At 52.8% G+C, this 138,165-nt stretch overlaps 6 protein-coding genes across 18 annotated transcripts; 3 read left to right on the top strand and 3 right to left on the bottom strand.

The window, feature by feature from the left end:
- Positions 1-1,029: 1,029 nt before the first annotated feature.
- C4H8orf33 (chromosome 4 C8orf33 homolog) lies at positions 1,030-2,957 on the bottom strand (the record flags this gene model as incomplete). Its single annotated transcript, XM_062189393.1, has 6 exons — positions 1,030-1,528; positions 2,031-2,177; positions 2,262-2,346; positions 2,456-2,634; positions 2,712-2,757; positions 2,871-2,957. Coding segments are annotated over 6 exons (684 nt in total), but the record flags the coding sequence as incomplete, so codon positions are not given.
- Positions 2,958-14,623: 11,666 nt separating this feature from the next.
- Positions 14,624-46,535, top strand: ZNF16 (zinc finger protein 16). The gene is made up of 3 exons (XM_062189395.1): positions 14,624-14,656; positions 19,146-19,254; positions 41,317-46,535. The coding sequence occupies exons 1-3, from the start codon at positions 14,624-14,626 to the stop codon at positions 43,140-43,142; spliced, it is 1,968 nt and encodes a 655-aa protein (XP_062045379.1). The 3' UTR covers positions 43,143-46,535.
- Positions 46,536-55,287: 8,752 nt separating this feature from the next.
- ZNF250 (zinc finger protein 250) lies at positions 55,288-80,284 on the top strand. 4 transcript variants are annotated; one of them, XM_062187823.1, is made up of 6 exons: positions 55,288-55,450; positions 66,772-66,864; positions 67,051-67,177; positions 67,391-67,504; positions 70,971-71,027; positions 76,859-80,284. In XM_062187823.1, exons 2-6 carry the CDS (start codon positions 66,820-66,822, stop codon positions 78,124-78,126), a joined length of 1,611 nt encoding a protein of 536 aa, XP_062043807.1. In that variant the 5' UTR covers positions 55,288-55,450; positions 66,772-66,819; the 3' UTR covers positions 78,127-80,284. The 4 variants fall into 4 exon arrangements, with proteins under 4 accessions (XP_062043807.1, XP_062043806.1, XP_062043808.1 ...); XM_062187822.1 differs by lacking the exon at positions 55,288-55,450 and adding an exon at positions 55,851-55,909; XM_062187824.1 differs by lacking the exons at positions 55,288-55,450; positions 70,971-71,027 and adding an exon at positions 55,851-55,909.
- Positions 80,285-86,266: 5,982 nt separating this feature from the next.
- On the bottom strand, positions 86,267-101,177 carry ZNF34 (zinc finger protein 34). 4 transcript variants are annotated; one of them, XM_062187820.1, is made up of 6 exons: positions 101,069-101,177; positions 97,790-97,836; positions 95,595-95,659; positions 95,315-95,441; positions 94,863-94,985; positions 86,267-92,350 (listed from the first exon to the last, which is right to left on the bottom strand). In XM_062187820.1, exons 3-6 carry the CDS (start codon positions 95,625-95,627, stop codon positions 90,957-90,959), a joined length of 1,677 nt encoding a protein of 558 aa, XP_062043804.1. In that variant the 5' UTR covers positions 95,628-95,659; positions 97,790-97,836; positions 101,069-101,177; the 3' UTR covers positions 86,267-90,956. The 4 variants fall into 4 exon arrangements, with proteins under 4 accessions (XP_062043804.1, XP_062043802.1, XP_062043803.1 ...); XM_062187818.1 differs by having other exon boundaries at positions 97,786-97,836; XM_062187819.1 differs by having other exon boundaries at positions 95,595-95,726; positions 97,786-97,836.
- Positions 101,178-102,821: 1,644 nt separating this feature from the next.
- Positions 102,822-105,348, bottom strand: RPL8 (ribosomal protein L8). Its single transcript, XM_062187809.1, has 6 exons — positions 105,281-105,348; positions 104,949-105,096; positions 104,737-104,878; positions 104,437-104,655; positions 103,172-103,287; positions 102,822-103,017 (listed from the first exon to the last, which is right to left on the bottom strand). Exons 2-6 carry the CDS (start codon positions 105,084-105,086, stop codon positions 102,859-102,861), a joined length of 774 nt encoding a protein of 257 aa, XP_062043793.1. The 5' UTR covers positions 105,087-105,096; positions 105,281-105,348; the 3' UTR covers positions 102,822-102,858.
- An 11,959-nt stretch (positions 105,349-117,307) lies between these two features.
- ZNF7 (zinc finger protein 7) lies at positions 117,308-135,486 on the top strand. 7 transcript variants are annotated; one of them, XM_062187814.1, is made up of 5 exons: positions 117,308-117,350; positions 118,464-118,505; positions 118,898-119,024; positions 124,615-124,731; positions 129,624-135,419. In XM_062187814.1, exons 2-5 carry the CDS (start codon positions 118,503-118,505, stop codon positions 131,438-131,440), a joined length of 2,064 nt encoding a protein of 687 aa, XP_062043798.1. In that variant the 5' UTR covers positions 117,308-117,350; positions 118,464-118,502; the 3' UTR covers positions 131,441-135,419. The 7 variants fall into 7 exon arrangements, with proteins under 7 accessions (XP_062043798.1, XP_062043797.1, XP_062043795.1 ...); XM_062187813.1 differs by having other exon boundaries at positions 117,320-117,350; positions 118,865-119,024; XM_062187811.1 differs by lacking the exon at positions 117,308-117,350 and adding an exon at positions 118,251-118,286 and having other exon boundaries at positions 118,865-119,024; positions 124,618-124,731; positions 129,624-135,485.
- The last annotated feature ends 2,679 nt before the right edge of the window (positions 135,487-138,165 follow it).

Raw genomic sequence — 138,165 nt, forward strand, 5'->3', positions numbered from 1 at the left:
TGGCTTCCACAGCTGCGTGTGTGAAGCTCTGCTTCACATACAGACCAGGGCATCCTCCCGAGAGCACACTGTCTCCTTTCTACCCACCATTCCTGACAGCAAAGCGGTTGTCTGTGACTTCAACGAACAGCATTCTGAGCAAGAAGGCAGGCACTAAATAAAGGGGTCATTCTGACACTTGACATCTGCACTGTGCCCAAGCGGGGAAGCCACCTCCTGTGAACACTGCGGGGTCTCTTCACAGGATATTACCTCGCCTAGCAAACAACGGGGCGAGGCCCTGTGTTCTCCAAGTTGATGTTTGCTTTCCCAGGAGCCAGGCAAGGAAACCCACAGAAAATGAGCAGTAAGGCTGAAAACCCGGAGGCAGGATAACGTTTGGTTATTTCAGGAGTAAACAAGCAACCAGAGGCTGGAACAAAGGCGCGAGGTTATGTCAGAGCCATCGTGACGCTCCTGCCGTAAGGTCTTGTGTGTCAGCTTTCATACTGTAGTCTGGGTTTAATGAAGCCATTCAGTCCAGAGAACCATGAGCCGACACGCCCACAGAGCGGCGACGGCTGCAGCCGACATCAGGCCAACACAGCAGTCGTGGTTGAGACCTGGGGCCGGAACCAGGAGCAGCAGTGCAGATGAGACACAGATCTGACAACTGTTCTGAAGACACAGCTGACACTCCACTCAAGTACTGGACGCGTGTTGAGAAAGGGAGACGAGTTTGCCACTAAGCAGCCAGGTGGGCAGAAGCACCACTGACCAGAAAGCAGAAGACAGAAGCAGACGTGGGGCCTGGCGCAGTGTTCTGAACACTGCGTGGGTCCCAGCCTGTGCTGCTGGGACCCACAGTGGCCCTGGGGATAACCCTGCTCACGAGGGCAACAAGGACAAGGGACCACACGTCGGGTGAGGTCCTGGACCCAACTGTGCCAGGCCCTCAGCTCATGTACTTCCTCAAACAGAGACGTTCAGCATCTTTCAATCATCCACTTCCATCAAAAGTGGAGACTGAGGCAATGAGACAAAATGGTATAAAGCAATGAAATATTTAATGGGCTTATTTTCAAAACTGAACCCCAGCATACAATCAGGTAGCTTCACCACTAATCCTTATTACCAGGAGCACTTAACCAAACCTGAAAGACCAATCAAGCACACTATTCTTTCCACGACACTCATTTCTGTTTCCTGGAGATTTTCCTCTCTCACTCTCTTATGCCAGGAGGGGCACGTCATCCAAAAACATACAAATGGGGGCTTGCGCTTGTCTGACACTCACAGCAGCCCAACAGCCCTGCCGTAGACGAAGCTGACCTCTGCCAACAGAGACCTCCTGGAAAGTCTCTGCACTCAAGACAACATCCCGGGGTTGTTCTTTGATGGGGGAGAGGCTAAAAGAAATTGAACCTAAACTCTTCATCAGGAGTATCCACAGTGGCCTTGGCTCCTCCCACTGGACGCAGCCTGCAGACCTTTCGGCTCTTCTTTCTGGTGGCCTCACTCACAGGCAGGACCTGGGCAGACCGAGCAGCTGGGGGGGGGGGGGGGGGCAGAGGGCGGCAGTCAGGACTGAGTAACAGCAAAGAGCACCTGTGCAGTTACGACTGCTCATGCAACCCTAACCCTCAGCAGAATCAACTAATCCATTTCTCAAGAATCCTAAGGCAGTTCCTATCATGACTCACAGAATCACAGAGAGAACTGGAACTTGCCAAGGGTGTTAACGACCTAAGTGGTAGCTTCAGGACTGGAGCAAGGTGGATGGCTGGTTCCAGGACTTACTAACTGCTGCATGGAAGGTGAGGCAGGGCCAGCTGTGAGCCAGGCTCCCTCCCCTCTGAACCTCTGCCCCTGCCGCCCCCTGCCGCCCAGGCCCAGTTCTGCTTTGCTGAGGGGTCCAGACTTCCACCCCACCCAGGCTTCCCTGAGCTCAACTCTATCCCCACCGGCGTCGCGACTCTGGGCTTCTTCCTCGCACTCCCTAAGCCCTTCCTCTCCACTGAACCGGACATCCCAAACGCAAAGCTCCTCACCAGCCCTAAGAGACCGCAGGGCCTCCAGACGCTCGGCATCCATCTGAGCCCTGTAGTCTCCAAACAGGGCACGCATCAGCTGCCGCTTCCGGGGCAGGGGCGTCCTGTCGCTGCGCAGGGTTCGTATGGCCCCGACAGCCTGCTCTCCTGCGCGGACGAGAGAAGGCCAGTGCCCCGCTCTGTACCCACCTCCTCTCACCCCAGCGCCGCCACCGCCACACCCGCACTCACTCTGCTTCAGGGTGGGTTTCCGCGTCTGGAGGCCCAGCTCCAACTGCTCCACGCACCAGGCCAGTTCTCGGGCCAGCTGCTCCGCCTGAGACGGGTGGAGAGAGGGGCTGAGAGCCGGCACCGGGACCTGCCGCCCCAGGCCCTTCCTTGCCTCCGCAAGGCTGATTTCTAGACGCCCCCGGGGTCCCCCTTGCCTGCGCCTCGGCACTTGGCGGGGCTTCCTCCGGAGCCGGCTTCTCCGAAGCCGTCTGGCCTCCGTTCGCCGCAGGAGCCCTGTCCCGGATTTTCTTCTTCTTGGACTTCCTGGAGGCGGCACTGCCCTCACAGACTGCGGGGTTCGCTTTGCGGGCGGCGGCACCGCACGTGGGTCGCCCTGCACGGAGACAGAGGAAGGACTGGGGCACCGGAACCGCGCCAGGGGGCCGGGTCTGCGCGGCGCGCAGGCGGTACCTGAGCCTGAGGCCGCAGAGCGCTCGCCAGCAGGACGTCCTGGGCCCTGCGGAGAAGAGGGCAGCATCAGGGACCCCGGAGGCCGCCCGCAGCCCAGGGCCGCGCCGCCCGCGCGCCTCCGCGACGCTCCCCGCCGTGCTCCGCCTTCGCCGCCGGAACCTGTGCAGGGCGCAGCGTCCGAGCCAAATTCGCCCCTCCAGAAACGCGGCGGCGACGCGGAGTTCCGGGTGCGCGGGGCGGCGCGGGGCGGGGCGGCGGCCGGGGCGGGGCGGCGGCCGGGGCGGGGCGGGGCGGGGCTACGGGCGGCGCGGGGCGGGGCGGCGAGCGGGGCGGGGCTACGGGCGGGGCGGGGCGGCGAGCGGGGCGGGGCTACGGGCGGCGCGGGGCGGGGCGGCGAGCGGGGCGGGGCTACGGGCGGCGCGGGGCGGGGCGGCGGGGCGGGGCGGCGAGCGGGGCGGGGCTACGGGCGGCGCGGGGCGGGGCGGCGCGGGGCGGGGCGGCGGGGCGGGGCGGCGGGCAGGACCGGGCGGTGCCGATGCGGCCGCGTAGACTAAGCGATCTTCTGCTGCCTTCCCAGGCGCATTAGCAAGAAGCTGGATTAGAAGTAGAGCAGCCGGGCCGGCGCTATGGCATAGCGGGTAAAGCTGCCCCCTGCAGTGCCGGCATCCCATATGGGCGCTAGTCCAAGTAAGATAACAGCTAACAATAACAAACCCAATAACGGATCCAAGATATGGTTGTAAGATAACAGTGAGGCGCTGCTCCACTTCCAATCCAGCTCTCTGCTATGGCCTGGCCAGAAGATGGCCCAAGTCCTTGGGCCCCCTGCACCCTGTGGGAGACCCAAAGGAAGTGAGGAAGTGAACCAGCAGATGGAAGACCTCTTTCTGTGTGTGCGTGTGTGTGTGTGTGACTCTTTTAAATAAATAAAAATTTAAAAGAAAAAAAGAAGTAGAGCAGCCAGGACTTAAACCAGGACAATGATATGGATATTTACTAACATATTAATATACATTTTTCAAAAACCTCATTGTCATAACAGAAGATTGGACTTAAGTCTTGGGTCAATGTAATTTTGGCATTCACATTCAACTTGTAGAAAACTCGGGGCCGGTGCTGTGGCACAGCGGGTTAACGCCCTGGTCTGAAGCACCAGCATCCCATATGTACGCCAGTTTGAGACCTGGCTGCTCCACTTCCGATCCAGCTCTCTGCTATGGCCTGGGAAAACAGTAGAAGATGGCCCAAGTCCTTGGGACCCTGCACCCACGTGGGAGATCTGGAAGAAGTTCCTGGCTCTTGGATTCGGGTCAGCACAGCTCCAGCCATTGCAGTCAATTGGGGAGTGAACCAGTAGATGGAAGACCTCTCTCTCTCTCTCTCCCTCTCCCTCTCCCTCTCCCTCTCCCTCTCCCTCTCCCTCTCCCTCTCCCTCTCTGCTTCTCCTCTCTCTCTGTGTAACTCTGACTTTCAAATAAATAAATAAATCTTTTTAAAAAAGAAAACTCTATAAACAATATTTTAAAATTATAAACTTCTTAAAACTTTTTATGACTTGCTCACACCTTCTGAAACTTACACCCATAGTTACATAGTCTTGAATTGTCATGTATAGACAACCTATTAGAATACATGCTAACAAACACAAAGTCTCCCCTACAGCATTTAAGATGTTAAAAGTACACATAATAGGCCAGTGCCGCGGCTCAATAGGTTAATCCTCCGCCTGCGGCGCCGGCACCCCGGGGTTCTAGTCCAGGTCAGGGCGCCGGATTCTGTCCCGATTGCTCCTCTTCCAGTCCAGCTCTCTGCTGTGGCCCAGGAGTGCAGTGAAGGATGGCCCAAGTCCTTGGGCCCTGCACCCGCATGGGAGACCAAGAGGAAGCACCTGGCTCCTGGCTTTGGATCGGCACAGAGCCAGCCATAACAGCCACTTGGGGGGTGAACCAATGGAAAAAGGAAGACCTTTCTCTCTGTTTCTCTCTCTCACTGTCTAACTCTGCCTGTCAAAAATAAATAAATAAATAAAAATTTAAAAAAGAGCAAAATCTACACATCAAGTCTCCCATCAACCTGAGTCGATTCCTATTATCTTCCCAATTAACTGGTTTTCTTGTCTGTTTGTTTTATCCAAATAGTCGTTCAGAAAAAACCCTTTCACTTGTGTTGACTTTTACCAGGACCTCATCAGTTTGAATCCACATACAAATCTCACATGCCTAAACTAGCTTTTGTTTGTACTCCTAAAGTTTATCTCCTGTCTTCATTATCTGATGGTAAAAAAATATTTTTTGAGCCGGCGCCACGGCTCACTAGGCTAATCCTCCGCCTTGCGGCACCAGCACACCGGGTTCTAGTCCCGGTCGGGGCGCCGGATTCTATCCCGGTTGCCCCTCTTCCAGGCCAGCTCTCTGCTGTGGTCAGGGAGTGCAGTGGAGGATGGCCCACGTGCTTGGGCCCTGCACCCCATGGGAGACCAGGAGAAGCACCTGGTTCCTGCCATCGGATCAGCGCGGTGCGCAGGCCGCAGTGCGCCAACCGCGGTGGCCATTGGAGGGTGAACCAACGGCAAAAAGGAAGACCTTTCTCTCTGTCTCTCTCTCTCACTGTCCACTCTGCCTGTCAAAGAAATAAATAAATAAATAAATAAAATAAAATATTTTTTGAAGTTGAAATTACCATATTCTTCATGATAGAAAAACATTTTTGAAGAAGCCCAAACAAAAAAACCCCAACCTGGCTCCACACACTTGAAAGTGCAAGATCACAATCACTTTTCTTAAAGTTGAAATGAATGATAAAGATGAAAGAAAAGCAAACAGTCAAACAAAATACATAACTGCACCTTAAGAACTAGCACCATGAACACCTATCTAAACTGAATCGCATCTGTTAGATAGGAAGTCAGGTATGAGCTTATGTGTGTGTGACAAAAGCCCTTAGAGACATTTGGGTCCAGCATCTGCATCTCAAAGTCATCTCGATAATGTTTCAGGGGCAGCCCAGTATCTTCCACCCAATAACCATCCTTCCTCTAACCGGGGCGACCCATCTGGTAACTTCAGGGGGGAAACTCAGGAGTTTTTCTATTTACATCCAGGAAGTCCTTTGTTCCAAGAGGAGCAGAAGTGGGGAGGCAAGACCTATCCCCTTAAAAGCCCCCGACCTCAACCAGACTGTACGCTCAGCCCTCTGCCTCTGTGCTGAGCCGCCCGCCTGGCCTGCCCAGGTGTACTCCCCACTCAACCATGGAACCCCGCTCTCCCCCAGTCTGAGCGACTGGACACTCTCTCTCAGGTCCTGTCTGGAGAGGTGCCCATCTGTTCTTACAATGTCCCTTCCCTAATAAACCTTGCTATTTTACCTCCCTCTACTCTCTGTCTCACGCCTGAATTCTTCCTTGCGCGAAGACAAGAACCCTGCCCTTTCTCCGGTAACAATTTTGGCAACCACGAAGGGATTTTAAGAAGACATTGAAGGTCCGCATTCCTCCCCTCAAGCGGGACCGGTTCTGTGGAAGTGACTGTCGAGTGTCCAGCACCCCACCGCTCTCCGAGAACACGGAGTCCCCCTGGCCACGGCTTAGCTACGGCCAAAACTCCAGAGGGATTGTAAGAAATGGGAAGGTGATTAGGAGGAGTAGTTGGCCAGAGATTTCTGGGGGGAGATGAGGGCAGTAACACACATCATGTCCTCTGTCACTTTCCCACTTCCTCCTGGTCTCCCTCCCCCTCTCTTTGTTCTTCTCGTATCCATTCCTATAGCGAAGGGAGAGGGAAACTCCACAAGGGAAAAGTCTTGATCCAATAACCCTTCCAACCTATAAATGTTTTTCTTTGCAGCTTACGGTAGCTCTGGTGCGTCTTAAAGTTTTTGTGCGCTGTTACTGTTGCTAAGCTTTGAATACCTGAGGACTGAATCTGGAAAGGAGCTAAAGATAACTATCTGTTTTTAATTGACTGATTTCAGTAGCCCTGATTGGATCTGGCTTTGGTTGAAATATTCGAGTTGAATGGATTAAGATCTCACCTTGGTGGCCGTTTTTTTGTTTTGTTTTGTTTTGTTTTTTGTTTTTTATTTATTTTTTTTTTAATTTTTGACGTTTTAATTAGACTAGGCAATGCGAACTTCTGTTACAAAGGATTTGCGTTAGGAGGTTCCCTGCACTCTTGGTGAAGCAGAGCGCCTGCCCAACCCCACGGCCAGTCCTGCTAGGCCCCAGCGTGCAGTCTTCCCTGTAAAGGGCCTTTTTCTGCACACTATTCTAGTCAACGTGGCCTGCTGCACCCACATACATGGGGGGAGGGGCTGCTTTTTTTTCCTCTCCATTTCCAATTCAATACCCCTCCTCACTAGGAGGGGGGAGGGGAAATGCCTCTGGCTACTACTGGCCTTACCTAAGGGAGCTAGAACCTTAATCCATTAACCTTTTCCAACCTGATGTGTCTTTCTCTTTGCAGTTAATGAAAACCTAAGCAATGGGCTCATACGCTGATGATCAGCTCTTTTCTGTGCTGCTGTAGCTAACTTATCTGATGAGAGTTTGCACGTGTCTTGAAGGTTTTGTGTTTTTCTATTGCCAGTACTGAGTCTTGATTGGGAAAACCGCAACGCGAAGTTGTTTACATTATTTGCCTGTTTTTAATGTTTGAGTAATTACCTTAACTCTGGTTAAAATGCTCAGGTTAAACGTACTAATTTTGTTACCAGAGAAATTGCAGGGTTCTTGTCTTCGCGCAAGAAAGAATTCAGGCGTGAGACAGAGAGTAGTGGGAGGTAAAAGTAGCAAAGTTTATTAGGGTAGGGACATCCGTAAAAACGGATGGGCACCTCTCCAGACAGGACCTGAGAGAGAGTGCCCAGTTGCTCAGACTGAGGGAGAGCGGGGCTGCATGGGTGAGTGGAGAGTACACCTGGCCAGGCCAGGCGGGCGGCTCAGCAAAGATGCAGAGAGCTGAGTGCGCAGTCCAGTTGAGGCTGGGGGGTTTTAAGGAGATGGGTCTTGCTTCCCCACCTCTGCTCCTCTTGGAACAAAGGGCTTTTTGGATGTAGATAGAAAAACCTCTCTTGAAGGTCTGACACAAAGGACTTTATGGATGCAAATGTTATCAAACCAGAGGAAGGGAGCAGGGTGTTTGAGATGCAGATACTGGGCTGCACCTGGGAGATTGTGGAAGATTGTCAGGCAGAAGGGGGCAGGGCAGGATGGGAGGGCCAGGCTGCCCCTGAAACATTATCGGGATGACTTTGAGATGCAGATGCATATGCTGGACATACATGTCTTCTCTTTAGGCCTGTTACACACACATAAGCTCATAACTGACTACCTACCTAACAATTTTTGGCTAAACAGTTTGACTCTCTGACAGTTTAAGCCCTAAACTGAGTCTTCCAACTTTGAGGCTTCCAGTGGGATCCCTGGAACTCTCAAAGGATGAGACTCTAAATTTGATAAAGTTGAAGGACCCAAAGCTGGCGGGGTCCTGGGTAGCACCCTGGGGACCCAGAAATTCAGACTCCGGACACCGGCGATGCAAGCACAAGAGGCGGTTTATTTACATTTTGCGCAAAACAGACCCCTCCCTCCTGAGAGAGAGAGGTGCCGGACGAGGGTTACAGGCAGTTTTTGAAGGCAAAAACCACAAAATTATCTTAAGCAAGTGAATACAAAGGGGAAGGGGGTTTTTGTTTATCTTAGCACACAGCAGTTTCACTTATCTTAGTACACAGTAGTTTCACTTATCTTAGTACATTGCACAAGGGGGGTTTCCAAACTGCTATTCCCTGTTATCTGCTAAGTTGCAGTTTCCCAGAAACTGACCTTTCTTGAAACTTCCTTGTTTTTCAGCAGGTTAGGCTGGTAAATTTTCACAAGTCCTTCAAAGTAACAGCTTTTTAAGTCAATTCAAATTATGTAAAATGCATTAAAATGTTGTAAATGATGTCAGACCTATGTTGTATTCATGTTCTTGCTTTCCAGCTAGAGTGGTCTTATAAAAATGAGAGTAAATTCTATGTATACAAGCCTTTATGTTGTTAATTAAAGTAAACCAATACAGATTGGTTCAGAAAATTGGGTGAATGCAAATGTCCTTCAGTTTTCTTGGATCACTTGCTCAGTTTTACAAGTCTTTGATATGCTTTAAACTTGTTTCTTTTTTAGAGAACTGGATTTTTTTTTAAAGATTTATTTATTTATTTGAAAGTCAGAGTTACACAGAGAGAGGAGAGGCAGAGACAGAGAGAGAAAGAGGTCTTCTACTGCTTTCCCAGGCCATAGCAGAGAGCTGGATCAGAAGAGGAGCAGCAAGGTCTTGAACCGGCGCCCATATGGGATGCCAGCTCTTCAGGCCAGGGCGTTAACCCACTGGGTCACAGCGCTGGCCCCTAAACTTGTTTCTTTTAAAGATGAAGATCTTTTCAGAGTTGTAAACATGCACTAGTGTCCGTGTTTGCTGTCCAGGAGGTGTTGTCCTTATTAGTTACTTAAGAGCATGGAAATGTAATTTTGACTTTTAATTCAGATAATGGTGTGGTATTCATTAATAACTCAGTGTCTTAAGTAATCTAGGCATCAGTGCTAAGTAAAACATGGAAAATGTATTATGTGTATTTTTTAACGTATTTGACAGAGTTAGACAGTGAGAGGGAGACAGAGAGAAAGGTCTTCCTTCCATTGGTTCACCCCCCAAATGGCTGCTACAGCCTGTGCTGCGCCAATCCGAAGCCAGGAGCCAGGTGCTTCCTCCTGGTCTCCCACGCGGATGCAGGCGCCCAAGCACGTGGGCCATCCTCCACTGTCTTCCCAGGCCACAGCAGAGAGTTAGACTGGAAGAGGAGCAGCCGGGACTAGACCCCGGCACCCATATGGGATGCCGGTGCCGCAGGTGGAGGATTAGCCAAGTGAGCCACAGCACCAGCCCTTATGTGTACTTTTAATACCTTAAATGCTGTAGGGGAAACTATCTGAGTTTATTAGCATGCATTCTCATAGGTTGTCCATACATAACAATTCAAGACTATGTAAAAGTAACTATGGGTGTAAGTTTCAGAAGGTGTGAGCAAGTCACAAAAAGTTTTTAAAAGTTTATTATTCTAAAATATTTTAAATATTTTTAAATATTTTAAAATTTTTAAATATTTTAAGTATTTTTAAATATTTTAAAGTTTTCTATAAGTCAAGTCTTAATGCCAAAATCACACGGACCTAAAGCTGAAGTCTGATCTTCTGTTACAACAATGGGGTTTTTTTAAAAATGCGTATTAATATGTTAGTAAATATCTGGAAATGGTCTAAATCGTAAATCTTAAAATCTGCTTTTGTAAAAACTGTAACGTCTCTTTTAACAGTGTCTGCTTAATTGGTTATGCAGCCATTTCTAGAGTTAGGTCCTGTAAGCTTTTTTTGACTCTGTTAAATAGTTCTGAGTTATGTGATGATTTCGTGTGCTAACTCCTATGTTCAAGGTTTTTATTTCTGGTTTATTCGACAACAAGAGACCTAGAAGTCATGTTCTGCCAAAATAATCTATTGTGTACTCGACTGTCTCTGTTAAGTTCAGATTGATGAAAAGCATTAAGTCTTAAAAAGTTATGTTAAATATCATTATAATTAAACCTGGTCTAAAAGTGTTAAAATCGCCCTGACTAAATGGATGGCTATCATTTCAGGATGTTAAGGAATTCTATTTTGACCAGATACTCTAAGTTCTCTTGGCACCTTTAGCAGACTTTCTGAAAATCCAAGTTCTAAATTCTCTGGACTTTTGACATCTCCAGAGGGCCCCTGGAGATGTCAAAAGAAATATCTCTCATCTTGCAGAGATAATAACCAATCAGGCTGTTTAGATTAAAAGTGGTGCCAAGACGTGAAATGATGCTAAACTTCAGCTATAAACGTGTTTCTTTCTAGCTGCTGCAGCCTCTGGCTCAGAAGCCAGATTCTTTGAAGAGGGACTGACAGAGTCTCCGTCCAGCTACCGCTGAACAACCAGGCACTGCTAGTTCAAATGTGGATCAAAGGGAGGTCTAGCCAAAAGGGAGAAAGTGTTCCAGAAGAGACTTAGAGACGACGGGAGATGGTTATGTGGCAGATGCTAGAGCACTGGGTTCCAGGAGCCCAAGAAAGCTCTAGTGTCCACAGGCTACACGGTGAAAACCTGGAAGTCCAAAACCTAAACTTATGGGTTACACGGTAAGACTAGTTAAACCCGGAAACCCAGGCCCATAACCCACTGGCTACACGGTAAATAATCCGGAAGCCAAAGGATGGCAGAGACGTCTGCCACAACTTCTCCTCTAAGTCAGGCTACGCAGTAACACTGGTTAAACACCAGTTAAATCTGAAAGCCCAGGAAGTCAGGCTAGAGATCCGACTCGCTGCTTCACTTCTCTCTTTTCTCTTCCAGAAGGGAAGTTACTACAGTTCTGCAGGAGACATTTGGGCCCAGCATCTGCATCTCAAAGTCATCCCGATTATGTTTCTGGGGTAGCCCAGTATCTGCATCCTGCCCTGCCCCCTCCTACCCACAACCTGCCAGGTGGGGGTCCCCGCCCCTTCTGCCCCTTCCAGGTGCAGCCCAGTATCTGCACTTCAATATCCTGCCCATCCTTCCTCCAACCAGGGCAGTGCCAGCCAGGTTTCTCCCATCTGATAACTTCAGGGGAAAACTCAGATAGGAGTTTTTCTATTTACATCCAGGAAGTCCTTTGTTCCAAGAGGAGCAGAAGTGGGGAGGCAAGACCTATCCCCTTAAAAACCCCCGGCCTCAACCAGACTGTACGCTCAGCCCTCTGCCTCTGTGCTGAGCCGCCCGCCTGGCCTGTCCAGGTGTACTCCCCACTCAACCATGGAACCCCGCTCTCCCCCAGTCTGAGTGACTGGACATTCTCTCCCAGGTCCTGTCTGGAGAGGTGCCCCTCCGTCCTTACAGATGTCCCTTCCCTAATAAACCTTGCTATTTTACTTCCCACTACTCTCTGTCTCACGCCTGAATTCTTCCTTGCGCGAAGACAAGAACCCTGCCATTTCACCGGTAACAGAAGTGGAGCAGCTGGGAATAGAACTGGCACCCATATGGGATGCCAGCACTTCAGGCAGCAGCTTAGCCCATTATGCCACAATGCCAGCTCCAGAAAGAGCATATTTCTACAGTAAAGAAAATATTGGGGCTGGCACTGTGGCACAGGAGATTAATCCTCTACCTGCGGCGCTGGCATCCATTATGGGCGCCTGTTTGAGTCTTGGCCGCTCCTCTTCTGATCCAGCTCCCTGCTATGGCCTGGGAAAGCAGTAGAAGATGACCCAAGTCCTTGGGCCTCTGCACTTGTGTGGCAGACCTGGAGGAAGTTCTGGGCTCCTGGCTTCGGATTGGCCCAGCTCCAGCCGTCACCTCTGGGGAATGAAACAGCGGACGGAAGACCTTTCTGTCTGTTTCTCCCTCTCACTGTCTGTAACTCTACCTGTCAAACAAATAAAATAAAAATTAAAAATATATATATTAACCCATTTATTCAGCTAATAGGGGCCATTAACAGCAAGACAAGGTCAAAGACAGAAAATGGAGAAGGAAGGACACAAAGAGCTCAGCCTAGAGCTCACATCAGGTTTAGAACTTGAAACCCTGCTCCAGAGAAAGAAGCAAGACCTTGTTCCTCTCAGGTCCAGGGCAGCACGGCCCTGAAGTCTGAGACTGTGCTGGTCCTGACCTCTGGTGTGGGTGCCTCATCTTTATTCCCAGTATCTAGCACCCTGCCCTGCCCTGCCACACTGATCCTGCCTTGTATAGACACCAACCTCACCACACCTGAGTTCCTGGTTCCCCACGGCCCGGCTATTATAGGCATTTGAGGAGTGACCTAGCAGATGGGAGCCCCCACCCCTCTCTCTCTCTCTCTCTCTGTGTGTGTATGTGTGTGCCCAATGTGTGTCTGTCTCTCAAAATAAATTAAATAAAATAAATTTTAAAATTATGTCAAATTACAAGCAAGAAAAAGTGTTTTTCTGCCTTGAAAGTGCAGAAAAACAGAATCAAAGAACAAGTTCTTAAAAGCAATTAGAGAAGGCCGGCGCCGCCTAATCCTCCACCTGCAGCGCCGGCACACCAGGTTCTAGTCCCGGTTGGGGTGCCGGTTTCTGTCCCGGTTGCCCCTCTTCCAGGCCAGCTCTCTGCTGTGGCCCGGGAGTGCAGTGGAGGATGGCCCAAGTGCTTGGGCGCCTGCACCTGCATGAGAGACCAGGAGAAGCACCTGGTTCCTGCCATCGGATCAGCGCAGTGCGCCAGCCGCAGCGCGACGGCTGCGGTGGCCATTGGAGGGTAAACCGATGGCAAAAGGAAGACCTTTCTCTCTGTCTCTCTCTCTTACTGTCCACTCTGCCTGTGAAAAAAAAAAAAAAAGCAATTAGAGAAGAAAGTCAATAAAATTGTCATCAGAAATTGTAGAAGCCAGAAGATTCTGGGAAAATAACAACCTACGATTCTGTGCAGGCTAACCTATCATCAAAAGAGAAAGAAGGACAGTTTTAGATAAGCTGACAGAACCTGCTACTTGTAGACACTTACTGAATGAGCCCGGGGAGAATATACGACCAGAAGTTCTGTTTGCAAGCAGCAGCCATCACCAAAGCGGGCACTGAGGCAGAGGGCTACAGTGCTGCTTGGGACACCTGTGTGGAGCACCTGAGCCACTGCCTCTGGCCTCCAGCAAATGTGCATCCTGAGAGCCACCAGGCAGTGGCTCAAGGACTTGGGTTCCTGCCACCCAGATGGGAGACCTGGGTGGCGTCCCTGGCTCCTGGCTTTGGCATGGCCCAGCCCCAGTTGTTATAGATGTTTTGGGGAGTAAACCAGAGGATGGAAGATCTTTCTCCTCTCTTTGTCACTCTGCCTTTCAGATAAATAATTTTTTTTAGGATTGAAAATTTCCTTCAATAATTTTATTCTTTATAAAACACATAAATAAAAACAATTCAACTGTTTAAAGTATTTTCACATACAAGAAGGTATTGCTATCATCACTCTACAGATAAATAATTTTTAAAAAGTGTAAATTGTTTTTTAAAAATGGAAGGAAATTGTGTACCTTATTTATAAATTAGCGGTGGTGGGGTGTTAAGTGGTTAATATAATCAGGAAGAGGTATGACTAGGAGATTGCAAATACTTTTATTTCTTTTTAAAAATTTATTTATGTATTAAAAGGCAGAGAGTAAGAGTAAGCAAGATTTTCTGTTCTTCCATCAGCTGGTTCACTCCCCTATATGGCCACAACAGCCAAGGCTAGGCTAGGCTGAAGCCAGGAGCCAGGAGCTCCATCTGGACCTCTCAGGTGGGTAACAGGGGCCCAAAAACTTGGGCCATCATCCACTGTCTTCCCAGGCACCTCAGTAGGAAAGTGGTTCAGAAGTGGAGCAGCCAGGACTCAAACCAGCACTCTAACATAGGATGCCAGCCTCCCTATTGGTGCTAACCCTTTGTGTCACAATGCAAGCCCCATAACTTTGTTAAAAAAAAAAAAAGCAATAGATTTGATGGGTTAAAGCTGAGCAGAGAATGACCAGCAGCCGAACACAAATCTGTAACTCTCTGTAATGTAAGTGCACACACTTGGGCTCCAGAATGAGACTGCTAGGGTTCGAGTCCAAGTTATGCCCCCTCCAATCACTCCAACAGCAATTTCCAGCTGCTGGCCGTGGGAAGAGAATTAGAGGCAACCCCAGGGGAAAGTCGTTCCCCCAGCTTTTTCTGATCCCTGCCTCCTTGCCTGAAATACCCTCTGAGTTTTTTACCACCAATCCCTGGCATCCACCATTCTATTTGCTGCTTCAGGGAGTTTGATTTTTTTTAGATTCCACATATAAGTGAGATCGCATGGTATTTATCTTTCGGTGCCTGCCTTATTTCACTTAACTTCATGCCCTCCAGGTTTGTCCATGAGGCCACAGTGGTAGGATTTCCTTCTTCCTGCAGCTGAACAGTATTCCATTGTGTGGCTGTCCCTCCATAACTGCTGGAATTGCTTCTGGCTCCCCAGTGTTCTGGAAAAACCCAGGTGGGAGAACAAGCCACCAAAGATGGGAGAGGCAAAAAGACTAAAGAAAGAGGATAAATTCAAGATTACCTAAAGTGTAGCTTATTGGGGGGATTTACGGATGTAAGAGTGGTCTCTGGCACCGGTGAGACAGTGGCGTCCTACCCCCTTATGGTAGTAAGAGGTTATATATTAAGCCAAAGGAGACCCACGCTAACCTAAGTGCTCCTGAATTTTCTCAAAAAACAGTAACATTCCAGGAGTTAGATAAAAGGCATTAAAGTGTTCAGGCCAGCAAGGCAAGCCCAGCCGACCATCTTAGTGTGGATTAATCAGTTACATCCAAAGTGACTCCAGTGATGTAAAGGTGGATGCCTTCACTCAGGATACCAGCATCCACCAGAGCTTGCATAAAATGACATAGTGTTTGCTCATAACCTCCACTCATCCTCCAGTACATGTTGTCATCTTTAGATTATTGATGATACTCAATACAATATAAATGCAGGGGCTGGTGCAGTGGCATAGTGGGTAAAGCTGCCGCCTGTGGTGCAGACATCCCCCATGGGCACCAGTTTGAGTTCTGGCTGCTCCACCACGTATCTGGCTGTCTGCTGTGGCCCTAGTCCTTGGGCCCTTGCACCCATGTGGGAGACCCAGAAGAAGCTCCTGGCTTCGGATCGGCTCAGCTCCAGCTGTTGTGGCGATTTAGGGAGTGAACCAGAGGATGGAAGACTCTCTGCCTTTCAAGGAAATAAATAAATCTTTTTAAAAATACATAAATGCAGTCTAAATAGTTGGTATAGTGCATTGTTTAGAGAATGGTAACAAGAAAACAAATCTGTGCAAGTTCAGTACAATTTTTCTCAAATATTTTGGATCCAAGGACAGAGAACCAATGAATACAATGGGTCAATTGTATTCCAATATATTTATATTCCCTGATATTTTCTTTTGTTGCTCCAGTGGAGGGTTTTTAAAATGTTGTTGTTACATTACCTGGCTGGTTATTGATGCTGCAAAGAAATGCTATAATCTTTTTCTATGTTTTTAAGATAATTTTATGTCTTGTTCAATAACAACAACAACAAAAGTACTTAAGGTTCTGTATTTTTCTCTGAGTGCAGTGTACACCGGGTTCCACAGATTTGGAAATGAAGTACTTACTTTTCACTGTTTTATAAATAGTCTACAATTTCTTTTTTTTTTTTTTTTTTATTTGACAGGCAGAGTTAGACAGTGAGAGAGACAGAAAGGTCTTCCTTCCGTTGGTTCACCCTCCAAATGGCCAGGAGCCAGGTGCTTCCTCCAGGTCTGCCATGTGGGTGCAGGGGCCCAAGCACTTGGGCCATCCTCTACTGCCTTCCCGGGCCACAGCAGAGCTGGACTGGAAGAGGAGCAACCAGGACTAGAACCCAGCACCCATATGGGATGCCGGCGCCACAGGTGGAGGATTAACCAAGTGAGCCATGGCGCCGACCTCTAAATAGTCTACAATTTCCCAGCTAAAATCTGGAAGGGCAGAAAAGCAAAATAAAGAGGAGACACACCACGAACTCACAGCCAGGACAGTTTTATTCAGACACAAATCTGAGAGGGGTGCACTCCCAGGAACGCAGCAGAAAGACACCTGCAAACACACAGCAAAGCCACACCTTCTACAGGCCAGGGCCTCTGATAGCATAAGGCAGGTGGGAGGGTGTGGGCAAAGGGTTCCCAACAGAGTACAGCCGGCCGAGGAAAAACGCAGGGGGTTGGGACCTGCTGGCAGTCACGTGGGCAAGGGATGGAACTAGAGCTAAGACTTTTGTGCTTGCTTTATCAATATCAGCTTTTATTGAAAATAATCTAGACAGTTCATAATTGATCATAATGATAGGATTGTCAAAGGGATCACATAAACAGGACTAGTGTCTGCTAATAATAACTGATAGAATTGTTACCGGTGAATGGCAGGGTTCTTGTCTTCGCGCAAGAAAGAATTCAGGCGTGAGACAGAGTAGTGGAAAGTAAAGTAACAATGTTTATTAGGGAAAAGGACATCCGTAAGGACGGAGGGGCACCTCTCCAGACAGGACCTGAGAGAGAGAGTGCCCAGTTGCTCGGACTGGGAGGGGGGAAGCGAGGTTCCATGGTTAAGTGGAGAGATTACACCTGGGCAGGCCAGGCGGGCGGCTCAGCAGAGAGGCAGAGGGCTGAGTGTGCTGTCTGGTTGAGAGCAGGCGTTTTTAAGGAGATGGGTCTGTCTTCACACATCTCCTGAAACAAAGGATTTTATGGCTGTAAATATTAAGAAGCTCCTATCTGAGTTTTCCCCTGAAGGTATCAGACAGGAGGAAGCCTAGCTGGCTCCATCCTGGGTTCAGAGGAAGGGTGAGCAGGACCCCCTAGAGAATGGGGATCCGGAGCTGGGTGTTTGAGATGCAGATACTGGGCTGCACCTGGGAGATTGTGGAAGATTGTCAGGCAGAAGGGGCGGGGACCCCCACCTGGCAGGTTATCGGGTAGAAGGGGCAGGGCAGGATGGGAACACTGGGCTGCCCCTGAAACATTATCGGGATGACTTTGAGATGCAGATGCATATGCTGGAACATAGATGTCTTCTCTTTTAGGCCTTTGTCACACACACATAAGCTCATATCTGACTTCCTACCTAACAGAATTAAAAAAGAGAGAATGATCCAACGTGGGAAGCAAGATACACAGCAGACTCATAGAATGGCAGATGCCCTAAACAGCACTCTGGCCTCAGAATCAGCCCTTAACGCATTCAGATCTGGCTAAAAAGCCCATGAGAGTTTCTTGGGCATGGAAAGCCAAGACGCTGTGGCAAAAAAAAAAAAAAAAAAAAAAATCTAAATGAAAGATCTCTGTGAGTGAGATCCTAGCGGAAAGAAGGGGCCATTAAAGAAGGAGGTACCATTCTCTGAAGAGAAAACTTCCACTGTGATTATGGCCTTGTCTAAATAAAGTCGGAGTTTGTGAACTCAAGTGGCTTCCATAGCCTTGGCAGCTCATGACAAGAGCCTCGGGTGATTACTGACATCATAAATAAGACTGTCAATTGTTAAATCAACAACAGGAGTCACTGTGCACCTGCTCCCCATGTAGGAGCTCTGTCCTTAATGTGTTGTACTACACGAATTAATGGTAAAACTAGTGCTCAAACATTACTTTATACTTTGTGTATCTGTGTGGGTGCCAACTGTTGAAATCTTTACTTAGTATACACCAAGGTGATCTTCTGTATATAAAGATAATTGAAAATGAATCTTGATGAAGAATGGGATGCGAGAGGGAGTGGGAGGTGGGATGGTTGTGGGTGGCAGGGAGGTTATGGGGGGAAAAGCCACTATAATCCAAATGTTGTACTTTGGAAATTTATATTTATTAAAGTTGGAAAAAAATCAAAAAGAAAAGAATCTAGATAGCGTTTCTTAAACTCCAATAGCTAGTGTTTTTTGTGAGCTTTTCATTACGAATTCCCAATGGTGACAGTTTAATCTGCCTGCAAAATTAAAGTGTTAAAATATTCCATTTACTTCCAAATGCGTAATTAATTTTGCAAATATAATCTACTGAAGGAGCTTGAGTTTTTCTATTTACCTGTCCTATTGTTAGGTAGGAAGTCAGAACTTAGCCTGTGTGTGTGTGTGAGAAGGGCCTGAGGACCAGCACCTACTGGGGAAGCCCCAGAAGCCCAGCACCCCCACTTCACAGTCCTGCCCAGACCCTGATGACCTCCCAGGTGCTCCCAGCCCTCCCCCCAAGGACAGCTCCCAGGAGAATGCTCTCTACAGGACCAAAGGGGCTACCTGACCTGCTACCATGGGGCACTGAAACCATCTCAGACGCCCAAGGGGAGCCCCCCTACTCTGCCCAGGCCAGCAAATCTGGGAATGAATTTGCTAATTTTCACCCAAGGAACCCCATTCTTTGTCCTGGAGGAAAGGGGGAGGTGGGTAAACAGACTCCCTTAGAAACCCAGGGAGTCCAAGCAGACTCACACTCAGCCCTGGGCTCCCTGCTGAGCCCCCGCCTGGCCTGCCCGGGTGTGTGCTCTCCATCAACCACGTGACCTCGCTCTCCCAGTCCCAGTGACTGGGCGCCCTCTGTCCCTTCCGTTCTGACGGATGCCCTGTCCCCAGTAAAGCCTTATCACCCCGCTCTCTGTGTCTCGCCTGAAATATTTCTTGAATGAGGACAAGAACCCCGCGGCCTCCACGGCCTTCCCTCCGGTGACTCTATCATTTTTGACTGACTCACTTCTACCTTGTGTGTTCTCACGTCTTTATCAAGCGGCAATCTCCCAATTCTGCGAATCGCTAAGAGCTCACTTGACCTTCCGTGGCTCCGGGAACTGAGTGCCAGAACCACCGAGTCGCCCAGTCCTCCCGCCACCTAGAGCGCCTGCGCCGCTCCGACGGGGCGGGGCCACGGCCGGAAGTGGGCGGGACGTGCGGGGGTCAGTCGCCCCGCAGATCCGCTTTCTGGCTGCGCGACCCCGGGTGCAGGTGAGGGTCCACGCTTCGGACTGCGCCTCTGGGTGTCCCTGATGCCCGCGGCGCGGGGGCCGGTGGGGTCCTCGGGCTCCACGGAGCGGGCGGCCAGATGCCGACCCCAGGCGGAGGCGGGGCTGCTGTGCTAGGAGTTGTGCGAGCGCCGGGCGGGCGGGGCCGCGGGGCCGGGCCTCGGCGGGGAGCCGGTTCTGCGGAGGGGCCTCCGGGGAGGCGTCTCGGGGGGCGGCCCTCCTGAGGGGTGTGCCGTGGTGGGCCCAGTCGGGACTTGCGGCCCGGAGGCTGGCGGCGTCCCTGCCTGGCAGGGCCGTCACGCGAGCTCGCGAGGCGGTGGGGGCAGGTGCGCGGGGCGGTCAGGCTGCAGGAAGCGGCTGCAGGACTCGGTGTGACGCCAGTGTGACGCCAGATGCGCAGAGCTCGGGGAGGGGTGAGGGTGTCGCTCCCAGTCGGTGCCCTGCCCGGGGCCCAACAGTGGTGGCTTCCCGGCAGGATGGCGCAGGAGCTCTGGAGGCCAGGAACACGGCCGCCTCCTCCCCCGCGGGAGTGGAAGCCAGGGGGCTGGCCGCGGCCCTGCCTGTGGGTTTCTGTCGTGGGGGCGGATGGCCAGGGCTGCAGCTGTCGGTCTCCGCCGCCTCGGGCTGATCCGTTAGCCGGGAGAGTCGGCTCTCCTCAGCAGTTGGCAGAACCCATTTCCGGGGTTATCGCCAGCCCTAGCGGCCCTTGAGAGGTTCCTGGAGCTCCTAGCTTGTGCCTGTGCACTGGGGGCCAGGGTCTTCCTCTCAGCTGCTTCTCGGCCCGGCAGGGCTCCTGTGATCACACCAGGCACCAGGGTAATCCATGACCATAATCTTCATGTCTTCTGCGAAGTCGCTCTTGCGTAGCTGGCGTATCCACAGGTTTCTAGGCTGTAGTGGTGGGATGTTCCGTCTTCCGTAGATTAAGTCTGTTCTTGTGAGCAGGATCCCTCATAAAGTAAGGTGAGAAAAACATTGCGTAAAGCAGCATCGATTGGTTCAGTTTGTAACAAAAAGGCAAACATACATGTGTGCACATACTGTGACAGCCTAGACTAAATCTGTAGGGTTTGTCAGGCGGCCAAGGCCACCATCCCCAGGGACCAGCCCTTTAAGCACTATCCTTACTTCATTCCCCTCTCCCAAGAGCTTGGTCTCTACTCTGTGCCTGTCACTCAGAACAGGTAGGGTCCTCGTGGTCTCGCCCTGCAGCCCCTTTCTTCTCCGGGAAACCCGCGGGTGATGCTCACCATCACCTTGGCTCTCGGCTTCTTCTCACGCTTCCGAGCAACCACACCACAGCCCCTCCCCACATACCCACGACCACACTCTGCCTGCAGCAGACGACGCTGCTGCCGCCTTGGAGCCTCCCTTCCAGGCAAGGCAGAAAGAACAGGAGAGCCCCTGGCTCCTCGCAGGGAGGCGGCGTCCTCTGAGTGCCACCCACACTTGCAGCCCTAAGAAGCCTCTGCAGCAGAGCCTCCATCTCACAGACTGCAGGCAGCACCTACTCCCACCCTGCTGGATGCCCCTCCCCTCCCTTTCGCAGTGACCACCCCCACCTGCACCCCAGTCTTCTGCTGCCTCTGCTTAGAGCACTTGCCCGAATTCAGTATGTATTTGGTGTGCTCTGTCTCCCCTGTGAGCTCCGTGAGGCCAGTAGTCCGTGCTGTATCCTACGCTTCTCCCTAGAATAAACTTCACTGTACAGTGGGTATTCGGGGAACATGTTCAAGAGGGGAATCTAGACCACAGGTTGCCAGGCTTTTTCCACTGTTGATTTCTCCAAGCATTTCCTGCTTTGTCTTTACCCATGAAAGTGAAGAGTCAGCAGTACCTGGTGGCCCATGCAACATGAGAGAGGGCTGAGAGTCAAGCCCCATACCCCAGTGGGCCTCTGGGCAGGACAGGGAGAATCCATCAGTCCTCATAGGGAGCCCGTCTGTGCCTCCATCTCCTGCTTAGAGTGTGAGTGGAAATGAGCCCAGACTTGGGGCTCTTTGCAGAATAAGGAATACTAATGCCTGCAGACTGGACGGAGTCATCAAGGAAGTTGGTGTAGGTGCAGAAACAAATACTGGGGCCTCAAAAAGGAGAGGGAGATGAGAGGCTTGGAGAGAGAAGCTGGTACTGTAGAAGGACATCCCAAGAGGGTGCAGTTCAGACAGAATTGATGAGGAAGATCAGCAGGAATTGGCACATGATGGCCATGTGTGTTTCTACAGCACAGGCTACCTGTGGTTGCTCAACCTTTGGCATTGTTTCCCTGCAGAGGGAGGGTCTGTGTCCAACTTCAGGGCCCTGTGTCAGGGATGAGGAGTGAGCATGGTGGCCCACAGCAGGGTGCAGGCTCTAGGGGCTGGGCCCTTCAGGGCAATGCTTGCTGGACACCATGAGCTCACTTTAGCCTGGGGTCAGCATCTTGTCTCTCTGTACTACAGCTGTGACTCAGGAGCCTCTATCTCCAAGGCTGACTTTCCCTCTCCTTGGGTCCAGGGTCAGGGAATGCAGTATTAACCCCCGAGACCTGGCAATACCAGGTTCTCGCCAGCTTCTGGCTGCAGGGGTGCCTGATGGGGAGATGGGTCCTTGGAGCTAACTCCTCTGTATGCTTACCCATACCGTTGCTGGTCTCCGGGGCCCAGCCACGCCCAGCTTCAGAGTTCACCCAAGGAGGCAGAGGTGGAGACCTGCGCTGCAGGACCACCCCCAGACTCCTGCGCTGCAGGACCACCCCCGGACTCCTGCACTGCAGGACCACCCCGGACTCCTGCAGCCCAGGACCACCCCGGACTCCTGCGCTGCAGGACCACCCCGGACTCCTGCGGCCCAGGACCACCCCGGACTCCTGCGGCCCAAGACCACCCCGGACTCCTGCGGCCCAGGACCACCCCGGACTCCTGCGGCCCAGGACCACCCCGGACTCCTGCGGCCCAGGACCACCCCGGACTCCTGCGCTGCAGGACCACCCCGGACTCCTGCGCTCCAGGACCACCCCGGACTCCTGCGCTGCAGGACCACCCCGGACTCCTGCAGCCCAGGACCACCCCGGACTCCTGCGCTGCAGGACCACCCCCAGACTCCTGCGGCCCAGGACCACCCCGGACTCCTGCGGCCCAGGACCACCCCGGACTCCTGCGCTGCAGGACTACCCCGGACTCCTGCAGCCCAGGACCACCCCGGACTCCTGCGCTGCAGGACCACCCCCAGACTCCTGCGGCCCAGGACCACCCCGGACTCCTGCGGCCCAGGACCACCCCGGACTCCTGCGCTGCAGGACCACCCCGGACTCCTGCAGCCCAGGACCACCCCGGACTCCTGCGGCCCAGGACCACCCCCAGACTCCTGCGGCCCAGGACCACCCCGGACTCCTGCGGCCCAGGACCACCCCGGACTCCTGCGCTGCAGGACCACCCCGGACTCCTGCAGCCCAGGACCACCCCGGACTCCTGCGCTGCAGGACCACCCCCAGACTCCTGCGGCCCAGGACCACCCCGGACTCCTGCGCTGCAGGACCACCCCCGGACTCCTGCGCTCCAGGACCACCCCCGGACTCCTGCACTGCAGGACCACCCCGGACTCCTGCAGCCCAGGACCACCCCCGGACTCCTGCGCTCCAGGACCACCCCGGACTCCTGCAGCCCAGGACCACCCCGGACTCCTGCAGCCCAGGCCTGTGTGCCAGGCGCCCCACTGTCTGTGGCCCTTTCTGCCGCACTGCTGAGCTGGCAGCCGTTCACCCTTCCTGTCGGCAGCCAGGTGCTGGGAATGGTTCCCCTCTGGGAAAATGATGTCCAGGTTACCCTGTGCCTACCCTGAGGGCAGGGAGGTGGGGGCCTGCTTCATGGACTCAAGGGGCTGCTCTTGCCCCAGGCCTGTGGCTGAGCAGGACACTGCAACTTCCCTGCTAGACAGAGAGCTGCTACGTGATGACCACCAGGGTCCTTTGTCCCGCAAAGCTGCAAAGCTGCCGAGTTGGTGGCAGTACCCGCTCTCAGGACTCTGCTTTAGTCCAGACCTTGACCTGCTCCCTTCCAGCTGCGTTCACAGGGGCATTCTGCTCAGAACCCTTCCAGACAACCCTTTGAAAAGACTCCTCACCAACTCTCCTGTTTGGCTCTTTCAGCAGTGGTTACTTGGTGTTAGCTTCCCTCGCTTGAATCAGGCAGTGGCTGTTTTACAAGGGGACACTAGGGTGCCCACTGTTTGTGGGCAGAGATGGTTCAAGGCAGTCATGTGTGTGCTGAACAGAACAGATTCTAAATGGAGAAGTGGAAGTAGAGGGCAGGCAGAGAGTAAGAAACACGAGAAAGGACCCAAAAATAGGGGGCCAGCTTGTTGTGTAGGCTGTGATGCCAGCATCGCACATGAGTGCTGGTTCAAGTCCTGGCTGCTCCACTTCCCATTTATCTCCCGGCTTTTGTGCCTGGGAGAGCAGCAGAGGATGGCCTGAGTGCCTGGGCCCTGTCCATGTGGAGTTAGCTTCAGCTGGCCCAGTTCCAGCTGTTGCAGCCCTTTGGGGAGTGAACCAGCAGATGGAAGATGGTTTCTGTTTCTCTCCCTCCCCCTGCCTCCCTCTCTCACCCCCTCTCACCCCGCCCCATCTCTCTTTTAACTCTGCCTTTCAAACAAATGAATAAATATTTTTTAAAAAGAAAGAGAGCACCCAGAAGTGGACCTGAGAAACAGATGTGACCAGCATGAGCGGAGGCAGGTGTTAAGCAGATGGCCAAGGGGCCCCTGTGAGTATCTTGAGCAGAGAGTGGTCAGAGAATTCACCACATTTGCTCAGGAACAAAGGTTGATGATAACTCATGTTTTAAAGACCACTGTGGAGGCCAGTGCTGTGGCTCAATAGGCTAATCCTCCGCCTTGCGGCACCAGCACACCGGGTTCTAGTCCCGGTCGGGGCACCGGAGTCTGTCCCGGTTGCCCCTCTTCCAGGCTAGCTCTCTGCTGTGGCCCGGGAGTGCAGTGGAGGATGGCCCGAGTGCTTGGGCCCTGCACCCGCATGGGAGACCAGGATAAGCACCTGGCTCCTGCCTTTGGATCAGCACGGTGCGCCAGCCACAGTGCGCCTACCGCGGCGGCCATTGGAGGGTGAACCAACGGCAAAAGGAAGACCTTTCTGTCTCTCTCTCACTGTCCACTCTGCCTATCAAAAATTAAAAAAAAAAAAAAAGACCACTGAGGAGCAAGTTGATGGAGTAGGCAGCTCCAGGCATCTGTGCTTCCACATAAACCTCCAAGAAACCAAGCAGAAACTCTCTGAGTCAGCTGTTGGAAATGATTATCAGAAGGTTACAGCAACCAAGAAGGCGTTGAATCAAGAAAAATACAACCTACAGGTGATAGGAAAAGTTTGAGGTGTTTTTGCTCGCCTGCTTCCTGGCGTCCATCCGTCTCGGTGGCATTCGTAAAGCAAGCAGATCAGATCTTCAGGATGTGTGTGTTCTTACCTGTTCAGGGCTACCTGAAGATTGGTGCAGGGTGCTTATATCTTCTTTGTCTAACTCAGAACTTAGAGCAGAAAAGTAGGCAGACACAGAAACATTGTGGGGCAAACTGAAATCCCATAGCCACTGGTTACACATTGGAATTGTTTTCTGTTACTATAGCAAAATCCCTGAGGCTAGGTAACTTTAAAAGAAAAAAAAATTGTTTTGTTTTGTTTGAAAGATACCTTTCATCTGTTAGTTCGTTCCCCAGATGCCCACAACAGCCAGGGCTGGGCCAGGCTGAGTCCAGGAGCCTAGAAGTCAACCTGGGTCTCCCACATGGGTTGAAAGGGACCCAACTATTTGAGCCATTACCTGCTGCCTGCCAGGGTCCGCATTAACAGGAAACTGAAATTGGGGAACAGAGCCAGAACGTGAACCTAGGCACTCTGATATGGGATACAGACATCCCAAGTGGCATCTTAACCTCTGTGTTTAAAAAAAAAAAAAAAAAAAAAGATTTCATTAGGTCACAGTTTTAGACGCTAGAAGTCCAAACAGTGTGTGCACACTCTGGTGAGAGCCCCTTTTTGTATCACATCAGGGCAGAGCGCATGTGGAGATACATGATCGGATCTTGAAATGGAGCCAAACAGGGATTCGGGTCAGGCTCAGGATCTTATAACAACTAATTCTTGGGAGAACTAACCAGGATCACGTGAGAAATATCTTCATCTCTTCTGAGAGCCACACTCCACAAGGAACTAAGGACCTCTCCCTGAACCCCACTTTTAAGAGGTACGAGCACCCTAAGGACCAAGGCTCGGGGTACAAACCACATCCACGTGAGAGCACCCAGCTTCCAAGGACAGGTTGACCCCCTTGTTAGGGCAGGATGAGAAATTGCTCCCTAAGGATAGGCAAAGAAAGTCATTTCTTGAGATGGAACCTACTTCTACTGGAGCTGCTTTGAGCATTATTGAAACAACAAAACAGGAATCAGCTTGTGAAAGCAGTGGCAGGGTTTGAGAAGACTGACTCCAGTTGTGAAAGAAGTTCTGTGGGAAAAGCACGTCTCATGCAGCAGAGAGCCTGTTGTGAGAGAGACAGTCTGTGCGGCGAACTTCATTCTCGCCGAATAGCCTTTAGACTACTTAGACCGACCCTGGTCGGTCAGCAGCCTTTAGCATTCGGCAGAACCCTCCACCAATAAAGAATGTGGCCTGCTCAAGGCACAGACGATCATTAGCATTTTTAACAATAAAGCATTTTTAAATTAAGGTTATAAGTGTACCTTTTATTGCATTGGGGAACCAAAAGATGGATTTGACTGAGTTTATTGTGGTATTTGCTTTATTGTGCTGGTCAGGAACCAATCTTGGTTCCTTTTTATAATTTGTTATCTCTTTATTGCTATTATCAACTTGTTCATCTTCCTGGTTGCTTTACTTCTCTGCCTCCCTAGCCCCCTTTACTGGGCCATATTTTCTAGATTTTGTTTTTGTTGTTAAAAACTGGACATTTGAATATCAGATGGTAACTGGGAATAAGAGTTTCCTCCTCCTATGTTCCCTAATCTTTGAAGGCTGCAGTCATCTGCTCATTTTCCCAACTGTATCTGCAAAAGCTATAGACAAACATAAAAGACACTGCATTTAGGCATTTGGGGGAGTGAATAAGCAGGTGAAAAATCTGTTTGATTCTCTGCCTTTAAAATGAACAATTTTTTAAAAAAACTTATTATTTATTTATTTTTGACAGGCAGAGTGGATAGTGAGAGAGAGAGAGACAGAGAGAAAGGTCTTCCTTTTTGCCGTTGGTTCACCCTCCAATGGCCGCTGCGGCCAGCGCATCGTGCTGATCCGAAGCTTGGAGCCAGGTGCTTCTCCTGGTCTCCCATGCGGGTGCACGGCCCAAGGACTTGGGCCATCCTCCACTGCCTTCCAGGGCCATAGCAGAGAGCTGGCCTGGAAGAGAGGCAACTGGGATAGAATCCGGCGCCCCAACCAGGACTAGAACCCGGTGTGCCGGCACCACAAGGTGGAGGATTAGCCTGTTAAGCCACGGCGCCGGCCTAAAAAAACTTATTTATTTATTATTTGGAAGGCAGAATTACAGAGAGAGAGGGTGAGACAGAGAGATCTTCTGTCTGTTAGATTTACTGCTCAGATGGTCACAATGGCCAGGACTGGGCCAGACAGACGTCAGGAGCCAGGGTGGCAGGGGTGGAAACATTTGGACCATCCTTTTTCCCAGTTCATTAGTAGGGAGTTAGATCAGAAGTGGAGCAGCCAGGACACGAACCAGCACCCATATGAAAAGCCAGTGTTCCAGGTGGCAGCTTTACCTACTACACCACAGTGCCAGCCCTGAAAACAAAATGTTTTTTAAAAATATTTATATATTTGAAAGGCAGAGTTAGAAAGAGAGGAAGAAGAGCTTCCATCTGATGGTTTACTCCCTAAATGGCCACAACAGCCAGGAACCTGAAATTCCATCCGGGTCTCACACGTGAGTGGCAGGGGTCCAAGCACTGGGGCTGCCTTTCACTGCCTTCCCAGGTGCATCAGCAGGGAGCTGGATCAGAAGCTGAGCAGCCAGGACTTGAACCGTTGCTCAAATGGGATGCCAGCATTCCAAATGGAGGCCCAACCCACTGTGCCACAATGCCAGCCCCCAAATAAATTTTTGAAGGAACCAAATAGAAACTGTGGAACTAAAAAGTAAAATAAAATGACATGAAAAGTTTCCACAGTAGATTTGAGCAGACAGAGGAATCAGCAAACTTAAGATGAGACAGTTGAACTTAGCAGGTCTCAGGAACAAATAGAACAAAGATCTAAGAATAGTGGATGGAATTTAACAGACCTGGGAACACCTTCAGGCAGATCAACTTGGGTATTTTCTGAATCCAAACAGGGAAAGAATAGAGACTATGGTACAAAAAAAAAAAAAAAACAAAAAACATAAGATGCCAGCCCAGACTCGCATGTCCCATTTCCAAGTTGTCTGGGCTGGATGCCCACTCTGCCTCCTGGTACGAGCCTTCTGCTAGGGCAGACCCTGGGCAGCAGTGATGGTGGCTTCAAGTGACTGCGTTCCTGCCACACATGCAGGAGACCTGGATTACATTCCCAAGTTCCCAAGCCATTCCAGGTATGCAGAGAGTGAGCCAATAGATGGGAACTCTGGCTCTCAAGTAAGTACTTTGTTAAGAATAACGGCCAAAAATGAAGCAGAAGATAGCCCAAGTGCTTGGGCCCTTGCCACCCATGTGGGAAAACTGGATGGAGTTCCAGGCTCCTGGCCTCAGCCTAACCTAGACCTGGCTATTGCAGTCATTTTGGGAAGTGAACTTGAAGATGGAAGATCTCTGTGTCTCTCCCTCTCTCTGTCACTTTTTCAAATAAATAAATAAATATTTTAAAAATAATAATAATGGCCAAAAAGCTCCAAAGCTTAATGAAACATGAATCTACATATCCAAGAAAGCCAATAAAGTCTGAGTAGGATACATTTAGATATCCACAGAGTCTTGTTACAATAAAATTGTTGACAGTTTTAAAACTGAGAAAGGACTCATGTCCTACAAGGGTCCTCAATAAAATTAACAGCCACTTTCCATCAGACAAGATGAAGGTCAGAAGGCAGTAAGATGACATTTAAAATACTGAGAGAAAAAGCCTGTCAAACAAGAATTCTAAATCCAGCAACTTTTAACTACAGAATGAGAAATTAGGACATTCCCAGATGAACAAAAACTGGAAGTTTGTTACCAGTATACCTTCCCTACAAGAAGTGCTGACAAGATACTTAAAGGTGAAAATGGGAGAACAGCAGAGATGCAAAGCCATATGAAGAAACAGACCTCCAGTAGAGGTCAACTACATAGGTAAGTATAAAAGGTTAGTGTTGGGAGCCAGTATGGCATAGCAGGTAGGATCACTGCCCGTGATGCTGGCTTCCTGGGTCCCAGCTGCTCCACTTCTAATCCAGCTACCTGCTAATGGCCTGGGAAAAGTAGTGGAAGATGGCCCAGGTTGTTTGGGCCCCTGCACTCATGTGGGAACTTCAGATGAAGCTTCTGACTTCAGCCTGGCCCAGCCCTGGCTGTTGAGGCCGTCTGGGGAGTGAATCAGTGAACAGAAGATCTCTGTTTCTCTCTCTCTCTCTGTAACTGACTTTCAAATAAAATAAATCTTTTTTTTAAAAAAAGTGTTACTGTAAGCCCACTTTTTATTTCCCATATGAAAGACAAATGCATAAAAAACAATAAATCTTATGTTTTTGAGCCCACAATATATAAAGATTTAGTTTGCCATGACAACAACACAAAGAGGGTAACAGCTGAATAGGAGCAGAGTTTTGTGTAGTATAAAAGCTAAGTTGGCTTCAGTTGTTTAAGGATATTCATGGTAATGAGTAAGAAAATACCTAAAAAGTGTACACACAAGAGGTAAAGAGACAATCGAAATGGCACACACACACACACACACACTAAGCTGGACAGAAGACAGCAGGGGAGAGTACTGTGTAGTAGTGGGTAAAGCTACCACCTGCAGGGTGGGCATCCCATATGGGCGTCAGTTCTAGTCCCAGCTGCTCCACTTATGATCCAGCTCCCTGCTAATGTACCTGGAAAAGCAGTAAAAGATGTCCCAAGTGCTTGGGCCCCTGCACCCACATGGCAGACCCAGAAGAAGCTCCTGGCTTCAGAATGGCCCAGTTCCAGCCATTGTGGCCATTTGGGGAGTGAACCAGCAGATAGAAGACCTTTCTCTCTCTAAATCTGCCTTTCAAATAAATAAATTAAAAAAAAAAAGTAGAGAAAAGAAATTGAACAAGAAAGTAAAAGTTGTACCAAAAACAAATTGCAAATTTCTGCAAATTGCAGAAATCCTTCCTTTTCCATTACTACTTTAAATGCGAATGAATTAAACTTTCCATTCAGAGGCAGATACTAACAGAATGGATAAGAAAATGATGTCAACTATATACCGTCTACAGTGGATTTACTTCAAATTCAAAGACGTGAGTAAGTTTAAAGTGAAAATATTCAATGCAAATAATAACCAAGGGTCCAGTGCTGTGGCACGGTGGGTTAAAGCCCCAGTCTGCAGGCTGGTATCCCATGTGGGCACTGGTTTGAGTTCCAGCTGCTCCACTTCTGATCCAGCTCTCTGCTATGGCCTGGGAAAGCAGTGGAAGATGGCCTGAGTGCTTGGGCTCCTGCACCCACGTGGGAGACCCGGAAGAAGCTCCTGGCTCCTGGCCGTTGTGGCCATTTGGGGAGTGAACCAGCGGATGGAATACTTCTCTCTGCCTCTATCTAATTCTGTCTTTCAAATAAATACATCTTTAAAAAGTAATAACCTGGCTGGCGCCGTGGCTCACTTGGCTAATCCTCCACGTGCGGCACTGGCACCCCAGGTTCTAGTCCCAGTCGGGGTGCCAGATTCTGTCCTGGTTGCTCCTCTTCCAGTCCAGCTCTCTGCTGTGGCCCGGGAAGGCAGTGGAGGATGGCCCAAGTGCTTGGGCCCTGCACCCGCATGGGAGACCAGGAGGAAGCACCTGGCTCCTGGCTTCGGATTGGTGCAGCATGCCGGCCATGGTGGCCATTTGTGGGGTAAACCAATGGAAAAAAAGAGAGACCTTTCTCTCTCTCTCTCTCTCTCTCTCTCTCTTTCACTGTCTAACTCTGCCTGTTTAAAAAGAAAAAAAAAAAACAGTAATAACCTAAAGATAGCTGAGTGACTATACTAATATCAGAGAAAATATGTTAAAAACTTCAGAAGACATAAGGTAGGTTATATTTTGGCGTTTTAAAAGGTCGATTTGTCAAAAAGATACAACACAGGTTAGCCTGTGGCACAGCAGATCAGGCCACTACTTCCTGCCTGCATCCCACATCAGGGTGCCAGCTCAGGTTCCAGCTGCTCCTCCTCTGGTCCAGCTTTCAGCTAAATTGAGAAGGCAACAGATGATGTCCCAAGTTCTTGGGCCCCTGCTGCTCACAAGGAAGACCTGGATGCATTTCTAGACTCCTAGCTCCTGCCTATGCCATCCCTGACCATTGCAGCCATTTGAGGGAGAAAGCCAGTAGATTAAGATATCTCCCTCTCTCTCTCTCACTGCCTTCCGAATAAATAAAGCTTTAAATGGGAGGCAGGGGTATAGCACTTAAAAATGTAAACCAAAAAAAGAGCCCCAAAATACATGAGGTAGACACCACACTTCCAAAAGTAGATAGAATATCGACAGATGATAGTAAGATTATCAGCAACACCATGAACGAGGTAGACCTAGTAGATGTGCTTTGGCCTAGGTGAAATGTCCCTTCAAAAAATGCCTGGAAAGTTGATCCCCAATGTGTCTGTATCAAGAGGCAGAGTGACTAGGTGAATGGGATTTGTGCCCTGACAGAAGAGGCCTGAGGGCATGTTCCTGCCTTCTCCCATGTGAGGGTACACAGAAGGTGCCATCCGTGCAGAACAAGCCCACATCAGACAGGGCGTCTGCTGCACCTGACATTCCCACCTTGCAAAACTGTGCTCTGTTATTTATAAATTACCCTAAGATATTTTGTCATAGAAGCCCAAACTAATAAATATGTAAAATACTCTGCCCCAAAGAGCAGATACATGTTCTTAAGTGTGTACCATATGCCAGGCCACAAATGAAGCCTTGATAAATTTTAAAAGTTTGGAATCATACAAAGTGTTTTCTCCAACCAGTAACAGCAGGAAAATGGGAAAATTTATAAATAAGTAGAGATAAAGCTAGCATTTGGGTAAAGAAGAAATTGTGAGGAAAATTAAAGGATACCTGCAGGCACTTAGAGTGAAAACACAGCATTCTGAAACTATGGAGCACATCAAATGCCATACCAAAGGCAGCAAAGGCCTTCCTTAAAAAGAAAGATTGACTCACCATACATCTTAGGGGACTACAAACAGACCAAACTAAACACAAAGCTAGCAGAAAGAAGGCTATAATAAAGGCTAGAGCAGAGGTCAGAGAAACAGAATCGCAAAATGAAAGACCAAAAAATGAAAATTGGTTTTTTGGGGCCAGTATTGTGGCGTAGCAGGTGAGTGTACCATCTGCGTTACTGGTATACCATATAGGCACCAGTTAGCAGCCTGGCTGTTCCGCTTCCAGTCCAGCTCCCTGCTGTAGCCTGGGAAAGCAGCAGAAGATGACTCAAGTGCTTGGGCCCCTGCACCCACATGGGAGACCTGGAAGAAGCTCCTGGCTTCTGGCTTCAGATAGACCCAGCTCTGGCTATTGCAGCTGTTTAAGGAATGAGCCAGTGGATGGGGGAACCTCTCTCTCTGTGTCTCCCTCTCTCTAATTCTGCCTTTCAAATGAATAAATATTTTTTGAAAAATTGGGAAAAATGGAGCTAAAAGATGTTTTTTTTTAAATTTTTTGGAAAAAAAATTTGATGAAATTGACAAATCTTTAGTTAACTTCACCAAAAAGACGATACAAATAACTAGAATCAGAAATAAGGGAACATTATTATTCACATTACAAAAAATAAGAGGAAAATATCAAGTTAGATAAGATGAATGAAAGGGATAAACTATAGAAACAAATTAGCAGGGGCTGTGGCGCAGCAGGTTAAAGCCCTGGCTCTAAAGCACCAGCATCCCATATGGGCGCCGGTCTTAGTCCTGGCTGCTCCTCTTCCGATCCAGCTCTCTGCTGTGGCCTGGGAAAGCAGTAGAAGATGGCCCAAGAGCTTGGGCCCATGCACCCACATGGGAGACCCAAAGGAACTCCTGGCTCCTGCCTTTGGATCCGTGCAGCTCTGGCCATTACAGCCATCTGGGGAGTGAACCAATGGATGGAAGAACGCTTCTCCCCCCACCCCCGACCCTGCCTCTCTGTAACTCTGTCTTTCAAATAAATAAAATAAATCTTAAACAAAAAAAAAAAAAAAGAGGGCCAGCGCCACGGCTCACTAGGCTAATCCTCCACCTGTGGCGCCAGCACCCCGGGTTCTAGTCCTGGTTAAGGCGCTGGATTCTGTCCCGGTTGCTCCTCTTCCAGTCCAGCTCTCTGCTGTGGCCCTGGAAGGCAGTAGAAGATGGCCCAAGTGCTTGGGCCCTGCACCCGCATGGGAGACCAGGAGGAAGCACCTGGCTCCTGGCTTCAGATCGGTGCAGGGTGCCAGCCGTAGCAGCCACTTGGGGGGTAAACCAACGGAAAAAGGAAGATCTCTCTCTCTCTCTCTCTCTCTCTCTCTCTCTCTCTCTCTCTCTCTCTCTCTCTCACTGTCTAACTCTGCCTGTCAAAAAAAAAAAAAAAACAAATTAGCAAAACTGACTCAGGAATAGGCAGAAGATTGAACAGGCCAATAGCAGAGATTGAATCAGTAATAAAAACTCCCCTAAGGAAAGATTGTAACTAGAATGAATCCTACCAGCATTTAATGAATTAATAGCAAACTTTCTCAAACTTCTTTACCCTGATACCAAAGCCAAATAAGGACATCACAAGAAAACTATAAGCTAATATCCCTTATGTCCAGAGATGGGAACTGAACAAAATAATGGTAAGCTCAGCCCAACTGTGCAACAAAAGTATTAGAATCTGTGACCAAGTAGGATTTAACCCAGGAATTAAAAAAGGGTTCAATATAAGAAACCCAATAAATGTAATTGATCACATTTGCTAGAATAAAGGAGAAAACTCATGGTTATTTCAATTTATCCAGAAAAAAAGCATATGACAAAAATCTAACACTTTGATGGTGTCTTTTTTTAAGATTTATTCTATTTATTTGAAAAGCAGAGTTAGAGAGAGAGAGAGAGGTCTTTGATTTGCTAGTTCACTCCCTAAATGTCCACAACAGTCAGGGCTGGGTCAGGCTGAAGCCAGGAGCCAGGAATTTCTTCCAGGTCTCTCAACATAGGTGCAGGGGCCCAAGCATTTGGGTCATCTGCTGCTTTCTCAGGTGCATTAGCAGGGAGCTGGATCAGAAGTAGAGCAGCTGGAACTTGAACTGGCCCCCATGTGGGAAGCCAACACTGCAGATGGTATACACCACAGCACCAGTCCTTGATGTTGTTTAAAACACTCCAAAAAATTCTAATAGATGGGAACATTTTCAATATAAAAGGTATTTATGAAAAGTCCACAATAACATACTAAATTGTGAAAGTCTATAAACTCCTCTGAAATTAGGGGGAAAAAAAAAAAAAAAAACAGGTACAAGAGAATTTCAAAAAGTTCATGGAAAAGTCACATCTTTGAATTCTATTTTCCCATGAATTTTTTTTCTTAAGAGTTAGGTATTTATTTGAAAGAGTTACCTAGAGAGAGAGAATTTCCATCCACTGGTTCACTCCCAAAATGGTCACAACAGCCGGGGATGGGCCAGGCTGAAGCCAGGAACCAGGAGCTGCTTCTGGGTCTCCCATGTGGGTACAGGGGCCCTAACACTTGGGCCATCTTTGGCTGCTCTTCCTAGGCCATAAGCAGGGAGCTAGATCAGAAGTGGAGCAGCTGGGACTCAATCTGATGCCTCTATGGGATGATGGCATTGCAGACGATGGCTTAACTCAATATGCCACAGTGCTGGCCCCAGTTTTGTTCTGTTTAAGATTGATAAGTTTAAAAGGCAGGGAGAAGGAAAGACAAGGTCTTCCATCCGCTGGTTCACCCCCCAAATGGCCATAACAGCCAGGGGCTGGGCCAGGCTGAAACCAGGAGCCTGGAACCCCATCTAGGTCTCCCATGTGGGTAGCAGGGACCCACGCACTTGGGCCATTTTCCACTGTCCTTCCCAGGCTCATTAGGGAGCTGGATCAGAAGCGAGCAGCTGGGACTACAGCCAGTGCTCATGTGGGATGCCAGCATCACAGGCAGCAGCTTAACCTGCTGCTCCACAACACTGCCCCCCACCCCCACCGTAAACTTTCTGAAGCCCCTAATGGTCCTGTGATTACCACTATTGTTCAACGTTATACTCAAGGTTCTAGCTGGAGCAGTTAAGCAAGGAAGATAAATAAAAGGCATCCAAACTGGAAATAAAGGTGTGAAACCACTTTTCATAAAACATAGTCCCTATATAGAAAATTAACTACAGATGCCACAAAAACCTTCTAGAACTGATAAATGCATTCAGCATAGCAGAGTATAGGTAACATACAGTCTGTTGTGTTTGTATACACCAGCAATGAAAATCTAAAATGGAAATTAAGAAAGCTGTTATATTCACAATAGAATCAATAGGGGGAAATAACCTAGGAGGAATTAGAAGGCTTGTTTACTCAAAGTTGCAAATAAAAGTTTTTGAGAGACAGCTCATATCTGCTGTTTCACTCTCCAACTGCCTAAATGGCTGGGAACACAGTCCAGGTTTCCCACCTGGGAGGCAAGGACCCAACTACTGGAACCCAAGGTGTTCATGTATCTGGCCAGAAATTGCTTGATCCCAGGCACCCCATGGGCATATTAATACTAGACCAAATGTTCACCCCAAGAGATTTAATAATGTCAGAAACACCCAAAGTCATCTGGAAATTCAGTGGAATTACTCTCCAGACTTTAATAGCTATTTTTATAGAAATGGAAAATTCAATCCTCAAATTCATATAGCATTACATGGGGCTTCAACTAACCTGAACACTCTCAAAGAAGAAGTTGGAAGACTCACACATTCCAGTCTCAAAACCTAAGACAAAGCTAGAATAATCAGATCAATTTGATACTGGCATAAACGCAACCGTATAGAGAGAGTTCAGTAGCAAACCCATACATCTGGTGAACTGGGTTTCAGTAAGAGTGCCAAGACCTTTCAGTGAGGACTTCTACCTTAGGCCATTTATAAAAAGTAACACAAAATGGATCAATGGCCTAAATATAAGAACTCTTAGAAGGAAATACGAGGTATGTCTTTGTGACCTTATTTGCCAATGAATTCATAGATATGGAATGAAAAACACAAGCAACAATATTGATAATTGGGGGCTGGCACTGTGGCGTGGTGGCATCCCATATGGGTGCCGGTTGGAGTCCCAGCTGCTCCACTTCTGATCCAGATCTCTGCTATGGCCTTGGAAAGCAGTAGAAGATGGCCCAAGTCTTTGGGCCCCTGCACCCACATGAAAAGCCCAGAGGAAACTCCTGACTCCTGGCTTTGGATTGGCACAGCTCTGACCATTGCAGCCATCTGGGGGAGTGGACCAGCAGATGGAAGATTCATTCTCTCTCTCCCCCTCTCCCTCTCCGTCTCCCCATCCCTGTCTCCCTCTCCCTCTCCCCCCACTTCTCTCTCTCCCCCTTCCTCCCTCCCTCTGCCTCGCTGTGGCTCTGCCTTTCAAATAAATGAATATATCTTTAAAAAAATTGATAATTGGACTTCATCAGAATTTTTAAAAAATGTTACCAGGCCAGCACTGAAGCGCAGTGGGTTAAAGCCCTGGCCAGAAGCACCGGCATCCCATATGGGCACCGGTTCTAGTCCCAGCTGCTCCTCTCCTGATCCAGCTCTCTGCTATGGCCTGGGAAAGCAGTGGAGGATGGCCCAAGTCCTTGGGCCCCTGCACCCACGTGGGAGACCCAGAGGAAGCTCCTGGCTCCTGGCTTCAGATCGGCACAGCTCCGGCCATTGCAGCCAGTTGGGGAGTGAACCAGTGGATGGAAGACCTCTCTCTCTGCTTCTCTTCTCTGTGTAACTCTTTCTAATAAATAAATCTTTTAAAAAAATAAAAAGGATATTATCAAGAAAGTGAAAAGAGATCCTGCCTAATGGAGGGAATCTTGCAAATCAATTATCTGATAATGTCCAGAATATATAAAGAACTCTCACCACAACAAAAGAGGGCAGTTTAAAAATGGGCTGGGGGCTGGTGTTTCAGCTTGCTACATGTGACACTGGCACACCACATATGTATCAGTTTGAGTCCCAGCTGCTCCACTTCCAATCCAGCTCTCTGCTATGGCCTGGGAAAGCAGCAGAAGATGGCCCAAGTGCTTGGGCTCCTGCACTCATGTGGGAGACTTGGAAGAAGCTCCTGGCTCCTGGCTTCAGATCAGCTCAGCTCCAGCCATTGCAACTATCTGCGGAGTGAACTAGTGGATGGAAGATTGTGTGTGTGTGTATGTGTGTGTCCTCTCTCTGTAACTCTGCTTTTCAAATACATTTTTTAAAATTTTTAAAATACATTAAAATAGGCAAAGGACTTGTATGAGCATTTCCTCAAAGAACATATACAGGTGACAAGCAAATGGGAATTTGCTTAACAGTCTTTAGAGGAATGCAAATCAAAACCCAAACAATTTACCATTTCATACCTCCTAGCATATCTGTAAGCAGAAAAACAAAAGCTTTGCAAGGATGTGAGCAATTGGAACTCTTGCACACTGCTGCTGGAAATGTAAAATGGCACAGGCAGCATTGGAAATAAGTCGGCTGTTTCTCAGATGTTTAAGCCACAGCATTACCATGTGACCCAGCATTTAGATACATAGTCAGAAGAACTGACAGGTACTCAAAACAAGTACCCTACCTCCCGATGGTTCAACTGATGCTTTTTCAATGTTATGATGCTGAAAGGCAGTGCGCATCCAGTAAAAAGCGCACTTCAAATGTTCACTTTTACTCTTTTGCTGAGCTAGCACTATGCAGATGGTCATCTGTTCTGATGCTGGTACCCAAAGTGACCTACAGCTCTTGCTGATCCACATCTTCATAGTATGGGAAACACCAGGTTCTTCAGGGCACTACACTGCTAAGCTGTGGGATCAACAGGTTAGGTGTATTACATGATTTCTGACTTTTGATATTTTTAGCTTGTGATTAGTTTATCAGCACATTAAGCCCAGAAGCTGAGGAGCATCTGTGTTTGCACATCAGATTCGTAGCTCTATGCACAGTAACAGGTGCAGCTAGCTCAGATCCACCTTGAGGGTTGATGGGTAAATTATGGGATAGACATAACAATGTGTGTGAGTTAGCCATAGAAAGAAGTGAAGTACTGGTACCTGCTGCACTGTGGACAAACCTCCAAAATGTTCCAAGTGGAGCCACCCACAGAAGGACATATATGAGTCCATTTATGAAAGATGCAGGAATGGGCCAGCGCTGTGGCCCACGTGGTTAATCCTCCACCTGCGGCACCGGCATCCCATATGAGTGCTGGGTTCCAGTCGCCGGCTAGAAGAGAGTTGCTCCTCTTCCAGTCCAGCTCTCTGCTGTGGCGCAGGAGTGCAGTGGAGGATGGCCCAAGTGCTTGGGCCCTGCACCCGCATGGGAGACTTGGAAGAAGCACCTGGCTCCTGGCTTTGGATCGGCGCAGCGCCAGCTGTAGTGGCCATTTGGGGAGTGAACCAACGGAAAAAGGAAGACCTTTCTCTCTGTCTCTCTCACTTTCTATAACTCTGTCAAATAAATAAATAATAAAATAAAAAAAGTTGCAGGAGTGAATAAATCCAGAGAGTGCATCTTGGTGGTTTTCAGGACATGGGGGATGGGAGAGGTGGGGATAAACTGCCTGGAGAGTATAGGTTTTTACTGTGGAGTAAGGGGAATGTTTTAGGAGTAAAAGTGATAGCTGTACAGCATTGTACATGTACTACAGACTGCTGAATTGTTTTAGATGGTTAATTTTGTGTCATGTGTGTTCACCTCAGTAAATTGTTAAAATGAGGACAGCAGTCAGTGCAGGAGACGGGAGACTGGTGGCTCAGTGAGCACAGAGTGAAGTTTCTGCTGTGCTGCTGGCAAGAGCTCATGCCTCAGAGTCAGATGTGGGTTGTCTTTTCGGTTTTTTTGTTTTGTTTTGTTTTGTTTCTTAGGGAACTAGGAGGTGTTTACATTTACCTCTTAGTTCCTTCTTTTTTCTTTTAATTTATTTGAGAGAGAGTTACAGCAAGTGAGAGGCAGAGACAGAGAGAGGTCTTCCATCCACTGGTTTACTCCCAAATGGCCGCAACGGCCGGAGCTGAGCCAATCTGAAACCAGGAGCTTCTTCTGGGTCTCCCACGAGGGTGCAGGGGCCCAAGCGCTTGGGCCATCTTCTGCTGCTTTCCCAGGCCATAGCAGAGAGCTGGATGGGAAGTGGAGCAGCCGGGACTAGAACTGGTGTCCATATGGTGATGCTGGTGCTGCAAGCGTAGGATTAACCTATTGCACCACAGCACCAGCCCCCATACTTGGGAGCCACCAATCAAAGGTTTTAACCATAAAGGTGTTTCTTCTACAGGGACTAGTTTTATTTTGTTCTAGAAAGGCAAAATCCTTTTTTCAGTTGGATGTCTGAGTTCAGTGAACACAGTGCAAGCAACTGAGTTTTCTTTGCAAATTTTACTGACTGCTTCAAGATTTTCTTAGACGGAAACCATATTTCTGATTTTATATTTCCTTTCTAAAGAGGAACTTCTATTATTTTTTCCTATAGTTCTTATGATACTAAAAAGAATTACATCAAATTTAAGGAATTAACTTTTACTTTTGATTTCTGTTTCAATAGGACTCATCTAGACAGTGGCTCAGGCTAGAAAATAAATTCTTTATTGTAACCATCTCCTGATCCACACCAGAAACCTCCTATCTCAGTCAGGGCTCACCAAATCTGGCCAGCAGGCTGTTTTTAATAACCGGTAGGCTAAGAATGGTTTTTAAGGATAAAAAAAAAAGAGCATACCAGACAATATGATAGAGGCCACCAAGCCCAGGTGTGTCCTGGGCGCCTCACAGAAAGCCCTGCTGACTCCCGTCTGGCTGAGCACAGCTTTCTTCAGCCTCCTCTGACTTGGTCCCTTTTCTGTTCACAGCCAGAAGAGGCTGAGGGGCACCCTGGTCAGCTGTGGCAGGGGACAGAAGGCACAGCAGACATCACCCAGCCCTGGCAGGGCTGAGAACTCCCATCAGAGCTTACCTTTCCCTGCACCCTCTTAACCCTTTGCTCCATTACCCCTGGGAACCCAGAAGCATGTGGCTACTGCATTTCCCAGATGTCATGAGCAGAGCTCACAGGGCGATATGCAGTGGTTCCAGCAGAGCCAAGGCCTGGCTCCAGACTCTGCGGGGTGGGAAGTGTGCAGGGGGGGTTCCAGCTGGAGGCACCACAGCTCGGTATGTTTATGCCACAGGAATTAGTGACCAGAGCATGGACAGTCACACCAAGAGATGTGGATGTGCCAAGCATGGGGCTGGCTGCACCTGTGAGGTTGAAGACTAGGTGTACGCCCAGCTCACATTTACAGTGATGCCACTGCTGGTGCTCATGAGTGGACACTTCCAGACTGGAGGCAGATTCTGGAATTCCCAGAGAGAAGGGAGTGAGACAAGGGTAAAGGCCCAAGGGCAAGATGGCTGGAGGAGGCGGTCTTCACTCAGGCCCTTTGAGCCCTGGGTATGCAACCTTGGGTCAGTGTCAAGTGAGGGAGTGTGAAGGACACTAGCATTTGTAAACAGTGGTCAGGGAAGACCTGCAGTGAGCCACATTTGGACATAGGCCAGAAGGAGGGAGCAGGAGGGCTGTGTGGAAATGCTCCGTGCAGGATAGGCCCTAAGGTGAACATGATTTGTCCTGTTAGGGAAACAGGGCCTGCAGTCCATGGGAGGCTGTTGAAGTGCCTGAGCGTGATGACAGTGCCATGGTCTCACGTCACCAGGTTGTCTGTGGCAGGAGGGAAGTCACTCCGCATGCAGGCAGCAGGTATCCCAGGATCTCTCAGTCTGAATGAAAGGCGGAGATTCAGATCTGCATTTGGGTGAGGGACCCAGGTATCAGGGTCCCTGTCCTTGGGGCATGAAAAGATGAAAGTGTCAGTACCTGTCTTCTGACACGAGGACCCTTATATGTATTTCTACCCACAGAAAGACACAGCCACTTACACATTGCTACCAGGGCCAGAAGTCCAGCAGACAAGCTTCCGAATTGCAGGCTTAGGAGTTGTATAGGGGCTTGGTGAGACACAGCAGTCTCTGAAGGCTCCTCTGTGGAATGGGTGAGAATCTGACATTCCACACAGGTCTCTGCTGCACAGAGGAACTGGGCAGTGCCTCCCTTCCATTCTCAGCCTGCCAATCATCAGAACTAGCCACGCCTCTCTGGAAGAAACACTCCTCTGCATCTTGGGGGTGGGCTGTCTCCATGCTGCCATATCCTAAGACCAGGTCTGAACGTCATTAGCTGGTGTGGATAGAATGGAAGGTGGGCCTGAGAGGCTGAAACCTTGAAAATGGAGAAGGGGAAATACCTCTGACAACGTAACGTGAAGTATGTGGTATTTTCCTTGCATGGGATGGCAGAGTGGGAAGCCCCTGGATTGGGGCACATTCCAAGGTAGAACTGTCAGGAGGCTCCTAGAGTTTGGGCCAGAGCCAGTGGGCAAACTGTAGGTGTGTTTCCTGAGACGTGGAGTCCTAGGGAGTGCAGGCTGAGGGTCCATCAAGACTTCTTCCTTGCCTTTGGTTCCCATGTGGCCTCATCACTTAGACGCTCTCCCAGCCCCTCCCTGGTCCCTCTCCAGGATCTAGGGCTGCCTTCCCTGATGGATTTTGCTCCCCTCACCTCCACAGAAGGTGAGTTCTGCCGACTCAGTAGTTTTCCAGTTCCCTCATGACTTTGTATTTATTGTTTCAGATTATGTCACCAGGATTGAGAAGAAGGAGTGTGTTCAGAAGGAAGACATGGCTGAGGATCTGGAATTAGAGGTAGAAATGTCAGAAAACTGTGCTGGCGATATCTCCCAGTCACCTGGGCTTGCAGAAGTCTGTGATGACGTATTAGCAAGAGACTGGGGAGTCCCTGAAGGAGAGAGGCTGGTGCAGTCCTCGTGCCAGGATGGGGACTTCACACCAGCCCAAGTTCTGTTTAAAAGCTCCTTAGAGGGAAAAGACCTGGACTGCAGAGGTTTGGGCAGAAGCTTCAGTCTGAGCCCAACACCAAGGTCCTATCATCAGGGGGTTCCTGCAGAAGAAATGCCGCACCCAGATGATTTGTGTGGTCAGAGCCTCCAGCCCAGCATGGACCGACCTGGCCCTGAGGGGGTCACCACAGCTGAAAGCCCCCTCATATGTAATGAGTGTGGAGAAACCTTCAGCAGAAACCCTGACCTTATTCAGCATCAGACAGGCCACACTGGGGAGAAGTCCCTGATGTGTAGTGAATGTGGGAAGTACTCCAGCCAGTCTCGCAGGAGAGAGAAAGCTCATGAGCGCAGCACGTGTGGGAAAGCCTCCCCTGAGCACACAGACCTGGCCAGGCATCCGATTCACCATGGTGGTGAGAAGCCTTATGTGTGCAATGAATGTGGAAAGGCCTTCAGCCAGAACTCAAGCCTTAAGAAGCACCAGAAGTCTCACATGAGCGAAAAGCCATACGAGTGCAATGACTGTGGAAAGGCTTTTAGACGGAGCTCAAACCTCATTCAACACCAGAGAATCCACTCGGGGGAGAAACCTTATGTGTGCACTGAATGTGGGAAGGCCTTCAGGCGGAGTTCAAACCTCATTAAACACCACAGGATTCACACAGGGGAGAAGCCTTTTGAGTGTAGTGAGTGTGGGAAGACCTTTAGCCAGAGTGCACACCTGAGGAAGCATCAGAGGATTCACACTGGAGAGAAACCTTACGAGTGTCATGACTGTGGCAAACCATTCAGTCGTATCTCCAACCTCATTAAGCACCACAGGGTTCACACTGGAGAGAAACCATATAAGTGCAGTGACTGTGGGAAAGCATTTAGTCAGAGCTCCAGCCTTATTCAACATCGCAGAATCCACACTGGAGAAAAACCTCACGTATGTAATGTGTGTGGAAAAGCCTTTAGTTACAGCTCTGTTCTCAGAAAGCACCAGATAATCCACACAGGAGAGAAGCCGTACGAATGTAGCACCTGTGGGAAAGCCTTCAGCCACAGCTCAGCCCTCATTCAGCATCAGGGCGTGCACACGGGTGACAAGCCCTACGAGTGTCGTGAGTGTGGGAAGACCTTCGGTCGCAGCTCCAACCTCATTCTTCACCAGCGAGTCCACACGGGAGAGAAACCCTATGAATGCACAGAGTGTGGGAAGACCTTCAGCCAGAGCTCAACCCTCATTCAGCATCAGAGGATTCATAATGGGTTGAAACCCCATGAATGTAACCGGTGTGGTAAAGCCTTCAACCGAAGCTCCAATCTCATTCACCACCAGAAAGTTCACACGGGGGAGAAACCTTACACGTGTGTTGAATGTGGCAAAGGCTTTAGCCAGAGCTCGCACCTCATTCAACATCAGATAATCCACACTGGCGAAAGGCCCTATAAATGCACGGAGTGTGGGAAAGCCTTCAGCCAGCGGTCAGTCCTCATCCAGCATCAGAGGATTCACACTGGGGTGAAACCCTACGACTGCACTACTTGCGGGAAAGCCTTCAGCCAGCGGTCAAAGTTGATTAAACACCAGTTGATCCATACCAGGAATTAGCCCACTGAGGTGGTGGGAGTGAAACCGTGCCTGGTTTCCTCGCTGACTCCCCTGACTGTTGCAGCCTCTGCTGTTTCCCAGACCTGAAGCCTGGCCTGAGCTCTTCACCCTGTGCGCAGATAACCAGAAAGCCTGGGGCCCTCCCCTGAGTCATCCTGTGCAGGTCTCCTTCCCAATGCCATTGCTCCTGCCTCATGTGACCTGTTTTTGCACTATGTGAGCAGAATGACATCGGTTAGAAGGTAAAATGTAATGGAGGCTTTTATTATTGCAACCAAAAGTTACCAAAAAAGTAAAGTAACATTTGGATTCTGATAACCACAGTAATCCTTTTATTTAGTAACTGGTCATAAGGGGTGAGTTCTTTTCAGTGGCTATAATTTATATTGTTTCTATAAAATCAAGTTTATAGTTTTTCAGGTTTGATTCTTGTGTCATCCTCCCCAGATAACCCAATCCCTTCCCCTCCCATTCCATAACTTGGCGCCAGGACCCCCCACTGCCATGTGTGCCTTTGAGCATACCTGTAGTCTGAGGTCAGCTTTCTCCTCCTCTCGGCTCTAATGTGGCTTGGGTCCCCTGGCCCCTCTTTGCTGCACAATTCCCTGTGGCATTTTCCCAGCTTCCAGTTTCCATTCCTCATGGTGCAGGATCCTCAGAGGCAGCTCTCTCTGTACCTCATTTTCTCCCCCACAAGCTTCCAGGCTGTCTTTTCCCACATGCATTTGTCACTGGACATTTACACCTCCTTGGTGTCTTGCCTAGGGTGCCCAGCTCCCCCACTCCTGTCCTCAGTTTCCCAAAGCTGTTCTCTTGCTCTCTGAACAGGGGAAGCTGAGCTCAGATGCAACGCATGTATCCCAGAGATATCAACCTGGGAATGTCACAGGACAGTTAAAAAAAACTGCAACCCACAGAACAATCCTGACTCAACATGTCTTTCAGTAAACAGTTTTCTTGGCACACAGCCATACCCATTTGTTTAGCTACCTAGTGGCTTTTGCAGGATAGACTTCAGCAGTTGCAATAGAGACCACATGGCCCATAAAACTGGAGTGTTTGCTTTCTGGCCTCTGCAGGAGAAACTTGCTGACCCTGACTTAACCTGCAGCTCTGTGATCTTAGGTGGCTCATGGCCTAGATTTCCCCAGGGCACAGCTTGTGCAAAGTGTGTTTTGTGTTCTGCTGAGGTGACTGCATGGGCCATTCTGTAGCCACAGAGGACCCTAGTCCTCCTTACCCATAAAGTCCTTGGGAGAGATGCAGAACCTGTGTTTTTATTGCAGCTGAGTTTTGTGAAGAGTAAAAGAACTGGAGTTTGCACTCAACAGAATCACTAGGAGAGCTGGAGAAGTAGACCTCAGGCTAAGCTTCCAGGACAGATTTCAGAACCATCTCACAAAACCCCACTGCTTTGCTGTGACCTGGGCTGGTAAGCAGATGCCACACTGCCCTGTTTTCAATGCAAGTCTTGATCGATCTGAGCCCTAGAACCCAGTCCTGTTTCCCTGCTAGCAGCAAGTGTGGCTTCCATGGTGGAAAGGCTATAGAGAGCTACTAAAATGGGGAGGTTTCATGACATTTCGGGCTATCACAAATGACAGACACCCACTATGGCCTACATTTTGTAATCTGGAAAGCCTGAAATAGTTTCATGAAGGAAAATACCCACATCCTTTCACTCAGATTCCCCAATTAACATTTTGCCACACCTGTAATCGTCTTCTCTTGCCTCCCTGTCTGCAGGTAGACACCGACATTTTCCCCAACAAAGTAAGCTACAGACAGGATCCATCTTCACCCCAGATAACTCCAGTATGTGCTTCCTAAGTTTTCTTAGTACTACCACAGCACTGTCATCAAATAAAGTGAATGCTGAGGCAGGCATTGTGGTGCACTGGGTTAAGCTGCCACTTGGGATTCTAGCAACCCGTATCCATGCCAGTTCAAATCCCAGCTACACCACTTCTAATCCAACTCCCTGCTGATGCACCTAGGAAAGCTGCAACAGAAGGCTGGCCCAAGTCCTTCGGCCCCTGCACCCTCGTGGGAAACACAGGTGGAGTTCCAGGCTCCTGGCTTTGGCTTGGCCCAACCCTGGCTGTTGGAGCCATTGGCGAGTGAGCCAATGCGTGGAAGATCCTCTGCCTTTCAAATTAATCAAGCATTTTTTAAAAAGAGGGAGGGGCCCACGCTGTGGTATAGCAACTAAAAGTCTCCAACCGCGATGCTGGCATCCCACGTGGACACTGGCTTGAGTCCCAGCTGCTCTGCTTCACCCAGCTTCCTGCTACTGTGCCTGTGAAAGCAGCAGTTGGGGCCCAAGTGCTTGGACCCCAGCCGCCCACCTGGGAGACCATATGAAACTTCTGGGTCCTGGCTTCAGATCAGCCCACCTCCAACCTTTGCAACCATTTGAGGATGAACCAGCAGATGGGAGAGCTCTTCTGTCTCTCCCTCTCTCCGTAATTCTTTCAAATACATAAATAAATCTTTAAAGATTTTTAAAAAGGTGTTGACATACTGTAACTTATAAGCCTTAATGCTTTGCCAATTGTTTATATCAATTAGAAATTCTCTTCCTGCTCCAGGATCCAGCCTGAGGTCATACATACATAGTTGTCACAACCTTCCCTCCACACTAGTTCCTGTCTTAACCTGTCATGATATTTGACATTTTTGAAGAGTGCATGTCAATTTCTTTGTAGAAAGTCCTTCACCTTGAATTTTTCCAGTGTTTCTTGGTGGTTTGGGCAGGAATTGTGGAAAAGATGTGTTCTCAATGTGTTGTAACAGGAGGTCCATAACTGTCGCTTTTGTTGTTAATCTGTTGCTCAGCTGAGATGGTTACTGCTATACCTCTCCACTATAAAACTATTCCCCCTTCTTATTAAGTATTTTCTTAAAAGATACTCAAGTTATGTAGACGATCCTGTTTTGTATCATTTTTATTCCCATTTAGATCCACAGATAATTCTTCTAATACAGGAGTTTTACTTTCTCTATTTACTTAATGCTTGGTAATATTCACCGCATGCATCATTTTTTCATGAACTTTTCGAACACCTCTCAAATGTATGAATTTCAAAACTTTTTTTCATGAAAATAAACCTATCTTCTTTTTTAAAAAAATTGAGTTAGGAAAAGAGAGCCAGCGCTGTGGTGTAGCAGGTAGAGCCGCTGCCTGCAGTGCTGGTATCCCATGTGGGCGCCAGTTCGAGTCCCAGCTGCTCCACTTCCGATCCAGCTCTCTGCTATGGCCTGGGAAAACAGCAGAAGATGGCCCAAGACCTTGGGCCCCTGTGCCCATGTGGAAGACCTGAAAGAAGCTCCTGGCTCCTGGCATTGGATCGGCACAGCTCCAGCCGATGCAGCCAGTTGGGGAGTGAACCAGCAGATGGAAGACCTTGCTGTCTCTCTCTGCCTCTCCTTCTCTGTGTAACTCTTTCAAATAAATAAATAAATCTTAAAAAAAAAAAAAAAAAAAAAAGAGAGAGAGAGAGATATAGAGAGAGAATGCTTCCATCCTCTGGTTCACTCCTGAAATGGCCACCATGGCCAGGGCTGGACCAGTCCAAAGCCTGAAGCCAGGAGCTTTCTCCAGGTCTCCCACATGGGTGACAGGGGCCTAAGAACTTGGGCCATCCTCCACTGCTCTCCCAGGCAGATTAGCAGGGAGCTGGATCAGAAGCAGAGGTACCCACGTGGAATGCCAGTGTCACAGGTGGCAGCTTCACCACAACACTGGCCCCTAAACCTATCTTCTAATTCCATTGTCCACAATCTCTTGAAGTACCTCCATATCACATAGACACTTTGATTCTTTTTATTCATCCCCCTCTTGTTGACAGTTCCAAATACCATATGTGACCCAAGGGTGCATTCTGGCTGCTACAGTGGCAACCAGTATCCCAGCTCACCCCACACATGTGCTGGGGCCCAGTGAGGGAAACACTAAAGTTGCAGTGCCATATACCATACAGAAGCCATTGGGGGGCCAGCACTGTGACGTAGCGGGTAAAGCCACCGCCTGCAGTGCTGGCATCCCATATGGGCGCTGGTTCCAGTCCTGGCTGCTCCACTTTTTTTTTTTTTTTTTTTTTGACAGGCAGAGTAGACAGAGAGAGAGAAACAGAGAGAAAGGTCTTCCTTTTACCGTTGGTTCACCCTCCAATGGCCACTGTGGCCGGCGTGCTGCAGCCGCTGCACCGTGCTAGTCCAAAGCCAAGAGCCAGGTGCTTCTCTTGGTCTCCCATGCAGGTGCAGGGCCCAAGCACTTGGGCCATCCTCCACTGCACTCCTGGGCCACAGCAGAGAGCTGGACTGGAAGAGGGGCAACTGGGACAGAATCCGGTGCCCTGACAGGAACCAGAACCCGGTGTGCCGGCACTGCAAGCTGGAGGATTAACCTATTGAGCTGCGGCACTGGCCACTGCTCCACTTCTGATCCAGCTCTCTGCTGTGACCTGGAAAAGCAGTAGAAGATGGCCCAAGTCCTTGGGCCCCTGCACCCATGTAGGAGACCTGAAAGCTCCTGGTTTCGAATCGGTGCAGATCCAGCCGTTGTGGCCAATTGGGAAGTGAACCAATGGATAGAAGACCTCTCTCTCTCTTTCTCTCTCTCCCCCTGTCCAACTCTGTGTAACTCTTTCAAATAAATAAATAAATCTTTAAAAATAAATAAATAAAATAAAAAATAAGAAGCCATTGGGGGTGATGGCCCTGACTGCAAGAGTGGCTTCCTCTATGTTGCTTAATTAAAAAAAAAAATTATAGAAAATACCAATTTGAAAAAATTGGGTAAAATGTTTCCACATGTCATTCCAGACCTCACACATTCCCTAGAGTTACCACTTCAGGGCTGAGACTTTATGTTTACTGAACTATGGCCTGCGATGCCAGCATCCTGTAAGGGCACTGGTTTGAACCCCAGCTGCTCCACTTCCAATCCAGGTCCCTGCTAATGGCCTGGGAAAAGCAGTGGAAGATGGCCCACAATGTTTGGGCCCCTGCACCCACATGCGAAACCCTGATGAAGCTCCTGGCTCCTGGCTCCTGACTTCAGCCTGGCCAAGTGCTGACTGTTGCAGCCATCTGGGGAGTGAACTACAGGATGGACGATCTCTCTCTGTAACTGAAATAGTTACAGAGAGAAGTCTTCCATCCACTGGTTCACTCCCCAGATGACCACAATGGCCAGCGCTGAGCCGATCCGAAGCACTGGCCCCTAAATAAATCTTGTCAAAAACAAGAGGGGAAATGGGCAAGAGATGAACACAATTCAAATAAAATAACTGTAGATGATCCTAGTCTTAGTCCTTGTTTTCTGCTGCTGTAGCAAATATACAAGGAAAGAGGTTAATTTCGGCTCCATTCTGGAGGTCCAAGAGCTCCTGCACAGCACCTGCTGAACTCCTGGTGAGGGTCTCAGGACAGAAAGTGGAGGGAGAGCAGCCATATGTAGAATGAGACTGATGGGGGTAGGGAGGGAGTACACTCACCGAATATCAAACAACCACTCTCACAGGAAAAAATCTCATCCCTTCATTGGGGTGGCACCACCACGACCTAAGCACCTCTTCAAGGTCCCACCAACTCTCAAAACTAGGCCCCAACATGATTTTGGGTGGTAACAACCATACCCAAAATACAGCAGTCCTTAGGAAAAGATGCTTAACTCACAAGAAAAACGATTAAACCACACTGAGGTATTTCTTCCCAGATTATTAAAAAAAATTCAAATACTGTGCAACACACTTGACTTGTAAGGCTGTGGAAAACCAACACCAGCAGGAACACAAGATGGCACGACCCTGTGGAAGGGAAGTGGCAATGTTTAGCAATAATGCATTTACAACTGTCCATTGGCCACGCAATTTGTAGGAATCTTTCCTAAAGTGGCAAAAATATGAAAAAGGTGGGATACAGCAACTTAGTACAACACTAATTTTAATAGCGAAAGACTGGAAACAACCCAGACACCCACTAATAATGGGGTAGTTGGGGCGCAGGCATTCAGCCCAGCTGTGAAGCTGTGGGTTCAGTTCCCAGCGCCAGACTCCAGCTTCCTGCCAGTGCACACTCTGCAAAGCAGGGAGAACGGTTCAAGTGCTCGGGTTCCTGCCATCTGCATGGGAGACCCATACTGCATTCTCAACTCCTGGTTTTTAATCCAGCCCAGCACCAGCCACTGTGGGCATCTGGAGAATGACCCAGCAAGTAGGAGCTTACTGTCTGTCTGCTTCTGTGTGTTGTCTTTTCCTCTCAAATAAATATTTTAAAAACAGTGTGCTATTTGAAAACACCAAAGCACAGTCTCACAATGGACAGGTATCCCCACACACGGCTGAAAGCTCCAGGATACTAAGTGAAAACAGTCAAATGCAGGTACATAATGCTATGCTCAATGATGTTCAGATCATAGCATTTTTAAAAGGGTTACCGGGTTGAACATTTAGCCTACTGGATGACACCAGTTGGGATTCCCACATCTCAGGGCCAATGTTGTGGCTTAGTGGGCTAAGCCACAGCCTGCAAAACACCAGGATCCCATATGAGCTCCAGTTTCAGTTTCAGCTGCTCCACTTACAATCCAGTTCCCTGCTAACGTGCTTGGGAAAGCAGTGTAAGATGGCCCCTTCCACCCACATGGGAGACCCAGATGGAGTTCTGGGTTCCTGGTTTTAGCTTGGCCCAATCTATCTATCTCTCTTTTTCAAATAAGTAGATAAATCTTTTTTTTAAAGGTTTATTTATTTATTTGAAAGAGTTATACAGAGAGAGGAGAGGTAGAGAGAGAGAGAGAGGTCTTCCATCTGCTGGTTCACTCCGCAGTTGGCCGCAATGGCCAGAGCTGCGCCAATCAGGAGCCAGGAGCTTCTTCCAGGTCTCCCATGCAGGTACAGGGGCCCAAGCACTTGGGCCATCTTTTACTGTTTTCCCAGGCCAAAGCAGGGAGCTGGATTGGAAGTGGAGCAGCCAGTTCTCAAACTGGCGTCAATATGGGATGCTGGCGCTGCAGGCCAGGGCGTTAACCCACTGTGCCACAGTGCCAGCCCCAAAAGTAGATAAATCTTTAAAAAAAAAAAAAAAATCCCACATCTTACATCAGAGTACCTGGATTTGTTATCCACCTCCAGCTTCTTGTCAGTCATTAGGAGGCAGCAAATGATGGCTCAAGTAATTGGATTCCTGCCACTCACACTGGGAGATCTGGATTGACAGATATTTGAAAACTATTGCGGCCGGCGCCGTGGCTTAACAGGCTAATCCTCTGCCTTGCGGCGCCGGCACACCGGGTTCTAGTCCCGGTCAGGGCGCCGGATTCTATCCCGGTTGCCCCTCTTCCAGGCCAGCTCTCTGCTATGGCCCTGGAAGGCAGTGGAGGATGGCCCAAGTGCTTGGGCCCTGCACCCGCATGGGAGACCAGGAGAAGCACCTGGCTCCTGGCTTCGGATCAGCGAGATATGCCGGCCGCAGTGGCCATTGGAGGGTGAACCAACGGCAAAAGGAAGACCTTTCTCTCTGTCTCTCTCTCTATCCACTCTGCCTGTTAAAAAAAAAAAAAAAAGAAAAAAGAAAACTATTGGAAGCATTTCGAACTGATGGAGGGGAGAGTGAGCTCGCTCTCTTTCTCTCTCCGGAAGATATCTGTCTTTGTCTCTCTCGCTCTCCCTGTAACTCTGCCTTTCAAATAAAAAATAACTAAATCTTTTCAAACAAACAAAAATGGCCAGTGTAAATAAAGAGGCAGCCTGAGGCCGGCGCTATGGTGCAGCGGGTTAACGCCCTGGCCTGAAGCACTGGCATCCCATATGGGCGCCAGTTCTAGTCCCGGCTGCTCCTCTTCTGATCCAGCTCTCTGCTATGGCCTGGGAAAGCAGAAGATGGCCCAAAGTCTTGGGCCCCTGCACCCACGTGGGAGGCCCAGAGGAGTCTCCTGGCTCCAGATTGGCGCAGCTCCAGCCATTGCAGCCAATTGGGGAGTGAACCAGTGGATGGAAGACCTCTCTCTCTCTCTGCCTCTCTTCTCTCTGTGTAACTCTCTGACTTTAGAATAAATAAATAAAATCTTTGAAAAAAAAATAAAGGGCCAAACTAGGGGCCTGGTAGCATTGTAGGGCCCTGGACAGCCAACTTCTGGACTTCTTATTCCTGGAAAACAAATAAAATGCTTGTTAGGTTAAGTCATTGTGGCCAAGTTTCTACTGCATATAGTCAATGCCAATCCTGCAACTGTAATATATTAAACTGGTTTGGCCAGCGCCACGGCTCACTAGGCTAATCCTCTGCCTGTGGTGCCAGCACCCCGGGTTCTAGTTCCATTTGGGGCACCAGATTCTGTCCTGGTTGCTCCTCTTCCAGTCCAGCTCTCTGCTGTGGCCCGGGAAGGCAGTGGAGGATGGCCCAAGTCCTTGGGCCCTGCACCCGCATGGGAGACCAGGAGGAAGCACCTGGCTCCTGGCTTTGGATCAGCGCAGCGCACTGGCCACAATACACCAGCCGTAGTGGCCACTTGGGGGGTGAACCAACAGAAAAAGGAAGACCTTTCTCTCTGTCTTTCTTCGTCTAACTCTGCCTGTCAAAAAAAAAAAAAAAAAACCGTTTAAAAAAAAATTCTATGTGAACTTTTTTTTTTTTTAAAGATTTATTCATTTGAAAGAGAAAGAGAGAATCTTCCACCTGCTGGTTCAGTCTCCAAATGGCCACAAGGGCTGGGGCTTGGCCAGGCCAAAGCCAGGAGCCAGGAACACCATTGGGGTTCTCCCACATGGGTGACAGGGACCCAAGTACTTGGGCTGTTCTCTGCTGCCCTCCCAGGCACATTAGCAGGGAGCTGGATTGGAAGCAGAGCAGTAGGGACTCAAACTGTGCCAATCTGGGATACTGGTGCTGTAGATGATAGCTTTACCTGCTGTACCCCAACACAGGCTGTGTGAACACCTTTAAATGACAGTTTCCAGCATGGTACTTTAACCATACACCAGAAACCTTAGGTGCACTCTTAGAGCCAGACTTTGGCCTCTGATGATCTTTTCTACAAGTAACAATCAGCTCCTGAGGGGGCTGAATTTATATCTGCAGTCCAGAAAAGTAGGAATCCCTTGAACACCCTGTGGTCAAAAAATAGAGTAGGGGGCAGGAATTTGGCCTAGCATTCTTTTTTTTTTTAACGATACAGAGAGGTCTTCTATCCACTGGTTTACTCCCACAAATGACCACAATGGTTGGGGCTAGGCCAAGCCAAACCAGGAGCTTCTTCTGGATCTCCCGCGTGGGTGCAGGGGCCCAACGACTTGGGCCATCTTCTGCTGCTTTCCTAGAAGCATCAGCAGGGAGCTGGATCAGAAGTGGAGCAGCTGGGACTCAAACCAGTGCCCATATGGGATGCCGCCTAGTGATCTAACCTGCTATACCACAGTGACAACCCCTTGGCCTATCATGTAAGCCACCACTACATACTCCCACATCACATACCAAAATTCAAGTCCCATCTCCACTTCCAATTTCACCTTCTGCTGATGCACACCCTGGATACAGCGAGTGATGGTGCAAGTTGTTAGATCCCTGCCATCCATGTGAGAGACCTGGACTGAGTTCCAGGCTCCGGGCTTTGGCCTGGCCCAGCCCTGGCTACTTTGGGGATCTGGAGATCAATCAGCAGACTGAATTGCTCTTCTCCCGCCTTTGTTTGTCTGCCTTTCAAAAATAATAAGTAGGGGCCAGGGCTGTGGCATAAGCCTCTTGCCTGTGGCACCGGAATCCCATAAGGGCACCAGTTCATGTCTCAGGTGCTCCTCTTCCGATCCAGCTCTCTGCTGTGGCCTGGGAAAGCAGTAGAAGATGGCTCAAGTGCTTGGGCCCCTGCACCTAGGTAGGAGACCTGGAAGAAGCTCCCGGCTCCTAGCTTTGGAATGGCTCAGCTCTGGCCATTGCAGCCATCTGGGGAGCAAACCAGTGATAGAAGACATCTCTCTCTGCCTCTCAAATAAATCTTCACTACTACTACTACTACTAATAAAATATATAAAAGTTCAGTTAGGGGCCAGCGCTATGGTACAGTGAGCTAAGCATCCACCTGTGGTGCCAGCATCCCATATGGGTGCTGGTTCATGCCCTGGCTGCTCCTCTTCCAACCCAGCTCTCTGCCTATGACCTGGGAAAGCAGTAGAAGATGGACCAAGTCTTTGGGCCCCTGCACCAGCATGGGAGACCCGGAAGAAGCTCCTGGCTCCTGGCTTTGGATTGGCTCAGCTCCAGCCATTGTGGCCATCTGGGGAGTGAATCAGCAGATGGAAGACCTTTCTCTGTCTCTCCCTCTCTGTAACTCTACCTCTCAAATAAATAAATAAATAAATATTTTTTTTACAAGTTCATAGTTAAAAAGAAAAAAATAGTAGATTTGAGTACAAAGTAACAAAGCTCAGGGGCTCACTCTGATGATATTTAACTGTATTAAGCAGAGTTGATGACAGGCCTTAATTCATTATGTAATCAAAAGTTGAACAACAAAGGAAGCAAATGTAGGTGTAACAGGAAAAGTAACCAAATTTTTAAATCTCCATTCACTTTACAATGTAGGAATGTGTGTGTGGTTTACAAGCACACTGCACTGGGATCCAATCAGAGAAGCTGAGAAAAGACAGAAATCACACTGGACCACACCAAATTGCAGGATGTAGTTAATAATTCCTGTAAGGCTGCTGTTTTTACCTTGATGCTGGAACAGGGAAGGTATTTGGGAAAGAAAAGGGGTGTAAAGTGGAGAAAATGTGGAACTCCTGGGGCTGAAAACCCTTAGGGAAAAAGCTAGAGCCAAAGGACGATGGGGCAGGTGCAGACTGTGGCTGCCACATACCACCCAAGTGAGTCAATGTGCCCTCACGAACTCTGGACACCCTCTGGAATTCCCGCATTTATTCTGTGTACTGCTTGCTGTCCCCATTCACACTCAAGGTACGGGAGGACACAGAGGTGTTAGCAGTGTTGTTCTTGTTCACTGACGTACCCCAGTGCTTAGCACGCAGAGGCACTCGACAAATAAGCACTGTGTTCACTGAAATGAAGACAGAAGAGGCGGCAGAGTTTTGTACAAACACGATGTGCCAGGATGTTAGCTGCTGAGCCTGAGCGAAAGGCACACAGGTAAGCATTGCCTTATTCTTTCAACCTTCATGAACACAGAAACACTTGCAAAATGTAAAGCTGTGGAGGAGAAGGAAAACAGGATGCACTGAGGGGAGGTCCTGGGAGCACCGGATCTGAGTGAGGACCAAGGTTTCTGGAACAGAGCTTGAGCCCCATCAACCGGCCAAACCACCCAGGGCAGTCCAGGAAGGGGGCGTGGCTATGACGACCTTGGTGTGAGCCCACCGCCCCCTGGTGGAGGGGAGCCGATGTCCCTGCCCCTCACAGCTGCTGAGCTAAGGCTCCTGGGAGCTCCAGGGCTTGGCACCTACCTGGCACGGGGTAACACGGAACTGCTGCCACATCCTCCCCGCCCCGTGACCGGTCTCCGCATCAGACAGGCTCGCCCACACCCACACAATTTCCCGGTGGCCCCCAGCCCGGTCCAGTTGAGAAGTTCTTCCTGAAAGCCTCTGAGCCGCAGACCGCGGTCTGTCCTGGGGTGCGGGGCGCATCTCAGCAGGCAGGGCCCCCCCTCACACCTACTGCGAGCCAGCCCAGCCCTGCGCTCAGTCCCTCCTCGCTCAGCGCCTCTGCGCCCTTCCCTGGCCCACAGCTCCCAGGCGCGCGGGTTTAAACACCGAACAGCGCCTACAGACGACGACCGCCCACGGGGACCAGGCCGGGGCCCAGCGCCGTCCCTGACGTCGGGGAGGTAGGACAGTGGGTGCTCACTGCAAACGGCAGAGCGAGGCGCCGGGCTCCCCAAGCCGGCGCTGAGCGGCGCACGGTCAGCTCACGTCCAGCTCTCTGGGCCCCGGGGCCCTCGCGGGAAGACGGACGTCAGGATGCCTTCCGCAGCGAGATGAAGGGCCTCGTGAGTCTGGGCGCGGCCAGGTTAACAGCTGGAGCTGCAGACACTTCAAGCCGAGGGAGGCAGCCAGACACCGGCAGAGCGCGCCTGACCTGCACAGAACCGGCGTCGGGGCACCGCCCGCGGCTCGGACTCACCAGGGCTCAGCCGTGGGCAGAGCCGGGGCCTCTGACGTCACTACGCTCACCCCGACAGACCGCAGAACAGCGACGACGCGGGAGAGAGCGGAGGCGACACGTCAGCCAAGGCGGCGGCAGGCAGCGGGAGAGACGCAGGGAGCCCGCTCCTGGCGGCGGGGACCGCGAGAGTAAGGGCTCTGCGCCGGGAGCCGGGCGCAGGAGCGGCGGCAGGGGCCACGGGCGGGCTCCATCCGCTCGGCGACAGCAGCGGCCGGGCAGCCCAGCTCGCCAGCGCCAAAGGTCGAAGGGCGGCGCCTGCGGAGGCACCCGGAAGTGCGGCCGGGTCCCCGGAAGGCCCGCGCGGAGCGCAGCGTGGCCTCTCTAGCACAGGGAGGCCTCGGCGCTCGGTGGCTCTGGAGCGCGGCCCAGGTGTCCATCACCCAGAAAGGCGCCCGGCGGGCGAGGCGAGGCAGAGGACGGCACCGGCAGGCGTCGCGCTCCAGGATTGGTGGTCGCGGCGGTGGGGCGGGGCCTGAGGGGGCGTGTCTCGCGGCGATTGGCGGCTGCGCACGCGGGGCGGGGCGGCCCCTTTGTCTGAGGGCGCTGCAGGCGCCCGTCCCTTCGCGCGTGAGGCTGCGGCGTGGACGGTGAGTGGGGGCGCGTGCCGGCCGGCACCCTCTCCTTCACGGACACGCGCGTCGACGCGTCCTCCCGGTGGAGCGGACGCTTCCCCGCAGGCACGCACTGCCCTGCGCCCGGCCGCGGCCGCGCCGGGCCCCCACCCCTCTCCCTGGCCGCGGCCTGCGCCTGGGCCACCCTCTCGCACCCCGGCTCAGCGACCGGGCGCCCAACCCTGGCCCACGCCCGAGGGCGCTGGCAGGGTCCCCCGGGCCGCCCCTGGCGCCGCGGGGGCTCCGCGGGCAGGCGGGGCAGGGCGGGGTGAGTCCCGCAAACACAGAGTCGGAGATTTCCTTAGCGTGCACAGCGCTCGAGCGGCAGGCGAGGCTGGGCCGGCGGAGACCAGCGTGTGTGGCAGCGAAGGCCGCCCCGGTGTCCGTGGCCTCAGGGTGCCGCGAGCCGCGGGCGCCCTGTCAGGATGGCGAGGCTGCGGCGCGGCGTCCGCACACATCCTTTTCTGCGTGGTCAGCGCGGGCGCGCAGCGCCCCCTGCCGGCTGGGCACTTTCCGGTCCTGGCCGTGGGCTCCGCGGGTGCACCCGGGCGGCGGGGCGGGGCGCACGTCTTCTTGGGGAGGTTGGGGTCCGCATTTGTGTTTTATCCGTTTGTGTTCCCTTCTTGATGGGCCGGTGTTGAGAACATGCTTCTCAATTTGTCATTTGGCTCCGATTGTGGTGTTTTGTTCTGGTTTGGATTTCGGGGGAGTAAATTTTAAATTTTTAATGGTCAGATATTTTCCCTAAGGATTTTGGGCTTTGTGCTGTGTTTTAAAGGGCTGTTTCTACTCCAAGATGGTTTTTAAATAAAGTGTTCTTTTTCTCTAGTACTTGTAAAATATTGCGTCCATCTGGAATTTATTTTGGTGTGGGGGGAATTTCAAATCCAGCTGCTTTCCCCCCTAAACCATAGCCATTTCTAGCACCATTTGTTGAATAATACATCTTTCCACTGATTTGAAAACTGCTTTAGTTATATAATAAATTCTGCAGTATCTTTAGGCCCATTTCTGGAGTTTAACGTGGCTTGATGTGTGCAATAAGATTTTGCTTTTTTTTTTTTTTTTTGACAGGCAGAGTTAGGCAGTGAGAGAGAGACAGAGAGAGAGTGACAGAGAGAAAGGTCTTCCTTCCATTGGTTCACTCCCCTAATGGCTGCCACGGCTGGCGCTGCGCCGATTGAAGCCAGGAGCCAGGTGCTTCCTCCTGGTCTCCCATGCAGGTGCAGGGCCCAAGCACTTGGGCCATCCTCCACTGCACTCCCAGGCCACAGCAGAGAGCTGGGCTGGAAGAGGAGCAACCGGGACAGAATCCGGCGCCACAGGCAGAGGATTAGTCAAGTGAGCCGCGGCGCCAGCTAAGATTTTGCTTTATAACTTGTAGGTCGGGGGTCTTTGACCCCAGACTTTCTGCTTTGAATATTTTGCTTAGACAGGACCACCCCACATAAAATAAAGAAAATTTGCCTATAGTTATTCAAGGTCTTTGTAAAATTTGAAGTTTTTAACTCATTCATATAAAACCATTAGCCTTTTTGTACATCATATGAAATGATGTAATTTTTTTCCTGCCCTTTTAGTTTTTATATCAATGCCTTTGATCTAATTTGTGGTAGTTTGTTGAGCTTTATGTAATGTTAACTTTCTCTTTCCCAAAAATGTTTAACCCATCCTAGCAGGACTTAACGAATCATCTTGCAGTTTGAATCTTCCAGCCGAACTTGACCCTGCTCTGTCCTGCTCCTGAGCTGCCTGCCCACTCTCACCCAGGCCCACACAGCCCTTAGCTTCCTGGCTGACTAGGCCCTCCCTTAGCCATCTCCTGTCTCCTTTTCTCTGAGATGCCCCAGTATTTTGTCTCTTCTCTCAAATAAGTGTAAGAGCACTTGGTGTCCATAAACCTTACGCCTGGTAGAAAGAAATGTTTTAACCTTGTTTATACAGTGGATAGATTAGCGTCTCTGGACTGTGGTGTCTGGTCTTTATTTTCTAGACCGGGCATGTATGCTTTTTGGGGTGTCTTGTTATTCAAAAGGTTTTATAGTTCTCTTCGTGGGTATTTGTGCATTTCTAAAATTTGAGCTTGTTTCTTGTTGTTATTTGTGAATAGACTCTCGTTCCCCTTTATATTTCCTGGCCAGTTTTGGCTGGTGTATGGGGAAGCTGTCAGTTTGAATACATATTTCCGACCATTTACTGTGGGAAGATTGCAGGTGTTGCATTGTGCAGTGTTCTGCGTGGTGCTCACAGGTGGCCCAGAGCTTCCTCTTCTGAAAGTACTGCCGCCCTGCAGCCCGGATGGAGGCCCAGAGGGAGTGGGGCTTGCAAGCAAGAAGCCAAGAGAGCGAGGATGGTGAAGAGGAAGGGAAGGACGTCCTGTCCCAGCATGTGGCGCCAGGAGAGCAGGCCTATCTGTTGTATTTCAGCGAGGCTGTCAGGAATTCCAGGGGGTGACAGATTTCTAAAGTTCAGCTTACAAAACACAAAGTAAACATCGGAGTCTAAGCTGCTCATGCTGTTGGGTCCCGTTTCAGTCCGTCTCTGATCCTGCTCCCGGTGACAGTCACTGAAATGTGGTGTCTTTCCAGTTCGCTTTAAGTGATCACTGCTGCTGAGAACCTTGATCTATTTTTGGCTTTGTTTTGGATTATTTCCTAAGGAGACTCAAAAACAAGATTCCTGAATCTGAAGAATGAACTGGTTATGCTACTGCCACCTTTTTGAACAGTGGGTGGGGTCTTACTCAGCCATGACCCTACATGGATGCATTTTGTGTTTACCCAAGTGTAGGTGATGGCAAACCGCTCGAGGAGGCTCCTCATCCCATGTTTCCCACACTCTGGCTGTTATTCCCTGCCTGTCCCAGTATGCTTATAGGACTTGTTATGAGTCAGGATTATAATTTTTTAAAGACTTATTTATTTCTTTATTTGAGAGGCAGAGAGAGAGAGTCTTCCATCTGCTGGTTCACTCCAAATGGCCACAGTGGCTGGAGTTGGTCTCATCTGAAGCCAGGAGCCAGGAGTTTCTTCTGGGTCTCCCATGTAGGTGCAGAGGCCCAAGGACTTGGGCCATCTTCTACTGCCTTCCCAGGCCATAAGCAGAGAGCCGGATTGGAAGTGGAGCAGCCAGGACTCAAACCAGTGCCCATATGGGATGCCAGCACTGCAGTTGGCGGCTTTACCCCTTATACCACAGCACCAACCCCTAGGATTATATTTAAAAAACTGACCATACCTTTTTTTTTCTCCTGAGCTCCTGTGTTCTTACGGGGTAAAGCCTGAAGTTGAGCCTCGTGATTCTGGCGCGTGAAGGGATAATTAAAAACCAGTTTCTATCCCCCAGATAGCTCTGTGTTTTCTTGCCTTTTTGATGTGAGGTTCAGCTTGAGGACCACTGTGTTTGTCTGGATTGCTTATTCCAGAAGTCTTTGCTGTGGCATAGTAGCTAAGTCTGCCTGCAGGATGGAATCCCATTTAGGCACTGGTTCAAGTCCTGGCTGCTCCACTTCTGAACTAGTTCCCTCCTCGTGGCCTGAGAAACCAATGGAAGACGGCCCAACCCCTTGGGCCCCTGCACCCGTGTGGGAGACCTGGAAGAAGCTCCTGGCTCCTGGCTTCTGAACGGTTCAGCTCAAGCCATTGCAGCCATTTGGAGAGTGAACCAGCAGATGGAAAACCTCTCCCTCTCTGTAACTCTGCCTCTCAAATAAATAAATATATATATTTAAAAAAAAAAAACCCTCCAAGAAAAACTCGATTATTTAGTGTCACTTTTTTTTTTTAACTTTTATTTAATGAATATAAATTTCCAGTGTACAGCTTATGGATTACAATGGCTTCCCCCTCCCATAACTTCCCTCCCACCCGCAACCCTCCCCTCTCCCACTCCCTCTCCCCTTCCATTTGCATCAAGATTCATTTTCAATTCTCTTTATATACAGAAGATCAATTTAGTATAAAGATTTCAACAGTTTGCACCCACATAGAAACACAAAGTGAAACATACTGTTTGAGTACTAGTTATAGCATTAAATCACAATGTACAGCACATTAAGGACAGAGATCCCACATGAGGAGCAAGTGCACAGTGGCTCCTGTTGTTGACCCAACAAATTGGCACTCTAGTTTATGGCGCCAGTAACCACCCTAGGCTGTTGTCATGAGTTGCCAAGGCTATGGAAGCCTTCCAAGTTTGCCGACTCTGATCACTTTTTAAATTCACTTTATCCATCTTTTACCATAATACAACCATACTTACTTTTGACACACCTTTTTGACTTGGCAGTATGGGAAAGCTGTCCCTGATGAAGCTTTCATTTTTGTGCTTTTCTAAGGCTTATCCCACATGGCAGGCTTTCCCCTTCTCCCTCTCCTGCCACACGTAAGCCAACACCTGGTGTAGCCCTTCAGTCTTCCTGCATGTGAATCTGATTGCATCAGACGTGGCAACACCTTGGCCAACAGTGTCCAGCTCTGAGCACTGTCACTGACCATGGTGTCCTAGTGGGGCCCTGAAAAGGGTATGCCATCTCCCAGCTTTACAGGGTAAGGCAGGGTGGTCAGCCCCAGGTCCCTATGACAGTCTTCTGGGGCTTGGAGTCATGGTTTACCAAACAGGATCATCATCTACACGCTGGCTGCAGCCTGCACTTGGACACACTCGTCCGGGAGCCTGGCACAGCGTCAGCGTGTGCGCGGCCTGTACGTGAAAGGCCTGCGGCACAGCATCAGCCAGTGCGCGGCCTGTACGTGAAAGGCCTGCGGCACAGCGTCAGCGTGTGCGCGGCCTGTACGTGAAAGGCGTGCGGCACAGCGTCAGGCAGTGCGCGGCCTGTACGTGAAAGGCGTGCGGCACAGCGTCAGCCAGTGCGCGGCCTGTACGTGAAAGGCGTGCGGCACAGCGTCAGGCAGTGCGCGGCCTGTACGTGAAAGGCGTGTGGCACAGTGTCAGCCAGTGCGCGGCCTGTACGTGAAAGGCCTGTGGTGGCACAGCGTCAGGCAGTGCGCGGCCTGTACGTGAAAGGCGTGCGGCACAGCGTCAGCGTGTGCGCGGCCTGTACGTGAAAGGCGTGCGGCACAGCGTCAGCCAGTGCGCGGCCTGTACGTGAAAGGCGTGTGGCACAGTGTCAGCCAGTGCGCGGCCTGTACGTGAAAGGCCTGTGGTGGCACAGCGTCAGGCAGTGCGCGGCCTGTACGTGAAAGGCCAGTGGCACAGCGTCAGCCAGTGCGCGGCCTGTACGTGAAAGGCCTGTGGTGGCACAGCGTCAGGCAGTGCGCGGCCTGTACGTGAAAGGCCAGTGGCACAGCGTCAGCCAGTGCGCGGCCTGTACGTGAAAGGCCTGTGGTGGCACAGCGTCAGCCAGTGCGCGGCCTGTACGTGAAAGGCCTGCGGCACAGCGTCAGCCAGTGCGCGGCCTGTACGTGAAAGGCCTGCGGCACAGCGTCAGCGTGTGCGCGGCCTGTACGTGAAAGGCGTGTGGTGGCACAGCGTCAGGCAGTGCGCGGCCTGTACGTGAAAGGCCAGTGGCACAGCGTCAGGCAGTGCGCGGCCTGAACGTGAAAGGCGTGCGGCACAGCGTCAGCGTGTGCGCGGCCTGTACGTGAAAGGCCTGTGGTGGCACAGCGTCAGGCAGTGCGCGGCCTGTACGTGAAAGGCCTGCGGCACAGCGTCAGCGTGTGCGCGGCCTGTACGTGAAAGGCCTGCGGCACAGCGTCAGCGTGTGCGCGGCCTGTACGTGAAAGGCCTGTGGTGGCACAGCGTCAGGCAGTGCGCGGCCTGTACGTGAAAGGCCTGCGGCACAGCGTCAGCGTGTGCGCAGCCTGTACGTGAAAGGCCTGTGGTGGCACAGCGTCAGCCAGTGCGCGGCCTGTACGTGAAAGGCCTGCGGCACAGCGTCAGCCAGTGCGCGGCCTGTACGTGAAAGGCCTGTGGTGGCACAGCGTCAGCCAGTGCGCGGCCTGTACGTGAAAGGCGTGCGGCACAGCGTCAGCCAGTGCGCGGCCTGTACGTGAAAGGCCTGTGGCACAGCGTCAGCGTGTGCGCGGCCTGTACGTGAAAGGCCTGCGGCACAGCGTCAGCCAGTGCGCGGCCTGTACGTGAAAGGCGTGCGGCACAGCGTCAGCCAGTGCGCGGCCTGTACGTGAAAGGCGTGCGGCACAGCGTCAGCCAGTGCGCGGCCTGTACGTGAAAGGCGTGTGGCACAGTGTCAGCCAGTGCGCGGCCTGTACGTGAAAGGCCTGTGGTGGCACAGCGTCAGGCAGTGCGCGGCCTGTACGTGAAAGGCCAGTGGCACAGCGTCAGGCAGTGCGCGGCCTGTACGTGAAAGGCCTGTGGTGGCACAGCGTCAGGCAGTGCGCGGCCTGTACGTGAAAGGCCTGTGGTGGCACAGCGTCAGCCAGTGCGCGGCCTGTACGTGAAAGGCCTGCGGCACAGCGTCAGCCAGTGCGCGGCCTGTACGTGAAAGGCCTGTGGTGGCACAGCGTCAGCGTGTGCGCGGCCTGTACGTGAAAGGCGTGCGGCACAGCGTCAGCCAGTGCGCGGCCTGTACGTGAAAGGCGTGTGGCACAGCGTCAGCCAGTGCGCGGCCTGTACGTGAAAGGCCTGCGGCACAGCGTCAGCGTGTGCGCGGCCTGTACGTGAAAGGCCTGCGGCACAGCGTCAGGCAGTGCGCGGCCTGTACGTGAAAGGCGTGTGGCACAGTGTCAGGCAGTGCGCGGCCTGTACGTGAAAGGCCTGCGGCACAGCGTCAGCGTGTGCGCGGCCTGTACGTGAAAGGCCTGTGGTGGCACAGCGTCAGGCAGTGCGCGGCCTGTACGTGAAAGGCCTGTGGTGGCACAGCGTCAGGCAGTGCGCGGCCTGTACGTGAAAGGCCTGTGGTGGCACAGCGTCAGCGTGTGCGCGGCCTGTACGTGAAAGGCGTGTGGTGGCACAGCGTCAGGCAGTGCGCGGCCTGTACGTGAAAGGCGTGTGGTGGCACAGCGTCAGGCAGTGCGCGGCCTGTACGTGAAAGGCCTGCGGCACAGCGTCAGCCAGTGCGCGGCCTGTACGTGAAAGGCCTGCGGCACAGCGTCAGCCAGTGCGCGGCCTGTACGTGAAAGGCGTGTGGCACAGCGTCAGCCAGTGCGCGGCCTGTACGTGAAAGGCGTGTGGTGGCACAGCGTCAGCCAGTGCGCGGCCTGTACGTGAAAGGCGTGTGGCACAGTGTCAGCCAGTGCGCGGCCTGTACGTGAAAGGCCTGCGGCACAGCGTCAGCCAGTGCGCGGCCTGTACGTGAAAGGCCTGCGGCACAGCGTCAGCCAGTGCGCGGCCTGTACGTGAAAGGCCTGCGGCACAGCGTCAGCGTGTGCGCGGCCTGTACGTGAAAGGCCTGTGGTGGCACAGCGTCAGGCAGTGCGCGGCCTGTACGTGAAAGGCCTGCGGCACAGCGTCAGCCAGTGCACGGCCTGTACGTGAAAGGCCTGTGGTGGCACAGCGTCAGCGTGTGCGCGGCCTGTACGTGAAAGGCGTGTGGTGGCACAGCGTCAGGCAGTGCGCGGCCTGTACGTGAAAGGCCAGTGGTGGCACTTGCTGTGTCTGCACCCTCAGATCTGTGGGGCGCCCTCTACTCAAGGGCCTACCTGATTGGCCTAAATGCATCCAAATGACCTTCCTGAGACAGTGGACACGTCAACTGCCCTGCCTTGCCAGGGAGCGTTCAGGTCTTGGTGCTTTTCTGAAGGGTGTAAGCTACCATCTCATGGGTTTTCTGACTTCATGAATTAACAGTAAATGTTCAACCACTGGCTCCTCTGCTGGGCCTACTGATGCAGCAGGGAGCCGTGATGGGAGAGCTGGGTAGGGCTGAGGCCTCTGGAGAGAATGAAGAAGATTGTGACCGCATAGGACCTGGTGGGGACCTGGGAAGACCTCAGGCCAGTGGACAATCACTGTTCCCATGGTAGGCCTGAGTGCAGGCTGGGCAGATGTAGGATCATACTGGACGCCATGAAAGCAATCGCAAGGGGATGGTCCTGGGCAAGGAAGGTGGGGTGGGCCGTGTGGCTGGAAAGTAGACTAGGAGTGGGATGTGAGAGAGGGAGAAGGAAAGGGGCTTATGCGCAGGTTCGAAGAACAAGCTGGAGACATAATGGGGAGCTGAGGAGAGGCTCAGCATCAGCTGCACATCCCGCTCAGGTGACCACGCCAGACACCCTGCAGCTCAGGTACACAGGCAGAAGCGGAAGTTGGCCTGGACCAACTGTCCATTGAACCAGCCACAAAACCTGCCCATCAGGCCCTGAGTGTGGTTCCTGTTGGTATTCATCATTGTTCTCCTGTCCAGATGTGGTCGGGCCATAGTGGGAGTGGCCATCACCTCTGCCAGATTTTCAGGGAATCAAAGGTCAAATTGACTTTCAGACAAGAAAGGGAGGGTCTGAGGGGAGGGGCTTGAGGAGGGCCCAGGAAACTGACTGTGTTCCTGTTGCCAACAGTAGATGGTTGGTGACCAGGGATTGACCTGGCTTTGGCTCAGGACCAAAGGAGATGCTTCAGAGATAGGAGAGTGTACATCCTGTGGAGGTGGTGTCCCCTGAGGAAGGGGGACAGCATAAGGAGAGACTGCTGGATGCAGGTGTGGTCCCTGGGAGAATGACTGGATGGTGAGAGAAGGGGCAGGTCTGTGGTGGTGAGCAACACACAGGAAGGGTCAGAATGTGTTGGGAGAGAACAGTGGGTGAGTGCCAGGAGAGGGAGGCTTTGTCACTGTCACGCTTAGTCCTAACATGAATTAAAAGTGGTTGTTTTGCATCCCATATTGGATTTCTATTGAACTGACAGTGCAACTTGTTGTCTTAAATTCCCAATATGTCTGTGTCTGCCTGCTTCTGCCCCTGTGTCAACAGCTGGCTGGCTTGATGGCAGTAGCTCCTGGTAACTGGAAGGCCCCACCACCATCCTTTCCTATTCTCCAGCATCCATATTCATATTCTAGGTCTTATTCACTCCTTTAAAATCTCCCTTTGGGGGACCGGCACTGTGGCACAGCAGGTTAAAGCCACAGCCTTTAGCACTGGCATCCTATATGGGCGCCAGTTCAAGTCCCCGCTGTTCCCCTTCCAATCCAGCTCCCTGCTAATGTGCCTGGGAAAGCAGCAGGGGATGGCCCAAGTGCTTGGGCCCCTGCACCCACATGGGAGACCCGGAGGAAGCTCCAGGGTTCAGCCTGGCCCAGCCCCAGGTGTTGAGACCGTTTGGGGAGTGAACCAGCAGATGGAAGATCTCTCTGTGTTTCTCCTTCTCTCTCTCTATAACTCTGCCTTTCAAGTAAATAAATCTTTTAAGAAAGAAATCCTCCTTTGTGATTATAGTTAGACTTGTGTTGCTCTTGCACAGAAACATACACGCACATCTGGGGAATGGAGGACAGGACAGATTGAGAGTTGGCCTCTCGGCCGGCGCCGAGGCTCACTAGGCTAATCCTCCGCCTTGCGGCGCCGGCACACCGGGTTCTAGTCCCGGTCGGGGCGCCGGTTCTGTCCCGGCTGCCCCTCTTCCAGGCCAGCTCTCTGCTGTGGCCAGGGAGTGCAGTGGAGGATGGCTCAAGTGCTTGGGCCCTGCACCCCATGGGAGACCAGGATAGGCACCTGGCTCCTACCATCGGATCAGCGCGGTGCGCTGGCCGCAGCGCGCCAGCCGCGGCGGCCATTGGAAGGTGAACCAACGGCAAAGGAAGACCTTTCTCTCTGTCTCTCTCTCTCACTGTCCACTCTGCCTGTCAAAAAATAAAAAATAAAATAAAAAGAGAGTTGGCCTCTTGACAGTCAAGTCTTCCATCCTTTCCCTCAGAGGCAGCTGTTGGCAGATTGTTGTTGGCTATGAAAATATACACACATATCTGAGGTTTATAAAGAAGATAGAGTTGTGATGTCTCGACTTCCTGCTCCCAGGCCCTTTCTTCCAGGTGATACCACCCACTGTGTTCTTGCATGAAGGTCTTGATCACAGTGCCCAGCTGAGATGAGGACACAAGAGCGTTCGTTGTGTCCTGCATTTCTTCGGGAGTGATCCACATCCCTTGGTCACGTGCTAGGTTTCTATCTCCCTGTTGCTTGTTGATCTCGACACTCCTGTGAACCTGTTTGCTACAGAATCAATTGCTGGGAGAGTTCTCGGGCCCTCCTTCTCCTGGTCATTTGGGTATGTGTCATATACCTCAGCCTACCTTGTCCTGGAGAGAAGCCAGCACCTGCATACCCCGCAGGCCTCCTTCCCTGCATCACTCTGGATTCCGTTCACCTAGCAGTGGCCATTTCCCAAGCACCAGGGCCACCTGAGGATGTCCAAGCATGACGGAGGGCCTGGAGGCTGAGGTTTCTGTAGAATATGGGCCTTGAGTGGAGCCATTCACTTCCCACCCTGGTGGCCAGTCTCTCCTCCTTGGAATGGTGTTGAGAAACTGTTGGGCCTGATGCCCACAGCCCTCAGACACTTGGTGTGAGTGATTGGTCAAGAACATGTGGTTTCCCTGGAGAGTGGCTGTCCTTATTCACAGGCAGAGCTGTGGGCCAGGGCCAAAGTGAGCAATCTCTCACTGACCCCCACACAGGTGTGATCAACCACAAAAACCCCAAGGGTCTTAGAGGTGAAGGCTTGGGAACCTGGAAGCTCCAGGAAAAGCACGTCTCTGCCCATTGCTCAGAGATCCTTGGCACTGCAGGGCTGCAGCTCCTTGGGCCTCTCCTCAGCACCTTTTTGCCGATTTGCACAAAGGACCATGGACCCCATGAGGCTCACAGGAAACAGGCACCTGTGGTAAGCAACACTAGGTCCCTCACATGCTCCCTCCTCTCTCTCAGCCCCACAGGCTCCTCCAGTTTCTGTCCTCAGAGGCCCCAGAAGACTGAATGATGGCGGCAGCCAAGCTTTTGCCACCGTCAGCAGGACTTCAGGTGAGCCATCCTCAAGGTCTGTGCAGGGCCCTTCACCAAAGCTCCCGTGGTTCTCTCCATGCCCAGAGCCCCTGTGGCAGCCTGAACTCCACGGCCCCTCCCTGTCACCTCCTTGACTCACAGCACCTGCTCCCATCACAGAAGTCGAGATTCCATCTTAGCTGGCAAAAGCTCCTGTCATTGCAGGCCAAGGTGACCTTCGATGATGTGGCTGTGCTCCTCTCCCAGGAAGAGTGGGACCAGCTGGGCCCTGCTCAGAGGGGCCTCTACCGAAACGTGATGATGGAGACGTATGGGAACGTGGTTTCACTGGGTAAGACTCCTGAGCAGGCCTCGTCTCTGTGTTGGATGTTGGGCTGGGGAAAGGGCGTAGGAGGCCACAGGGTGGGAGCCTCAGGCTAGTCTTGGAGGTTGCCCAGTTGCTTCCCTGGGGTTCAGCTCCAGCAGGAGGTTGATCCAACCAACCTTCATGTCCGGGTAGCTTGGTAAATGTTGTAAAAACAAGGACTTCCCTCCCCATGAACAGGAATTCCAGGATCTAAGCCCATCGTGATCTCCCAGCTGGAACGAGGGGAAGACCCATGGGTTCTGGATGGCCAGGGGGCTGAGAAGAGCCAGCGCCCAGGGAGTAGTTACTCAGGTGAGTGAGGAGAGCTGGCCCCTCCTTCACGTAGGACTAAGCAGGTCCTGAGCGAAGCTGTGGACTGAACTTAGGCTGAATTGCTGACAGGATTGCTTCCACATGGGCGTGGTCTGTCAGGCCTCACCTATCAAAAGAAATCCATAGGCTGGGAGGTGCCGACACACAGGAAGGCCATTGTCCGTGGCAGGAAGTGAGTGTAGGAGTGAATCTAGACAGGTGGTAGAACTGGGGGCCGGGAAGAAAGGCAGGCATGCAGGGCCAGGAAGAGACTAGACTGGAGCATTACCCACGTCTGGTTCTGACGGGGTGTGCAGGCTTTGAGTGTTACTTTATTGATTTAGAAAAGATGAAGCAGGGGCTAGCATTGTGATGCAGCAGATTGCATGTCAGAGTGGCACTTTGAGTTCGGGCTGCCCCAGTTACGATCTAGCTCCCTGCTGATCAGAAAGCAGTAGGTGGCCGGCGCTGTGGCTCACTAGGCCAATCCTCCGCCTGCAGTGCCGGCACACCGGGCTCTAGTTCCAGTCGGGGTGCCGGGTTCTGTCCCAGTCGCCCCTCTTCCAGGCCAGCTCTCTGCCGTGGCCCAGGAGCGCAGTGGAGGATGGCCTAGGTCCTTGGGCCCTGCACCCCATGGGAGACCAGGAGAAGCACCTGGCTCCTGGCTTCGGATCAGCGCGGTACGCCGGCCGCAGCGCGCCAGCCACAGCGGCCATTGGAGGGTGAACCAACGGAAAAGGAAGACCTTTCTCTCTGTCTCTCTCACTGTCCACTCTGTCAAAAAAAAAAAAAATTAAAAATTAAATTTAAAAAAAATAAATCAGTAGGTGATGACCCAATTGCCTGGGACTCTGCCACCCACAAGGGAGACCCAGATAGCATTCTGGGCCCCTGGCTTCAGCCTAGCCCAGCACCAGCCATTGTAGCCATTTGGTAGTGAACCAATGGCTGGAGGATCTCTCTCTCTCTCTCTCTCTCTCTCTCTCTCTCTCTCTTTTTCTCTCTGCTTTACAAATAAATAGATCATTTAAAAAAAAAAAAGGCACTGTAAACATAGAAGGGAATTTCTCAACCTAATACTCCTGGTGAAGACTGAAAGCTCAGAGTCAAGAGAAGACAAAGGAGCTCATGGTCCTTGCATCCATATAACACAGCACTGAAGGCCCCATGTATGCAACAAGGCAAAGTAAAACAATAAAACTAAAGCTATAACAACTGGAAAACAAAGACTGTCAACTTGGGAAAAAGATTGAATAGAATTCACAAGACAGTTTACCAGTATTGCAAGATAAGCAATCATTTGTATTTCTATTCATCAGAAACAAAAGTGAAACATTTTTTAAAAGATTTATTTATTTATAAGTCAGAGTTAGAGAGAGAGAGAGAGTCTTCCATCTGCTGGTTCATTCCCCAAATGGCCACAATGGCTGGAGTTGGGCTGATCTGAAGCCAAGAGCCCTGAGCTTCTTCCAGTCTCCCACGTGGGTGCAGGGATCCAAGCACTTGGGCCACCTTCTACTGCTTTCCCAGGCCATAGCAGAGAGCTGGATTGGAAGTAGAGCAGCCAGGACTTGAACTGGTGCCCATATGGGATGCTGGTACCACAGACCCTCCACACCACAGCACTGGCCCTGAAACTTTTTAAAAGATAATGTTCATAATAGCATCAGGACTGGCGCCACGGCTCAATAGGTTAATCCTCCGCCTGGGGCGCCAGATTCTGTCCGGGTTGCCCCTCTTCCAGGTCAGCTCTCTGCTATGGCCCGGGAGTGCAGTGGAGGATGGCCCAAGTGCTTGGGCCCTACACCCGCATGGGAGACCGGGAGAAGCACCTGGCTCCTGGCTTCGGATCAGCGTGATGTGCCGGCCGCAGCGGCCATTGGAGGGTGAACCAACGGCAAAAGGAAGACCTTTCTCTCTGCCTCTCTCTCTCACACTGTCCATTCTGCCTGTCAAAAAAAATTTTAAAAATTAAAAAATAAATATAATAGCACCAGACATGTAAACTGGCCCAGAATTAATCTAACAGAAAAACTCTGAAAAGGAATATGGTGTAGATACTGATCTGTTCAACCCTGTGACAGTGTGGGTGCAGGCAGACCCACCATGAGATGCTGTAGACACAGGTAAACTCCACCCTGAGGGTGTGCTCACAGTTGCTTTAGGCAAGATCTCTGACTGCACAATCGGCCTGTCCTGTCGGCTCGGCCTCCTCATTTCTAGAGGTCACAGTCAGCCTCTTACTAGCCTGCAAAAGCAGGTGTCCTCAGAGGAACAGTGGTTCCTGAGCCAGCCTCAGGAGAATTTAATTTTCCAGTGACGATAAATAAGAGGACACAGCAACACAGGCCGTTATGCACAGTGGTTAAGCAGCCACTTGGGCCCACATCTGTTATCGGAGTGCCAGGTCAAGTCCTGGCTGCTCCACACTTCTGATCCAGCTTCCTGTTAACGCACCTGGGAGGTGGCAGCTGATAGCCCAAGTCCATGTGTTCCTGCCATTCATGTAGGAGGCCTGAATGGAATTCTTGGCTCCTCACTTGGGCCTGGCTCAGCACCAGTTTTTGCAAGCATGTGGAAAGTGAACCAGCAGACAGAAGATCTCTCCCTCCCTCTCTGTCTCTACCTTTCTTTGTCACTGTACCTTTCAAATAAATCTTTTTAATTTTTATTTTTTTAAAGATTTATTTTTTTTTTTGAAACACAGAGGCAGAGAGAGAGAATCTTCCATTCACTGGTTCACTCCCCAAATGGCCGCAACAACCAGAGCTGAGCTGATCAGGAGCCAGGAGCTTCTTCCGGGTCTCCCAGGCAGGTACAGGGGCCCAAGCAGTTGGGCCATCTTCCACTGCTTTCCCAGGCCATAGCAGAGAGCTGGATCAGAAACGGAGCAGCCGGGTCTCAAACCGGCACCCTTATGGGATGCCCACACTGCAGGTGGCGGCTTTACCCACTACGCCACAGCACCAGCATCCTCAAAAAAATCTTTAAAAAGGATACAGCATGATATTGTGGGAATACTGAACAGAGCTTTACATTGTTTGCTGACTACAGCCACGGAAACAAGAAACATGGTATTGTGCAGCCACTGATAAACCAGGCCAGGGCTCTCTGGTGACTGACTGGCTATGCTCTCACCTGATGGAGATCTTAGACTCCCCGTGATGACACTGGAGAGACGGAAGGTGGGCTGCAGAGTGGAGGGTGTGGTCTCAGAGGAGGAAGAGACTCACTGAGTTTCAGATTAACAGTGTTCATGGAAACCACAGCCATGGGGTTGCTGCTCCGGCATCAGAGCAGGAGAGGAGAGTACACTAGTGCCTTGTCCTGGCAGCTTACATGATGAGCAAATGTGCGTGTCCACCCAGCCCCACTTCCGCACTTACGTGTTGTAATAGCGGTGAAATCATTTTTCTACTCTTGAGAAAAGTGGCTTGTCATCACCTCAACTCTGTTCCTTTTTCAGATGACCTCAAATGTGACTACACTGCACCCTGTGTGCAACAAGACAGTTTACTCGGGGGTAAGCATATGAGCCGTTGTTTCAGTTCATTGTGATCCCTCAGGTGCTAATGCTCATATCTCACCAGAACTTACAGAGATTGCCCAGGGCGCCATGGCGTTCTACATACAACTCACACAGTCCCTCAGAGAGTGCCCAGGGCGCCATGAGGTTCTTTACACAACTCATAAAATCGCTGCAAAGGGGGTTTTATTAAAAATTTATTTTGGTGGAAGCACTTCTTCCCTTTATTTATTTTGACTCACTTAAAACCTACTTCCCAGAGCAGACATTAAGGATAGCCATCAAGATGCTGGTTAAGACACCCGCAGCCCCTGTCAGAGTGCCTGGTTCAGAGTTCAGCACTGACTCCTGACTCTACCTTTCTGCTAATGCTGGCCCTGGGGGCAGTGGTGACAGCCCAGGTGCTTGAGTTCTGAAAATCAGTGGCTCCTGGCTCAGGCCCCGCTTCTGAGCAGCATGGATGCAAGGTGCAGAACAGGTGCAGCCTACTGCTGGCCTGCAACAGCTCGAACCTGATAGTGCTTTTATGCCATGAGTGAACTTCCTGTATAATTTTTATTACTAAAGTCATCTTGTTACTCTGGCATCAGATTAAAAACCACTCATTCAGGAAATGTCAAATAATAGAAATGCAAATGAATAATTATTTCATTTGTTAAGACGAGGGTTCTTAGTTTTAAAAAACACTAAAACTTGTTGCCTAGCAATTTCAAAAACATAACAGAACTTGTTAAAATAAGATGCTAAAAATTTTATTAAACATTATAGTGAATTTACTTTTTTAAATAAAGAATATGTTAAATCCCACTTTCAGTTTATCAATACAGTACACATTTTTTAAATGGCTCTAAAAGAGAATAAAAAGAAATATTCAATAAGAAAAATGGACACAGAATTTGAACAAGTTCCTGATAACAGGAGAACTAAAGGGCCCATAGACAAGAAAACATGCTGAGCCTCATTTTTCCCTAATAAACTGGCCATCAAAACTGTGACAGAGCATCATGTTACACCTGCAGGATGGAAAGGAGTGGGAAGACCTGACCGTGTCAAGGACAGATGAGGGTAGGGGCAGCCAGCGGAGCTGCAGCGTCACCCAGGTGTTTGGAAAACAGTGACATTATCTCGTTAAGTGGGAAATGGGAAGCCCTCTGTTTCCCATCTTTGCTCCATGTGTGCGTACAGGACGGACATCTGTGCGTGAGCACTTGGAACATGCAAGAATCTTCACAGGACATGCTTCCTGATGGAAAACTGAAACTAACCTAAACGTCCATTAACATTGGCGTGGACAGATAAATGAAATACAGTATTTTAAAAGAATGGCATATACCGAGGCCAATGTTGCGACACAGCAGGTTAAGCCACCACTTCCAACACCTGTAACCCATATGATCTCCAGTTTGAGTCCTGGCTATTCTGCTTCTAATCCAGTTACCTGCCAGTGTGCCTAGGAAGGCAACAGAAGATGACTTGAATATTTGGTTGCCGAAGACTGTGCTACATGGAATTATCAGAAACATGCATAAATAAGCTAATTTTTTGAGTAGACATAATTTTTTTTTAGATGAGGGGGTTCCACTGCCTGTCAACTTGGAGCAATGGACCAGACTTACCCTGTCACTTGAAATGACTGAAAAGCTGAACAAGATGTCTGAAACCACAACTCAAGATGTGGAACATCAGTGTCATTGGAAATGAGTCAGCAAGAGAAAGTGCTTCCTAAAACAGGAAAGGAGGTGAGCCCTAGCTCACAGCTTGGAGAATGTCAAGGCACAGGGAGGGGGTCCTGGCATAGTTTGTTGTGTGTGTGGTTTTTTTAAGGTTTTATTTATTTATTTGAGAGGTAGAGTTACAGACAGTGAGAGGGAGAGACAGAGAGAGAGGTCTTCCATCCACTGGTTCACTCCCCAAATGGCCGCAACGGCCGGAGCTGAGCCCATCTGAAGACAGGAACCAGGAGCTTCTACCAGGTCTCCTGTGCAGGTGCCGGGGCCCAAGCACGTGGGCCATCTTCTGCTTTCCCAGGCCATAGCAGGGAGCTGGATTAGAAGAGGAGCAGTCGGGACTAGAACCGGCACCCATGTGGGACTCTGGCGCCGCAGTTTGTTGATCTCCCTGAATTGAGGAGACAGGTCTCAAAGTCCAGAGAAGCTGAGAGAGCTGAAAGTCTTGTGGAAGAGGAATCAATTTCACAAACAATTATAGAGATCTACAGATCAGCACACGTATATAAGTCCGTTGTCTGAGACCAAGAAAGCACCAGCAGAAGGAATTAAAGGAAATAGTGACTGTGGTAGCCAGAATTTAAGATCCTGCACCCTGTATTACATGATCTGCATAATCCCCAAGCGTGTGAATATGATAAGCTTCACTCTGATGATTGGGTTATCAATGGCACTGAATCGGTCCGGAGATCAGAGGCAGAGCAGTCAGGTTCAAAGCCTAGGAGAGACATTTAGGTGCCATTGCTACTTTGAAGATGGAGGGGCTCATATGGCAAGACATACAGGCAGCATTTAGAAGCTGAGAACAACCCTCGTCGAACATTCAGCAAGGAATAGCCACCTCGGTCAAACTAACAAGGAGCTAAATTTTGCCAACAGTAAGAATGAGCTTAGAAGTGAGTTTTACTGCCGATGTTGTGGCATAGTGGGTAAAGCCACTGCCTATGACACCGGCATCACTTATGGGCACCAGTTCAAGTCCTGGCTGACCCATTTGTGATCCAGCTCCCTGCTACTGGCCTGGGAAAGCAGCAGAATAGGGCTAGGTGCTTGGGCCCCTGCCTCCTACGTGGGAAGCCTGAAAGAAGCTCCTGGCTTCAGCCTGGCCCAGCCTCAGCCATTATATCCATCTTGGGGGTGAACCAGTGGGTGCAAGACCTTTCTGTCTCTCCCTCTCTCTCTCACTCTGACTCTAAAATAAATAAATAAATCTTAAAAAAAAAAAAAAAAAAGTGGGTTTGTCCCCTGAGCCTCCACACAGGAACTTAGACTGGCCAACACTTTATTTCAGCTTTTAGATGCCCTGAGCATAGAATATAGCTGTGCCATGTGGAATTCTGGTGTACAGAACTAAGAGTTAAGTGTGACAAAGGTTTTGTCTTAACAATGGAGGAAAACAGCTCCCAGTGTAATCCCACCTCACAAAGCTATAAAAGGAAGACCCAGAAGAATCCCTTCATCCAAGTCATTCAGCCACGTAACAGACCTCAACAATGGTATCCAACACCAAGCAACATAAACCTCAATTCTGGCACCTAGTAAAAAATGGCCAGTCATGTAAAGAAGCAAGAAAATATAACAATTACAAGACCAGAAATGACACAAATAAAACAGGAAGATAAGGCCATGGTATGGAATTAATAATGGCAAATTAGTGCATGAGAAAGGATGAGTGAACTTAAAGACAGCAAGCAATAGAAACTGTTGGGAAGGAGACATAGAGACCAGAGAGATCAGTGACCATGGACAAGCTGAGTGGTCTCTGAGTTGCCATCAGAGCAACAGCAGAGCAGGAGGGTCAAAAAAATGTTTGAGGATATAATGATTGCAAATATTTTAAATTTGATGAAAACTATAAACCCACAGGTCCAAGAAGGTCCACGAACCCTGTGCTTGAAGGAAATTGCACTAAACCACACTATCATGTTGCTTAAAACAGTGACAAAGTTTTAAAGCACATGGAGGAATAAGGGATTACTGCTCCTCTCTTGTCAGAGCAACATACCAGCACCTCTGAAGCACCTGAGGAAATAGAGGTAGACTACGCTTCTAGACACGTGGAAGGTCGCAGGGTTCCTCACCAGACCTGAAACCCCGAGGACTTCGGGCAGAAAAGGGTGCATGAGATGGCAATGTGATGTCCACAAAGGCAGGAAGTGCTAACCACTGAGTCAACAGGGTTGTCTTATGTTACTATCGCAGTCCCTTTCAAAGACAAGTAACTACATAAACAAAAATGAGGATGTGTTTTGCAGGTTATGGTACATGTAGAAGTAAAATGTGTGACAACAGTAACAAAGGCAGGGAAGGGAGAAATGAAAGCTTGCTGTGTTTTATGCCATCACCTGGAGGTATACTGGGACAAGTTGAAACTATAAAACAGAACAATCACTATTCTAAAATTACAAAACAAAGAAGGGCAGGAGTTTGGGGGATGCCCGTATCCCAGATTGCACTGTCTGGACTTAGGTCCTAACTCTATCCTGATTCCAGCTTCCTGCGTATGTGAACCCTGGGAGGCAGCAGTGATGGTGCAAGTAGTTGGATCCCTGTCATCCACATGGGAGGCCTGGATTGAGTTCTCAGCTCCTGGCTTCAGCCTGGCCAAGCCACAGCTGTTGCAGGCATTTGGGGAGTGAACCAGTGTATGAGATATCTCTGTCTCTTTATGGCTTTCAAATAAATACTTTTATAGCCAAAAAGCCAACACAGACATTGATCAATAAAGAAACAAGAGGGACAGGGACAGTGATAGACTTAACCAAATTGTGTAAAGGACTTGGGTGCTGGTGTGGGGAAAGAGGAAGAGAAGGAATCAGAAAGGAGACCCAAATTCTGCAGGCCCAGCCAAGGGCTTCTTGTGGTGTTGGGTGTGCCCTGCTCCTGTGTGCCCTGTGTGCTCCACCTAGGTGTGACCTCAGGTGGGTTCACGTTGTTCTCTAACCTTGCTGTCAGCCGTGGCCTTTCCTGTTTAGAAACACGATCCTCTGACTTCTAGTACTTGAGATGGCTGTAGTGGTCCTGTTCATCTCCAGCTTAGAGCCACATGCGCTTGCACCGTACTTTGATCAGCAAAACCAGTTTCAGAGGTATACTCTGCAGATTTTTTAAAAATATTCATTTGAGGGGCCAGCACTGTAGTGCAGCAGGTTAAAGCTCCTGGCTGCTCTACTTCTGATCCAACTCTCTGTTTTTTTGTGTGTGTGTGTTTTTTGTTTGTTTGTTTTGTTTTGTTTTTGACAGGCAGAGTGGACAATTAGAGAGAGAGACAGAGAGAAAGGTCTTCCTTTTCCGTTGGTTCACCCTCCAATGGCCGCTGCGGCCAGTGCACGGTGCTGATCCGAAGCCAGGAACCAGGTGCTTCTCCTGGTCTCCCGTGCTGGTGCAGGGCCCAAGCACTTGGGCCATCCTCCACTGCACTCCCGGGCCACAGCAGAGAGCTGGCCTGGAAGAGGAGCAACCGGGACAGAATCCAGCGCCCCGACCGGGACTAGAACCCAGTGTGCCAGCGCCACAGGCGGAGGATTAGCCTAGTGAGCCGCGGCGCCGCCCCCAACTCTCTGTTAATGCACCTGGGAAAGCAGTGGAAGATGGCTCACTCAAGTCCTTGGGCCTCTGCACCTACTTGGGAGACCCAGAAGAAGCTCCTGGCTCCTGGCTTCGGATCATCTCATCTCTGGCCATTTGGAGAGTGAACCAATGAATGGAAGACCTCTCTGTCTGTCTCTACCTCCCTCTGAGGCTGTCTTTCAAATAAATAAAATAAAATCTTTTAAAAAATACTTATTTGAAAGGCAGAGAGACAGATCTTCCATATGGTGGTTTGCTCCCCAAATGGCCTCAACAGCAAGGTCTAGGAAAGGCTGTAGCCAGGAGCCACAAACTTCATCTGGGTCTCCCACATGGGTGGCAGAGACCCAGAGTACTTGGGCCATCTTCTGCCACCTTCTAAGGCATATTAGCATGGAGCTAGATCGGAAGTGGGGCCGCTAGATGTGGGATGCTATCATTGTAAAAGGTGGTTTAACCTGCTGCAGTGCAATGCTGGCCCCATTGTGCAGTTGTAGGTAGTATTAACATTTTCATTTGGATTTGTTTCAGGATGTAAAACCAAAGAAGAGAACCAAAATACAGAGTTGGATGTGATGGTGGGGAAAACACCCCCAGGAAGGATTGATCAAGGACCTAATAAAACAGAGCAAAGCTTTGGCCACCGTGAGGCTGAGGTGTTGAAGCAGAGCATGGCACTCACTCCAGCAGTTCCTAATGGAGAGAGACCCTACATATGCATCGAGTGTGGGAAGTGCTTCGGTCGGAGCTCGCATCTCCTTCAACATCAGCGAATCCACACTGGAGAGAAACCCTATGTGTGTGGGGTGTGTGGGAAGGCCTTTAGCCAAAGTTCAGTCCTCAGTAAACACAGGAGGATTCACACGGGCGAGAAGCCCTATGAGTGTAATGAGTGTGGAAAAGCCTTCAGGGTGAGCTCAGATCTTGCTCAGCATCACAAGATACACACGGGAGAGAAGCCTCATGAATGTCTTGAGTGCCGGAAGGCCTTCACTCAGCTCTCGCACCTCATTCAGCACCAACGGATCCACACGGGAGAGCGGCCTTATGTGTGTCCGTTGTGTGGGAAAGCCTTCAACCACAGCACCGTGCTGCGCAGCCACCAGCGAGTGCACACTGGGGAGAAGCCCCACAGGTGCGGTGAGTGTGGGAAAACCTTCAGCGTGAAGAGAACGCTGCTGCAGCACCAGAGGACCCACACCGGGGAGAAGCCCTACACCTGCAGTGAGTGTGGGAAGGCCTTTAGTGACCGCTCAGTCCTCATCCAGCACCACAACGTGCACACGGGGGAGAAGCCCTATGAGTGCAGTGAGTGCGGGAAGGCCTTCAGCCACCGTTCCACCCTGATGAACCACGAGCGGATCCACACGGAGGAGAAGCCTTACGCGTGCTATGAGTGTGGGAAGGCCTTTGTTCAGCACTCACACCTGATCCAGCACCAGCGGGTGCACACTGGGGAAAAGCCCTATGTGTGTGGTGAGTGTGGCCATGCCTTCAGTGCACGCCGGTCTCTAATCCAGCATGAGAGGATCCACACAGGCGAGAAGCCCTTCCAGTGCACAGAGTGTGGCAAAGCCTTCAGCCTGAAAGCGACTCTGATTGTGCACCTGAGGACTCACACGGGCGAGAAGCCCTACGAGTGCAACAGCTGTGGGAAGGCCTTCAGCCAGTACTCGGTGCTCATCCAGCACCAGAGGATCCACACGGGCGAGAAGCCCTACGAGTGCGGGGAGTGCGGCCGTGCCTTCAACCAGCATGGGCACCTGATCCAGCACCAGAAAGTGCACAGGAAGCTGTGACCTGCAGCTGCCAGGGCAGCGCGTGATCAGAGCTGCACAGGACTGTGGGCATCCTTCATCCCAGAAGAGCCGTGTGGTGACCCCACAGGCAGTGCCTGATGATCCCGTGTCACAGAGGGCACCAGACACCGTCTCCCTGCCTGTATGATTACAGTTGTAGTGAATTGTGGTAAAGATAGCCATAGCAACATTTTTGAAGTGCGTAGGGCGCATTAAGGCATAAGAACTATTGTCCCAGTAAGACTCATTTACATTTCAGATAAAGCTTTTTCTTCCCCCTAAGGATACTACATGTCTCTCCTGAGTCCAATTATCACACCTAGAATGTTGACAGGAAAAGTTAGAATGTGATAGGAAACAGTGCCATCAACAGTGTCATGCGGAATGGTTGGAAACCCCAAGTGTGAGGAAGCCTGTTTATCTAGGGCCTTAACTTTCTGCAAGGTCAGAGAGGATGCACTGGCTCGTTAGTAAAATTTCAACTTGAAAATGGGTTTTCAGCTCAGAACCTACCCTGGTGACCCACAGGTCTATCCAGGAGACCATGGTGTCTCTCGCCTGTCAGTCCAATCTGACTGTAGGAGGGGGCTCCACACCTACAGCAGGCCTTACCACTCCCACAACACGGGGTGCCTCTATACCCTACGGTGTTTTTAAAAATTAATAAAAAGTTCTTTCATGCATATTTTCAAATTCAGGTAATTCTTTTGGTCTTTGCTAATATTTAGATTCCTATATTTGATGGGATCTTTAAAGTTATTTTTTTACCCCAGTTCAATAGAATCTAGGATCCATTGGGATATGCTGTGATGAATCTGGTTCACTCAATTAAAATTTTGTATTTAACTTCAAAATTATTTGCTCAGTTTTAAGCACAGAGGTCTTGTAACTCGGGTTATGTCTGAGCCATTTCTGGTAGCAGCCAGCTGCAAAACAAAACAAAACAAAAAACGGAAAGCCACTTCAGATCCTCATCACTGTGTGGAGCACCTAGTGGCAGAGGGTCCTTAGCGCTTAGCTTCTCGGGAGAAAATAGGTGGTGGGCACTGACTGAAGTGCACAGCGGCCACCACAATGGAAGCAAAAGCTTGTTTCCTGTGCAGATGGAGGAGGTGGTAACTTCAGAAGACCCGAGACCCCTGCCGTGCAATGTGATTTCAGAGGAGCTCCGAGAGCTGGGGCAACTGGCTTTGCTTCAGGTAGGAGGTGACTTGACTACCAGCCACTTCAGAAAGAAAATGAAGGAACAGTCCTGCAGTGTTCTCCCACAGGGAGATCACTGGGTGTTACTTCCGAAAGGAACTGCCATCGGCAGCTGGGCGCAGAGGGCCTCGGGTCACCCAGGGATCATATCTCTCTGGTGGTCCTTCAGAGGAGCCGAGATGTGAAACCCCAGAGGATCGGCAGGCCTGCAGTGGTGCTCCATGAGGGAGGCCAGTGAGGTGCTACTCAGGAGCTGAGATTGCTGAACTCCTTTACAGAGAAGCTGAGGTGACTGGGGCTTTGCGGAGGGCCCATCACAGGAGCGGTACTCCACAGAGCGGCGTTAGACAGGAGCTGACTGGTGTTGGATCGCTGGACCACACAGACAGGTAGGGCTTGCTAAGGTGATTCTTCAGGGAGGACGTCACAAGCGCTACAAGTAAAGCTTTGGGAAGAGAGCGCTTACTTAGGAGCTGTGACCACTGAGAGGAGATAAGGCCACTGTGCTGTTAACTTACGAATTCCTCAAGAAGGAAGCTACTGACCCTCACTGGCACCTGACTGGCTGCTGCTCAGACCCCACCACCACTCAGCCATACTTTTTTTTTCTTCTTCTTTTTTCAGATCTCATTTATTTGAAAAGCAGAGAATCTCCCACTTGCCAGTTCACTGCCCAAATGGCCACAAAAGCTGAGGCTGGCCAGGCTGAAGCCAGGAGCCAGGACTCCATCTGGGTCTCCCATATGGGTGTCGGGCTCAAGCACTGGGCATCACCAGGTGCTTTCCCAGAGCTGGCTAGATCAGACACCAGCACTCCAAGTCAGGCTGCCAGTGTTGCAAGCAGTGGCTTAACCTGCTGTGCCACAGTGCTCACCCACCAGTTTCTAATCACGTGGAAGAGTTAGACAAAGTCATGTTCCAATTAGAGGGGCATAAGAGTTCAATTAAATTCAACATGGAGGACCATTTAAGGCTCTGTGTCATGAGATGTTACCCAGTACAAGTGGTTCTAGGTTGTTCCATCCCCCGGTAACCTAGGGTCTTCAGAGAAACCTTTCTAAAATACTTGACATGTTCTTGCTGTCAGACTGCACTGACCCAGTAGCAGGCTCACAGTCTCCGTGCCCCTTTCTCTGAGGAAAAGGCCTGGGCCTCGCTTTCTCGCGCTCTCCACCTCCTCCTCTACCCCAAGGAGCTGAGGCGGCACCTGGCCTACTATACCCTGAGGTCGTCTGCCTTCTAGGGCCAGAATGATCGCTGGGGTCCTCTTCCTTTTGGTAGCAGCCAACATCACATTCTGCCTCTGATTTAGCCACATTCCACACTTCTCTTGGATTTTTTTTTTTATTTAGAAGTTTTACATTTTATTGTTTAAATCATTATTATTTCTCCTAATGGCTACCAACAATTTTATACTTCATTCTCTTCAAATTTTCTATTTTGGAGAAACATTTTAGTCTATGAAGTTTATTTCTTCTTTTTTTTTTTAAGATTGAATTATTTATTTGAAAGGCAGAGTTACAGAGAAACAGAGGCAGAGAGAGAGAGAGAGAGAGAGAGAGAGAGAGAGAGAGAGAGAGAGGTCTTCCATCCTCTGGTTCACTCCCCAGATGGCCACAATGGCCAGAGCTGCACTGATCCAAAGCCAAAAGTCAGGAGCTCAATCCGGGTCTCCCATGCGGGTGCAGGAGCCCAAGGACTTGGGCATCTTCCACTGCTTTCCTGGACCACAGCAGAGACTGGACCAGAGGTGGAGCAGCCAGAACCCAAACCTGTGCCCATATGGGATGCTGGTGCTGTAGGCGGTGGCTTTACCCGCTACACCACAGCGCTGGCACCCTGGAGTTTATTTCTATGTACTGTATATAATCTGGGTTTTTTCCAATTAAAAAAAAAATCATGAACAAATACTTGGGCTGAAGGAAAATCAGTAGCTTTGACGGCAAGATCTGCGAATCAGTGACCATAGGACATACACAGGCAATCCCCAGCCAGAGAAATTCCAAGCAGGGAGCCTGGGAAAGACTGGAGTCTGCCAGCCCCACAGCAAGCATGCCACCTCCCCCTGACCAGTCAGCAAGAGCGTCCTGCAGTGCTCAGGGCTGGGAGGGGCGGGGGGGAGCTGGGTGCTTCCGTTCATCGTGGATAACATGATCAATCAATGGAGAGCTTTTCTCCCATGCACATGCAGACTGCACTAAACAGAAACAGAAATCTAATAGCTACACACAAGTTCTCTGGACCACACAGTGGCTTCTGTGCACGGCTGGTGTCAGGTGTTCAGAGAGCAGTGTGACCCATCCCTTCTCGAGAATGACAGCACACCAGGACTCAGCAGGAGCCAGGCAGCCCTGAGGGAAAGGGCGCTCCTGGAAGAGGCTGAGCGAGCTGGGGCCACCAAAGGACGCTCCACGCCCCCCGGGGGGGGGGCAGAGCCGGGGGGGTCCTGTCTGGAGGCTGGGCTTGCCCTGAGGCAGGAGGAAGCCTTGGGATGGCAGTGAGGACAGCATGCCGAGGGGCCAGGGCAGCGGCTCGGCTCTGGCCCTTCTGGGTGAGTTTGGGAGCATTTCTGGGTCCATGTGGAAAGGCTCCTCAGATGACACAGTGTGAAGTGCAGGGACCCCCAAAACTGCCCTCCAGGTCAACAATTTTCTGTGAAGACTCACAGAACTCACCCTGAAAACGATGGTCTATTCCAGTGGAAAGGAGACAGATTAAGATCAGCCAAGGAGGAGGCGAGGGTGAGGGTCTGGAAACGAAGCCGGACAGAGTTCCTGTCGTCCCAGTGGCATCGTGGCCTTTGCCAGCACTGCTGCGTAGCCACACTGCGTGTTGCCAACCTGGGGTGCCAGCCCGAGCCTCGGCCTCATGCTGCTGGGCCTGATCACGGGCTTACCCTGGTCTCTAGCCTTGCTGAGGTTGGGCCCCGGCCCCACTGCAAGCCACGTGCTAGTACATGCAACCCGATATGGCCCAAGACCACAGGAGCAATGCAACGCCCGGAAGCTGAGGACAAACACCTCCCTTCCGAGGAGCAGGTAAACCTTTCTGCACAGGCGAGCCCAGTCGGGTCTGAGACTTGAGTTTACACACAAACTACCAAGCTAGCCTCCTGTCACAATGCTGGCACAGACAAAACGGCCCAGGTGAAAGACGAATGGCACAGCAAGCAGCATGGGCCTGGCTGCCCTCACCTGAGGCCCCACAGAGCGATCCGTGTGGCCCGAGCACGGCTGTGCTCCACAGCTGGGGGCCCTGCCTTTCATAGCAGGCCTGCTCTTCACCCCTGAGCTAGACATCACCTCGCCCCAGGAGTCTTAACAGGAACGCCCGCAGTGGTGCTGGCAGTGCTGGCATAGTCGGCAGGGTCTCCCACGCTGGATCCACCCACGGCTCGCCCCAGACGCCTCTCATCACACTCCGTCACAGCACCCCACGGCCAGGCTGGCGCGCTCTGACAGTCATTCACAGCCCTGCTTTGGTAAAACACGTCCTTTGTCTTTCCCTGGCTACAGGGGACAGGGTGGCTTCCAGGGTGGGCAGGCAAACCATAAGCTGTGGACCATCACCAAAGAGATGGCAGAGGGGCGATGCTGTGGCGTAGCAGGTGAGGCCACCACCTGCAGTGCCAGCATCCCATATAGGCACTGGTTTGAGTCCTGGCTGCTCCACTTCTGATCCAGCTCTCTGCCATGGCCTGGGAAAGCAGTAGAAGATGGCCCAAGTGCCTAGGCCCCTGCACCCATGTGGGAGACCCGGAAGAATCTCCTGGCTCCGGATTGGCTCAGCTTCTCTGCCTCTCAAATAAATAAATCTTTTTAAAAATCAATAAAAAAGAGCTGGCATTAAGATCACCCAACCATGGCTGGCCTCCAGGGACAGTTCCCAGGTGCGGGAGCCCAGGTGGCTGAGCCTGGAGAACTTGGGAAGCTTGCAGTGCCCATTGCTGAAAGGCTAAATGTTCACCGTAGCACTGGGCAAGCCAGACAGAGTCCAGGCACGGAGGCAAAGCAGAGTGTGCACTCACCTCAGAGGCTGACGGGGTCAGGAGGGTGTGAGAGGCAAGTTCAAAGATGCCCTGACTGTAGGGCAAAGATCTGAGCTAGGGATGGGAGCAGAGGATGCTGGGCAGCCTGGGGGAGGGGCAGCCATACCCACCAGGCTGAGCCCCTGTTCCCACAGCCCTGCCCTGCACAAGTTGATAAGAGGCTTCACAGAGGCGTTGCTTGGCAAAATGCAGGCGCGGCTTAGCTCACACAACCACTGTGACCCACGAAAAGCACTGACAGATGCTTCCAGCAGCATTTCCAGGCCCTGGAATCTTTGCCAACCTGCATAATTCCCACCTTTCCCTCCAACATCCTTTGGCTGTGACTGGACAAGGTTAGACCTTTTATCTGATAATAGCCTGGTTTCTGCCTGACCCAACCCCAGCTGTTGTGGCCCTTTGGGGAGTGAACAGGTGGGTGGAAGATTTCTCTCTGCCTTTCAAATCAAAATAATAACTTTTTAAAAGCCTGTGCTGTGCTTTGAGTCATGAAAGCCACGCTTTTTCCTTTCCCAGCTACACCAGACCCTGAAATATGCTGCTTGCGATTCTGCCACTCCGTCACCACCACCACCACCTCTCCAGCCCTCACACCATGGCCCCTGCATTCAGAAAGGCCACAGTCCCCTGGGTGACACCAATCCAGGGACCACGACCCTCTCCCCCGGCTGATGGGACGGAGGCCCCAGAGCTGATGTCTCAGCAAACAGCCAGGGAGAGTGCAGGGCAGGAGACTCCACTGGCACTAACGCAGAGAAAGGCGTCTCCAGGGGCCAGCTCAGTTCTAAGCCAGGGCTGCAGGTGTGCCCTCCGCTACGCAGCTCAATCGCCCACACAGGAGGCCCACGCTGCTCTGTGTGACTGCGTCCCAGCAGGCAGTAAACAACTCAGTGAATCAGAAAGAGGTACACAGAAGGAGTGAAGAGCCACTGTGCACTCTGGGGAACATTTGATACATACATAAGCATCCTTTAAAAGCTTATTCGTGTTTGGAATGGTTTCCTAAAGACACAATTTAAAGTAAGGGGCAGGTGTTCTGGTGCTGCGTCCCGTATGGCAGGGCTGGTTCAAGTTCCATTGCCCCTGCCCCTGCCCCTGCTTCCTGCATTTATCCCGGGAGGCAGCAGGCGATGGCCAAGTGCTAGGGTCCCTGCCTCCTGTGCAGACCTGGCCAGAGCTCCAGACTAACTGGCTGCCTGTTGTGGGCATTTGGGGAGTGAACCAGCTAATGAAAAAACTGTCTGTCTCTCTCTCTCTCTCATTCTGCCTTTCAAGTAGATGAAAATAAACTTTTTAAAAATAAAGACTCCAAAATGAGTCACTGTGGAATAACATGCAGAAGACCCCTAACTACAATGGCTTGACTTACGGTTTTCCAACTTTGTGGTGGTGCGACAGTGATGCCCGTTCAGAAGGACACACTCACATTCCCAGCGTGTCCTCGTCCAGGCTGCAGCACTCGTGCAACCCTTGCTCGCGCGCACAGCAGCAGCCGCACAGTCGCAAGGGTAGGGGAGCTGCTGCTCACAGTGCCCGGCGCTGCTCAGCCCTGGAGTGTGGCAGCTGCACGAATGCTCTTTCTTTTCTTTTTTAGATTAACTTTATTTATTTGAAAGACAGAGTAACAGAGTGAGGTAGAGCCAGAGAGAGAGAGAGAGGTCTTCTATCTGCTGGTTCACTGCCCAAATGACCACAACGGCCAAAGCTGAGCTGATCCGAAGCCAGGAGCCAGGAGCTCCTTCAGGGTCTCCCACACGGGTGCAGGGGCCCAAGGACTTGGGCCATCTTCCACTGCTTTCCCAGGCCACAGAAGAAAGCTGGATCGGAAGTGGAGCAGCCAGGACTCGAACCGGCGCCCATATGGGATGCTGGCGCTGCAGGCCGCGGCTTTAACCTGCTGTGCCACAGCACTGGCCCCACTAAATGTATTTTCAATCCCACTTATGATGCTGTAGGGCTCCAGCTTGACACAGCCACACCATTCCGGTCACAGCCACGTTTAGGTGATCCTCGGGCCATCCCAAGCCCTATGGAGTAAATAGTCGTTAAGATGACCTGTTGGGGCAGCGCCGTGGCACAGCAGGTTAAAGCCCTGGCCTGCAGTGCTGGCATCCCATATGGGCGCCAGTTCGAGTCCCGGCTGCTCCACTTCTGATCCAGCTCTCTGCTGTGGCCTGGGAAAGCAGTGGAAGATGGCCCAAGTCCTTGGGCTCCTCCACGCGTGTGGGAGACCCTGAAGGAGCTCCTGGCTCCTGGCTTCGGATTGGCCCAGCTCCCACCATTGCAGCCAACTGGGGAGTGAACCAGCAGATGGAAAACCTCTCTCTCTCTCTCTCTCTCTGCCTCTCCTTCTCTCTCTGCGTAACTTTTTCAAATAAATAAATAAATTTTTTAAAAAATCTACATTAATCAAAACAGTGTGGAACTGTGACTTAGTCTGACTTTTTGATCTTACAACAAAATATCTGAGGCTGGATACTTTATAAAGAAAAGAGATTTATTTAGCTCACAGTTGTGCAGATTCCAGAGCACTGCACTGGCACCAGCTCAGCTCTGCTGAGGGCCTCGTGGTGGACAGCAGGCAGAAGTGGGGCTCCTGATGCCCCATGACTTTGACCTCTTCTGAGGGCGGTGCCCCCTGGCTCACCTGCCTCATAGAATCCCCACCTCCTCAATGCCAGCAGGACAAGTGCCAGGAATCCCTGAGGGACAAACGACAGCAGTGTATTCCAGGCCCCCAACATTCATGTCCTTCTCACAGCACAGAAATATAAGCATTCCATGCCCAGAAGTCCCAAAGTCTTAACTCATTCCCATGCTGCCCGAAAGCCCAAGTCCAGAGCCGCATCTGAGACTCAAGCCCAACTCCTTCCAGCTGTGAGCCTGCGAGTGAGAAACAAGTTACACACTTCGGAGACACAATGTGACCATTCCTAGACATTGACCAAGAGAAAGACCAAACCTGGCAGGGCTCCAAGCCTAGCATCCAGTGCACAGGATGGGCCTTCGAGGACCCAGGCAGCTCTGTCCCCAGGGCTTTGCTGGTCTCAGCCCACATGTCTGCCCATGCAGGGTGAAGTCCAGGGCGTGCACTGCCCACTGCCAGATGCTCTGCCTTTCTGGGGTCTCCCACAGCTCCCGGGCACTCTGTGGAAGAACCTGTGCCAGCTCCACCCCTGCACCACGCTTCTGTCTGCCTCCCCAGGCTTTCCTGTGAAATCTCAGTGGAAGTACCACGACCCCATAGACCCTGCATTCTGCGTGGTGGAACCTGTGTCATGTGGACGCCAGCAAGAGCTCTGCTCACCCCCCTCGGAGTTATGGCTTGGGCCATGCCTGGGCCCATGGGAACCATGGCCAAAGCAACAGAGCACTTTTCCGCGGAGCTCTTCCCTGAAATCACTCTCCACTACATTCTTGGCCAGCCACTGGAGAGGCAGATTTCTGAGGTGCCCTTGGGCCCTGACGGGCAGCTGGGACCTCTTTCTGTCCACAGTAATCCCCCTAGCAATTACCGTGACACCCTAACAGGTGTCACGCTGGGCCAGGCTCTGAATTTTCCAAGCCTCCCATCCTGCTTCCCTTTGCCCAAGTCTGAGAAAAGCAGTTCCAAGTAACCAAGCAGCAGCCCGAAGGATTTACCACGTAGAAACCTCTGCTAATTTTTCACTTTTTTTTTTTTTTTTTTAAGATTTATTTATGTGAAAGTCAGAGTTACGGAGGGAGAGGTGGAGAGAGGGAGAGATCTTCCATCCTGTGTTTCATTCCCCAGATCCCAGAATGTCACAAAGGCCAGGGCTGGGCCAGGCCAAAGCCAGGAGTTTCATCCTGGTCTCCTGTGTGGGTGGCAGGTACCCAAACACTTAGGCCATCTTCCACTACTTCTCCCAGTCCATTAGCAGGAAACTGGATTGGAAGTGGAGCAGTCAGAACACAAACCAGTGCCCACATGGGATGCTGGGTTTGCAGGCAGCGGCTTCCCCCACCACGCCACAGTGCCAGCCCTGAATATCCATCATTAACAACTGCAGCCAAGTTCTCTGTGATGGTATGCTTCACTCCACTGTCCACAGCATCCAGTAACTCCGAATGTCTCGTTATCTTCTAAGCACTCACCAGGATCACGCATAAGTCCCCATCTACACGGTATTCCAGGCTTTTCTGTGCCTACCCTCGGAAGCTCTTCCAACATCTGCCCACTGCCCAGTCCCCCGCTCTTGGCACAACGTCTCCCCTCAGTGTGCTGCGTGCTGCTGTAACAGAACACCTGGGTCTGGTACTTTATTTAGGTCACAGGCGTGGAGATCCAAGAGCACGGTGCCAGCATGTGTGGTTCTGGAGAGGGCCCGTGGCAGACAGGATCATGACGGCAAGAGTGTGTGCAGAAGTGAAGAGGGGCTCGGGGGAGGCGTCTGGCTCCCTTGGACAACCCATGCTCACGAGGACTCCCTTGTCCCATGAGACCTGAGTGGATTCTGCCCTGGGGCAGTGCCCTCAGTAAAGACAGGCACAGACAGGCCGGCGCCGTGGCTTAACAGGCTAATCCTCCGTGGCTTAACAGGCTAATCCTCCGCCTTGCGGCGCCAGCACACCGGGTTCTAGTCCCAGTTGGGGCGCCGGATTCTATCCCGGTTGCCCCTCTTCCAGGCCAGCTCTCTGCTATGGCCCGGGAAGGCAGTGGAGGATGGCCCAAGTGCTTGGGCCCTGCACCCGCATGGGAGACCAGGAGAAGCACCTGGCTCCTGGCTTCGGATCAGCGAGATGCACTGGCCGCAGCGGCCATTGGAGGCAAAAAGGAAGACCTTTCTCTCTGTCTCTCTCTCTAACTATCCACTCTGCCTGTCAAAAAGAAAAAAAAAAAAAAAAAAAGACAGGCACAGACAAGACAAGATCTTGCACAAATGTGTGACTGGTTTTAAGCAAGGGTGCAGAGACCATTTGTCAGGGAATGAGTGTTTGTGCCCTCCCCTAAATCACATGAAGCTCTAACGTCCAACATGATGTATTTGGAGACAGGAAATGAGGCTATAAGGGCGGGGCCTAACCCACTAGGGCTGGTGCCTTCCTAAGAGGGAGATACCAGAGCCCTCTCCCCGACGTGAGGGAGGACCTGGGGCAACAGCTAGCACTGGCAGCCCAGGGAGAGTCCTTGGGGAACCAGACACGCTGGACCTTAGGCCCCAGAACCACGAGCCTCCCAGTCTGGTGTTCTATGTGGCCGCCCATGCTGACTACTGCATAGTTCAACTGGGAAAGAAAAGTCTACTTAATGAGTGTTGTTGGGAAAACTGGATTTACTCACACAGCACAAATCTGGACCGAGGCCCGTGGCAGCTGCTGGCTTACACCACACAGAAATCAGTTCAGAGTAGGACCAACATGTAAGACATCAACTCAGATAAAAAGATAGCACGAAGCTTGCTCACCTTGGATTTTAGAAATGGTTTTTCACATATGACACCAAAGATGCAGGCAACGACAACAACACATAAACTGGAGCTCCCCCGGGGACACAGTCACGGGAATGAGACAGCCCACAAAGCGGGAGAAAGCACTGGAAAATCAAGTAGCTGATAGGGGCCTAACGCCCAAAACACACAGAACAAAAACCCCTACAATTCAATGATATAAAACACAGAAACCAATTTAAAAATAGGCAAAGAGGGGCCGGCGCTGTGGCGCAGCTGATTAAAGCCCTGGCCTGCAGCACCAGCATCCTATATGGGCACCAGTTTAAGTCCTGGCTGCTCCATTTCCAATCCAGCTCTCTGATAATGGCCTGGGAAAACAGTGGAGGATGACCCAAGTGCTTGTGCCCCTGCACCCGCATGGGAGACCCAGAGGAAGCTCCTGGATCCTGGTCTTGAAATGGCTCAGCTCCAGCCGTTGTGGCCATCTGGGGAGTGAACCAGCAGATGGAAGACCTCTCTCTCCATCTGTAACTCTGCCTCTCAAATAAATAAGCAAATATAATAAAGTAAGGACCAAATACACACAGTGCGTGTACACTAATGTTCATGCCAACATTATTCACCATCGTGCAAAGGCAGAGACACCCAACTGCCCAACAATCAAGAACACACAGTACTCAGAGTGGAATATTATTTAGCCATAAAAAGAATGGAGTTCGATTCAGGCTACATTACTAAAGGAACTAAGCCAGACACACAGAACGTGTATTACATGATCACACTCAATTGGGGTTCCTGGGAGAGGTAAACTCGGAACCAGAACTGGAAGGGGAGGAGGTACTACGCACTAGGTCCCGAGCTCGTGACCAGGAGAAGAAAACAACTCAGGAGCAGGGCAGTGACAGCTACAGCTACACCGCGAGTGCACTTAGTGCTCTACGCTGCACACTCAGAGATGGTTACGGTGGTAAATTTTGTCGTATAGATTTTTCCCACAACAAAAAAGGCAATTTCAACTCTGCGAACCAAGTTTGAGTGATGTAGTGTCAATTTTTACTTAGAAACTGTAGAAATATACCAGTATTAGAGTTCTCTGTAGCTTGAATTTTCTTGCACTGAGGAAACCGCAAAGATGTTAGGAGTACAGTGGCTCTCCAGCTGGGCGCCGTGGTACAAGGGGTTACACCACCCTTGTGATGCCGCATCCCATATCAGAGCGCCCATGCGAGTCCGTTACTCTGCTTCCATCCTAGCTCCCTGCTAATACACCAGAGAACCAGACCACGGCTCAAGCATTTGAGTCCCTGCCACCATGTGGGAGACCTGGATGGAGCTTCTGGCCCCTGGCATCAGCCTAGTGCAGCCCCAACTGTTGCAGCCATTTGGGGAGTGAACAGTAGATGGTCACTCCCTCTTGCTCTGTCACTCTGCCTTTCAGGTAAATAAATAAATCTTGGGAGCTAGCACTGTGGTGTAGCAGGTAAAGCTACTGCCTGCAGCACCAGCATCCCATGTGGGCACTGGTTCAGGTCCCAGCTGCTCCACTTCCGATCCAGCTCCCTGCTGATGGCCTGGGAAAGCAGTGGAAGATGGCACTCACATGGGAGACCAGAAGAAGCTCCTGGCTCCTGGCTTCGGATCATCCCAGCTCTGGCTGTTGCAGCCATTTGGGGAGTGAACCAACAGATGGAAGACGTCTCTCTCTCTCTCTCTCTCTCTCTGTCACTCTCTTTCTGCCTCTCTGTAACTGTCTTTCAAATAAATAAATAAATCTTTAAAAATAAATACATCTTTTGAAAAATATTCCCCAGTGTGTCTAAAACAAAACATTCTAACTCAGCAGCAAAGAATCTTTTTCTTTTTCTTTTCTTTTCTTTTTTTTTTTTTTTACAAATCTGATTTTTAAAAATTTTTACTTAGGTATTGGAAAGCCAGAGTTACAGAGAGAGACAGGGACAGAGAGCCAGAGATCTTCCATCCTCTGGATCGGAAGTGGAGCAGCCAAGACTTGAGCCCACACTCCTCTGGGATGCCCACATTGCGGGTGGCAGCTAATCTGCTGAGCCAGTGCCGGCCCCAGGATCTTGGTAGGTGGAGACTAAAACAGCCTCTCTTCTGCTCGCTTTCCTCCGGCAACTTTTCTAAAATGAACATGCACTGCTCTTGAGTTAAGAGTTTTGTTTAATTGGAAGACACGCCCTTTGGCCCTGTGGCGTGGGGAAGTCCTTCCTGAGGTGGATCCTCTGGTGCTGGCACATGTTGGAGCTGTGCCGGAAGGCCTTCCCACACTCGCCACACTTGTAGGGCTTCTCCCCCGTGTGGATCCTCCGGTGCTGGATCAGGTACGTGCTCTGGCTGAAGGCCTTCTTGCACTCACTGCACTCGTAGGGCTTCTCGCCGTGGTGCGACCGCTGGTGGTGAATGAGTCTGGAGCTGTTGTGGAAGGCCTTCCCACACTCGCCACACTTGTAGGGCTTCTCCCCGGTGTGGATCCGCTGGTGCTGGATGAGGTGTGTGCTCTGGCTGAAGACTTTGCCACAGTCATTGCATTCGTAGGGCTTCTCTCCCGTGTGGCTTCGCTGATGTTCAACAAGCTTGGTTTTTTGAATGAAGGCTTTCTCACATTCGTTGCATTTATAAGGTTTCTCTCCAGTGTGAATTCTCTGATGCTGGATCAGGTTAGAACTCTGGGTGAAGCCTTTGCCACATTCCTTACACTCAAATGGCTTCTCTCCAGTGTGAGTCCGGCGATGTCGAATGAGAATTGAGCCGTCACTGAAGGCTTTCCCACAGTCGTTGCATTTATAGGGTTTCTCCCCAGTGTGGATTCTCTGGTGATAGATAAGGGAAGAGTAGGCGCTGAAGTGCTTCCCACACTCGCCACACTTGTAGGGCTTCTCCCCAGTGTGAATCCTCTGGTGCTTCATGAGGTTGGGCCTCTGGTTAAACGTCTTCCCACACTCCTCGCAGCGATAGGGGACCTCCCCTGAGTGCATCCTGCGGTGGGTGATGAACTCACAGCTCTGGCTGAAGGCCTTGCCACACTCGCCACACTTGTAGGGCTTCTCGTCGCTGTGCAGTCTCTGGTGCTTGGCGAGGTTGGCGCTGTACCGGAAGGCCTTCCCGCAGCAGCCGCAGCGGTGCAGCCTCCTCCCGCCGGGCAGGTCCTGATCTTGAACAATCACGCATGCAGCGGTGGCTTCCCCAGGGCCCCGAGCTGCACTTGGTTTCTTTGACCTGTGTACACGCTTGTGGTTACTGAGGTATGACCTCTGCTCAAAACTCTGCTCACATACGTCACACTGGTGAGGTCTCTGATCAAGGACAGGGCTCCCACCCAACGCAAGGCTCTGCCCAGATTCCCGGCTACCCTCCTTGTCGGGCAGTGTGACCGGCATGGGGCCCCTCTGCCCCACTGGTCTGTCCAGGTCCTGCTCCAGCTCTCTGGCATGGTCATGGGCCCCTCCTGGCTCCCATCCTCGTGGAGTGAGGCGATCCAGTTCTTTCCTGTTAAACATCTCTCCTGAAGTCAACTCCTTATACACAGCCCTGGTCCCACAAGCTGCAACAACAAGCAGAAAGCTAACGGTCATCGGTCAGGCACTGGAAGGGAGGCAGAGAGGCTGCTGACCGGCTGGGTCATCTCCAAAAGTACCAGGAGCCGTGGAGAGAAGAAAGACTGAAGGACCTCCCCAAGGGCCACAGTCACGTGGCAGTGCTAGGGCCAGACCAGCCCCCTTTCACACTCTCCCTGGCCACATGTGTGGGACCACAGGACACCTGTGCTTGCTATGCCAAAGGGACAGAAGTCACAGACTTCACAGCTCATGGAAAACAGAACAGGGAAGGATCTGGGGCCAGCGCTGTGGCACAGTGGCTTAAAGCGCTGGCCTGAAGTGGCGGCATCCCATATGGGTGCCAGTTCTAGACCCGGCTGCTCCTCTTCCGATTCAACTCTCTGCTAAAGCCTGGGAAAGCATTAGAAAATGGCCCAAGTCCTTGGGTCCCTGCACCCACGTGGGAGACCCTGAAGAAGCTCCTGGCTCCTGGCTTCGGATCAGCACAGCTCTGGCCATTGTGGCCATCTGGGGAGTGAACCAGCGGATGGAAGACCTCTCTCTCTGTGTTTCTCCTTCTCTCTCTGTGTAACTCTGACTTTCAAATAAATAAAATAAATCTTATAAATAAATAAATATTTTTAAAAAAAGGAAGGACCCCAAAATTCACGGAGGACATCTGACAGACAAAGCACCTGAGCCAGGTGAATCGAAGGCCACACCAAAATCCACAGCAGGAAAACCAGGAAGACACGGGCAGTGTGGTTTGGAGCTGAGCAGCGTCTGATGACCCCTCTCTCTGGCAGGTAGCACACCCACTAGAGGCTTTCTCTGTGTGTCAGAGGGACAAGCACAACACTGACAGCGGTTCCTGCCCAACCTGACTGGAGATGCCACGTGTCCATCACAAGTAGAAGCAAAAATGAACTATGCTATGTTAACATGATGGAGCACTGGCAGCAACACAGACCAGGATGGTGTTCCATTAAACAGTAACAACGTTCACCAAAAGATGCACTGGTAGGGGCTGGAGCTGTGGCACACACAGCAAGTTAAGCTACTGTCTATGATGTCTGCATCCCATATGGATGCCAGTTCAAGTCCCAGGCACTCCACTTCCAATCTAGCTCCCTACTAACGCACCTGAGAAAGCAGCCGATGACGGTTCAAGTGCTTGGGCCCCTGCCAATCACTTGGGAGAGCTGGATGGAGGACCTGGTTCCGGGATGTGGCATGGTCCAGACCCTGCTATTGCAGCCACCAGTGGATGGAAGATCTCTCTTGCTCTATCTTCCCTTATCTAATTCTGCCTTTCAAATAAACAAATAAATCTTTCATTTCTTTATTTGAAAGGCAGAGTTACAGACAGAGTAAGGGAGAGACAGAGAGAGATCTTCCATCCTCTGGTTCACTCCGCAAACAGCTGCAATGGCCAAAGCTGGGCCAATCTAAAGCCAGAATCCAGGAGCTTCTTTCTGGTCCCCCAAGCAGGTACAGGGGCCCAAGCACTCAAGCCATCTTCCACTGCCTTCCCAGGTGTATTAACAGGGAGCTGGACTGGAAATGGAGCAGCTGGAACTAGAACCGGCATCCCTATGGGATGCCAGCGCCGCAAGTAGATACTTAACCCACTATGCCATAGTACTGGCCCCAAAAAATAAATTTTTAAAACAAAACAAAACAGATGCCTTGCTGGGGTGGGCATTGAGAAGCAGGTTAAGCCACTGCTTGTGATGCATACATCCCACATCAGAGTGCCAGGTACTCCAATTCCAATCCAACTTTCCTGGGAAGCAGCAGATGATGGTTCAAATGCTTGGACCTTGGTCACCCCATGAGAGAGACATAGATGGAGCTCCAGGCTCCGGGCTTAGGCCTGGCCCAGGCTCGGATGTTGCAGGCATCTGGAGAGTGAACCAGCAGATGGATGACCTCTCTCCCTATCTCTGTCACTCTGCCTAGCAAGTAAATGAAAATGAATAAAACATAATAGAGATGCCATGCAAGAGTCCAGACAGACCACCCAAAGGGCCAAGCAACCAGAAAGACCCCATGGGCAGTAGGAAAGCAACAGAAGGGCCTAGGACTTGTGGGGAGCTGGACATCATCTATATTTAGATCAGGAGGACTTTTTTTTTATAAAATTTCTCTAAGCTATTTATAAAAGAAAAATTCAAATATTTTGAGCCAGAAGACCCTCTCTAGGACCTCACGAGAAACACGCAGGCAGAGGACCATCAGCACTGTCCTGAGCTGTGGGAGTGACTGACCCACAGGCCCCCGTCTCTCCTCTCTGCCTGCAGCTGGCGTCAACTCAGCCTTCTCTGAGCTGGCTGTGTGCAACACTGCTGGGCATTCTCCTCTGTGACACTGTCCCACCCCCACCTTCCTGGACCTCCCCTCTGAGCTGCCCAGGGCTTCAGCAGAGGCCACTCTCAGGCCTCCTGTACTCAAGTCTCGCGTCAGTAACCAAACATTGCTCAAGGACTGGCGGGGGAGGGGGACAGTTCCACTCACACACTGAGCCGCTGGCTCCCGGGCGCTTCTGCCCCACAGAGCCCCGCAGGTCCAGGACCCATGGCGCGTCTCCTCGCTCCAGCTGCGAGATCACCCCAGGCTTGGGACCTGCAGGACCTGTTCCTGGAAGGAGACAGGGCCGGAGAATGGCATCAGGGACGCAGGGCTGCACTGAGAGCTATCTTGCTCTGGGGCTGCAGGGGAGAGGAAGGTGGTGTCGGAACCCCAGATGCCCTCTGCAGGGGCTGAGGTTGGGCTGCGGATGGTCACAAGGATGGGGGCTGACTCGGGGGGTGGGGGCGTCCCTGCACCTCACACCCTCTCCTCTTCAGAGACCAGGTCTGCTCGGGCACATGTCTCTGAGCCCAGGGATGAGGCTCCCAGCCCAATTCCTGCTGAGCCGTCAGTCCCCAGAGGTATTCCAGGAGCCGGGGCCCAGTGAGGGGCCTTACCCAGTGAGATCAGGTTCTTGTAGGTCTCCAGCATCACATCCCGGTAGAGGCCCCTCTGAGCAGGGCCCAGACAGCCCCACTCCTCCTGGGAGAGGAGCACGGCCACATCCTCGAAGGTCACCTCTGCCTGGAACAACACGTGCCTACTAGTCCCAGAGGCAGCCGGAGTGGCCACAGTGGCAGCGGCAGGGGCATGCAGGGTCCCCCCTCCTCTGGTGTCAGGGTTTGCCCCGCAAAGCCCAGGTGGAGACCCTGGAAAACCAGAAAGGCAGACACTCACCTGGGGCGGGGCAGAGGGGAACAGGGCCGCCATCACCGGGGCAGCGGGCGAGAGCCTGTCGGATGCTGAGGGAAGAGGAAGGAGCAGAGAGGCCTCGTCTGGTCCCGGCTTGCAATCCCAGGGCCCTTGGTGCTGCGACAAACGGCCCAGCCTGCCACCCCTGCAATGGCCGAGGCCCCTGGCCATCACGACTCGCACCACTGGCCTCCCACCTAGGGCTGCCCTCCCCAGCCCCGACCCCACTGCCCACCTTGTGGACAGGCAACCCATCAGTCATCTATTAACCCTCCACCCAGTACCCCGTGTTGTCTCATTCAGCAGGCAGATGACGAGACTCATTTTCATGGAAGAACAAAGATAAAATGTTAAGTGCTAAGAGATAAAAAGAGGCTGGTGCCGTGGCTTAACAGGCTAATCTTCTGCCTTGCAGCGCCGGCACACCCGGTTCTAGTCCCGGTTGAGGCACCGGATTCTATCCCGGTTGCCCCTCTTCCAGGCCAGCTCTCTGCTATGGCCCGGGAAGGCAGTGGAGGATGGCCCAGGTCCTTGGGCCCTGCACCCCATGGGAGACCAGGAGAAGCACCTGGCTCCTGGCTTCAGATCAGCACGATGCACCGGCTGCAGCGGCCATTGGAGGGTGAACCAACGGCAAAAAGGAAGACCTTTCTCTCTCTCTTTCTGTCTACTCTGCCTGTCAAAAAAAAAAAAAGAGAGAGAGAGAGAGAGATAAAAAGAGGCTTTGGGGCTGGTGCTGTGGCACAGCGGGTTAAAATGCTGGCATTCCCATATGGGCAGTGGTTCAAGTCCTGGCTGCACCACTTCCTATCCAGCTCCCTGCTATGGCCTGGGAAAGCAGTAGAAGATGGCCCAAGTGCTTGGGCCCCTGCACCCATATGGGCGACCTGGAAGAAGCTCTTGGCTCCTGGCTTCAGATCGCTCAGCTCTGGCCGTTGCAGCCATTTGGGGAGTGAACCAGCGAATGGAGGACCTCTGTGTGTGTGTGTCTCTACCTCTCTCTGTAACTGTCTTTCAAATAAATAAAATAAATCTTAAAAAAAAAGAAAAACAAAAACAGGTCTCACAGGGACAGGCACTGTGAAGCTGAGGGGAAGCCGTCGCTCAGGACACTTGAATCTCTGACCGGAGCCCAGTCCAGGTCGCAGCTCCTGGAGGGACTTCCAACCCAGGTTCCCGTGATGTACCAGGGAAGGCAGTGGGTGACAGCACAACTACTTGGGCCCCTGCTACCCACGTTGGGGTGCACATGCAGCTCCTGGCTCCTGGCTTCAGCCTGGCCTAGCCTCAGCTGCTGTGGACATTTGGGGAATGAACCAGCACATCAAAGATATTTGTGTGTGTGTGTGCCTCCCTCTCTCTGCCTTTCAATAAATAATTAAATCTTTTAAAACACACACAATGGGGGCTTGCACTGTGGTATAGCAGGTAAAGCCGCCGCCTGCAGGGCCAGCATCCCATATGGGTGCCAGTTTGAGTCCTGGCTGCTCCACTGCCCATCCAGCTCTCTGCTATGGCCTGGAAAAGCAGTGGAAGATGGCTCAAGTCACTGGGCCCCTGCACTCGTGTGGGAGACCAGGAAGAAGCTCCTGGTTCCTGGTTTCACATCAGCTCAGCTCCATCTGGGAAGTGAATCAGCAAATGGAAGATCTCTCCTCTGTCTGTCTGTCTGTCTGTCTCTCTCTCTCTCTGCCTCTGCCTCTCTGTAACAGCCTTCAAATAAATGAATAAAATCTTAGAAAAGTAAAACACACCACAGGAGCAGGCATTTGGCACAACTGTTAAGCTGCTGCTTAGGACTTTGCACCCTAACCCAGGTGCCTGGGTTCCGTCTCAGCGCACTTCCAATGCCAGCTTCCGGCTAAGACCCTGGGAGGCAGCAGGCCACGGCCCACGGGCTGGAGTCCCTGCCTCCTATGGGAGACCTGGATTAAGTTCTGGGCTTGTGGCTTCACCCGGCCCAATCCTGGCAACTGTAAGCGCCTGAGGAGTGATCAAGCAAATGGGAAGTCTCTGTCCTTCTGTCTCATGTCTCTGTCTTTCAAATAAAAGTGAAAAAAAAAATCCACACAATAGAAGACAAAGAGTAAAGACAATGCATAGAATATAAAAATCACAAGACTAATAGAAACAAACCCAAACAGATGGGCAATGGTAATAAATGAGTTGAACTCACCCACCAGGTATGCACGACACTGGTAGGATGCACACGATACAGTTATCTGTCCTAAAATAAAACAGCATAGAAAAGCTGAATATAGAAAAGACAGATGAGACAAATGCTAATAAAAACAAAGCTGTGTGGTACATACCTCTTCTGAACCTTGAACATTTTTAATTGAAGTATGAAATTTATAGAGAAAAGTCAGCAAGCCCCGAGAACACAACTCCATAGATGATCAAACTGCACACACCTTGGAAACAGCACACGTGCACACACACACACATACATGTATAACATACACACATACACATATATAACATACATTCACACACATGTACACACATACAGACACAAGCATACACATATATAAAATACACAGTGCAGGCCGGCACCGCGGCTCTCTAGGCTAATCCTCCGCCTGCAGCGCTGACACACTGGGTTCTAGTCCTGGTTGGGGCGCCGGATTCTGTCCCGGTTGCTCCTCTTCCTGTCCAACTCTCTGCTTTGGCCTGGGAGTGCAGTGGAGGATGGCCCAACTGCTTGGGTCCTGCACCCCACGGGAGACCAGGAGAAGCACCTGGCTCCTGGCTTCGGATCAGCGCGGTGCGCCGGCCGCAGCACACCGGCCGCAGCGGCCACTGGGGGGTGAACCAACGGAAAGGAAGACCTTTCTCTTTGTCTCTCTCTCTCACTGTCCACTCTGTCTGCCAAAAAAAAATTTTTAAAGGGCCGGCACCGTGGCTTAACAGGCTAATCCTCCGCCTTGCGGCACCGGCACACCGGGTTCTAGTCCCGGTTGGGGCACCGGATTCTATCCCGGTTGCCCCTCTTCCAGGCCAGCTCTCTGCTATGGCCCGGGAAGGCAGTGGAGGATGGCCCAGGTCCTTGGGCCCTGCACCCATATGGGAGACCAGGAGAAGCACCTGGCTCCTGGCTTTGGATCAGTGCGGTGCGCCAGCCGCAGCGGCCACTGGAGGGTAAACCAACGGCAAAAGGAAGACCTTTCTCTCTGTCTCTCTCTCTCTCACTGTCCACTCTGCCTGTCAAAAATAAATAAATAAAAAAAAAATTAAAGAAAAAAAAAATCTCCACAATGGTTCTTTGAAAATGCTAATAAGGAATGGCTCTGGCTCAGTGGTTAAGACAAAGGTTGGGACACCCACAGCCCCTAACAGAGGGTCTGGGTTCGAGTCCTGGCTCTGCTTCTGATCGCAGCTTCCTGCGCACATGCACCCTAGGAGGCAGCAGGTGATGGCTCAAGGACGTGGGAGACCTGGGTGGAGCTCCAGGTTCCTGACTTCAGCCGATCCCAGTTCCAGCTGTTGCAAGCAACTGGGGAACTGGGGCGTGAACTAGCAGATTTTTAAAAATTATAATATATATTATATATGCAGAATATATAAAGAATCTTAAAAAGAAAAAAGCCACTCAAAAATAAAAATGCAGGGTCCGGTGCTGTGGCATAGTGGGTAGAGCCGCCACCTGCAGTGCTGGCATCCCAAAGAGGCACCGGTTTGAGTCCCAGCTGCTCCACTTCAATCCAGCTCTCTGCTGTGGCTTGGGAAAGCAGTAGAGGATGGCCCAAGTCCTTGGACCACCCCTGCACCTGTGTGAGAGACCAGGAAGAGGCTCCTGGCCCCAGACTGGTGCAGCTCCAGCCATTGTGGCCATCTGGGGAGTGAACCAGCTGGTGGAAGACCTCTCTCTTTCTGCCTCTGCCTCTCTGTAACTCTGCCTTTCAAATAAACAAAAATTTTTTTTTAATTTATTTGAAAGGCAGAGCTATAGAGAGGCAAAGACAAAGAGACAGGTCTTCCATCTGCTGGTTCACTCCCCAGATAGCTGCAATGGCCAGAGCTGTGCAAATCCAAAGCCAGAAGCCAGGAGCCTCCTCCAGGTTCCCCACACGGGTGCAGGAGCCCAAGGACCATCTACTACTGCTTTCCCAGGCCATAACAGAGATCTGGATCGGAAGTGGAGCAGCTGGGACTCCAACCGGCGCCCATACGGGATCCTGGCGCTGCAGGTGGCGGCTTTACCCACTCCGCCATAGCACTGCCCCCCACATAAATCTTTAAAAAAATAAAAAATGCAAATTGTGGCCTGGTAAATCACAAATAAAGATATCAAACATCTGAAGAGTTTCGGTATCATTAAGAATTAAAGAAATGAAAAGTAAAACATGTAAGACATGTTGAAAACGTGAGGAAACACGGGGATTTCAGAGTGCAAGATAGAGGCCAGCACTCTGGCATAGGCTAAGCCTCTCCCATATGGGTGCAGGTCTAAGTCCTGGCTGCACCACTTCCAATCCAGCTCCCTGCTAATGCACCTGGGAAAGCAGTGGAGGACGGCCCAAGTGCTTGGACCCTTGCACCCACGTGGGAGACCCAGAAGAAGCTCCAGGCTCCTGGCTTCAGCCTGGCGCAGCCCTGCCCGTTGTGGCCATTTGGAAAGTGAACCAGCAGATGGAAACCCTCTCTCTCTATTCCTGCCTTTCCAATAAATAAATCTTAAAAACAAACAAACAAACAAAAAAGCGCCCCAGATAAACGGGTGCAGTCACTTGGGAAACCTATCAGAAACCGAGTTCTAAGCACGTGTCTACACAAACTCTGGCTCCTGCGCCCACGCCTAGCTCTACCTAAGAAAAAGCCCTGGGGCTGGCGTGGGACAGCGGGCGACACCAGCACCCGTACGAGTGGCAGTTTGAGTCCCGGCTGCTCTGGTTCCGATACAGCTTCTGGCCAATGTGCCTGGGAAGCAGCAGGAGAGGGCCCAAAGGACGTGGGTTCAAGACCCACACGGAGTTCCTGGCTTCTGGCTTTGGCCTGGTCCAGACCTGGTTATCGCGACCATTGGAGAACGAGCCAGCGGACGGAAGCCCTGTGCCTGACTGCCTGTCTCTACCTCTGTCGCTTTGACTACTAAACCTTCAACAAGAAAAACGGCTCAAGGCCCATCAGAGGGCTGGGCAAGGCCACCGCAGCTGAAGGGACGAGCGACATCAACGCCGTCACTCAGGTACAGAGCATCCCGTGGATGAGAAAATGGGCCCAACACCCACGCATGACGCGTGGAAGCGAGATGAGGCCAAGGGAGGCTGTCAGGAAGCAACGGGACGGAGTAATTTTACTGCAACATCGCTTTATTTCTTAAAAGTGCGGAACGAGAACTGGCAATCCCAGTCGCTGATGTTCATTTCATGTCTGTACTTTCTTTTAAAATTCACTCATTTTCTTAAAATACGTATGGAAAAGCACAAGACGATGGGGCAAATAAGCAGGCTTCAGACCTTGAAGAGGAGCGAAGTCTTGGAAGGCGGGAAGTCGAGGGCCGGTGAAGACGACGCCGACGGCGGGAGCCGGGGCCCCGGCGGGCCCGGGCGCGGAGCTGCTCCGGGGACTGCAGCCGGCCCACGGCCCCGGGGACGGCGGGAGCCCGCGCCGCGGCCGCTCCCACTCGCCGCAGCAGGCCCGGCCGGCCGCGCGGAGCCAGCCAATCAGAGACGAGCCGGAACTGACGCCGGGCCGCTCTAGGAAGCGGACTGCGCGTCTCGGTTGCCCCACCGAGCGGCCGTCGCGGTCTGGGTGACCCGCTCCACCGCAACCCTGAACTCCCTCTCCGGTGAGCCAGGAGGGCACAAAGGCGGGCAGCAGGAACACCTCGGGGCCAAGAGGTTACTGGCCAGCGCGTCAGTGTCCCAGCTAAAGGCCCTTGGATTGCTGCACAGCTCCGGAACCCACCTCGGCGAGGGAGCAGCCTTCGGTCCCTTCCCCGCACAACCTGGTCGCAGCAGGGAGCCCAGCCACAGGCAGCCCCCGCCCCCCCCCCAAACTCCTGCCATCCACCCACCTCTGGCCACCCCGCACAGCTACCTGCAGGCCCCGCTCAGGTGAAGCTAAGGTTAGGGCCTGTTTGTTGTGCTGATTACCCGCCTTCCCTCCCGTCGTCTGTCAATGGGGAGTCACTTCATTACAGAGTGCACAGATCTGGGGCCTCTGTTCCCCGCAGGCTTCGCTGCCTGTCAGGACCACGTGCCAGCCAGTGCCTGTGCCTCCACAGTTCTAGGCAGAGGCCAGCTCAGGTGATCTGGCACCCACAGTACGTGCACCTGAAGAACCCATCTCTGGGGGCCAGTGCTGTGGCATAGCAGGCTAAGCCCCAACCTGTGGCAGCAGCATCCCGGGTGCTCCACTTCCGATCCAGCTCTCCACTATGGCTTGGGAAGGCAGTGGAAGATGGCCCAAGTGCTTGGGCCCCTGCACCTATGTGAGACCTGAAGCAGATCCTGGCTCCCAATCAGCACGGCTCCAGGCATTGCAGCCATTTGGGGAGTGGAATACCTTTCTCTCAGCTCTCCCTCTCAAACAAAATCTTAAAGTAGTGTTATCTTAAAAAAAAAAAAAAAAAACCTAGGGTTGTGGGTGGGAGGGAAGTTATGGGAGGGGGAAGCCATTGTAATCCATAAACTGTACACTGGAAATTTATATTCATTGTTAAAAAAAAAAAACCTGTGTTCAGCAAAAGGGCCAGCAATCCCATTATGCACAGGATTGGGACCTGGACACCCAGCATCACATCACCATGCTAGGATGTTAAGACCGACCCAGAATGGTACCCAGGCGTCTGCACTCCAGCAGTGACCCCTCACTCGGTACCACCCTGGGATGCAGTCCTGTGCAATGTTAGCTTCAGCCTGCTCATAGGTAAGATGTTGAGTGGATGGAGGCGCCAGGCCAAACCCTCCTGAGCAGGACCCCAACCCCAAGCTCTCTGAGCAAGTCAAGAACCACTACTAGCTTGTCACCTGCGGGAGCCCCCACCACCTGGAGGGCAGTGTGCTTTCAGCCCAGATCCAGGGACACATGCCTTGTGTGCACACACTACAGATCACAGGTCCAGCGTGCCAGGTCCCTTGTGTTGGGAGGAAGCCCCCGGCCCAGAGCGCTCTCCCTCCAAAGCGTCCAGGGCTCTATGCCAGTTTCCTCATCTGTAAACCCAGAAGCTCCAGAAGCCTTCCCTCTCACAGCAGAGGTGCACAGCCAGGTGGTAGAAGGGCAAACTTTATTGAGCCCGTCACCCCTAGTTCTCTTTCTCCTGTACAGTCTTGGTTCCACGGAGACGCCCTGTCCTGCGGGCAGCGATGAGACCCACTTTGCGACCAGCAGGGGCATCCCTGCGGATAGTAGAGGGTTTGCCTATATGCTGGTGGTTGCCACCTCCAAAAGGATGTTCCACAGGCTGCAGGCAAAAAGACAGCGTCAGCACAGGTGACTGCACCTGGGAGGCCACGCAAACCACCACCCAGCGCCTCCCACTGTGAACACCCCCCCAGAAAGGACTTGTCCACCCCAACCCTGTAACCCCCACCCAACCTTATTTCTGGGTTACTTACATTCATGGCCACCCCCCGCACACGTGGCCAGCAGTTCCTCTTTGCCTTATATTTGTGGTAGGCACGGCCAGCCTTCAAAATGGGCTTGTCAATGCGGCCACCTCCGGCCACCACACCTGTTGGGGAAACCAGGCACTTCAGGGGTGTTCTCCCATGCTTCCCAGCACCACAGGGCCCAAATCACTGACAGCATCCCCCCAGCTGAGTCTTGCCAGTCCTCCTAGCACACCCCCAGCCCTGTGCTAACCTCTTAGCACATACATGCCAGTAAGGACCTACAGCACAGCCAAAGCAAAGGCCCCACCCCCCCGCTCCAGGAGCTCCTGGCACGTTCTGTCATTGAGTTCTGAAGGGAGCCAAGGCCCTCACCCACACCACCTAGGACACGAACTGGTCTAGTCTGCAGAGGGGTCACACCAGGTAAAGCTGCCACGTGTTATGCCAGCATCCCATATGGACACCAGTCTGAGTCCCAGCTGCTCTTCCAATCCAGCTCCCTGCAAACTTGCCCGGGAAAGCAACAAAGGATGGCCCTAGTGCTCGGGCCCCTGTGTCCACAGGGGAAACCCGGAAGCTCCTGGCTTCCAACCGGCCCAGCTCCAGCCATTGCGGCCACTTGGGAGCAAACCTGTGGATGGAAAATCTTTCTCCAACTCTACCTTTCAAATAAAAAAATATATATTTAAAGAAAAAAAGCAAAAAATGTTTCAGAGAAAGGACCAGCACTGCAATGCAGCACATGAAGCCGCCACTCGCGACACCAGCATAGCCCGAGTGCAGGTTACAGCCTGGACTGCTCCAATGCCAATCCCGCTCCCTGCTGGCGGGCCTGGGAAATAGAACATGCTCCTGCCACAGACGTGGGAGACCTGCATGGAGTTCCAGACCCCTGGCAGCCAGCTGGGGAGTGAACCAGCAGACGTAGATCTGTCTGTCCCCGCTTCTCTGTAATTCTACCTTTCAAATAAATTTTTCATTTTACAAGCACCTGTGCAGGCCTGAGTGTTGCCAAACAATGAACAAGCCTGGACTCACGCTTTTTCACTCATTAAGCGTCTTCAACTAAGTCAGAAACCTGACCTTGTCACCGTTATCTTCCCAGAAAAAAAAATAACTGTGAGACCCATGGAGTGGAGTCGCCAAATTCCAGGTAACTTGGCCCCAACCTCATTCAACCCGCGTGGGCGGTAAGGCAGACGCTGTCCTGCCCACTTCACGGCGGTGGCCGCCTGGGCAGTCGGGCTGCGGGCTCAGCGTGCACTCACCGACCACAGCTCTGTTGGCAGAAGAGATGACCTTCTTGGAGCCCGAGGGCAGCTTCACGCGGGTCTTCTTGGTCTCGGGGTTGTGGGAGATGACGGTGGCGTAGTTCCCGGACGCCCGGGCCAACTTGCCTCGGTCCCCAGGCTTCTCCTCCAGACAGCACACGATCGTCCCCTCGGGCATGGTGCCCACGGGGAGGACATTGCCGATGTTGAGCTGGGCTGCACGGGAGCGGGTGCCCGGCGGTCAGCGCAGCCCGGGGCAGCGCCCCCGCGCCCGCCCCGTCCCCAGGGAGGGCTCACCCTTCTTGCCGCAGTACACGAACTGTCCCGTGTGGATGCCCTCGGCGGCGATGAACAGCTCCGTCCGCTTCTTAAACCGGTACGGGTCCCGGAAGACCACCTTGGCGAGGGGCGCACCGCGCCCCGGGTCGTGGATGATGTCCTGCGGGCCGGAGCGGCGTGAGTGCGGAGTGCGGGCAGGGCGCCCCGCGCCCCCCGGCCGGCCCTCCTACCTTCACGATGCCCTTGATGTAGCCGTGCCGCTCGGCGAAGTCCACGGCGCGCAGGCGAGCGGCGCCCTTGCGGTGCTTCACGTGCGCGCGGAACACGGAGCCCGCTCCCTTCCTCTGCCCACGGATCACACGGCCCATGGTGACGCGGCTGCGGGAGTTCCCAAGTCAGTGCCCAGCCGGCCCGGCACCCCCCATCCCGGCTTCAGGACCCCTACCCCCGAGCGCGGGCACGCCAGCGCGCTCTCAGGAGACTCTGCCGGGACCCCGGGAGGGCCCCCAAGGGACAGATGGCGGCGGATGGCGACCAGGCCGCACCACCTCACACACCCTACCTCTCCACAAGCGCGGCCGAAAGAGGAAGCTCGCAGCCGCGCACCGCCTTATCTTCCGGGGCGGGGCCAGGGCCGCAACAGCTTCCGGGCGCGGTGCACACTGGGACTTGAAGTCCCTCCTGGTCTCCGCGCCGCGGAGGGCTCTGCGCAGGCGCACTAGGGAGGCCTACCAGGCGGTGCGTACGTGTGGACACCCGGCCGGGAGCTGTGGAGGCGGCGCCCCGAGCCTGAGGGATTCGTCTAGGGTTTCACCGGGCGACGCGCGGCGGGTCCGGGGCTCCAGGCTTACCGGGGGAGGGGCCTCGGCGTAAGGTGGGGGAGCTGGACACAGGACGCCGTGGTTTCCGAGCGGGAAGACGGTACAGAGTCCACCTCCCGCCAGGACGGCTGCTCCTAGACCGTGTCCACGCGTGGGCCGGGAGCTCCTGGTCTCCGGGGGCGGCGGGGTAACGGGTCGCGGTTAGGATGCGGGGGCCCCTGGGGAAGCGGGCGGCGTCTTCCCGCCCCCACCCCGCACCTCCCCTCCGCGGCTCGCACAGGTGAAGCGGGGCCCTGGGCGGGGACGCACGTGGCGAGGGTCGGGAAGGGCAGGCCCGACCGGCCCTGCCTCTGCGTGCGCTGACGTGCGGGGCGCCCGGTGTGTGAGGCCAGAGGCCTGCAGTCAGGTGGGACCCTCCGTGGGCGGAGACAAAGATGACACCACGAGGGGAAAGGGTGCCGTGTGGCCACCTGCTGAGGTCCCCCTGCCCCCACCAAGGCGTCACCACGCCACCGCCCTCATTAACCTCACCTCCCCCAGAATCGCCACGACAGATCTGAACAGGCCCCCAATCCCAGCAAGCGTCCGTCTTCTCCATGGGACGCCCCTCCCCACCCCGGGGATGCCGCTGCCCACAGTGGCAGCGTCAAGGTACAGCTGTGGGGCCTGGGCTTCCACTTAGAATAAGACTTGCTTGCTTGCTTAATAAAAACTTAACTCCAGTGTGTCCCAGCACCAAGAACCTGGACACCCATTTTCTGGTAACACGTGAGGCCCTGCGGAGAGGCGGCAGGGGAGGGCGGGGACTGAAGGTCCTCCAGGCAGGACTGGGTCTCCAGAGGCAGGGGAGAGGGTCTGGGTCAGCCCTGGGCAGGGGTGTGTGGGACTGAGGAGGTGGCAGGCTGGCACACAGGCTGGGAGGAGCCCAAGACAGTCCCGTGGGACCCCGGGATGAGGGTGCCCAGGCGGTATCTGCGAAGGCCCTAGGTGCAGCCTTCTACAAGACAGAGCGGAGCCCTGGCCACACCCCACCTGCGAGACCCCAGCTCAGCTCTGTGCTGCCAGTGTTGACGTCCATCTGAGGCCCTGGGCCACCTAGGGACGGCAGCCACTCGGGATGGGGGTCTCCTCACCTCTGCCACCAGGATCAGATGCCTCACAGGGGCTCCTGCTTTGTGCTGGTGGCCTGGGCACACCCTCTGCAGTCACCTTCTCCCTGCCTGTTAGAATTTACTTTTAGATTATTCTTGTCTTCCCTTTTAAAGACGTGCGTCACCAGCATCAGGTACCCTCCTGCGGGCGGCGGTGGCACAGTCACAGGGCCCTGCGGTGTGCCCCGCGGTGGTGTGGGGTCGTTCGGGGCAACCCCTGCCTGGCACTGGTGCACGTCCTTCTCCAGTGCCCGTGGTCAGCCCTGCAGGCCAGGCCTGCCTAACTCAGCGTCTCCTAACTCTGAAGCTGTCCAACTTTTAGAGTTTCCTTGGGGCTGATGCTGTGGCGAAGTAGGTTAATCCTCTGCCTGCAGAGCTGCCATTCCATATGGATGCCAGTTCTAATCCCGGTGGCTTCTCTTCCGATCCAGCTCTCTGCTTTGGCCTGGGAAAGCAGTGGAGGGTGGCCCAAGTGCTTGGGCCCCTGCACCCACGTGGGAGGACCCAGAGGAAGCCACGGTCTCCTGGCTCTGGATCGGCCCAGCTCCGGCCATTGTGGCCATCTGAGGAGTGAACCAGCAGATGGAGGACCTCACTCTGGGTCTCTACCTCTCAAATAAATACAAATCTTACAAAATTTTTTTCAAAGAGAAAGAGGGACACAGAGAGAGGTCTTCTGTCTGCTGGCTCACTCCCCAAATGCACGCAGCAGCCAGGGCTCTAGGAGCTTGGAACTCCATCCAGGACCCCACGGACGACCTCCCAGGCCTGGCAGTGAGAGCTGGGTCAGGGTGTAGAGGAGCCAGGACTCGCTTCCAGGAAGCAGCTCCAAGGCTGAGGCTTCCGTCCCTGCTCCACCACGTGGCTCCACTGCCACACAGTCGCCACTCAGGGGTCTTTCCAGCCATTTCACAAACCCACCCCGGGCACCTGCTGTGGACCAGACTCTCCCCGCGCCCCGGGGTGGGTGTGGCAGGGGCAGAGTGTTGAGGACGACAGTAAAGCAAGGGGTGGGAATAAGGAGCTCCCTGGATGGGAGGGGAGGCAGCAGTGAGTGGTGTGGTGACGTCTCCTCCCCATATCCTGGATCTGGAGAGCTCTACCTGAGGGGGAGGCGCCTCAGCCTAGGCTCCCGGGTGCTCCTGGTCCTTCTAAGGGCCCCACCCCAGCAGCACCCTGGGATGGCAACCCCAGGCGAGTGAGTGCCCCCTGAGCCTGCCTGCTGCCCCCAAGGACTGCCTCGCACCCGGCTCCACTGCTCAGCCCTGAGCGCCTCGGGGAGCCTCAGGTGTGCCTGCACCCACAGAGGCTTCACCTGCCGACTGCTTCCTGCGGTTGTGTCCCTGAGCTCCTAGGATCACGGGCTTCCAGCCTGGTGTGAGTGGTCAGTCCCTCTCTCCGGACACTGCCTCCTGCTGGTGTGGGAGCTGAGAGCCAAGGCACAAGACAGCTCACCACCACCACCACCCCCACCACCCCCCACCGTCTACCTGCAGGGCTCCTTCCGCAAATCCCTCATGACCCTGGAGAGGTTGAGGCCAGGGTTGAGGACCCCCTTCCCCCAGCTGCACTTGCTCCCTCAGGGAATGTTGGGGGGCCGTCTTGTGCTGGGTCCTAGTGACCCAGCAGTGACCCTCTCAGAGCCAGGCTGACCACCTGAATGTTGCTAATGGGGCCTCCCCACCTGAGGCCTCAGCCACGCAGAGCGTGTGGCTGCAGGAGGCTGTGCTGGTCGAGGACAGAGACCAGCAGGTGCCCTGCAGGGACGTGACACTGGGAAACCACGGGAGACTGGCTGCGCTGGGTAGGTGCGTCTCCATTCAGTGCTGGAGCTGTGTGAGGCTGAGACAGCCCCGCCTCACCCTCTGAGCCCCGGGCAGTGGCTCCTTTCCTGGTGTCCTGTGATGGTTGGGGAGGGGGGCTGGAGGCTCCCTGGGGGTCTTCCCCTCCTGTTGAGCACCTGAGCCCAAGCCCTGGCTTTCTTGGGGCCAAGTCTCCCAGATCCCCACAGACTGCCAGCTGCTCCCCGTGAGCATTCCTGACACGCTGCACCCGGTGTGCGTCCGGGCCTTCACAGGCCCTGCTCTGGGGTGTGCGCCGCTTTTCCTTCCTGCCAAGCCAGCACTGATCTCCCTCTTGCAGCAGGGAGAGGGAGCCAGGGGCCTTGATTCTGCAAGGGAGGAGGACAGAGGGGCCAAGGCTGGCCCCTGCACAGGTGCGTCGTTGCCTCCATCACCCTGACCTGGGCTTCCTGCAGCTCCGTGTAGGCCTGAGGCCCAGCCTGGACTTGCATGGTGGGCAGGATGGAGCTCCTCACAGCAGGGCCAAGTTTCTCACTGACACCTTGCCTGTGGGTCCAGGTCACCCAGGAGCGACGCAGGTGCAGCATCAAGGATCAATCCATGTGCACACTGTGGATCGGTTACCACTGCTCGGGTCACTGAGGTAGGGAGCTTTAAAACCAGAGCTTAGGTGAGAAAGCAGAACAGAAGAAAGGGAACGAGGGAGGAAGGTGAGAAGGGCTGACTCCCCAGGGGCCAGGGCCAGGCTGTGAGAGGCAGCGGGTGCCAGCCTTGGGTGCTTTGCCTTTCCTGCCTCCCCATGTCCCATGTGCCAGGGACAGGGCTGCAGGTAGTGAGGAGGCCCGGCAGGCGTGCACTGGGTGAGGAGGAGGGTGTAGCAGGAATGGCTACAGTGGTCAAGGCCCAGGCTGGGACTCAGGTGACCTGCAGGCTCCCTCAATGTTCTAAGTGAGGGGCGCTCCTGGCCGCCTCTTGGGGGCCCCAGGCCAGGCTAGGTGTGGCCACAGGGACAGACCCAGTCTCACCGTGCCTGTCTGCGGAGGGGTCTCACTGTGGAAACTTCCCCCTCCCGAAGCCTCTGGGGAGAAGGCCCTTGAGGGCCCACAGGCCATAAAGAAGTCCTAGAGACCCCACCACACCCCCAGAGCACTCATAGGCTCTCCAGAATGAGTCAGCCCACAGCCCAGCCGAGGGCCCAACTCCATCCTTTAAAAAACAAACAAACACTTTATTTACTTGAGAGAGTTACAGACAGAGAGAAGGAGAGACAGAGAGGTTTTCCATCCACTGGTTCACTCCCCAACTTGCCGCGATGACCAGAGCTGGGCCAGGCAGGAGCCAGGAGCCAGGAGCTTCCTCCAGGTCTCCCACACGGGTGCAGGGGCCCAGTGACTTGTGCCATCTTCTACTGCCTTCCCAGACTACAGCAGGGAGCTGGATCAGAAATGAAGCGTCCAGGACTTGAACTGACACCTGTATGAGATGCCAGCATTGCAGGCAGAGACTTAGGCCACTATGCCACAGCTCTGGCCCCTGTATTTTTAATTGCATGCTTTTCCCCAGAATATAAACTTATTTTTGGAGTATTTGGAAAATGCAGAAACTTGTAAAAGTTTGCCCCAGCGTAGGTGTTGTGTTGAAGCCAGTTAAACTGTTACTTGGGACACGCACATCCCATATGCAAGCACCAGTTCAAGTCCCAGCTGTTGCACTTCCAATCCCGCTACTGGAGCAGCAGATAATGGCTCAAATAGTTAATTCCCTGGCACCCATGTGGGAGACCTGGATGGAGTTCCTGACTCCTGAGATAGGCCCAGCCCAGCCCAGCCTTTTGTGGTCATCTGGGGAGGGAACCAGTGGATGGAAGGTCTCTCTCTTCCCCCCTCATCCTCTCTCCCTCTGTGTCGCTCTCCCTTTCAAACAAGTCTTAAGAGAAGCCCCTGTCCCGCATCTGGTTCCAGCTCCTGACTTCGGTTTCCCAGTACTGCAGACCTGGGAGGTAGCAGTGATGGCACAGCTCGTGTGGTTCCTGCCACTCACGTGGCTCTCGCTTACTCTCTCCCTTTTCCTCTCTGTATGTCTTTCTGCCTCTCAAATAAATGTTTATTTGTTTTTATAGATTTATTTGTTTGGAAAGTATTATACAGAGAATCAAGGAGAGAGAGAGAGATGTGTCCCATCTGCTTGTTCACTCCCCAGATGGCCACAACAGCCAGTGCCAGCCCAGGCCAAAGCCAAGAACCAGTAGCTCCACCTGGGTCTCCCATGTGGGTGCAGGGGCCCAAGAACTAGGACCATCCTCTGCTGCTTTCCCAGGCCATAGCAGGGTGCTGGATCAGAGGTGGAGCAGCAGGGACACAAATAGGTACCCACATGGGATGCAGGCGGTGGCTTTACCTGCCATACCACAATGCCGGCCCCACAAATTTTTTAGAAGTTTTTATATTGTCGTTTACTTCACTGTCCAGAGACAGTTGCTATTTATATTTTTGTATTTGTTCATGGTCTCTAAGGCGTGCATACAGATGATTTACAGGGGCCGGTGATGTGGCATAGAAGGTAAAGCTGCCGCCTGCAGTGTGGGCAACCCATATGGGCGTGGGTTGAAGTCCCAGCTGTTTAACTTCCGATCCAGCTGTCTGCTATGGTCTGAGATAGCAGTGGAAGATGGCCCAAGTCCTTGGCCCCCTGCACCCACGTGGGAGACCCTGAAGAAGCTCCTGGCTCCTGGCTTCAGATCAGCACAACTCTAGCCATTGCAGCCATCTGGGGAGTGAACCAGCGGATGGAAGACCTCTCTCTCACTCGCGCTCTCTGCCTCTCAAATAAATAAATAAATCTTTTTTTAAAAAGTCAGATGATTTACAGAATTCAGTTTGCACTTATCTTAGAATCTGCACCTACTCAACAGACAGCAACCCCTCGTACCTCCGCCACTCTGTGTGAACAATGGTTTATTTAGCAGTTCCATTACTATCACTTTTTTTAAACATTTTCATAGTAACAGTTGGCTTGCTCAGGCCATGATAACTTCCTTGGGGTCGGAGGCAGGCTTTCTTTCTTTCTTCTCTCTCTCTCTCTCTCTCTCTTTCTTTCTTTCTTTCTGATTTTATTTATTTCTTTGAGAGGCAGAGTTAAAAAGAGAGGGAGAGACAGAGAGAAAGGTCTTCCAGGGGCTGTCACTCCCCAGATGGCCGCAACAGCTGGAGCTGGGCCTATCCAAAGCCAGGAGCCAGGAGCTTCTTCCAGGTCTCCCACATGAGTGCAGAGGCCCAAGGACTTGGGCCATCTTCTGCTGCTTCCCCAGGCCATGGCAGAGAGCTGGATCGGAAATGGAACACCGGGACATGAACCGGCCCCCATATAGGATGCTGGCGCCACGGGCAGGGGCTTAACCTGCTACAGCACAGCCCCAGCCCTGGGAGGCAGACTTTCCACAGCAAGAATGCTAGGTATGAGAAGGGACATTTTAACCATTTCATTAAACATGAAAAATATCACTCTTGTTTTAACTTGCTTTTAAAATTTCTTCTTTTTTTCTTTTGGTGGGAGAATTTTGAATAAAGGGCACACGGCCCCTGCTTTCCTAGGGCTTCTAGTCCATGAACAGTGGTAAATAGGGGCCAGCACTGTAGCAGTGGGAGAAGCTGTTGCTTGTGCTGGTTCGAGTCACCATCCAGCTCCCTGCTAACACACCTGGGAAAGCAGCAGAAGACAACCAAAGTGCTTGGGCTCCTGCCCTCCACTTGGGAGACCCAGATGGGGTTCTCTTTATTTTATTTTGCAATTTCTAAAAGATTTATTTTATTTATTTGAGAAGCATAGGTATACAGAGAGGGAGAGAGCTCTTCATCTGCTAGTTCACTCCCTAAGTGGCCTCAATGGCCAGCACTGGGCCAAGCCAAAGCCAGGAGCCAGGAGCTTCTTCCAGGTCTCCCATGTGGGTACAGAGGCCCAAGGGCTTGGGCCATTCTCCGCTGCTTTCCAAGGGGCATTGGCAGGGAGTTGAATCGAAGTGGAGCAACAGGGACTCCAACTGGTACCCATGTGGGATGCCAGCACTGCAGGCAGCAGCTTAAACTGCTACGCCACAGCGCCAGCCCCCAAATGGAATTCTTGACTCCTGGCTTCAACCTGGCTCAGCCCTGTCTATTGGAGACATTAGGAATGGAAGATCTGTTTCTCTCTCTTTCAGTCACGCTGACTTTCAAATAAATAAAAATTTTAAAAGGATAAATAAACCAGGAGAATCACCTGGCTCCTGGCTTTGGATCAGCGCGATGCGCCGGCCACAGCGGCCATTGGAGGGTGAACCAACGGCAAAAAGGAAGACCTTTCTCTGTCTCTCTCTCACTATCCACTCTGCCTGTCAAAAAAAAAAAAAAAGGATAAATAAAATGTACATTAATATGACAATACTTCAAAAAGGTTCTCAGGAAATGGAATTAGGACAAGTTTACTTTGGTGCAAAAAATCAAAATCTATGCATAGTCTTTTTTGTTTTTAATTTGAGGGGCAGAAAGAGAACTCTGGGGGCAGTGTTGTGGTGTGGTGGGTTAAGCATGCCATACGGGTGCAGGTTCAAATCCTGGCTGCTCCACTCCCGAAGCAGCTTCCTGCTAACGCACCCGGGAAAAGCAGCGGAAGATGGCCCAAGTGCTTGAGCCCCTGCACCCGCGTGGAGACCCGGATGCAGCCTCTGGCTCCTGGCTTCAGCCCAGTGCTGACCGTTGTAGCCACTTGGAGAGTGAACCAGCATGTGGAAAATATCTTTCTCTCTGACTCTGCATTTCAAATAAATAAATAAACCTTAAAAAGAGGGAGAGACACAGAGAGAGAGGAACGCCCACGCACTAGTGCATCCCCCAAATGTCCGTGGCAGCGGAGGCATGAGGCCTGGGGCAAATCCAGCCATGGCCTCTGCCTGCACTGGCAGGCAGCCGGCGGAGGGGCTGCGGGCCTTCTAGCGGCGTCTCCGTCCCCTGCACAGTCCTCCACACTTGGACGTCAACCGTCTCGGCCTGGCAGAGTGGTTACTACCCAGGACCGAGGGCGTGGCCAGGGCGTCGGGTCCGAACAGAATGCAGTCGGGCTACAAAGGGCAGATGGCGGCCGGCGCCGCGGCTCACTAGGCTAATCCTCCGCCTTGCGGCGCCGGCACACCGGGTTCTAGTCCCGGTCGGGGCACCGGTCCTGTCCCGGTTGCCCCTCTTCCAGGCCAGCTCTCTGCTATGGCCCGGGAGTGCAGTGGAGGATGGCCCAAGTCCTTGGGCCCTGCACCCCATGGGAGACCAGGAGAAGCACCTGGCTCCTGCCATCGGAACAGCGCGATGCGCTAGCTGCAGCGCGCCGGCCACGGCGGCCATTGGAGGGTGAACCAACGGCAAAGGAAGACCTTTCTCCCTGTCTCTCTCTCTCACTGTCCACTCTGCCTGTAAAAAATTAAAAAAAAATAAAAAATAAAAAAAATAAAAAGGGCAGATGGCGGAAGTCAGTTTCAGGGCACCACCGACCCTTTTTCCAAACAGACACAGGAAGTTGACGGGTCGCTCGCTGCTGAGGGGGCCAGAAAGGAGGCGTCGTCAGGACCGAGGGCGTGGCCAGAAAGAAGGCGTGGCCAGGGCGTCGGGTCCGAGGGCAGGGCTAGGAAGGAGGCGTGGTCGGGGGGGGGGGGTCAGAGGCGAGGGCGGGGCTAGTAAGGAGGCGGAGTCAGGGCTGCGGGCGGGTCAGAACCGAGGCGGGGCCGGGAAGGAGGCGTGGCCATGGGTCAGTGGCGGGGCCGGGGGCCGAGGGCGGGGTCAGAACCGAGGCGGGGCCAGAAAGAAGGCGTGGGGTCCGAGGGCAGGGCTAGGAAGGAGGCGTGGTCAGGAAGGAGGCGGAGTCAGAACCGAGGCGGGGCCGGGAAGGAGGCGTGGCCATGGGTCTGTGGCGGGGTCAGGACCGAGGGCGGGCCGGACCGAAATCCGGACCGCACCTGGCCGCGTTCTTCCCGGTGTAAGCCGCTGGTGGCAGACGGACGGGGGCTCCCCCTCGAGCACCTTCCGCTGTGGCCACCCCGGTAGGGCCGCCGGTCGAAGCTCCCGTCGCGCTGGGCACCTGCAGAGCTTCTCCCAGATGGGCATCCCCCGGCTGAGGGGTCGGAGGCAGGTTCTGGCTGAACGACTCCAGGAGGCCTCGCTCCCGTGGGGAGCCGGCGACACGCAGCTATTCCCAGTGCGGCTCCCGCTGCTGCTGCGCGGGGCGCTGTGCCGTCGCTGGGTGCCTGCCCCGGGAGTCTGGCGTCGGGAAGGGCAGCGGCCCAGGGAGGCCCTGGTGCGTCCACATCCCCGCCCCGCCCTTGCTCAGAGTGACCGCTGGCTCAACGAAGGCCTGACCTTGCAAAGCAGGGTCTCAACCTGGAGAGTGGGGAGGGAGGGGGACAAAGCCAGCGGCTAGTGGACGCTGGGGCAGCAGGCAGGGCAGGGGGCCCAGCAGGGCAGAGGCAGAAGGTACCGTCCACCACCTCCGCCTTCCCTGGGCTCAGGCAGAGGCCCAAGGGAAGGGGTGTTTGTGGAGAGAGGATGCAGGTCCAGGGGCCTTGGGTGTTGGAGAGAGCCTGGAGCAGGGCTCAGACCAGCCAGGTGGGCCTCACAATCTGGACCCGCCGCCAGGCAGAGAAGCCTGCTTGGCAGGGTGACCAAGGGGCTCGACCCAGAAAGGCACAGCTGTGTATCCCCTACCAATTCCTGATGGCCATCAGAGAGAACTCACACTCCAGGGCCCAGGCCAGGTGTGCCACAGGGTGCAGGGACCCCTGGAATAGAGTTTGCTTTTTCCTCTACCTCCCCCCCAGGTAGGGGCCGAACTCAAAGCCGTGGAGCTCCCTTTGCTCCCAGAGGCGAGATGCCATGGGGCCACCAAACTCTGGGCCCCGACCGCTGTCCATGCAGAGGTGTCCTGGCAGTGTGCCAGCTCCAGCAGGTGCTGGAACACAGCTCTGATGGAGCGCCCCCAAGTCTGAGGACCAGGACACACAGGTGAGCTGGCTGCAAAGTACTGGACGCCCGGGCTCAGAGGCAGCCTCCTCTGGCTGCCAGGACCACCTAAGGCCCCTCTCCCTGCACCAAGGCTGCACCTCAGCTGTTGGCTGGGCTCCAGATCTGGACTCCTGGCCTGGTTTTTCAAAGCACATGAAAGCTACTGGTTATCAGCCCCTCGTGTAAAACCAAATATTTGGGCTGGAATCGTTTCCTAAGCATTTGAGTTTGAGCAAATTCCTTAATGCTCTGTGCCTCTGTTCCTGACCTGCACAAGGGGTAGCAGCCTGCAGGGAGGTTTCCTACAGCCATGGAAACTGGCTCCGTGCCTGCACACAGTTGGTGCTCATAAGTGCTGACTGTGGTCACCCTCATTGTTATTGCTGGGGGCCCCAGTGTCCTGCACTTGGGGGGGTCACACGAGTCCCCTGGAATTCATGGGTCCAAGCCTGCCCTCTCTCTGGGGCCTCTCTCCAGCCTCTGCTATCCCAACCCATCCTCCTTAGGGGTCCTCCCTCCCCCTGCCACTGCTTCCCCTTCCCCAGAGATCTGCCAGCCCACTCCCCCACCACCATCTGAGCAGACTGTAGCTGCACGGCCACCCTGACCGTCCAGCGACTCCAGTCCCTCATGCCTCGTCTCTGTGGCCCGCACGACACGGCTGCCTCTGGCTCCTGGCCCTGGGTGCTGGGAAACCCAGTGGGACAGGAGCCCACGGCTCCCCTCCTGCTCCATCTGAGCCTACCCTCACGGGCACCTCGAGCTCTGGACTGCCAGGTGGTCCCGGAAGTTCCCAGCCAGACTGCCCGAGTTGGGTGAGCAGCATGTGCAGGGGGCGTGGAGGAGGGGCCCTTTCTGCCGGTCTTTCCGTCCTCACAGAAGGGCTGCGGGTCCACCCAGCAGAGGCCGAGCAGCACACTGCTCCCTTTAGTGCAGCTGTCCTGTGAGAGGGAGGACCTGCTGACCCTTGGTAAAGCAGGTCAGGCAGTGTTCAGAGCCACAGCCAGGGGACCGAGGGTAGCGGGGCTACGACTGGGCAAGAGGCATCTACAACCAAGGGACAGGGTGTGTGATGCCCGTGCCCAGTGTCCAGCGCCTTGCACGGCTGTCCCTGCCTGGTCCCAGACTCTGAGCAGGCACCGGCTGAGCGCTAGACACCAGACGGTGCGGGGACACGACGCAGGCCTTGAGGCCGGGTCAGCCCCCAGGGCAGCCCGCCGTGGGGCGCGAGCTGACCTTCGGTTTTCGAGGGTGTCACCAGGCGGGCCAGGGATTTGGGTCAGCGAGGCAGGAGAGCCCAGCTCCGGGCCTGAGAACACAGCGGCGCCGCACGACTGCCTAGGCCGCGGGGAACACGGACGCCGTACGGTTCGTCCCGGGCAGCGCAGGGCACGGAGGGCCTACGCGCCGCTGGCCTTCCGGTGCCCAGCAGGTGCCCACGGTTGTCAAACGCTGACGGGCTGTGCAAGCGCAGGGCGAGTGCGGGGAACCAGAGCCGGAGAGCGGAGGTCGGAGGGGCCCCAGGTGCCCCAGGTGCCCCAGGGCCCGACCAGGGTGACCCCCTGGCTGTCCTCGCCGCCTTCTGGTCCACTCTTTCCCTGTGCCCGCGGGCGGCGGGAGAGGCCAAGGATGCCCGGGCCAAGCCCCGCCCCTTCCACGGCCCCGCCTCCACGGGGCTCGGCTCCGCCCCATCCCCGGGGTCCCGGGAAGGGAGCCGGAAGCCACCGAGACGGTGGAGCCTCCGAGCGGCCCAGAAAGGCCGGAAGTGGCGGGGCAGGCGCGGCGCCGCGGCCCGTTTCCGGCGACGCCGCTCGCTGGCCGGCTCCGGCGCTCTCGGGGCGGGTGAGTCCGCGCGCCCCCGCGCGCCCCTCTGCTCGGGTCCCCGCGTCCAGGGGACTCCGGCGCCGCGACGGCTGCACGCACTGCCTGCCGGCCCTTGCTCGGAGAGGCCTGCGGAACCTGGCTGGGACGGGGTCGCCTCGCGAGCCCGGCCGCGTGGCGGCCTCCCCGGCCAGGGGCCTGAGGCGAGCTCGCGCTGCCGGCTGCCCCGGGCCCTCGCCCTGTGCTGTGCCCCGGGCGGGGTAGGCGCTGCGTCTTTCTGGATCCTGGCTGCCGCGCAGGGCCTGCCCCGGTGCGCAGGGGCCCTCCTGCGGGGTCTCTGCCTGGGCCACCCCTGTGCCGGAGGCGCGGGGATTCCGCACGCAGGCCGCTTTGAGGGCCACACGCTGCCCCAGAAAGTCTGCTTCTCCCGTTCCCACCTCCAGGGAGAACCCCTGGGGCCGGGCGTCCAGCGGTGGGCGGCCCAGCTCAGAGTGTGTCCCCGGGGCTGGTGCTGTCGGGCTACAGGAGAGCGTGACTGGGTTTTGGGTTCATGTCCTTGGAGGCGGAGGCTGCTGGGTCCGCTCGCGTCCATTCTGCAGTCCATCATTCCGGCCCGTCTCTAACCGCCAGTCTGTCCTGCCTCCACTCGCTGCCTGTGGACAGCCAGACTGGCGCCTCATGCTGGCCTCTGTCACCCTGGCCTAGGGCCCTGAGGAAGTGACCGTTAACTAAATCAGAGCTTTCTAGCTTAAATGCATTCGTAGTTTTCCGTGCCTCAGCGCCATCGTAATTACCATTGTGTGTGTGTGTGTTGTGACTGTCCCCCACCAGGCCACCACGAAGGCGGGGTCCTTGGGCTTTCACTGGTGCACCCTGGCTGCTCAGCTGTGTCTGGCACGCGGCACCCACTCCGCAGGTGTTTGTGGAGGGACTCATATCACACACATGCACAGAAAGGTGAAACTGGCTTGGGGGGCACATACTCGAGTGTGATGGCTGCTTGGGTCCACGCTCGTCCTGCTGCGGAGCATCTGGGCTGCAGGGGGAGGACAGGGAGCACAGGGGCCCTTGATTAGCCTGGAAGCAGGGGCCTGCCAGCACCCCAGCCTCTGACGCTTGCTTGCTTGCCAACAGGTCTCAGCGGGACTTGCGGATGCGCACCCACCCAGCCTCATGGTAGGAAGCCTGACTGCCTCCTTTCCCGCACATCCTGTGAAACCTCACCTTTTGCTTTGAGCATCAGCCCTGCCAGCTGGGCCTGGGCCCAGATCCTATGTGGCCCTTGCCAGGTCCAGGCAAGCCCCCTTTGCTCCCTCCCCAAGGTAGTGAGCAAATTTCCACTCGGACCAGAGCCACCTGAGGCTCTTAAGGGGGGAGGGTTGTGAGATCACCATAGAACGGGTCCCTCTCTCTCCCCAAACTGCCCCGCCTCAGGATTTTACAGCCAGAAGAGCCCGTCACCGTCGTGCCCAGCTCCTCTTGGCACTTGCCTGAGACATGCTGTGAGGTGGTGCCAGGATGGGGCTGGCACCCAGGGATCCCTGGGGTGCTGGTGTGTGTCCTTTCAGGAGGCGGTGACATTTGGCGATGTGGCTGTGCACTTCTCTCGGGAGGAGTGGCAGTGTCTGGACTCTGGCCAGAGGGCCCTCTACAGGGAGGTGATGCTGGAGAACCACAGCAGTGTGGCCGGACTAGGTGAGGCTGCACCTGGGGACCCCACCCCGCGTCGTCAGCACCCACTCAGGCAGGCCTCCGTCAGTGGTGGGGGATACGGAAGCCGAGTGCGCAGGCTGACAGGGCCCTGGATCTGTGAATGCCAGGCTGGCTCCCGGCGTTGCACCTGTCACCTGATTTAGCCGCCAGGGGTAGACAGAATTCCAGAGCCAATAAAGCCTCTCTTCCTAAGCTATTACATTGTGAGAAGTAGAATCCAAACTTGAGGTGACTTCGACAAAAAGAGAAATTATTGCCTTGGGGAATCCAAGGAAATGGTCGTCAGCCAGAGCAAGGGGTGGCCGCAGTGCCCTCTGGGGGCTGCACAGAGGCTGTCAGGGCATCCCCTCACCTACCCTGTCCTGCCCCTGTCTTCCCATTCCTGCCTCCTCCACAGGTGGCCACTCCAGCCTCTTGGTCATCTTCATGTCCTCCTGAGATGTGCTCTGTTGTTGGACTGCAGCTTTGGGGAGGGTGTGTGTGTGTGACTTCTCTTACCTGTAACCAAACTCCGTTTCCGTGGCCCCATGCAGCGCATGAGCATCCTGGGCCCTTGGGAAGGTTTCTGGTGTGGGGAGGGGCGTAGTTGGTGGATCAGCTGCTTTTCAGGACGCCGGACCAGGCCTGTGCCCCTTGGTCCCGGCTGGTCTAGCAAAGTCCAGAGCTTCCTGATGTTTCGTCAGTCAGGCCCAGAGCCCTGTCTGCACTCCTCCTGAGTTGCTCTGCTTTATTGATTGAAGGTGTCGTTACTTCTCGTGTTAGCTTCCATTGACCCTAAGATGCTGTACCTTGTTAACACACTAAACACTCCATCATTATCTGTAAAGTAGTTTAAGAAAGGCAGCATGCTGCCGATTACAGCATATTTTAAAAATTAAACTTATGTTTGATTTTAAATATTTATTTATTTGAAAGGTGGAGTTACAGAGAGAGAGAGAGAGACAGATTTGTTCACTAGTTCGCTCTCCAAACAGCTGCAATGGTCAGGACTGGTCCAAGCTGAAGCCAGGAGCCAGGAGCTTCTTCTGTGTCTCCCACATTGGTGCAGGGGCCCAAGTGCTTGGGCCATCTTCCACTGCTTTTCCCAGGCCATTAGCAGGGAACTGTAACAGAAGTGGAGCAGCCAGGATACAGACTGGCGCCCAATGGGATGCCAGTGTTGCAGGTAGTGATCTAACCTGGTATGCCACAGCCCCAGCCCCAAAATTTATGTTCTTTAAAGAGCTCTGTTAGAATCATTTGTACGTGGTTTACCATAAGCCACTGAAATAGAAAGGGAAAGACACGTGGTGAATTGGCTAGGTTATTCTTTTTTTTTTTTTTTTTTTTGACAGGCAGAGTGGATAGTGAGAGAGAAAGAGAGACAGAGAGAAAGGTCTTCCTTTTTGCCGTTGGTTCACCCCCCAGTGGCTGCTGCGGCCGGTGCATCGCGCTGATCCAAAGGCAGGAGCCAGGTGCTTCTCCTGGTCTTTCATGGGGTGCAGGGCCCAAGCACTTGGGCCATCCTCCACTGCCTTCCCGGGCCATAGCAGAGAGCTGGCCTGGAAGAGGAGCAACCGGGATAGAATCCGGCGCCCCGACCGGGACTAGAACCCGGTGTGCCGGCGCCGCAAGGCGGAGGATTAGCCTGTTAAGCCACGGTGCCGGCCATGGCTAGGGTATTCTTTTTTGCACATCCTGGAGTGCACATCTGTGCTTCGTGCATGATGGCGGCCTGTGAGCCTGGCGCTCGAGAGCTGATGCACCCCCTGCGTGTGGCTGGGTTTTCGTCCACCCAGCAAGGTTGACAGGAAGCTTTCTTGCTTGGCAGTGGCAGCTGTTCCTTCTGTGCTGCTCACAGTGGCCACATGGCTGCGCTGCGGTGCTGCCCTTTCCCAGGCCCTCTGCACACAGCCGCTGGAATTGCAGTCGCTCCTCCGCCAGCAGCTGGCTTCTTGTAGAGATTTATTTATTTATTTGAAAGGCAGATTTACAGAGAGAGAGCTTCCATCCACGTGTTCACTCCCTAAACGGTCACAACAGCTAGGGCTGGGCGAGACTGATGGCAGGAGCCTAGAACTGTATCCAGTCTCCACATGGGGTGGCAAGCACCTAAGCACTTGGGCCATGTGCCGCTTTCCTGGCACATTAGCAGGAACCTGGATAGGAAGTGGAGCAGCTGGGATTTGAAGTGACACTCATTTGGGATGCCAGCATCCCAGGAGGCAGACAGCTTAGCGCACTGCGCTACAGTGTTGCTTGTTCAGTCTCAACTGTAGCATTTTCCACTTCTGCTTGTACAATAGCCCCTTGCTTCAGTGCCGAGTTCTAGGACAACGTCTCTGAGACAGAGTGAAGAACAGACTCAACGTGTGTTGTGTGATGCTGGTGACAGCTGATGACCTGAGCGTCGTGGGGCCGAGTTCATGTTTGCACATGGGGCCGAGAACATGAGGCAGCGGTGGCGCCTGTGGCTGAGCTCGCGTGTGTATGGGCAGTCGTGTGTGACCAGATACACACGGCAAGGGCGGCGGTAGTGCATGTGCCTGTGTGTTCACGTTTACATGTGACTGAGCACGCTGGTGCTGGATACATGACTACCTGGTTGATGATACTAAGTTCAAGATGTGTCCAAAGTTAGAGATGGGGAAGTGTGTTATAAAGTCTTGGAATACTCCAGTTATGGTAATACCACACAGGCTTTTAGTGTGTTGTAAGCATCTGTTCCGCTCCTCTTGTGCTCCCGTCAAATTTTAGTTTAATATTAAATTATCCAGTTTTTGCCTATGAGTTGTGCCTTTGAAATTTATTTATTTATTTATTTTTAAAGATTTTATTTGGGAGGAAGAGTTACAGGCAGTGAGAGGGAGAGACAGAGAGAAAGGTCTTTGGTTCACTCCCCAGATGGCCGCAATGGCCGGAGCTGTGCCGATCTGAAGCCAGGAGCCAGGTGCTTCTTCCCAGTCTCCCATGCGGGTGCAGGGGCCCAAGCACTTGGGCCATCTTCTGCTTTCCCAGAGCTGGATTGGAAGAGGGGCAACCAGGACTAGAACTGGCACCCATATGGGATGCTGGCGCCACAGGTGGAGGATTTACCTACTATGCCATGGAGCCAACCCCCTCCCCCTTTTTTTTTTAAAGAATTATTTTATTTATTTGGAAGAGTTACAGAGAGAGGTAGAGCCAGAGAGAGAGAGAGAGGTCTTCCATCTGCTGGTTCACTCCCCAAATGACCTCAACGACCAGAGCTGAGCTGATCTGAAGCCAGGAGCCTCTTCCAGGTCTCCCATGCGGGTGCAGGGGCCCAAGGACTTGAGCCATCATCCAGTGCTTTCCCAGGCCATAGCAGAGAGCGGGATCAAAAGAGGAGCAGCTGGGACTGCAACCGGCACCCATGTGGGATGCCCGCGCTGCAGGCTGGGGCTTTAACCCACTGTGCCACAGCGCCAGCCCTGTGCCTTTGGAATTTTAAAATTTCTTTCCTACTCCCAAGCATTGAGGTAGGCAACATTTTCTCCTGTGGATTTTAATTTTCTCATTCGTGTCATGACCCTAGATTTCTGTTGGAGTTCAGTAAAAATCCTGTTTTATTTTTTGTCAAGAGACAGCTGTTTTACCAGCATCATCTACTGAGTAGTCTGTCTCCTTCCTGTGAAATGTTTGTTTCTGAGCTCTGGTCTCCTCCCTGATCGTTCTTGTGGGCCAGCTCTCTGCTTCTTTATTTGAATTAGTTGAGTGGGATTCTCAGTGGGCGTGGTTTGAGTTCAGAGAGCCTGGAAGGGGGAGCCTTTGTCAGCTTTTTGGAGCAGTGATCTGTGCCTCTGAAGCTCGGTTCTTGCTGTTTTGTGGATCTCCCTTGGGCTGCAGTGCTTCAGCTGAGAGCCGCAGCGTCCACAGATGCTGCCAGCCTCGGAGGGCCCCGTCGAGCCCCTGTGCTGGTTGGTGATTCTGCCCTGTTCTCCAGGAGGGGCTCAGTGACTGAGAGTCCGTGCCCTCCCTGCCATAGCCCTCACCTCTTTTGACCTTGGCAGTGGCCAGCCTGATGTTAAACAGGCCCCCAGGCTTGTTGTGCTCTACGCATCCACAGACGCACATAGGAACTGAGTTTTCTTTTTGATTTTAAATAAGAATTTCAAATTCTTGTTCCTTATTGATTGAGATAATCACACAATTTTAAAAATTAGGGTAGTAAATTACAATTGGTATGTTTTGAGTACTCCTAGAATAAACCCTACCTAATTTACAAATAATTACCTAATTACCTTATTTACAAATAAGTTTTGAACTCTGCTGGCCAGTATTACATTCTGGATTTTTGTATCCCTGTTCATAAGCAATGACTTAGATATTTCTTTTTATTTCCTTTGTATAATTTTGACGTTTTTGACAAGCGGCATTTGGCATACAAATTCCATGAAATAAGCTGGGCAGGTTTTGCTGTCGTTTCAATTTCTGGAAGAATTTGTAGAGTCAGGGTCACTGTGTTGGTTGTGATTGGCTTTTGCCACGAGTCTGTAGTAGCCTTTTCACAAAACTGGCTTCTGTTTTGCTGATCTTTTTTGTGGGGTGGGGACGGAGATGTTGTTGTATGTCTTTGTCATATGTCTGTTTTGTTGAATCCTATCCCACTTTTATTGTTCCTTTTGTTGGGGTTGGCTATGTTTTGTTTACAACTTCTGGAGTTTAATAGTTATCCTCATTTGTGTTTTATTATTCTTGTTTCTAGTAAATATGTTTTAAAATTTTATCTTTGCATACTGCTATATTTTATGAATTTTGCCCATGATAAACATAGCTGCCATCTAGTAATCATTTGGTTTCCCCGTGGCTGGTATCCCCGAGCTGTGCTTGTGCGGTTAGTTTCATACCAGGTGTACCTGGTTGGGTGCCTGTGGTGTGGTGGTGGTCTTTGTGCTTCCATGACTCCCTTCACGGCTGGACACAGGTGTTTCCCTGTTGCTGGGTCCTGTCTGCATCTGAGGGCTTGAGCTTGTAGGCTGCAGACCTGTGGGGCCCCTGCCTGTCTCCCCAGAGACAGGAAGCTTCCAGAGCGGCCGGCCCTGCCTCTCATGCTCGTCCCTGCACTGACTGGCAGTGAAGCAGGTTGCTAGGTGGGCACACACCAGGCTCCCCCAGAAGGGATCCTCTGCACAGGGACTCCGGGCTGGGAGACCCCTGAGTGAGGACTGTAACCTAGACCCTCTGACTTCAAACCTACTTTGCTTGCCTGTTTTTATTGTTGTTTTTTTTGTTTTTTCCCTTATTTGTTAACCACCCCTACCTCTGTGGTGTCCCTGCTCTGCTGAGTGAAGTGCCGGCTTGTGCTGAGGCTTCTCTCTCCCTTGGGTACAGCTGTCCTGTTCTTGGCAGAAGTTTTAGTGACTGGACCACATGGGAGTCCAGAGCCCTCAATAGCCACCCCCAGGAGCTGGACAGATGAGACAGAACAGGGTGCAGTGTACGCTGACGCACATGTGCACAGGCTCTGCTTGTGCCCAGCCCCACTGCCCCTTACTCCTGGAAACCAGGGGCTAAGGCCTGCACAGGCCTCCCAGCCATGCTCCCCGCATCTCATTTTTTGCCCCCCACACAGCAGGATTCCTGGTCTTCAAGCCTGAGCTGATCTCTCGGCTGGAGCAGGGGCAGGAGCCATGGGTCCTCGACCTGCAGGGAGTGGAGAAGACAGAGGCACCAAGGAGCCCCGAGACAGGTGAGGCTCGGGCCCTGCTGCAGAGATGCTCTGGGGTGAGGGCCCACACGTGCGACCTCCAGTGAGGAAGCTGGGGCGAGTCCACACGGCCAGGCTGTGCTGCCTGGGCACTGAGGGGGAGTGGGAGAGACCAACCCGCAGGAAAGCAAGGACACAGCATCCTATATCTGTTCAGCTTCTGCTGCCGATACTTTTGTCAAGCAGGCATACAAATCTGTAGATCCAGATAGAGCATCACACTTGGCTTTCAGCAGCCTCTCCTCCCTGCATTGGTTCTCTTCCAGAAGTTGGGGCCTGGGAGACCCCAGCCCGTCAGGTCAGCTTCTAGGGTTGCAGTAGACTCTTGTGACCACTTCACCACAAACCAGGTGGCTGAAACAGCAGACATTCGCTATCTCACAGTGGTGGAGGCCAGAGGCTGAAATCGGGGTGTCCATAGGGACTCCGCATGAGAGCTCTCAGGAAGGACCCCTCCTTGCCTCTCCCAGCGTATCATGTTTTCCGGAAGTCTTGGTGTTCCTTGGCTTATAGATGTGGCACTCGTAGTCTCTGCTCTGTCTTCGTAAATGCCTCCTTCCTGTGTGTGTCCAGTTAGAAGTTAGCCCCGGGGCCCCGTCGTGCCTGGTTACCTCTGCAGCAACCCTAATTCCCAGTGAGCTGCATTGTGGTGCGTGTAGAGTCAGGGTGGAAGTGCTCAGTCAGCCCCAACAGGCGCAGGCTGCCGCCCTAAGATTAGCTCCCTCTGGGCACCTGTTGCCCCTGCTCAGCCTGCTTTATAGCCATGTCGCCCCTTTTAGTGAGGCACCAGGGTTTGTGTGCATCTCAGCAGCAGGAAGGAAGTTCCCCTTCTGTCCGTGTTGTGTCCTCACAGTCGCTGCTGTAGTAGGGCAGGGCCTGCCTTCACAGACGCCACGCTCTCCTAAGGCCAGCTGGAGGCAGGAGGGACAGTGCAGAGCTGTAGCTTTCTCTTCGGTACAGACATCCCCAGGCCACTTGGAAGGGCCCAGAGGGATCCTTTTATTTATTTCTTTATTTTTTAAGATTTTTTTTTTTTTTAATTTATTTGAAAGAGTTACAGAGAGGGAGAGACAGAGAGAGGGGGCTTCTGTCCGTTGGTTCACTCCTCAAGTGGCGCAGGAGCCTGAGCTGAGCCAGTCTGAAGCCAGGCACTTCTTCAGGTCTTCCATGTGGGTGCAGGGGCCCAAGAACTGGGCCATCCTCTGCTGCTTTCCCAGGCACATTTACAGGGAGCTGCATTGGAACAGTTGGGACTCTTAACGGGTGCCCATATGGGATGCTGGTGCTGCAATCCGGGGCTTTAGTCCACTGTGCCACAGCACTGGCTGCCAGAGGGATCCTTTTAAACACAGGTAAATTTTCTCTCATTATAATGAGATCCCTGAGGCTGGGTACTTTGTGGGGAAAAAAAAAAAAAGAGGTTGCTTTGGCTCAGAGTTCTGGAGATTGGAATTCCAAGGGCAGTGGCCCCATTTGTTTGGCCTCTTGACAAGGACCTCACAGTGGATGGTGTCACAGCAGGAGTGTGTGTGATAATGGAAGTGAGAGAGACTGTGGTCCCAAAGAACTCTTTTATTAAAGATTTTATTTATTTATTTGGGAGGTAGAGTCACACACACAGGGAGAGACAGAGAGAAAGGTCTTCCATCAGCTGGTTCACTCCTCAGATGGCTGCAACGGTCGGAGCTGGGCCCATCTGAAGCAAGGAGCCAGGAGCTTCTCCCAGATCTCCCATGTGGGTGCAGGGGCCCAAGCACTTAGGCCATCTTCTAATGCTTTCCCAGGCTAAAGCAGAGAGCTGGATCGGAACTCCAACTGCCGCCAGCACCACAGGTGGAGGCTTAACCCACTATGCCACAGCTCTGGCCCCCACAAGAACTAATTCTTTCCAAGTGCAGCACCTCCAGTGACCTCCTCCTCCTAGGTCTGCCTCTGAACATCATAATTGGACCAAGTTTCTGCTACTAGTCCTTGGAGTTCACACTCTTGAATGAGTTTGGGGAGACATTGTGTTTGAAACCTCACTCTGTGCATTGCAGCAGGAGGGAGAGCTGTGTTGCTTTGAGGAGGGTCATCAGGAGCCCTTGGCCATAGCTCCAGCCTCCTTGGTTCTGCTGACTCACCACTCCACGTTATGCTCTTCCTTTTCAGAGTCTTCTGGATCCCCCTTGAGTAGGGACAGAGCCATCAGGGGGTCAGTTAAAACGTAACCACCATTAAAATATTTCCAGGTGGAAGGGAGATTTTATTTGAAAGGCAGAATTAGAGAGGGGGGAGACAGATATTCCATTTGTTGGTTCACTCCCCCAAATGGCTGCAACCACGATTGGACAAGGCCAAAGCCAGGGGCTTCATCCGGGTCTCCCATGTCGGTGCAGGGGCCCAAGCACTTGGCCCATCTTCCACTACTTTCCCAGGCACATTAGCAGGGAGCTAGATTGAAAGTGGAGCAGCCGGGACTTGAACCGGTGCACGTATAGGATGTTGGTGTCACAGGCAGTGGCTGTACCCACTATGCCACAATGCTGGCTTCCTGTTAATTTTTTTTAAATTTAATTAATTATTTATTTATTGACATGCAGGGTTAGAGAGAGAGAGACAGAGAGACAGAGAGAAAGGTCTTCCTTCTGTTGGTTCACCCCCCAAATGGCTGCTATAGCCGGCGTGCTGCGCCCATCTGAAGCCAGGTGCCAGGTGCTTCTCCTGGTCTCCCATGCGGGTGCAGGGCCCAAGCACTTGGGCCATCCTCCACTGTACTCCCGGGCCACAGCAGAGAGCTGGACTGGAAGAGGAGCAACCGGGACAGAATCTGGCACCCCGACCAGGACTAGAACCTGGGGTGCCGGCGCTGCAGGCAGAGGATTAGCCAAGTGAGCTGCGGCGCCGGCCTGTTTATTTTTTTAAAGATTTATTTTATTTATTTGAAAAGGCAGAGCTACAGAGAGAGAAGGAGAGATAAAGAGAGAGGTCTTCCTTCTGCTGATTCACTCCCCAAATGGCCAGGCAGAATCCAGGAACCTGGAACTCCGTCCAGGTCCCTCAAGTAACCCATGCTTCTCCCAGAATGGTCACAGGAAATCCGGCGGTGGGAAATGCTTTGTGGCACCCTCATTCTTCGCTCAGTGGTGGCCTTGACTGCGAGCTCCTAGCCACAGTGCACAGCAGGAGGCCCTGGGCGGTGTCCAGCATGGCAGCCAGGACTGCACCATACTCTGTCCTGGCTCTCCTCAGGGCCCTCCACCTTGGAGGCAGGGACAGCAGAGAGCAGTACATGCAGTGTGTTTCAGCATCCTGCCTTCTCAGCCCCACAGCAGAGAGGGCCTTGGGAGGCTGAGCAAGCCCTGTTGGAGAAACAGATGCGCCATGGTTGTGCGATTGTGCAGGTGCGGGCCAGGCCTGGAGTTGCCAGTGTCTTCTGTGTACTTGGCACATCCTTGCTGCACAGTAAAGTTGAAAGGTCTGCGCTCGGGGCACAGACCTGAGCTGCTTCCTGACTCTTATGGCCCTGGTGGCGTCCCCTCTGAACTGTTCCCTGTGGGTGCAGATGCTGCTGAGCTCACCGGGTCGTGGAAGAGTGACTGCGGAACCACTCCTGCTGTATGTAGAAGAGGCTCAGGAGATGGTAGCTCCTTCCTTGCTGCAGGGCTGACCAGATCCTTCGCAAATTACTAGGAGCTCAAGACACCACAGTCATCAGGAGTCGGCAGGAAATGAGAGGCTGGCCGGCGCCGCAGCTCACTTGGCTAATCCTCCGCCTGCAGCGCTGGCACCCTGGGTTCTAGTCCCGGTTGGGGTGCCAGATTCTGTCCTGGTTGCTCCTCTTCCAGTCCAGCTCTCTGCTGTGGCCCGGGAAGGCAGTGGAGGATGGCCCAAGTGCTTGGGCCTTGTACCTGCATGGAGACCAGGAGGAAGCTCCTGGCTCCTGGCTTCGGATCAGTGCAGCACCGGCCGTAGCAGCCATTTGGGGAGTGAACCAATGGAAAAGGAAGACCTTTCTGTCTCTCTCTCTCTCACTGTGTAACTCTGCCTGTCAAAAAAAAAAAGGAACTGAGAGGCTGAAATTGGGGCTGTGGGATCACTGTGGGGCAGAATCTGGTTAGTTGTAACTGACTGTGGTCATGACCATGGTTAACGAGAAGTCTGGACCCAGAAGAGGTGTTGTGTTCTCTGGGATTTCAGAGTTTGATTCCGGAAGGAAGCCTGCATTTATTTGGAGATCCCAAAGGAAAGGAGATGTCAGAAAGACCTCTTGGAGGTGAGTGGACTCCTCCAAAAGTGTGCAGCCGCAGGGAAGAAGTCAGTGTGGGCCAGTGGGTGTGGCCACTTAGAGCCAAGGGACTAGCAGGGTGTGCCTTGGTGGGAGTGGCTTAGATACAGCTAGCCAGAGGCAGCAGAGAGGTCTAGGGTCCTGCTCAAAGAACAGCCTCAGGGAGCAGCTGCGAATAGCCTGGGCACCCAGCTGACTGCCGAGAGCCCCGGGAAGCCCTCAGCCGCTCTTCACCCTCAGTCTTACACGTTCCTGCCGTTCAGTTCAGACTCCTGCTGCTCTCAGCCTGGTCCCACCCTCTGAGGCTCTGCCTGGTCTCGTTTTGCTTCTCATGGACTCTGCCTTGCCCCAGAGCCTGCAGGATGGCCCTCTCTGCTCTTGGGGTATGTAGCTCTTGGCGCTCTGCCCAGTACATTACAAGTACTTCCTCCTTGATTGTGTGAATGAAACCAAACTTGGAGAAGTATCATGGCTGTCACACAGTTGGGGTGCGTCGCAGTGCTCACTGCAGCCTGTCTTGGGAAGTGACGGCCTCCCCTCCCCACGGTCACTGTCGTCTCTCTGAGCGCAGGACCTAAGAAGCATTTTTATTTTCTGCTTGTTTCAGATTCTAGGAGGAGGACTGACTACGAGCAGGCCTGTGGGAGCACAGTCACTCTAAAACCAGAATCCAGCGTAGCAATGGTCAGAGCTCTCCCACAGGGTTTTCCTCGAGGTCTTGGTTATGGAGACACTTGTGATTCTGAGGTCTGGTCAGAGAGTCATCGGCGCAGCCTTGGGCTGAGAGTGAGGAGCTCCCTCATCCAGAAAAACTGTCCAAGCAAGGGCTCTGAGGCTCCTGAGACCCTCACCACAGACGCTGCCCAGGGATGTAAGGAGCTGGTGGGCAGTGGCCTGGATTGTCAGCCTGGCAACAGTCAGAGAGAGAGAGCAGAAGGAACGTTGCAGAGATGCGAAGCATGTGGCAGAGGATTCGGGCACACCCCAGATGCTGCTCTGCCCTGGGAAGTCGACATGCAGGAGAAACCCAGCAGATGTCAGGAGTGCCAGAAGACGCTCCCTGCCTGCCTGCAGGGAAAGCATCCAAGTAGCTGCCGTGGAGAGAAGCCGTATGAGTGTGAGGAGTGTGGGAAAGTCTTCAGGCTGTGCTCGCAGCTTAATCAGCATCAGAGAATCCACACTGGAGAGAAACCGTTTAAATGCATTGAGTGTGGAAAAGCCTTCCGGCTGAGCTCAAAACTTATTCAGCATCAAAGAATTCATACAGGAGAGAAGCCCTACAGGTGTGAGGAGTGTGGAAAAGCCTTTGGTCAGAGCTCAAGCCTCATCCACCATCAGAGGATTCACACAGGAGAGAGGCCCTATGGTTGTCCTGAGTGTGGGAAAGCCTTCAGTCAGCAGTCACAGCTGGTCAGACACCAGAGAACTCACACCGGAGAGAGGCCCTACCAGTGCAAGGAGTGTGGGAAGGCCTTCAGCCAGAGCTCCACTCTGGCTCAGCACCAGAGGATGCACACTGGGGAGAAATCTCAAATCCCGAGGACTTCAGATAGTCCAAGCCCAGTTACACATCAGAGAATTCACTCTGTGGAGAAGCCGTTTAAGTGTGATGAGTGTGGGAAAGCCTTTAGATGGATCTCTCGCCTTAGTCAGCATCAGCTGATCCACACTGGAGAGAAGCCTTATAAATGCAACAAGTGTACAAAAGCCTTTGGTTGTAGCTCACGGCTTATTCGCCATCAGAGAACTCACACTGGAGAAAAGCCATTTAAGTGTGACGAGTGTGGAAAAGGCTTTGTCCAGGGCTCACACCTCATTCAGCATCAGCGAATCCACACTGGAGAGAAACCTTATGTTTGTAATGACTGTGGCAAAGCCTTCAGCCAGAGCTCCAGCCTCATTTACCATCAGAGGATCCATAAGGGAGAGAAGCCCTATGAATGCCTCCAGTGTGGAAAAGCCTTCAGTATGAGCACACAGCTCACAATACATCAGAGGGTTCACACTGGAGAGAGACCCTATAAATGCAACGAATGCGGAAAAGCCTTCAGTCAGAACTCCACCCTCTTCCAACACCAGATCATTCACGCGGGAGTGAAGCCCTATGAGTGTAGTGAGTGTGGGAAAGCCTTCAGCCGGAGCTCCTATCTCATTGAACACCAGCGAATACACACAAGAGCCCAGTGGTACTACGAGTACGGGAGCACCCTGGAAGGGTCCACTTTTGTGAGCCGTAAGAAAGTTAGCACTGTGAAGAAATTGCATCAGTGTGATGACTGTGAGAAAATATTCCGGTGGCGTTCACACCTGATTATACATCAAAGAATCCACACTGGGGAGAAGCCCTACAAGTGCAATGACTGTGGCAAAGCTTTTAATCGGAGCTCGAGGCTTACTCAGCATCAGAAAATCCACGTGGGATAAGCCATTTGCCTGCATAAATGTGAATAAAACTACAGCCTTAACTTACGGTTTTATATGAGATCCTTTGTACTGACAGTTTAGAGTATCAGGAGCGATTCAGAATTGCACTGTTGAGAAAGAGTATTGACCTTCATGCAAACTGTTTATTTGCTGGAATGTCTGATGCTAACTAACCCATTGGATGAAGCCCATGTCTCCAACCCGGGGCCACCTGTAGTTCTGAGTCCCTGGGGGACACCCCAAGGCCCTACAGCCAAGGGGGAAGTGTGTGAAAGGCCCTGTGGGCCCTGCAGCGCTGGGTTCATAGTTCCGCAGGATGTTTTCCTCAGAGGACCAGCCCCAGGCTGGCTCCCACAGTGGGAAACGTGTGGCTCGTGTCCGAGGCTGTCTAGGGTCCCTCCCTACCCCGTACGCCCTCCACCCACTCTTTCCAGAAGAGCAGCGCAGGGAAGGGGCAGGCTGGGGATGTGCCAGCGTTGCCACTGGAGTCAGGGACACCTGAGGGCCAGGGCCTCTTTGCTTATCTGAAAACATGAAGTTGTAGGGTAACTGGAAGAATGTGTATATGGGAGCACATCACACTGTGCCTGGCAGAGAGCAGTACTGTGGGTGACCTCACGTGCCTCCCCGTGTACGTGGTCCAGTCCCAGCCCCCCTCCTGTGCCTGCTGCCCCCAGTGCTTTCCTGGTCATGCGAGGCTGCTCCCTGGTGGGTGACCTCACGTGTACCCCGTGTACGTGGTCCAGTCCCAGCCCCCCTCCTGTGCCTGCTGCCCCCAGTGCTTTCCTGGTCATGCGAGGCTGCTCCCTGGTGGGTGACCTCACGTGTACCCCGTGTACGTGGTCCAGTCCCAGCCCCCCTCCTGTGCCTGCTGCCCCCAGTGCTTTCCTGGTCATGCGAGGCTGCTCCCTGGTGGGTGACCTCACGTGCCTCCCCGTGTACGTGGTCCAGTCCCAGCCCCCCTCCTGTGCCTGCTGCCCCCAGTGCTTTCCTGGTCATGCGAGGCTGCTCCCTGGTGGGTGACCTCACGTGCCTCCCCGTGTACGTGGTCCAGTCCCAGCCCCCCTCCTGTGCCTGCTGCCCCCAGTGCTTTCCTGGTCATGCGAGGCTGCTCCCTGGTGGGTGACCTCACGTGTACCCCGTGTACGTGGTCCAGTCCCAGCCCCCCTCCTGTGCCTGCTGCCCCCAGTGCTTTCCTGGTCATGCGAGGCTGCTCCCTGGTGGGTGACCTCACGTGTACCCCGTGTACGTGGTCCAGTCCCAGCCCCCCCTCCTGTGCCTGCTGCCCCCAGTGCTTTCCTGGTCATGCGAGGCTGCTCCCTGGTGGGTGACCTCACGTGTACCCCGTGTACGTGGTCCAGTCCCAGCCCCCCTCCTGTGCCTGCTGCCCCCAGTGCTTTCCTGGTCATGTGAGGCTGCTCCCTGGTGGGTGACCGCACGTGTACCCCGTGTACGTGGTCCAGTCCCAGCCCCCCTCCTGTGCCTGCTGCCCCCAGTGCTTTCCTGGTCATGCGAGGCTGCTCCCTGGTGGGTGACCTCACGTGTACCCCGTGTACGTGGTCCAGTCCCAGCCCCCCTCCTGTGCCTGCTGCCCCCAGTGCTTTCCTGGTCATGCGAGGCTGCTCCCTGGTGGGTGACCTCACGTGTACCCCGTGTACGTGGTCCAGTCCCAGCCCCCCTCCTGTGCCTGCTGCCCCCAGTGCTTTCCTGGTCATGTGAGGCTGCTCCCTGGTGGGTGACCTCACGTGCCTCCCCGTGTACGTGGTCCAGTCCCAGCCCCCCTCCTGTGCCTGCTGCCCCCAGTGCTTTCCTGGTCATGCGAGGCCGCTCCCTGGTGGGTGACCTCACGTGTACCCCGTGTACGTGGTCCAGTCCCAGCCCCCCTCCTGTGCCTGCTGCCCCCAGTGCTTTCCTGGTCATGCGAGGCTGCTCCCTGGTGGGTGACCTCACGTGTACCCCGTGTACGTGGTCCAGTCCCAGCCCCCCTCCTGTGCCTGCTGCCCCCAGTGCTTTCCTGGTCATGTGAGGCCGCTCCCTGGTGGGTGACCTCACGTGCCTCCCCGTGTACGTGGTCCAGTCCCAGCCCCCCTCCTGTGCCTGCTGCCCCCAGTGCTTTCCTGGTCATGCGAGGCCGCTCCCTGGTGGGTGACCTCACGTGTACCCCGTGTACGTGGTCCAGTCCCAGCCCCCCTCCTGTGCCTGCTGCCCCCAGTGCTTTCCTGGTCATGTGAGGCTGCTCCCAAGGCTGCTCTGGCTAATCTGACAGGCTCGGGTCGTACCCATCTGACACTGTCCTGGAGCGTGTAAGGCCATCATCCCCAAGCTCTGCTTTGCAGGGTGAGACCTACAGTGCTGGCCTTGGCCCTGTTCCTGGTGTCCTGGTCTTTAGCTGTGGACTATGCCAGTGGACAGTAGTCATCGGGACCCATGTGAGACCTGCTGGTCTTTCATGTCTGCCGGTTAGTTTCAGTACAGTATGTGAGCCAGAAACACCCACCCCCAGTGGAGAGAAACCTCATGGTGTTCTCCGTGAGCAAGTGTGTGACCAGAGGGAGCTGTGGCCCAGGCACTTTATGAATCTCTCCAGCTGAAGCAAGTCCAGGCCCGTGTGTGGCCAGGAGCTCTCACTGTTGGTGTCTGTCGGGCACAGCAGAGTTCAGGATGGTTGTGCCCATGCGAGTGTGTCTTCGCAGCCTGCAGGTGGGGATCAGGCCCCACAGCTGCACCCAGGCTCTCCACTCTAGGGACAAAGAACCACCACCTCGTCTGCACCTACAGCCATCTCAGCTGTGAGATCTGCACCCGCTGCGGTAGCTTTCATCTCATCCCTTCAGCCACCCTCCATTCAGAGCTTTCTCTAAGGGGTCAGTGGAAGAGGTACAGGGATGCCGCCGAGGTGTGTGATGTCCCAGCCTCAACCTGTGAGGGCTGCTGTGGAGCCGGAGGGGGTTCGGCAAGTCATGGGCTCAGACAGTCACCTCCACATCTAGGATGGTGTCAGATGTCTCCTCTAGTGGGCTGCAAAGCTGTGTGGGTTACCCAGTGACAGGACCAGTGTTCCCGGCCTACAGCCTCAATAAGGCCATTTTGGTCCCTAATAGCTGCTCTTGGTCACTTCCTGGCTAATGGTCAGGGGAAGGAGTGGTCGATTATATGGAGCTGGGGAACTTCCAGGCTCTGTTCTGCTTGCCTTCCTCCCACTGCATCCGACCAAGAAGGGCAGGGCCTGACATTTGAAACAGTTCTCAGCTCCTGCCAGCCCTCAAACAGGCTGGCAAACTTGGGCCCTTGCTGCATGCGTTGTGTGGTCCAAGAACTGAGGGTGTTTTCTGTGTTTCTCAATGGCTGGGGGCAGGACGACAAAAAAACCAAGACAACAAAACACCATTTTGTGACATTTGAAAATCCCACTAAAGCCTCAGAGCAGGGTTTTGGTGGAGCGAAGCCACGCCTGTTTGCAGTCTGGGCCTCTGCTGCGGCACCAGCCCTCCACACGGCCTGCCTCATGTTGAGCTCGGAGAAGCTTCATGCCCTCCAGCTGGGGGGGGGGGGGTTCTTTTTCCTCTCAGGGGTTTGTTCTCCTAAATCTGCCAACATGACTGAGAGCAAAGCCGTGTGGTGAATTCCATGAAGTCGGTCTGGACCAGAATGGGACGAGGAGTTCTCCGGCTGCATCTGCGTGAAAGAGGTGGCGTGTGTGCGCCGGGAGCCGGGGTGTGACTGCACGTCATCCAGTCCTGCACGGGGTCTGTTTCAGATCTCAGCAGGATGGACACCCGGGGTGAGGCTTTCTCAGGCACCGTGAGGCAGTGCAGTTCTGGTGTATTCTGTCCAAGCTCCGGGTCTCCGCTCCAGTCAATATGTCAGTGAACTCAGAGAATTTTCAGAAGTGTATTTCAGAGGAACTTCAAAAAGATTTGGATTTCTATTTCAGTTAATAAACCTGTAACTTTGGCCTGAAATTGCTTTTGTTTTCAAATTTAGACTAATATTCGACTTATGACATTGAATTGGAACAATTTTGTGCTCTGGAAGCTTCGCAAATGAACAGTGAGAGGCAGGGCTGGCTGGCTTGTGTATCCCCGTTTCCCAGTGTGTGTGGCTCACATCAGGTCCCCAGAGACGGCTGCTGAGTGAATGGTGCACTTGGAGCATGCGTGCATCTGGACCAGGCCACAGAGGAGAAACTCCTCCAGCAGGAAGTTCCCACAGGGGACTGACTAAAGCTAACAAAGCCAGATGCCAGCGTCTTCTCTGCAAGGCCTTGTGTGAGCTCTGGGGACGAAGATGGAGAGGGCCACGGCCGGCGATGTGGGTTGAGCTGTTGCCTGCAATGCTGGCATCCAATATGAGCGCCAGTTCAAGTCCTGGCTGCTCCACTTCCCTGATAATGTGCTTGGGAAAGCTGCAGATGATGGCCTAGATACTTGGGCCCCTGCACCCGTGTGGGAGACCTGGATGGAGTTCCAGACTCCTGGCTTTGGCCTAGCCCAGCCCCAGCTGTTCTGGCCATTTGGGAAGTGAACCAGTGCATGGAAGCTAGCGCTAATTCTGCCTTTCAAATAAATAAATCTGGAGTGTGTGTGTGGGGGGGGGGGTGGATAAGGGACAAGGCCAGTTGCCCTGGCATCTCAGTCCTGGTTGGGGAGACTGCACATAGAGGAGGATGGGGAGGCCTCCCAGCCACAGCACCACCTCAGCCAGGCAGGATCAGGGCAGTCACCAACTACCTGCACCTGCCACCTCTTACTGTTTGGCCATGGAGCTAAGAATGGTTTTTAATTGGTTGAAAACAGTTTGTGGCACATGACACTAAATGTCACCATTCATGAAGTAACTGTTAGTAGGACGCTTAGATAACGTAAGTTAGAGGCAGTGGGTGAAAGAGGTGGCCCCTGGACCTCCAGGTCTGCTCCACAGCTAGGAGGATCCAGTCCAGCTGGGTCCTGTCAGCTTCCACTGGATCCTGCTTGCGCCATCCCCTGCTCTCTGGCACTGGTGCTGTCCAGCTGCAGGAGCCCTGATGGGCACGGGAGTTTGGTCTGCACTTTTCCTATGTGTGTCTTGGACACCACACAACACCTGTATCTGCCCGGTCCCTTGAGACATGTTCATGACCATTTGGGAAGTGAACCAGCGCATGGAAGCTAGTGTGCACTCCAATTCTGCCTTTCAAATAAATCGGGGTGTGGTGGGAAAGATGGACAAGGGACAAGGCCAGCTGTCCTGGAGTCTACAACAGAGCGAACTGGAACAAACCCAGAAGTTCCAACCCCAGAGACACCAAAAGCTCAACCTAAGGACTGAATGCAGCTCGGGAAGCAGCAGGGCCAGGCCAGCGAGTCCAAGCAGGACCAGGTCTCCTGAGGAAGGAGGGGAAGGGGCTGCTGTGGTCCCGGCTGATGGCAGAAAGGCACACACATTGCCTTCTGTGGCAGGCTGGTGAGTCCAGGACCTGGAACCCAGCAAGGTGGAGACAGGACTGAGCAGACGGCTACAAGCCCATGCCCTCGAGGGAGCCTGGGCCACTTCCAGAACCTACTGATCGCTCTCAGGTCCTCAGGGTGGAGTCTGGAGGGAGGGGGACATGCTGGCTAGAATAGGAAGCACCAAGAACAGCGCTGGAGTGTCCAGAAGTGAGGGGCAGTCTCTACACCCCTGCTGACCCCCGGGGCGACACATGCAACTCAGCTTGCCCCTCTGTGAAGTGAATGACCACCTTTACCTGTGAGGTCTGTGCAAGCTTGGGGTAGCTTCCAGGCGGCAGCTAGTTCTCCCCAGGGACAGGTGCCTGTGCCTGCCGATGTCCCTGTGCCCACATACATCTCGGCTCTGCCTTTCCAGAATCCGTATTTACACTGTGTATCTGTGTCTTCATGGATTAGCATGAGTGAGCGCTGCTCATGTAGCTTCTAAGGATGACCCTCAGCTCTAAGGGCTACAGACACGGTGGAACAGCCGGTGAAGCCGCCCCTTGGGACAACCACACCCCGTATCAGAGTCCAGTGTGAGTCCCGGCTGCTCCACTTCCGATCCAGCTCCCTGCTAACGCATCTGCAAAGCAGCAGGTGGAAGATAGCCCCACCCACGTGGGAGACCTAGGTGCGGTTCTTGGCTCGACTCCAGTCTTGCCCAGCCCCAGCGGTTGCTGCCATTAGGGTGTGGACTAGTGGATGGAATCTTTCTCCCTCTTTCTCTGTGACTTCCAAATAAGTAAATCTTTTTTTTTTTTTTTTTTAAGATTGATTTATTTGCTCGAAAGTCAGAGTTACACAGAGAGGCCTTCTACCCGCTGGTTCACTCCCTAGTTGGCCACAATGGCCAGAGCTGCACCAATCCAAAGCCAGGAGCCTCTTCCTGGTCTCCCACGTGGGTGCAGGGGCCCAAGGACTTGGGCCATCTTCTATGGCTATCCCAGGCCACAACAGAGCTGGATCAGAAGTGGAGCAGCCGTTCTTGAACCAGCACCCAAATGGCATACCGGCACTGCAGGCAGTGGCTTTTACCCACTACGCCACAGCACCCACCTCAGTAAAATTTTCAAGATTGATTGATTGATTTGAAAGAGTTACACACAGAGGGAAGGAGAGGTGGCGGTGGGGGGTGGGGGTTCCATCCACTGGTTTACTCCCCAACTGGCTGCAATGGCCGGAGCTGCTCTGATCTAAAGCCAGGAGCCAGGAGCTTCCTCCAGGTCTTGCCATGTGGGTGCAGGGGCCCAAGGA

Source organism: Lepus europaeus, chromosome 4 (genome assembly GCF_033115175.1).
Source record: "Lepus europaeus isolate LE1 chromosome 4, mLepTim1.pri, whole genome shotgun sequence".
In the NCBI taxonomy this organism is placed as follows: domain Eukaryota; kingdom Metazoa; phylum Chordata; class Mammalia; order Lagomorpha; family Leporidae; genus Lepus; species Lepus europaeus.

Excerpts from the sequence above, each read along its gene's own strand:
- ZNF16 (XM_062189395.1), top strand. The coding sequence starts at position 14,624 with ATGCCCTCCAGGTTTGTCCATGAGGCCACAGTG. Across the intron at positions 14,657-19,145 it reads TTGTCCATGAGGCCACAGTG|AGCGCCTGCGCCGCTCCGAC; the intron begins GTAGGATTTCCT and ends CCCGCCACCTAG. Across the intron at positions 19,255-41,316 it reads CTGCGCGACCCCGGGTGCAG|ATTATGTCACCAGGATTGAG; the intron begins GTGAGGGTCCAC and ends TTATTGTTTCAG.
- ZNF250 (XM_062187823.1), top strand. The coding sequence starts at position 66,820 with ATGATGGCGGCAGCCAAGCTTTTGCCACCGTCAGCAGGACTTCAG. Across the intron at positions 67,178-67,390 it reads TGGGAACGTGGTTTCACTGG|GAATTCCAGGATCTAAGCCC; the intron begins GTAAGACTCCTG and ends CCCCATGAACAG. Across the intron at positions 67,505-70,970 it reads CCCAGGGAGTAGTTACTCAG|ATGACCTCAAATGTGACTAC; the intron begins GTGAGTGAGGAG and ends TTCCTTTTTCAG.
- ZNF34 (XM_062187820.1), bottom strand. The coding sequence starts at position 95,627 with ATGGCGGCCCTGTTCCCCTCTGCCCCGCCCCAG. Across the intron at positions 95,442-95,594 it reads TCCCCTCTGCCCCGCCCCAG|GCAGAGGTGACCTTCGAGGA; the intron begins GTGAGTGTCTGC and ends GTGTTGTTCCAG. Across the intron at positions 94,986-95,314 it reads CAAGAACCTGATCTCACTGG|GAACAGGTCCTGCAGGTCCC; the intron begins GTAAGGCCCCTC and ends GTCTCCTTCCAG.
- RPL8 (XM_062187809.1), bottom strand. The coding sequence starts at position 105,086 with ATGGGCCGTGTGATCCGTGGGCAGAGGAAGGGAGCGGGCTCCGTGTTC. Across the intron at positions 104,879-104,948 it reads ACATCAAGGGCATCGTGAAG|GACATCATCCACGACCCGGG; the intron begins GTAGGAGGGCCG and ends TCCGGCCCGCAG. Across the intron at positions 103,288-104,436 it reads TGCCAACAGAGCTGTGGTCG|GTGTGGTGGCCGGAGGTGGC; the intron begins GTGAGTGCACGC and ends TTTCCCCAACAG.
- ZNF7 (XM_062187810.1), top strand. Across the intron at positions 119,025-124,614 it reads CAGCAGTGTGGCCGGACTAG|CAGGATTCCTGGTCTTCAAG; the intron begins GTGAGGCTGCAC and ends CCCCCCACACAG. Across the intron at positions 124,732-129,623 it reads ACCAAGGAGCCCCGAGACAG|ATTCTAGGAGGAGGACTGAC; the intron begins GTGAGGCTCGGG and ends TGCTTGTTTCAG.